We start from the raw sequence: 111,950 nt of genomic DNA on the forward strand, positions 1-111,950 counted from the left end.
AAGTCTGAAATTTCAAACTAAAAACAATTAGACTTTGCTCTTTCATTTGAGACCAAAATCAAAAAAATCGGTCGGGGGGTCCAGAACATTTTTTTTTATTTTGTGTAAAGTATTTATGGATATGTGTTTTTGCACCGACGCACATTACGTTGAACGTATGGAGATACGGGACAAAATGCAAAATTAAACCATTTGCATACCTTGGCATGAAAACTAAAGTTGTTCTTGGTCAAAAGGGCTGTAAAAAAGCATACATGACATATGATATCATGCATAATCGCAAAACTGTCTCAAGCATCATTTGAAATATTTCCTACAAAAGCCCTTGAAAATCGTACTTAAATTGGTCATAATGATGTAAGAAGTTATTAGGAAATATTTCTCGTATAACTTATGATCTCGTCCTAAGGTGAAGATGCATCGAAGTCAAACCTCGAATTTTCAAGAGCACAAATCTAAAGAACCTGACAACCTTATGCGTTGAACATTTTATTAATTGGTCGCTACCAGCTACCAGTGACCAGTGAGCTACCGGTTGTCTGCTTCTCTAGACTTGTGCTTTTGAAAATTCGAGGTTTGGCTTCTATGTATCTTCACTCTAAAAACCATAGGTAACCGAGGGTGTAGCTCGTTGTTATTATGCAGATAAACGGACCAAAATCAAAACTGTCACCGCTGGGAGACAGAGGAGGATCTTTTCTTCATTTTAGCATTGTGAAATAAAGTGTAAATCCATTCGTTTGCTCAGTAATAACAAGTTACACACCTGGTCACCTATTGTTTTTAGGACGAGATTTTAAATTATGCGAGATGGCGATACAAAAGTGAAATACCAGAATCTTTTCAAATGTATTACATTCTTGACCATAAATTACAAATCTTGATAATTTGATTTAATTTAATTTAAATAGTTGCTTTATTTGTTATTATAATAGGTGGATACTAATAGATGGATAACAGTTTTATAAAATTACCGGTCGCATTTGAAAAAAACAAAGCACTGAAATCTCGACTAATATCCATTCTCCAGTATTTCTAGTATACTTAAATATTTACTTATAGATATACATACGTACATTCATTTATATATACATTCAAACATATCTCGCGTTTAGTATCATAAGGGCGTAACTGCAGTGATCGATTTCTCTTCATCGATTTTCTCTTTAGCTAATTACTTGGCCGGGTGACTATTTTGAACTGCTATTTTCGACTCAGTAGAAAGTACTCATCATCCTTCATCGTACTGCACCATAAAATGTTTCGAACCCCGATTGAATTTCGTGTAATAATGCAAAGAGAAAATCGACGAAGAGAAATCGATCACTGCAGATACGCCTGTATGATACTCAACGCAAGATATGTACATTAGGGCGATTCAAACTTTAAAATTGTTAAAAAATCCAATCTCCCCTATGCTCCTTAGCATCCTTACCATAAAAATAGTGTTCTGTGAAATTTTCAGCTTTCTAGGTGGTGATTTGAAGGTGGCCCAAAGACAATGTAGGTTTATATGGAAATTACTATGGAGAAATTTTGAGAAATGTTCCAAATACGCTAGTACTGTAACGTAAGTAGAAACTTATCATCACATATTGAAAAATCATTCTTCAAACCTTAATGAAGATGTTGCTGAAGAAACAAATCCCTTTGAGGTAATTTTGTTTGTGATTTTTGTACATGTTTGCAGGGCTATAATCCCATATAAATCTAAATAATTGCAAACAAACTCATGAATATCTCTTCTGCTATCCGTCGGATTGAATTTCTCTCTTCAGCAAGTTTCTTTATTATAGTTTGAAGAATGAGTTTTTACAATGGGATAATAAGTTTGTACTTACAGTACAAGCGTGTTTGTACATTACAGTACAAGCGTGTTTGGAACATATCTCAAAATTTCTTCATAGTAATTTCCACGTAAACCGTAACATTGTCTTTGGGCCTTTAAATAACCTTTAAATCACCTCGTAGAAAGCTGAAAACTTCACAGAACACTATTGTTATAGTAAGAATGGCAAGGAACAAATGGGAGAATGGATTCTCAAACATTTTTAAATTTTGACCCGAGATATACGCAAATACAAACATATGTGCAAGTCCCTCGAAATCAATAAAAAAAAGTTTACTCCAGACCCCCCGACCGATTTTTTTGGTTTTTGCAGCAAATGAACGCGAGAGACCTAGACTTCATTGTGGCGAAGTTTCAGACTTACCTATTTTTTTGTAATAAATTTGTTCTACGAAACACACCGTGTGCAGATCTTTATTCCCTATTGGAGGAAAGAACAGGTAAGACAGCACAAACAGTAGCTGACTAGAATTGTTGGATTATCCGATCCCTCATCAGAATCGCTAGCCTGTGTCGGTTGCAATCTGGTACCGACACAGGCTGGCGATTCTGATGAAGGATCGGACCGTCCAGCAATTGTAGTCAGCTACTGTTTGTGCTGTCTTACCTGTTCTTTCCTCCAATGGACCTTTGCACGGGTTCACTATTTGTTGACGGCATCTAGCTCTAGCTTTTCGTTAACAACAGGGAACCCCTGTGCCCTGTTGCCCTGTGAGATTATCACAGGGCAATCACTAGGCGAGACCGGTCAACCGCAGTAGGATGTCAAAACAAAGTACATCAAAATAAAAACAAACCGTCAGAGGAAAATGAAGTATTGATGTGGAACTGAACAAATTATAATATCTCGAGAAGTTTATCACTACAGTACCCAGAGAAACAGTTGCATAGCGCAGGAAACAGCATAAGTGAATTCGTGAAAGCTGCATGAGGGAGAGTGAACTATTTCCTGTAAGTTTTTTTTTTTTTTTTTTTTTTTTAAACTTTATTAGAGTGTATTTTAACACACGAGGGCTAGTTCTACACTTATTTCCTGTAAGTTTCATAGCAAAATAAGATAAGCAGTTTAGTAATAAATATATTTTTGCAGTTTGAGCTGAGCATAAAACGACTGCTACGAAAAAGTAGTTTTTCTCTCGAGCGATCCCGAACACTATTTGACGTTTTAGCGGTGCCGTGTTATTTATGTGACCATGGCAACCAGTGAATTCGGCACCGCTCAAATGTCAAATTAGTGAACACGTGCATCGGTCCATAGGGAATACAGATCTGCATGATACCGATGGGAGCGTGACGTCACGGATAGAGTCGAGTGAAGTGACTCGCCGTGTAAACCAATGGAAAGTCACTTCACCCTTTTCGATAATTTTCACCACGCTATACGACACCGACAATTCTCACCTCACGCCAGTCGTAGATAAAAACCTAAGAATCAGATGCAATTGTGCTTATTCTGTGCGGTGAGGTATCGATTCGCTCCCATTTGAATAACACTAGTCGCCTAACGTCACCCGAGGTGAAAACGACTCGTCGACTCACACGCCGGGCAGAGTAAGCACAAATGGCATGAAGAGATTGGGTTATTCGGTTGACGCCTACCAAAACAGTACTGAAAAGTGCTACTTTTCAGCACCGAAAAGAGTGCTGAAAAGTAGTACTTTTCAGCACTGTTTTTTCGGTAGGAAAAGTAGGTCGTTATGTTGATCAACTTCTCAATGAAAAGTTGATTGATTTGCAACGGAATTGCAAAAACATAGTTTATAAATGTAGAATCAACATTTTTTAATCTTCCTTTCAAAGTCGAAACCAACGTGAAAATTTCACGAAATCTATGTTTGTCAGATAGCAAACAACTCAGGAAAATCAATGATTGCTGAGACGAAAATTTCAGTTCATTGTAACTTTTATAGCAACCCACTATAAAAAAAATGTGCCAGTCACTGCGCCGAAATGTACCATAGCTGCGCCAGACACACTGCGTATAGTGACCACCCCCTTGTAGCATTTGAATGGTTTTCGATCTATTTTGGCACAGCATTTATTCTACTAGCGTCGTATTATTGAATGGAGCTCAATGTATTTCGTTGAAATGATCTCATGAAAACTGTTTTTTTTTTTTTCAAATATGGATTTCGTCTGTCCTTCAGTACGCCTAGGTTAGCTAGTTTAAACTGTAGCTTCTTAAGCTTCTCAACCTAAAAGAAAAAAGAAAAACATTAGGTAAATGAAAACGAATTATCCCATCTGGATTTTTTGAATACAAATGTGAAAACTTCTGAAATAAACACATAGTCAGCAAACTAAATCACGAAGCTTGCTTTGCTTGAACTATAAATAAATTACAGTGTTGGCAAGAAACGTCAGAAGGGGGTGATTCAAAATTTATGGCAAGCTAGCGTAAAAAGCTGAATTAACATCCTTGAGTTTCGTTCGAAAACATATTTAAATTAGTGGGATAGTTTTCTTTTCGTTGCAGAGAGCTATTAATGGCGCTTAAGCCAAGGCACTAACACTAGGACATAAGGCCCGAATAACTATGCCCCATCCCAGGGAATGGAAAACGTATAAAAATGAAGTGTGCACTAACGTTCTTAGCAAAGTCACTCCCAACGATCTTACCTATCCTCTAAAATGAAACGGTTGGTACGGTTGTCCCCGTTTCATCATTCATAAAATTTAAAAGTTTTCGTGTACATTCACTCCACATTTAGAGTAAAGTGGGGCAAAAGTTCGAGTGGGGTAAGAGTTTCTTTTTAAGATTTCCAGTTCAATTCAAAACAAATCTTTTAAATGTCATGGTGGGTCGAATGCTATTCAAGTAAGAGACTTTCAATCTAAATATCATAAAAATCGATTGAGATTTGGAAAAATTATGGCTATTTGTTGTTTTTCGACGTGAATATTGTAATTTTTGGTCAAACTTTCGTTGCATGGAACCAATTGATGATAAAATATTTTTCAATATTTTATGTAAGGGAGTTTCTAGGCCTATCATAAGGTTGCTTTGAGGTGTATTAGTTTTTGCATAAATGCTTGAAAACAATTTTTGGCCCATAGTGGGGCCATGTATAAAATCGCGGAAAAATTTACAAATTTCCTAAAATCCACATATTATTTTCAAATTTAGTTAAATTTGTCTGATCGTGTGAAAATTGTCACCAAAATTTTACATTTCCACATAGTTTTGTGAAAAACTGCTATTTTTGAGTATATTACAATATTAACCCGGTTTTGGGCAATTTTTTGATGAAAATAGAGTGTGTATTTTTCGTCAAACTTAAGTTTACGGCTGGTGTAAAGTATGCCTATCATAAAAGGATCGATATTTAATGTTTTAGCCAGCGAACTTTTGCCCCACACTAGATTCGAACTTTTGCCCCACCGGTGGGGCAAAAGTTCGAATAAGATAATTAATTTTGAAACTGTTATAACTAAAAATGGGTAAATATTTTGACACAAGTTTGTTCAGCAAAATTCTAGCCAAAATGTTTAAGGTTCACTGTATGGTATTTGTTTTGTTTTAACTGCTATTGTTTTCCTGGAAACATTGATTATACCACTAAGGTCGAACTTTTGCCCCACCTTACTCTATGGATAACACACAGATATGGATCAGAGTTAGATTAAGGGGTCTATTTTGTAAATCGAGCGGTTTCATGTGACTCATCTGGAGTCATTGTCGATCAAAGTAAGCATGCATATTTCAGATGTCACCCGTCGACTCCCATAGTTATCTAGTCACCCGTCGACTCCCATAGTAGTCTAGTCAGGGGGTCCGCTACATGGAATGACTCGATTGTTTGATGTTCGCTGGTTGGAAAATATTCCAACTAAAATGCACTCAAATGTCACCAGAAAATGTTGTTAAGTTAAGAATAGGAGTATTATTTTGAGTGAAAAGTTCTGGCGGCCATCTTGGATTTTAAGTAGTAGAATGAGTTTTTTACCACTCAAACACACCAAGTGACTCCCGAGTGGCGATGCCTGCTCCCAAAAAGACCATGTATTTGTTGAAGGGCGATATTTCTCAGATGTCATGGATGTCAAGACCTTCCGAGGCCTTAATATCGACTCGGATCATTATCTCGTTGTAGCTAAAAATTGGGCGTGATTATCCAGGGTCACGAGTTCCTGAACTAACAGAACGCTGCGCTATTGAATGCTTGTCGTCTTATGAGGTAGCTCTACAGCTACCTGGGAATAATCAACGTTTCTGGGGAAGTCAACAGCCTGTGGGATCCTATACACGAAGCTGTGGCAACAACGGCGCGGGAAGTAATTGGAAGTGGTCAATGACGAAGGCGGAGCAACTGGCTCGATGAAAAGTGCCAGAGAGTGACAGACAACGAGTGTTTCTGAAGGTATGGAAGGACGAAGAAATGCCCGCCAGCTTGGATTGCCTCATACACCCGATCAACAAGACAGGGCACAGACTAGAGTGTGTCAATTACAAAGGAATTACCCTGCTCAATTCGACGTACAAAATACTGTAGCGCATCCTGTTTAACAGACTGAGGCCTTTGTTGCATCCGGTTTAACAGAGGAGTCCTTTGTCGGCGAAGGTTTCGTAAGTTTTTGTGAGGGCCGCTTGACAACAGACCAGATGTTTACCTTGCAAATGATCCTAGATAAATTCCGGGAGTACAACTTTCAGACTCACCATCTGTTAATTGATTTCAACGTGGCAAACGATTCAGTGAAAAGAAATGAGCTGTGGCAGATAATGTCTGAACATGGTTTTCCAGCGAAACTAATTAGGCTGATACGTTGAAGAGGCCTTCGTGCCTCTGAAGAGGGAGACGGCGAGAACAGGCCTGACCATTTATTCTACCAAAACGAAGTACATGGTTGCAGGTAGAGATTGAGGTAAACTTGGTTATGTAGGTGCTGAGGTGGTGTTTGATGGGGTTATGGTTGCAGTTTTTGAAGAATTATTTTAACCTAAAAATAAACCTAAGAACCAAAAAATAAAAATACCTAAAATTTATTTAAAAAATGTTTTTTTTTACAAAATTTGACTTTAATTACATCAGTTTTTACATGAAATAAAAAACAAACAAAATATTACACGTCGAGACGTAAAAGTCATTATGACTGACTTTTACATCACGACGTGTAATTTTTTTCCTTATCTTGTTGTCATGTTTATTAATGAATGCATTTATAAATTTGCATGCGCGTACTCGAAAATCTTCAATTTGAGAATAAATAATAAACTCTTACCTTGGTACTTTTGACAATAAATCATTAATACACATTCAATTGACAACATGTAAGAAAAACTACACAGTTCGAACGAAATGTGTAAATTTCTGAGACATATGATGCACATAATTGGAGCGTGCCAAATCATGGATATTTACATGGTATGTCATGTAAACTTCAATTATATGTCATGTTATCCAGCAGGATCCTCTGTGATTACATGACATATAACACAAATTTACATGATTTCAGACTTAAATTTACATGACGTAATGTTTACATCGCATACATGAAGTTTACATGACGTGTAATCTTCATTATTTTTAACTGTGTAGTAATCGTTGCGCGCATCACATATGCCGTTTTCGTAGACACCTTCGAATAAACCCGGGATTCCGGTTAGGCGTGATTTTATCATGGATTGCATCACCATTATCGTCACCTTATCCCACTAACCCAATATCCTTTCTGTGGAGATATTTGGTCTCTAGTAACAAAGGTTATTGCTTCCCCGATGACCGCATTGGGCGTATCCGGCGCCGTTATTGATTTTCAAGCTTTTAAGTCTTGATTTGTACATTTTTAGAATGGATAGCTAATCCTAAGCCCCATTCATTAAATCTCTGTGCAACTTCGATTGTTCTAGTCAATCACGGAGCGCAACTACAAAACGGTCATCCATGAGCATGCTAATGCTAGTGTGAGTTTATAAATCCAGATTTTTTAGTGGAAAAGCGCAGTTTTTTTATAAAGTCATGTTTATTATATATCAAGTATCCTTAAATACAAAAACATCCATTGACGGCTCGACGATGAAATACTTATAGTTCTCTTAGAGGAGATTCTTCTTTACAAAATACGTATACCACAATCTTATCGACTAGAAACCTATCTAAAATTCGTTTGTCATCGTGCATCACAGTGTGCAATGTTCCACGTGCAAGACCGGAAGATCCTTCATGATTTCGATCGTTTCGTGAATTACTTCACCTTCGGGAGGTACATAAGCTGGGTTAACGAAACCGGCCAATCCAGGCAGTGAAGACTTCCTAACGGACCCGAATCTACCCCTCAGGACTGGTGATTCAAGTTCTGGCACCCGAGTACTCGCTGGACTAATCACCGTTCCGTTCATGATGCTATCGCCGGTGGGGATAATCTCCGCTCCGTCGGGTGACAGTTGTTTGTACTTTTCTTGCATGCGAGCCTCCTCAGCCAATTCACGTGCTTCCCGTTTGTGAACGCGGTACATCCATCTGAAAAAGAAAGGAAGAGCATATTTTCCACTTGTAAAACATTCTAAGGTAATTTTAAATGAAATCTTGTTTTTAATCAATGATATAAAAGAGCATGTTCATGCAATTACTTTGGCAAATTTTCCCGCCAAAAAAGCTAACTCACAATAAATTTGCAATTTCAAAAATATGAGTCGATATTTAAACCCAGCCACTTTTTACCAACTTTGACATCTAGTTTGGTGACAAAAATGTCACAGTGGTTTACTTTTGACACAGAATGTTTCAATCTAACATTTCGGAAGGAGCCCGGAAACAAAAATTATTCAAAAATTGAGTTCAACAAAATGTGTGGCAAAATAAAAAAATAAATAAATGGAAAATATGGTTTTTGGACTTAAGGTCAAGAATCCACCATTCAATCATCAGTTATCATTAAAAACGAATAACCAGTTTTTTCGTTCAAATTTAAAAAAAATCCTCATAAACATCTATCATCGCTAACAAGACAGCAAGTGTAATGCAATTACAGATTTTCTTGAACATTGTTTAAATTTTAAGCAAAAAAAAACTCTTAAGCCAACATCTAAAATTGTTTCTGGCATAAGTTTTAGCGTTTGGTACAATAATTAGGCATTTCACGGCGAAATTCTCTCTCTTTCGCTCTTTAACGAGACTTGAAAATAATGGTGCCAGTTCCTGTCAAAGTTGACGTTGTTTTCAGATTTCCCTGAGGAGGGAAAGAGAGCGATTTTCTGATGACGTCACCGTGCAATGGGCAATTGGGATAGGGCTTTAGTGTCCAATTCGGTGACGCAAACTTACAGGAAAATAATGACAGCAGGTGACGTCAGGGCACCTCCAAGTAGGAAAAACGCGCCCGGCAGTACATCGATCGTCGCTGCGTACACGGTAGTATACATCGGGGCGTACACCAGTGGCATCAACGCTTCAGCTACACCGAACAGTGAATTCACCTTGCCGAGCTCGTTACTCGCCACCAGTTTGGTGGCAATGGAGCGCATCGATATGAACGACGTTCCGTTGAGCATTTCCACCATGGGACCTGGGAATAAAAGAACAGTAGTATGGATTATTAGCTGATTGTTACAACTACAATTATTACAATTATTATTTGTTTTTCGTAATAAAATTCTAAAATTTCGAAAATACTTGGGCAAAAGTTTAGGAGACAAAATGATTGTTTTATTTAAAAAAAAAGTTGCTCTCAACATGATTTCGAACAGACTTTCAGAGTTCACGCAATGTATATTTTTCTCCTCGAAAGACGCAACGAAGGCGCTCACGAAGTTCGCGGATTTATTTATTAAAATCTATGAGAAACTGTTAGTAAGTATTCTCTGAACTTAGTTTGCCTTCGGAGCATTCAAAGCTGCTTGACTGTTAGAGAAAACACAGATCTTTGCAAACCTATCGTTTACTTTGAGACAAACATTTATACAGTCTATGGCAACTTGTATTCACCCTAGAACTTGTATTCAGCCCAATAGCAATTATCTTGCTGATACCAAGGCCGAAAACTCCAGCTTCGTTTTTTTCACCCATGTTGAACTATTATTATTTCGAAAATTTTTAACTAGTAGGTATCTAACTTTCCAACAGGGGCTCAGAATAATTATGGTTACAAAATTGAACATATTTGTAGTATTGTGGGAAAAATCAGGTCAGCTGCTTGAAAGGGAACAAAACTAGAGCATGCCAAAGTTGAGCATTTTATGATGTACGATTCTGTTTTTGCACGGGGGGTGCGTACCGTGCAAAAAAAGTTTGCGGTTCGAAAATAAAAAATAACGTGCAAAAAAAAAGAAACGCCATTTCTCAAAGTTTCATGCAAAAATAAGGTTTTGGCGAAAAATATGTATGGAAACTTTTTTGGCACGGCCGTGTAAAATAAAATCCGTGCAAAACAGAATCGGGTATATAAGAATCGACATGCGCTGCTATTATTGAGAACAGCACCGTATTATGACACAAAAATCAAACAAATCAAGCTTCTTCCAAAAGTTTCTCAAAAAATCCTTTGGGGATTTCATTAATTTCTTGAACATTCTGTCAGTTTCCTTCTTCGTTTTTGTTTTCCAAGCAATATTGAGAAAATATTCTTAGAAATTCATAAAACTCTTAAAAAGTCAGAAAAGGAAATTTTCTCAAGAGATTCCCCATTAAATTACTTAAGGTTTTATAAGTACATAATTCTAATAGTTGTACCAGAAAATAATCCTGGAAATCGCCCAAAATTTTGATCAGGAATTCTGAGATTTTTTTTTTTTTTGGTTCCACTGGAATAACTTCAGATATTTCTACAATAAATCATCAAACCAATCCATATTTTTTAGTTTTTATTTCCAATTAAGTTTATTTTAATTATAAGGGACCTTGCGTATGACGCTCTAGCTATGTGGTGAACATCTTTTAAGGTGATTATGAAACGAAGCCAAACTATGAATTTTCAAGTGCACAAGACTGGAGAATCTGACAACAATTCGCGTTGAAAATCAATCAAATTACTTGCTTGCTGGTGGTGACCAAGGGGATAAATTTTCAACGCGGAGCACTGTTTGGTTTTCAAGTCTTGTGGTCTTGAAAATTTGAGGTGTGGCTTCGTTCTATAATCACATTAAGATAATTTGATAGATTACTAGCGTAATCTCGAAACGATCACTGAGTAAAGAAATCCTGGAGAAATTTGTGGAGGAAAACTTAAGAAACCTCTGTAAGGATCTGCTGGAGAATTAATAATTAATGATTGTAGGTTTTGCGCGCCACTGGGAGAAGTGGAGATATCAGTGATGGAAACAATTGACGCAATCGAGGGCTGGAAGAGCGGAATCAAGCTGCAGATAGCTCAATTGCAAGGCAGTGCAGCAGATGGAGGTCGATGTCGGAAGGTATGTAATTGCACCGAAGCGGTGAAGTACCTGGGAGAAATGATCGACGATCGGCTGAATTTCAACAGCCACGTTGGTTACGGATGCGAAAAGTCCGAGACGGCAATGAATGCAATAGGGAGAATCATGCCTAACTTAGGCGGTTCAAGCAACAGTACGGGGCGTAACTAAAGTCTCGTCATAGATACTGAGATATGGAGTTCCTGCTTGGGTCAAGGCACTACAAACAAACCGGAATCTATGGTGAGGTAGCAGTACAAATGGGACTGCGCGGAGAAAAGAAGATGGACCCACCGGCTCATTCCTAACCTGTCGATGTGGATACATAGGAAGCATGGAGAGGTGAACTTCTACCTGACGCAGTTCCTATCAGGTCATGGATGTTTCAGAAAGTATCTCCATAGATCCGGGCACACAGAGTCGCCACACTTCCAAACATCGAAGAGACACACGAAATGCTCGGAAGCAGCGACGTAGGTTCAAACCCCGACAACGTCGTGCAGAAAATGTGTCAACACGTAAGTACGTGGCACGCGGTGAACAAATCGAGAACGCATATCATGTCGCCGCTGCAACAGAAATAGCTAGAGACCATAGGGCATCGGGCCGCGATCGAAATAGGCTAGATCCTCCGACGGGGACTAGGCCGAGTAGTTCGAGCGTCAATTAGTATCGGTGATAGATAGTAGGGGCGCCTGTGAACCGGAAGTTTCCCTCCGTCGGAATCGCCGGACCGACCTCGGCACCATACCGACCACCGTCGAGATCAATGCTCATCGGGGTGCCTGTGAACCGGAAGTTTCCCTCCGCCGGAATCGCCGGACCGACCTCAGCATCCGCCCGGCCAGCTTCGAGTAGGTTAAGTCCACCGGATATAGCAGAACCGACCTCGGCATCTTCCCGGCCAGCTCAGAGTCCACTGTCGGGGACTAACTGAGTAGATCGGCAAATGGCCGTCGGAGCACCTGTGAACCTCCACCGAAATCGCAGGACCGCCCTCGGCATCTGCCCGATTAGCATCGGTTCGACAGATCTTCCGCCGCCGGAGAAATCTTTGTTGGAGTAGGATAGATCCACCGTCGGGGACTATTCTGAGTAGTTTGTAGCGAGTCACCGGCTTGAGTCGTCGGAGCGCCAGTGGACCGGAAGCCATCCCCCAACCGGAATCGCTGGGCCGACTTCGGCACTCTACCGGCCAACAACAGAATAAGAACAAAGCGTAACGTTACCGGTTTCGGGAGATATTCCTCCATCGGGGAACTCTCCATCGGAGTAGGGAACTACGCCGAGTAGTGTCGACCACGACGAATCGACGGTTTTGGGTCGTCAGATCGCTTGCGTACCGGAAGTCAGCCCTCAATCGGAATCCCAAGACCGACCTCGGCATCCAACCGCCTGAAGAGCATGACGAGCAGCGCAGTAAACATTTGATTTTTCATATTAAAACATTAAAAATGGATACGATTTTAGCATTTTAGATTAACCAAGCATGGGAAAATTCACTCACTCACCCGAACGCTACCGATAAAAAGAGCAAATTATCTGCGGACACCGAATACTCAGTAACAACTGAACGCTACTAAGGTGAGTGCAATCCCGAAGAATCGCAAAAAATTGAGATAAACCGAAAACTAAAAGACTCACGGTGCGGAGAGAGTATCCGCTCTGGGAAACACAAAAGAACGCGTTCAGCTGAATGTATGGATTTCGCGCTCACTGAATCATTCCGCCGGGTGTCTTTCCAGTGTGCGCTCATCAGCACTCAAACGCGAATGCCACTGTATATAATCATTCGCTACCGCATTCGAATGCCTTCGGCCACTATTTGATGTTACTGAATCGATTCAAATTTAATATGTCGAATCTATTCACCGATTAAATCGAATCGGTTGAATCGATGTGTTTGAATCGATTCAAATGTAAAGCTCATATTAAAATTTAAAAAAAAAGCAAGCTTTCAAAATAAAACCAAATGAAATTGCATATGATTGTTAAATTCCTCTGATTGAATAACGTTTAAAATTAAAAATTGTATATTGAACACTTCAAGGCAGATTCAAAACTTTGTCAATTCATTGAAAAGTTATAATCAATTACATAATTTTGCTCCTAACATCGATTCAAAAAATCGATTAATCGGAACAAAAAAATCGATTTTCGGAACATCGATTCAAAATCGCCCATCGCTATTCGACACACGGAATCAATGGTGAAACATTCTATGTATTGCCGATTTTGTCTAACTTGTCGCTCGGTGAAGAAGTAGAAAGCTCATTGGAAATTTAAACACTGATCTTGGTTGGAGAAACGTAAACCTTGCCCTGCGTGTGGAAATGAGTGAAGCTAACGCAATAATGGAGTGAGTGTTTCCTACGCTTGAGACTGATGAATAGCTTTGCCGAAAACTTAAATATTTCAAATCACCAGAATTTAGAATTATACTAAAATCTAGTTATACAATTAATAGTCGCTTAGGGCAATCAGAAAATCATGTTCGTTAGCTAGCGCCATCATGCGGTAAAATTCCTAATCAATGTGTAATATACTTAGTAGCTTTTGCAAATCTTCACCGAAAAAAGTAAAATGTTATACAGAACTCCTTATTAGATACAGTCGCCTCTTCACATCTCGATATCGAAGGGACCATTGAGATACGGAGAGATCGAGACAAAGAACAAATTTTTGATGAAAACTAGATTGAGAAACACTCCGTTGCCAAGAAAGTAATACACAAACAAACGTCATTTTGCACTCCTTATTTGTTTTGAATCACAAAACATTGGTCTAGTAACCTTCGATATCGGTTATATCGACATACGGAGAGAAAATTGAGAACGAAAAATCATCAGAAACACATCGAGATATGGAGATATCGAGATAAGGAAAATATCGAGATATGGAGAGTGAAAATGTATGCAGACTGTAGGGACTTATGAAATCATCGACATAGGGAGAGATATCGAGATGTAGAACATCGAGATGTGGAGAGTCGACTGTATAAGCGTCTAAAGTTTTAGAAAATCGCTGTTTTAGAAATATTTTCACAATAATCACTCCTCGCGATGAAGCATCCCCCTATCGAATGTTTATATTCTCTCAATAGAGCTCAATTAGATTTGTTCTCCAGAACTGCAGAAAAAAACGGAAATCCGTTCAAATTAGATGAAGTTATAGCGATTTGAATATGGAATCAATTTGACCGCAAAACACATACAACGTAACTTTTTTTCGCACAGACAGAAGGTTGATGAAACGATATAAGTTCTCTGTGATATAAGTGTACGAATGTGTAGGCAATATACATACATTTTACATGCAGCCTAATATAACTCCAAAATTGAACTCTTATACCGTATCGTAAACGATTATGTGTACTAAGTATGTTTTTCATAGCAGCCGTTTTGGTTATTTCTATTATTTATTTATCGTCATACTACACAACCGTCTTACCTAGATACAGCTGCCACGTGGTCGCAGCAAAGGCGTACACGAAGCTGGACAGTATCTTCGACATACAGGACATCACCCCGATGAGAGCATCGTCTATCTTCAGCAGATGTGAAAATACACCCACCGAGAATATGGTCCCAATCAGACCCGTCAGCATTCCGTAGCTGGAGAAGAAGCTGAACTCTACCTCGCTCCAGTTGAACTTGTACCGCGTGAACAGATAAATGACGGACATTTCTCCTGCAAAATAGAACACAAAGCCAAATCAGGTGGGTAGTCGCAACTCGGCGCATCGTGCGCTTCATTAGCCTAGATTGCTTCTAATAACTTGACTCAGTCGCTAGGCTGATAAATTTAGCGCTTCTTTATGCGTTCCCGTTGTTCAGTTCTAATTGAAACGCACCGTGCAGCGGCCCGATGACAACCATGACTACAATCATTAGCATTATCACTCGGAGACGGCGTTGGCGTTCGCCCTTCTTGAAGGCCACCCGGAAGGTCTCCATCACGTGTTCCTTATCGAAGAAGTCGAGCAGCATGTTCTTCTCCTTGGCCTTGAGGCGGTCTTTTTCGCTGACAATGTCCACCTCCGGCAGGAAGAACACCCCGTAGAAGAACGCAATCAGGTAGAGGGTGGCCGAGATGGAGAATATCCCGTAGAAGCCGATTTTCCTGCGATGATTGAAATGTATTTATTAAACGGTGAGTAATATTGAAAGAAGTACGTGCCAATGTCACTAACTGTACGTTTGATGCATAGGCAGTAAATCATTGTTGGAAGACGCTTGAATAAAGCAAGCCGTAGTGTGCATCGCATACTTTCGTACTAAATATGCTGACGATTTTTTTATTAAAATACCTAGAACACTCTTTGGTGTAAGTAGAATTTCGTTTGCGATCCTTCTTGAATTTAAATTTCTAAAATATACCAGGAACTCAAAAGTGTTTATTTGAGGCTGATATTCTGTAAAACTCATATCGCATACGAGGTGAATAGTCAGAAAATAATTCTGATAGAAATTTCATTGCTATTACATCACGAGGCTTATTTATAATCTCAATGTGACTGTTATGCGGTTATAATTACCAATGTGACAAAACAACTTGGTATTTTTTTCGAATTTTCTAGAACAATCTCACAGATTTTAGTAAGTTGATCGAAAGTATTTATCATTTGATGACTCTCCAATGGGTGCGGCTTATTTTTCAAAAGTTCTCAGAACCAAAAATTCGTATGCTCTACTGAATTCAAATCACATTAAAAGAGAAACCTCAAAATATGAGCCAAAAATATTAACATTTGGAGGTGGCGCAAGCGTCTTGAATGTGAATTTTCAAATTATGAAAAATGACCTTCAGTGAAATAAACATAACTTTGTTATTTTTCAACCGATTTTGAAACTTTTAGCACAAATACCTTCAAAATTAAATTTGTAAAACTTTGTAGAACATCGAATTTGTCTATCATCAAAACTAGTCTCAGTTAAAAATACTTTTATCCAAATCTTTCCTCATTTTACTTAAAAAAATCATTTGTGTTTGACCATAACTACATAAGTACACAATCGTTTCCGAATCTTTTTACATGTTTGTAAAGCAAATTTATTTGTTTTTAAACTGTTCATACAACACATTTTTCTAAAAAATGGCTTTGACTTAGTTATTCAACAAAAACTACCCAAAAACATGATTTTTCAATGAAAAAAATCAAATTTCTTTTGATTATTTAAGTTTTTCGCCGGAAATTGCATTTTTTCTATTAAACTTAAATTTATAAAGCATTGCCTTAATTACGAATTGAATAATGCATATATATTTTACATATGCAAACATATTTTTGTTGCAAAATTATTTAAAAATTGGTGCAAACTCATTCACACATTCACACAAACACATTCATTCAAACGGTCCCTTTGGAAGGGAAGTAAATCCGTTGGTCCCGAGATGAACTAGCCCAGGGCTAAAAATCTCGTTAATGAAGATAGAAAAAAAAGAAGAGAGTTGAAATTTATAAAAAATGAGTGAAAATTTGGAATAAATTACTTGTAACTAAAACAATTTTTGATTTAAGACAAATTTGATGTTCTATGGAGTTTTCATAAATTTAATTTTGAAGGTATTGATGCTAAAAGTTTCAAAATCAGTTGAAAAATAACAAAGTTATGTTTACTTCACTGAAGGTCATTTTTCATAACCTGAAAATTTACCCTCAAGACGCTTGCGCCACCTCTAAATTTTAATATTTTTGGCTCAGATTTTGAGGTTTCTCTTTTAATGTGATTAGAATTCAGTAGAGCATACGAATTTTTGGTTTTGAGAACTTTTGAAAAATAAGCCGCACCCTACTCTCCATGGTATTAACTCCAATTTGTCAAAAATGTCGAATGTGACTGTTATGCAGTTATGGGCAGTTTAGGTGTGCTTAGAATAGGGTCCTAAAGGCCTGTCCCAATTTTAGTGCCAAACGCTTAAGTTTAGGTCAAAAACACATGTTTACTAAATTTTTTAATGTTTTTCTTTTGTTTAAGCCCAAAAAATATTTTTTTAGATTTTGTCACACTCCTTGGCTTAAACTCAAATTTTGGGTGTATTTTGCTTTCCGTGTTCCTTCCGAAATGTCAGATAGGAACAACCCCAGTGTTAAAACTAAAAGTCCTGTGGTGTTTTTGTCGATTAAGCGAACGTCAAACATGATCAAAAGTGTCAAGGTTCATTTATGAACCCAATTTTTAAATTAAAATTTAAATATGATATAGCCGTTATTTGAGCTTAATTGCTAAAATAGTTGCAGTAATATGCTCTTTCGTGTCATTAAATAAAAACAAGATTTTATTAAACATTTTAGGACCCAATTAACTTCAACATACCCTCGAGGAAGAATTGTTTATATTTATCTAACTAATCCATTTATTAATCATAAAATCTGCGTCCGCTTTGAAGCATCAAATCAAATCAACTGTTATCCCACTCGGGTCTACTGAGCGGCAAACAATCAATTTCGTGCTACTTTTATCAAATATTTCCCAGCCAGAGCGGTTACAGTAATACGTATTTTGGTAAACCAGTGGCACGCGTCCCAAACACGCCAAGCGCCGGAAACAATAACCATCCCAAAATGCGTATCAAACCGCACCGTCATGTACGAGATCGGCATATTAAGTAGCGAATGCACGCAATGCCCAATGAGGATTCCCAAGGAACACACATATAAAAATTGAGACAAATGAACTGTTTTATTATCAGATTTGGTCATATATCAACTAATATAGGACAAGTGTACAAGTTATGGCCATAGTGGTTCCATATTTCGCGTTATAAATTATTGTTTGCAAATGTTGACTTGATTTCCGTCTTTAAGTAGTAAGATAGCAAATACAGTTTGCTGTCGAAACATGCACAATTTGAAAGCATTCTAAATTTCGTACATGTCAAAATATGACCATAGCAGGTACACTTTCCCTACCTAAATTGTAACATCTGTGTTTTGCCGGGGTTACAGCTTCAATGTAACTGAAATGTTCAAATGAAACAAACTAGTGAAAACCGCAAAATATTCTACCGTGGATTTTTTGAAATATCGTATTTTGAAGGTTATCATAGTATGAATAACGAATATGTAACATATATTTTATTTTGCATTCTCAAACAATAATATAGACGTTGTTACGGTGAATACGGCCGTCGCTCTGAGTACCCCTCGGGAAAGCGATAACGCATCGCTTCAGCATATGTCAGCTGGCATGACATCTCTGGGCGACACTTCGAAGTGTAAGTAAAGATCTAATCGATCGAGTGAGGAGAATACAAAATACTAGCCAGATACAGATTAAGAGTCATTAGAGAAGAATTGAGGATTAAGCCTAAAAGATTATAAATTACCCGAATTAGTGAAATTTTCGCAAAAATCTTTATTGTAAGTAAACGATGAATTACATAAACATAACTCCGAAGATGAACTGAAGAAACGAATTGTTTAAATAGGTCGCATTCTTGCCGGTACTGCCAAGGGCTACATGATTCAGCATATTGGAATTTGAGGATTTGTTTAGAAGTAAGTGATACTTGTATACATAAGGATAAGAGAGGTTAACCTTGGAATTATTCTAGTAAAACGATCTTGAGCTGTAATTTCAAAACTGTTGGTAGATCTAAACAGGAGCGCGGACCTAATTTGTAAGTCTAGCAACTTTCAATGGTTTACATAATTTTCTAATAAATTTTGCATAGCTTTTAGCGCATTGAACCACCCCTATCACCGGTGTTTCAGCTTAGAAGACTCCGAATCCTCCTACGCCAACAAACTAAAAGAAATTAGCCATTATGCCAAGGAGTACTCGCAGTGCGCCCGGAGGCACACCACACTGTATGGCTTGTACCGGGCCAGAAACGATGAGAATGGTTTCATGCTGTCAATGTGGAACATGGTGGCACTTTGAGTGCGTAAACGTGAACGAAAGCATCGCTGCACCAGATCGCCCATTCTTCTGCCCCCATTGCCAGAAGCCTTCACCGACGATTCCACCCCAGCTGAATCCAACATCCGAAGTTAGCGGCAGAAAAACGGTCAGTTTATCCGGAGTTTCATCCACCTCCAGCGTAAGAGCTAAGAGGGCTCGCCTACAACTGGAAAAACTCGAGGCAGAAAAAGCTCTAATGGAGAAACGTTTAGAGCATGCACGTCGAGAGCAGATCATTAGGCATGAGCAGGAGAAACTAATGCAGGAAGCTGAGATCGAGCAAGCCCGCTTAAGGATGGAGCAAACCATCATTGAGGAAACTTTCCGAGTTAGGGAGGAGGAATTGATGGATGAGGAGAGCGACGGGAGGAGTGTTTCATCCGAGCAGACGAGTATCAGCAAAGTGCAGCAGTGGCAGACAAAGCAACCCTACATTGCCCGCACCTCAACGATGACGGAAACTGCACCCAACGCCAACGGGATGGTCCATACACAAGTAGCACTCACAATTGGTGAACAAGGTAACATTGTAGGCGAGGCGATAGAAGGTAGGCTAGGGCCAGTAAATCAACCTAACGTTGAGCCATTGCTAGGAGGCATAATTGATAGGACAGCTAGTATGTTGGGAACCAGTGTACAGAGGGATTCCATTGCTTGCGTTGACATTTCGAGTCCTAATATTGCCATGTCACGTCTGCCTGATAAGCGAAACGCGGAAAATAATGTTCTTCAAATTCCGGTTAGTATGTCGTTTAAACCACAAGGTCGTTCTTCGCTGGCAGAATCAAAGTTACCCGCGAGCTCGTCGGTTCTCGTTCCGCATCCTATCGGTCGAAATGAAGCGAGCAAGTCTAGTGGAAATGTGAATTTCTGTGATCGAGTGAACCATATTCACGGTGGTATTGATGTGCATCAACAGCGTCCGAATTCGCCAAATCTACCGGCACCTGGTTGCAGAGCTCCGTTACCGCGTCCCCGGCGAATAGAGTCATCGTGCCCGCCTCACCAAATGAGTCCCGATGATCCGATGCGCTTTCAGCCACCACCTCCAACACAAGTGGTCCCAGGATGTGCGATTGGAGACGAACAACGAAGGCCGAACCATCCGTTTTTCGTCGATAATCAACAAGTCCAACATTGGGGTCCAACAGCACAGCAACTGGCAGCCAGACATGTGATGTCGAAGGAGTTGCCGTCCTTCTCAGGCAACCCGGAGGATTGGCCGCTTTTTATCAGTTCATTCAACAATACAACTCAAGCTTGTGGATATTCGGAGGCGGAGAATCTTGCCAGATTACAGCGGTGCTTAAAGGGACATGCTTTAGAGTCAGTACGAAGTCGTCTTTTGCTACCACAAGCAGTACCTAAAGTCATCGAAACACTGGAAACGTTGTACGGCAGACCGGAGCTGTTGATCCATTCATTACTACAAAAGGTTCGAGGAGTTCCTGCGCCGAAGCCGGAGAGATTGGATACGCTGATTGGATTCGGAATGGCAGTGCGGAACCTCTGTGACCATTTAGAGGCTGGAGGTCAAGAAGCCCATCTGAATAACCCAATGCTTCTCTTCGAGATGGTAGAGAAGCTTCCAGCAAACATGAAGCTGGATTGGTCGCTATACAAACAGCGATGTGGAGAGGTTAATCTTCGTGAGTTTGCTCAATATATGTCAACCCTGGTACGTGCAGCTACGGACGTGACTTTGCATTACGGTCCACGCCCGACGCCGCAACCACGAGACTCAAGACCAGAGAAAGGTGGCAAGGATAAAAATTTCTGTGGAGCTCATTTGGTGGAAGATTCGAAGACGTCAAAAAAGACGGACGAGAGCGTGAATATATCTACCCCATCGTGCCTCATCTGCAAAGACCCAAAGCATCGTGTAAAAGAGTGTAATGGGTTCACCAGAAAGAGTGTGGATGAACGCTGGAAGATTATCCAAAATTTAGGATTGTGTCGGAACTGTCTAGGCGCGCATGGAAGACGACCTTGCAAGGTCAACAAGCGGTGCGAAGTAGAGGGGTGCCAGTTAAAACATAATCCACTACTGCATTCCAAGCGGGATAAACAAGAAAATACGGAACAGCTACAAGGCTCCAATGCTGTCACCAACCATCATTACGCAGGGAAATCAACGCTTTTCCGCATCATTCCAGTGACGCTGTTTGGGAACAACCGTGCAGTTTCAGTGTATGCGTTTTTAGACGATGGATCTGAGCGAACTCTGATCGAGGAAAAGATTGCCGAAGAGCTGGGAATTGAAGGTGAACATCTTCCTTTGTGTTTGCAATGGACCGCGAACGTGAAGAGGAAGGAAAACAACTCGCAGCGAATCGCTCTGCAAATCTCCGGTGCTAACGGATCGAAGCATACGCTGTCGGATGTCCGGACAGTCAGTAGATTGGACCTACCACGGCAATCTTTGCCCTACTCAAAGCTGGCGAAGCTATTCCCGCATCTGCAGGGACTCCCAGTTCATGATTACGATCAAGCAGTGCCTTGCATCTTGATTGGGAACGATAATGCTCACATTACAGCAACTCTAAAGCTACGGGAAGGACAGCCTGGAGATCCTATAGCAGCGAAGACACGGTTAGGGTGGACCATCTATGGAAAGAATACGGAAAACCTAGGAAATCTAGCGCACACCTTTCACATCTGTGAATGCCGGAACGAAAACTCACTCCATGAGTTGGTAGAACAGTTTTTCAGCATAGAAAGTCTGGGAATATCTACCATGATGGTTCCTGAGCCAGAAGAAGTGCAGCGGGCGAATAGAATCCTTCGGGAGACTACTAAGCGAGTTGGAACGCGATTCGAAACCGGACTTCTTTGGAAATTTGATCATTGGGAATTTCCGGACAGTTACCCGATGGCCGTTAAGCGATTGCAGGGTTTGGAGCGCCGAATCCAGAGTGATCCTGTAATAGGTGAAAGCATCAAAAGGCAGATAGCGGAATACGTAGTGAAGGGATATATCCATAAAGCAACGGAACAGGAGCTCAACGAGGCAGATCCACGGCGCGTTTGGTATTTACCTTTGGGCGTCGCACTGAATCCGAAAAAGCCTTCCAAGGTACGCATATTTTGCGATGCTGCAGCCAAGGTAGATGGGATTTCATTGAACAGTTTGCTTCTGAAAGGGCCGGACCTACTCAACAATCTGTTTGAAGTTCTCTTTGGTTTTCGCGAAAAACGGATTGCAGTTTGCGCTGACCTGAAGGAAATGTTCCATCAGATCCAGATACGAAAGGAGGACCGACATGCTCAACGACTACTCTGGCGCGATGATCCAACGAAAAGCCCGGAAGTCTACCTAATGGACGTTGCTACGTTCGGGGCCACCTGCTCACCGTGCTCAGCGCAATTTGTCAAAAACTTAAACGCCGCCGAGCATGCGAAAGAGTATCCAGCTGCTGCTGTCGCTATTGAACGGAAGCACTATGTGGATGACTATCTGGACAGCGCGGATAGTGTGGAAGAAGCGGTGAAGATTGCAGAGGAAGTGCGGCACGTGCATTCACAAGGTGGTTTTCACTTGCGTAACTGGTTGTCCAACTCCAAAGAAGTTCTCTTACGGGTCGGGGTCGGGGAGAACGATCCAGCCTCTGAGAAAAACATCCAATTGGACAAAGGAAGCTCAACGGAACGCGTTCTTGGACTGTTTTGGAGACCCGATAAAGACGATTTCACTTTCTCCACAAATTCGGCCAGACACGTGGAGAAACCGACCAAGCGCCAAGCCTTGAGCGTGGTGATGAGCACCTTTGACCCATTAGGCTTCCTGGCATTCTTTCTGATCCATGGCAAAATTTTCATTCAAGAGCTCTGGCGGGCAAAAATCCAGTGGGACCAGTTGCTTCCGGAGAAACTGTCAGAGCAATGGACTCGATGGATAGCGTATTTCCAATGCCTGAACCAAATAAGTATTCCGCGCTGTTACTTTCCACGTCATTCGGTCAAGGACATTCTGTCGCTACAGCTGCAAATATTTGTAGATGCAAGCGAAGAGGCGTTTGCGTGCGTAGCATACCTACGGGCCGAATTTTCGGACGGAGTTGAAATAGCACTTGTTGCTGGAAAATCCAAGGTAGCGCCTTTAAAAGCGTTGTCCATACCAAGGCTAGAGTTAATGGCAGCGGTGGTAGGAGCACGTTTGCGACAGACCATCATCGAAGGACACTCGTTACATATTGATCGGACTTGCATGTGGAGTGATTCCAAGACGGTGCTCGCCTGGATCAACTCAGATCATCGTAATTACCGCCAATTCGTTGCTTGTCGTGTAGGAGAGATTCTCTCAAAAACACGAGCTAATCAGTGGCGCTGGATATCATCCAAACAAAATGTGGCAGACGATGCCACAAAATGGGGAAGAGGACTCTCTTTGTCACCGAGTAGCCGATGGTTTAAAGGTCCAGATTTTCTGTACTTACCGGAAGAATATTGGCCCGCAGACATTCCATCTGAATCCTCGTATACGAATGAAGAACTTCGAGCTTGTCTGATACACCGTGAAGCGATAGTTGAGCATCAAGTACAATGGAACCGATTCTCGCAATGGAAGCGTTTGTTGCGAACATTGGCATATGTCCATCGTTATGTACAGAACTTGAAACGGAAGGCGACCAATAACTTAATCCTGCTCGGTCCGTTAACTCAAGCCGAGCTAGCTAAAGCGGAGACAACTATCTGGCACTGGGTACAAGGTGAAGTGTTTCCTGATGAGGTCGCTATACTTGCCGGAGTACGCAGAGACCACTCTGGGAATCCGCGGAAACTGGATCGAACCAGTAGTATCCGTAAGCTGTCGCCGTTCATGGACCAAGAAGGTGTACTGCGCATGGATAGTCGAATAGCTGCGGCTACCTTCGCCTCATATGACACCCGATTCCCCATCATTTTGCCAAAAGATCATGCCGTAACGCAGCTGATTATCGGGTGGTATCACCAAAAGTATCTTCATGGGAACGGAGAGACCGTCGTGAATGAAGTGAGGCAGCGTTTTCACGTGCCTAATCTACGAACGGTAATTCGTAGAGAGAAAAAGAAGTGTAAGTGGTGTAAGTTAAAACTAGCAGTTCCAGCAGTTCCACGGATGGCACCACTCCCTACAGCCAGATTGAAAGCATTCGAGCGACCCTTCTCATATGTCGGAGTGGATTACTTCGGTCCGATAGCCGTTCGTGTGAATCGCAGCTGTGTTAAAAGATGGGTAGCGTTGTTTACGTGTTTAACCGTCCGTGCAGTCCACCTAGAGATCGTACACTCACTTACGACGGAGTCCTGCAAGATGGCCTTCCGGAGATTTATTGCTCGCAGAGGATCTCCGGTGGAAATCTATAGTGATAGGGGAACCAACTTTATCGGATCCAATAACGAATTACAGAGGGAAAAAAGTGCAATGGACCAAGAGCTTGCTGAGACCTTCACCAACGCACACACCAAGTGGATATTTAATCCACCCGCCTCCCCTCACATGGGAGGCGCTTGGGAGCGTTTAGTGAGATCGGTGAAGACCGCTCTAGCTGCGATGTATACTACAAGGTTTCCCAGCGAGGAAACGCTAGCAACACTAATGGTTGAAGCAGAAGGTGTAGTCAACTCTAGGCCCCTTACATTTATTCCGCTAGAAGAAGAACAACAGGAAGCGTTAACACCGAACCACTTCCTCTTGTTAAGTTCCAACGGTGTAGTTCAAACTCCTAGGAAATTGGCAGACTCTTCCGAAGCCTGTAGGAATCAGTGGAACCTGTACCGTGTTATGGTGGACAAATTCTGGCGAAGATGGGTACGAGAATATTTGCCGGACTTAACTCGTCGTACCAAGTGGTTCGAAGAGGTACCACCCATACGAACAGGTGATTTAGTAATCATCGTGGAGGACAACGTGCGCAACGGGTGGATCCGAGGACGGGTGACGGAAGTAGTCCAGGGAGGTGATGGACGTATACGACAAGCTATGGTGCAGACGGCCACTGGGTTGATGCGACGTCCGATTGCAAAGCTGGCTAAGTTGGACGTAAAGGGAAGTAAGGCTGAGCCAGGTGAACTGGATCAGCTTACGGGTCGGGGAGTTGTTACGGTGAATACGGCCGTCGCTCTGAGTACCCCTCGGGAAAGCGATAACGCATCGCTTCAGCATATGTCAGCTGGCATGACATCTCTGGGCGACACTTCGAAGTGTAAGTAAAGATCTAATCGATCGAGTGAGGAGAATACAAAATACTAGCCAGATACAGATTAAGAGTCATTAGAGAAGAATTGAGGATTAAGCCTAAAAGATTATAAATTACCCGAATTAGTGAAATTTTCGCAAAAATCTTTATTGTAAGTAAACGATGAATTACATAAACATAACTCCGAAGATGAACTGAAGAAACGAATTGTTTAAATAGGTCGCATTCTTGCCGGTACTGCCAAGGGCTACATGATTCAGCATATTGGAATTTGAGGATTTGTTTAGAAGTAAGTGATACTTGTATACATAAGGATAAGAGAGGTTAACCTTGGAATTATTCTAGTAAAACGATCTTGAGCTGTAATTTCAAAACTGTTGGTAGATCTAAACAGGAGCGCGGACCTAATTTGTAAGTCTAGCAACTTTCAATGGTTTACATAATTTTCTAATAAATTTTGCATAGCTTTTAGCGCATTGAACCACCCCTATCACCGGTGTTTCAGCTTAGAAGACTCCGAATCCTCCTACGCCAACAGACGTATCAACTATTTACTAAAAACTTCAAAAGACGATTTCCCAAAAAAACAAGGTAGAATATTTAGCGGTTTTTACAAGCTTGGTTTAATCATCCAAAGCAACTTCCTGTTAAAGAAAATCTGAAGTACGTTGAAGTTACCTAATATCCCCCTTTGGACATGGCGTGCGACACGCACGGGAAGTGATACTCACTTGAGCAGAACACCACTAAAAGCCATCCCAATGGGAACACCCAGCGAGAAGCACAGGTTAACGATTCCGATGCGCAATGTCCGCTCCTCAGTAGTGGTCACGTCCGCAATGTAGCTGAAGACTCCCATGAACATCGTAAACCAGCCGCCGGTCAGTGCCGGGAAGAGAGCTTCCGTAACGGCAGCGGCCTCCATCGGTAACCACTCGAAGTAGGTGCACAGAATGAGTCCCACAGCCGTCGTAAACTCGCCAATGATCGGAATCAGAATGCAGGGCTTTCGTCGACCGTGACGATCACTCCAAGCGCCCCAAAACAGGATCAGCAAACACGGGAGAGAGCTTTGCAGAACGGTTTTCCAACCGGCCATCCGGGCTACCATCTGCTGGACCACTGCTTCCTCTCTGTGAACGGATTAAGATTGATATAATTTTTTTATGATCACATTGTATTTTTTTTCCTTATAGTTGTCATCTATAAGGAAAGTTCTCAAAACCAAAAGTTCGTGTGCTCTGCTGAATTCAAATCACATAAATAGATAAATCGCAAAAGTTTACATCTTCTCCTTCTTCTTCGTGGCATTACGTTCCCACTGGGAAAGAGCCTGCTTTTCAGCTTATTGTTAGTGTTCCTATGAGCGCTTCCTCGGTTATTAACTGAGAGCTTTCTTTACCAAAGTTGCCATTTTCGCATTCATATATCGTGTGGCAGATACGATGATACTCTATGCGCAGGGAGATCAAGGATTTTTTTCATTTCGAAAAAAAACCTAGACCCACCGGGAATCGAACCCAGACACCTTCAACATGGCTTTGTTTTGTAGCCGCGGACTCTAATCACTCGGCAAAGGAAGGCCCACAAGGTTTACATAACTTCATTATTTTTCAAACAAATTTTGAATCTTTTAATTTCCTTTCACATTAAATTTTAAATAAAATCGTATAACATCAAATAATCTCCTTCATCAGATAATCTTTTACTCTGCGGTAAAAACCACTTCCCATGGCCCACCACTACTACCAATATTTCAACCAAACAGAATTTCGTGCTTAAAACTTATTAACCACGTGGTCATTTTTTTTTATTTTCAGACCACCCCCCTACCTCCCCCTTGTGGTCATTTGACCAAACAAAAAAAAAATAAAAAATTGTATGGACCATGGTCATTGGCCAGACTCCCCCTCCCCCCATAAATGTCCATGTGGTTCGATTTTTGTAGCCCGTGAATGTTGTGTAACTAACGTTTTACACTTAATAACTAGCCCAACGGTTCATCAACAATCTAGTTCAATCTCGACAATTTTAAGCGAACGGTTTTACACTTAAAGTCGTTTCAAACAGCACGAAAAGGATCATGCACGTAGTCAAGCAAGCGACGACCAAGCCCGACCAAGAGTGGTCAAATCACAACATATCAATGCTATAATAAAACGTTTTACAAGAATATAAATATATACGGGCATCTCCCTCCATTCCTTCAGTATGATGGAATACACTAATGTCCTGAATTTTAACATTGTTCGTCATCAAAATTCGACCCAAGCATATGAACACGATTCCTTTTGACCGTACAATTATGGCATTTACGTCGAGCATCGCGCACACATTGATGCCCACTAGTGATCCTTTATAGAGAGATCCCAAATAACAACTAAAAATCGCATTGACAAAAGTATAAAAAAAGAAAGATATTTAATATTTTTGCTTCATGCAAAATTACTTATACCGAAATAATTTCAAGCGGATTACATTACTCCTTAAGAAAATTCCAAACCAATCATAACGCATGTTCGTTTGGCTCACACTTTGACAGCTCTCGCTGCTCGATTGGCTCACACTTTGACAGAAATGTCAGCTTCCGCGAATCTCTCTTATAAAGGATTACTAATGCCCACTAGTGATCCTTTATAGGTAGATAAGCCGAAGTAAAATGGAATGATTTGACAACAGACCAGCAGTGGTGATTTTGATCGGCGTCGAAAATAATATTGTAACCCGGACATGACATCCCGACCAGATGGAAGAAACAAGATTATAGCAGAATGTGTTCCCCTGATATGATTTTTTTATAACACCAGTTGTTATAAAACATGTACCGTTAGTAGTTAAAATAACAAAAATTCTAACAAAATTTGCACCATACTAAACTAAAATATTACAAACCCTGTTATAATTATAACAACATTATTACATAATATGTTGCAAGTATGTTACAAAATAACAAAATTATTGCTAATTATGTTACTGTTTATGACACCGGATTTTATTTTCAACAAACTTATAAATGCGATGTCAAAAACATAACAAATGTTGTTATAAATGTGTTACTAAAAATATAACAAGTTGAGAACAAAGCCATCTTGATAACAAAATTATACCAACTTCTGTTATTTATAACTGCTGCTGTTAGGAATGTGTTATAACTTTGTTATGTGGTTCTGGTCGGGATCCTCATTGCTAAAGAGTGTATTTTGTTTCGTTATAGATCTTTGAGCTACATATCCAAACTTATAAACAGTCGGAAAAATCAACAACTAAAAATCGCATTGACAAAAATATAAAAAAAGAAAAATATTTAATATTTTTGCTTCATGCAAAATTACTTATACCGAAATAATTTCAAGCGGTTCCCACCTTATTGGACCCCGCACTTCAGAAGTGCGGGCGGGTTCATAAGTGCGGAAACGTCAAACTCTTTGTTTTCGCCGTTGGCGGGCAAGAAAAGGCAGTGAATCGGTTTCGCGCCAACGAAAATTGTTTACGTTTTATCAAAAGCATGTGCTCTCAGCAGGGTTGCTAGTTTGTTTGTTTCATTTGTTTCACGAAAACTTGCTTGTAAAACATTTGTAAAAGTATGTCAGCCATTTGAAATAGGCTTGTTCGATTATAATTAATTGTGACAATGATTCAGTCAAGTGCAAATCTGCATTTGGATAGAAAAACCAGTGTAATTTGTCGCGTAAATGTACATTTGAATAACTTTCCATTTGCTTAGAAACATATTGGAACCACTGCTTGGTGACCTTCGAAGTGCGATACACAACTTTCCCAATAATCCATTTATCAAAGCAAAGCACAATACATTACTCCTTAAGAAAAGTTCAAAACAAACATAATGCATGTTCGTTTGGCTCACACTTTGACAGCTCTCGCTGCTCGATTGGCTCACACTTTGACAGAAATGTCAGCTTCCGCGAATCTCTCTTATAAAGGATTACTAATGCCCACAAGCGTTTTTTTTTTCTCAGTACGACGAATTGAACTTTGTTTAAATTCTCAATTTTACGCGGTCTTTGAGGAAAATTCATAAAATTTCGTGAATTATAGAACTTTTACGGCGTGTGATTGGGATGAAATCCTTCAGTGAAGAAGTACAAAGGTTTTCCATAGGGAAAATAAGTAACTGGCGAAGTAAGACACACAGGGGGCGGGAAGAAACTTGTATCATAAAGTGGTGTGACTGGTGTCGATCGTTAAGAATTTCTCTCAAATCGTGTTCGGCCATGAGATTTCGGTGAAAAAGTGCAAAGTGGATAATTGAACTGAAGTTATTTAACGAAATACAGTAGTTTTATTGCATTTTTGGTGTACAAGTGTACAAACCACGACAGCTTTCTCAAAAATACACTTGGAAAATGAATCTATGTTGCAGGTAACTTGAAATATTCGCCGTAGTGAAACATTTTAAGTTTGATACGACGAATAATGGCGCTTACGACGAAGTAGAACGAAACCCTATACTGGTTAGAAATTTATCAACTTATGTAAACGAAACTTTGATTAATGTTTCAATTCTAACGAAATCAATTTTAGGATATCAAAAAGTGAAGGTTTTGATTCTGGGGTGAAGTTTATCAAATACTACCATAGATCTCCAAAAATAAACAGATATAGGGCACTGAATCTGAATCAAGACTTAAGAATAATACAAACTAATGATAAATTGATCAATTTTACAATTCAATTTTTTTTTAATCACAAAATAAACCACATATAACGCCTAAAGGTACGCAATTTTCTTCGCAACCTGTTCATAAAAAAAAATACATTCTTTTCTCTGATGATGATTTTTAATCTCAATGCAAATTTGCAACTGGGTTCAGAAAACAAATCTGGATTATATAAAACAGTTATTTTAAATGGTGTCTTTCTATGGTCTTGGCAATAATCGATAGTTTAGAGAGGAACCTTTCAACAGTTCATTAAACATTTCATGAAAAGCCTGGTTTTCTTGGTATTATGGTGGTTATAAACAACAAAATTTAGAAAAATGAAGGATAGCTTTCAGACAATGCAACATTACAGAAATTTTGAAGATTGAAATCGAATTATAGCTCTCTTGACAGGCTATACATGTGGACATGGGAATGATCAACTTCTCTCCACTAATCAACTACACCCCGAACCACGGTACGTCTTCGTCCATGTGATGTCGGTAAAAGTGCAAAATTGATCATTGAACTGAAGTTATGTATCGAAATACAGTAGTTTCATTACAAGTGGACGAGCAGTTTTCACAAAAGCAATTGGAAAATGAATCTATGGTGAAGATAAATTCTAATATCCGTTGTAGTGGAACATTTCATGCTTGATACGACGAATGATAGCGCTTGCGACGAAGTAGATCAAAACTCTACCGAAATCTGGTAATCTACTTGAGCTACTATAGTATTTTAAGCATTGGGCGATCATTTTTTGACCGAAAATTGTTCTAAAAGATACGTCTGTTTGTCTATTACATTACTATTGATGTTGTGTTGTCAAACGTACCCAAATCATCTGTAAACTGTAGAAATTTGATAAAACGTACATAAATCTGAGAGTAGAAGTATTAACCACTATGAATGACAACCTACATATTCACTGCTACTACGAATCGGTTAGGCAAAATCAAGCTTTTTTTGTGGTTTAGCTCTTAACAAAATTATGATGGGCAGCTAACCAGTATCACATTATGTACCATAAGAAAGATAGTGTAATTGAGTAAACATTCTGTCAATGTAGAAGTAACACTAAAATGCTCGGCACAAATAAAACTCAGCATATTGAACCAGCTATCGGAAAAGTTTTTGTCAATTTTTTGAAAGTTTTCCTCGCATACACACAATGAGACTTACATTTTCTTGTATGGTTTCAATAAACGTTGGAAATGTTTGTTTTAAGAATTGCTCTGATTGACAAATGAAAGTAAAATAAACAATATCCACATGGAGATTTCATTCATCATCATCCCCCTCTTCGTGGACTAACATGGACTTATAACCCCCTCTAAGCTGTCAACGGCTTCTAATGTATGGTTCTTATTTATAAAATTTTCAAAATGAGAAACGAAAAAGTAGATTGGAGTACCTTATACCTTTCAATTCCGCCCTAATTGCTTATCTTTGACAGATACGCATATTTCGAATACCACTTGCAGGCTTCTGTTGTTGTTGTTGTTTGGGAGGGACTTTAACCCGAAGGTCATTCGTCCCTTAAATTGCAGGCTTCTTCAGTGCCAGTTTCTCTATTGAGATTCTGCTCAGATAAAGTGTCGATCCCCCGGGACAAGAGATCCCGGGATTTGAGTAATTTCGGGATTTTCCATTTCCCGGGATATAAAATAAATCCCGGGACTCCCAATATGGTGGAACAAATTTTTGAATACCACTGAATTTTAATGCAAAACAATTACATTTTTCCTCAATATAAAAGTATTATAAATTAATAGAATAGGTAGTAAGTTATCTTCATAAAAAGTTCAAATGATCAAAAAAGTAAAAAATAATTTGTTCTTTTAGTTACAAAGGATATTTATTGAGATTCTTTTCAATGTTAGCCGTTTTTATAACACTAAACTAGGAAAGCTTATCTGAAAGTAATTACATCAAAATTTTAATCAATATATATTATTAATTACCCTTTAGTATGATCCATTTCAGTACCCTTAATTATTTTGAAACGTTCTTTTGTTCTTAAAAGTTTTGATGACTCTTTATTTTTTTAAATCAAATTGTATTAATATTATAACTACGATTTTGACCATACTTTCATTAAAATTCACAACAATTTGGTAAATTAGTAATAAGCCTTTAGCTTTTGTTCAGTTATTTCATGAGAACACATATAACATATTGTTACAAAATTTGCTAATTTAGCCTCCATGAAACTCTTAGCGCCGGCTAAGTACTGAGCGAAATATAAAAGTAATGAGACTTTCGAATAACTACGAAAAACAGCGATAACATCACATAGGTATTTGTGTAATTCATTGAAATTTTATTTTATTTTATTTATTAAATTCATGTGTTTTATTATTCGCGTTCAACATGCGACTGAATTCTCTTCTCTTGGATTGACGTTTCTATTGTCCTAATCATCTGCGGAAAATGCAAAAGGTGTATCCGTAACAATATAGTATGCCGAAATTAATAATTTTCTATGAAAATTTATGATTTAGAACTCAGTAAATACAAAGTCGTATACGGTAGTGAATAAGAGTACAAACAAAGAGGCGATATACATACATGCGCCATTAAGCTGCATGCAAAATGTACGTACCGTAAAACGGGGTAACTTTGATAATGCGGGTAACTTTGATAGTGCGTAACCCACCACATACTAATCGAAATATCATAGTTTCTGTTAATCAGTTAAGCAAAACGAATGCAAAACTAAAGAATATTAGTATGACACTTCATGTAAGAGATGTTTTCATCTGAATCAAGAACATTTTAGGCTTTTTACATGAATTTAAAAAAAATACACAATTTTAGCATTTTTGAAACGCTAACAAACAATCTGTTCTACGATCACTATTTGATGTAGTTTTGAATAGTTGGCCACTTATCTTTGACAGCCTAGTTATCATAGAACTTGAATACGGTCTCAAATCTCTTAGCGAAAAGCATTTTCACGAACTGGGACCATTTTTGTAATCTAAGTCAGAAATTTCCATATAACGTTAAACGCCTATGCAATGCCCTACAAATGTTCGTAATTCATTCAATTTTGTTCGAATCATACTCCATTATCAAAGTTACCCCAAAACAGAAAACCAACTTTCGATTATATGAAAAATTATATATCCATTCAAAATAAATCTTTTGCCAATGTATCGACTGTAATCGATAGCCAGGATGCCAGTACTTGTTTTAAAAATATAAATTGTAAATCTTTGAAACAGCATGCAAAAATATTCAAATTTTCTTCGAAAAAACTAGCAAAGTTACCCCGTTTTACGGTACCGTAAAACGGGGTGTTGAGGACTCGTGGGGTTTTAAGGGATTCAACTTCTCCATCAAGTTTGACAATTCACAAACACGCCGAAAGCCGATATATCAGTCATCTGAAATGCTTCATTTGTTCGGAGGATTGCGAGCTGCATTATGTGATATGAAATGTATATTAAAATAAAGTATTGTGGAGTCTAGATATTGAAAAAGTTTCAAAACATTTTTGTTAGAATTTTATAGGCTAAATACATTTAATTACAAAACTATGAAACAATATAAACAAAAATATGTGAGTAACTTAGAAGATACGTATATTTAATTAAGATCATAACGCAGACAAAAACTTTTGAAAATTTTATCCAGATTTCGACTGTTAATAACTTTTATGGAAAAAGTCTCGTTATGAAAACAAATGGGGTGTTAAGGGATTATATTTTTAACTTTTCCAGGTTACTAAACTCATTCGATTTATGCCGTAATATATTCCAATATACTTTTGGCTTGTTCCGTGAAGTGAAACTGCATTTTGAAAGTTAAGGAGTGTATTTTGTTTGTTACTGAATATCACCAAAAATGTCTAATCTCGAAAATCGATGAAACTGGTAGGAAAATCTTGATAACAACGTATCGTATTAAGGTAAATATGGATTTTTTTCTTGATTATATTTTCAAAACTTATTCGATCAAACTGGTAAAATTGGAAGGTTGAAATGATTCTTTTAATTGAAAATGGGTTTGAAGCCATTGATCCTTTTAGTGGTAATCCTTTAAAGTGGTAAACAATAATAATATTTTGTTATTTCTTAGCTCTTTTTGAGAAACTTGCCGACCTCGTCGGGCACTAAGTGCATTGTGTTATAGAGTGTGCGTTAGATTTTCGCTCCATACTGAAACACTTTTCTTCAGTATTTTTTTCAACCATGCCATGCAAATACATTGTTTAGTGTAAAAGCTAGTTATGTACGAAGTTGCTCTGCATAGCTTATTGGATTCGTAAACTGCAAATATAAAGATGACAATCCTGTTGCATATAAGTATAGAAATCATTTCAAAAGAATTTTACGATATTGATAGTTCCAAAATAGGATTAATAGCTATGAAAAAATTAGCAGTTTAAATAAGATGGTTTGCGTTTGCAGGAGTTCCAAGTTCAATAATATTGATGTATTATCTGATTAAGGTTTAGCATAACCTATGAAATTGAGTGAAAGCATCAAAGTTATTGACCAAAAAGATTATGTTTTGTTGTTGGCAATATATGGTTTTATTTACGAATCTCAAATTCCTTAACACCCCATTTTACTTTTCCGTCAAAAATCACACCTATTCATGATTATCACAGAAATCTGTCATAGGATCCTCATGATTGTATTTGTTGATATACACGAACAGAGAATGGTAGGGCTGACATTTCTTTAATTATTGACATACTAAAAGTTGCTTGAAATTCGAGTTGAATTTTTTTTCATCCCTTAACACCCCATTTTACTGTATATCGCATCCACCTTTGTACACCTATACACTATCAAATACGATCGTATGTTGACTAGGAAATATGTGTTCTCTCTAAATTTTATTGTAAAAACATTGCACAGTAGAAATTCCATTACCATTTTAAAAGAAATAGTAGTTTTATTGAAAATCTGAAAAGTCCCAGGATTACCCGGGACAAGCTTCATTTTTTTGTCCCTAATCCCGGGAAAATAGCTGGGAAATTGAGGATTCGAATACATTAAGGGAGCAGGATCCGTCATTGATTTCGGAATTTTCAAAAGCAGTTTTTTCGTTCAAAATTTAGAAAATTTACAGGAAAATGTGTTCACTGTATTCTGTTCTACAACAGAAACACAGTGAACACATTTTGTCGAATAATTCTTAGTTGAATAGAAAAACTGCTTTTGAAGTTTCGATGATGATGATGATTACGATGACGGAGCGTTGATCGTTAAAAAGAGTTTCAAAATGATTTCGATCACATTGGTAAACTGTTTGTAAATATTGATGATTCTCTTATCTGGGAATGATTTTGAAAACGTAAATAAATACCGAAATAGGTGCTATATCATTTAACACCACTTGTATCCTTTGACAGGTCCGTGTATTTCGACCTCAACTGTAAGGCCGTCTTCAGTGTCGTGTACAAGAATCGAATTGTCGCTTTCAATACATATTCGAATTTAGATTTGATTTCAGAATAGCACATGAACCTTTGGTTTTGAGAACTGTAGGAAAATAAGCACAATTACGTCGTATAATTGGAAGTCTCTCTTCTGGTCAGCGCGTCACACACCACATCCCCATAGTTGAGATTCACCCGGCAAGCCTTCTCCAGATTGAGATTCTGCGTGGCGAGCCCGGCCAAGACACTGGGCATAATGTAGCACGCCACGATGGGCTCCACAGTGATGTTGTTCTTAAAGTAGCGAAACTTATCCATAATTGTACTTTTCTTCTTTGGTTTGGATTGCGATTCCTGATTTAATGTTTGCTCCAGTTTGTCCAGCTGCTGCTGTGACAGCTGTTTACCCTTCATTGTATCATCATCCATTGTATGGCTGTCCGTGAGAAATGCAATCACAATCACCGTTCCACGCGCATACGAATTGCGACTTCAGTTGATTGAGTTTTTATGGTCATTCGGCTGAAACGAAAAAAACGATTTGTTCTGTAATAGTGCAGTTTTAAGGTTTAAAAAAAATGTTTATTGCTAGTTTCGACAAAAGAAATGCATCGGCCGGGAATCGAACCCGGGCCGCCCGCGTGGCAGGCGAGCATTCTACCACTGAACCACCGATGCTTGTACTGCTTAAATTTCTTGTTCACAACCTGTTTATTAGTCAACGATTTTCGATCATCATAAGGACTGATAACAACTTTTGATTATCGCTTACACAGCTAGTCAGTAGCTCACGCATGCTTGCTGTATTATCATCTATCTACAGCTATATGAGTCATGTGAGAAAAGGAAGCTTTGAACCAACTAACTAACGCTTTAAAGTATTTCCAGCTCAAAACGAAAATCGCGTAAATGTTATCTTTTCTGAACTGAATGATACTTTGCATATGTATTAGTGATTATCCAATATGACAAATGGCATAAAAATGAGCACCACTTGAAAACTGCATAAATTCTTGAAATTTCATCTGAAATAATATGCAACCCTAAAGCTGATGAAGAAATGGAGCAATAGGAATGGTATAAGTTAGTGTTCAAAACTCAAAGAAAAATAATTAAAAGATGTTCGGAAAAACTGACCATATTGCCCCGAAAGGCTCATTTAAATTTCATCATTTCAGAATGATGATGTTTGAATGTTAGAATGTTCGTAAAAAAATATATCTTCTTGCACGAAATGTTTATAAATACTAATAACTTTCAAGTGTAGGAACAACATAATTGAATTTTTCGATTATATGAGATTATTTTGCAATCAAAAATGGGGTGCTCATATCACCTCATCAGTAAAATATCGACTCGAAAAATGACAAATTTTGAAAAATCAATCATTCATCCGTGAACTTTATAAGCCAAAGTAAATCATGCGAATCTAGTGAATTCATCTAAAAATTGTTGGAAATCATGCAAACATTCGAAAAATTCATAATATTTTCAACAATTTTATCGACTTTACCTTAAGGTGGCCAAACTGCCCCACTTTCCCCTACATGGCTAAACTGAGGGCTAGACTTTAATTTTCAGCACAAATTTTCAAATTAAATCAATCTAGAAGGTGATGAAATAGGTCCTTTTCAGAACATAGTCTAAGGAGATTATTCAAATTTTTAAAAGTGATCTCATATCATAAAATAGTAAGTCTGAAAATGCAATTTTTATTTGCGTTCTATGCTGGAAATGCTCTATGGCATCCGAATATTCGAGCCCCGCTAAGCATCAAAATTTAATCATAGCGAAGAAGAGCCACGAGTGAAAGGATGCTATTTATAAAACCGGTACCTAAGACCCGCGTGCAGATACAAAACAAGACGCTGGATCACGGTGATCACGATAATGATGATGCTGTTGGTGGACCGGCGCAAAATTTGAAAGGTTGCATTGAAACCCGAACAGCAGCCGGCCGTTTGTCCTAGGTGACCGCCAATCCATGCAAAATCAATTTGCACTTTTCCGCTCAAATCTAATGTTATGAGATCATTTCGATTTTGCAAGTCACACACGATCTTTTTGTTTGCAAACCATGTCAATTGGTTTGGTAGCTATTCCAGTGCTATTATTCACCTTGTTTGTTTCATTCTGCCGCTATGTAATCATATCAAAGCAGTGGAACCGAATTTTTCCAGCCTTTAGTTCTGCTAACTTTTATCAATTTGTGTCTTATCGTTTTGTTTATTCTGTAAATCAACATTTCTAGAAAGATTCGCGAATCAGGCGAAACTGACAAAATGTACACAATTTAGGAAACTATAGCGGTGAAATTGTAGCTTTATTGTCTATTCACTGCACTTGAACTTTTCCCCTTTCGATAATTTAACTATTCAAAAAATGCCAAATTTGTAGAAGACGAAACTTCACCTCATGCAAAACCACACACTGTATTGATTACGCCTGTGTTTTTGCTTATCAAAGTGATCGGCGCATCTGAAATTTTGAATACACATCTATAGCATAGGCCTTTTCATGTGACAGGTCCGTCTATGCAATTGTTTACATCGGTGGAAGACCGGTGCATACACAAGGCTGTCATTTTTATAGAAAAACTGTCAAAGAGCTTCCCGATCAGCTGTTTTGGAACGTCATGTGAATAGGCCTATTAAGGGGTAGTCTATATTACATGTCATTTTTATTTTTGGAATTCTTAACATTATATACATTATCCTGATTGACAGGAAAACCGCATCTCTGGCGTTTAGTTTCTAATGTTTTTGATAGATTTATGGCCATAGCCAAACATCACTTTATAGGTGAATGTTTTTGTTTTGCATTTAGAAAATCGGGTTTTTATGTTTTCACTGTCATTTTGTTAAAAAAAAAAAATAACCCGTAGGCTACGTGGCTGACATACAAAATTCAATGCTCGTGTTTGAGCAAAACTCAATACCGTTTTGATTCATAATACGGACACTTAAGGCCTCAGTTAAGTATAACCCAACATAGAGCATACAAAATAAATCAATCTGTATGATTCCTTAGCGTTATCGAGCGACGGAAGCCCTTAACTTTCGAATAATGGGTAACGAATACGCTTCCGCAACTTTAATAATTTTAAATAAATCAAAATGTGTGGCCTTTTCATGATTTTTATTCCGGACGCTTCCTCACTTTTGCCTCATTTTCCGGACACTCTGATTCGAACTCCGGTCAGCTCATGGTAATCATAAATGGAACAGTCAAATCTTCTATTGAAATCGTCAAACCACTAAAGAGACATCTAAGGTAGTTGGGCATTATAAATTTTCAAAGATATTTATGGAAAAAGCTTACTAAAACAAGCCTCGAAATTGAGTACTTTTGAACGGCAAAAATTGAAACATTTCGTTTGAAATGTTTCCCATACAAAGTAGGGTGTCCGGAATTTGAAGCTGTCCGTAATATGAATCAAAACGGTATGTTTAGTTGTAGTTCCATAAGTAATGAAAACGTATACAATCAGAGTATTGTTGACAAAGTTATTCCAAAACATTTCTGGGTCAGGTAGGGTATAAATCACATGAATTTCCATTTAGAATTCATTTATTATTTGGAAACAAAATGTTTTCATACAAAAAGTGTACAGATCTGTTATTCGTAATAAGTTACGTTGCACTAGGGGATTTATAAATGTATAATTAACCTTGAACAATGCTAAGCCTTCCAGAACATTCTGAAATCTGGCCATTATCTACACAGGTTTACAAAGTATTTTAAGCGAGTGATATAGTGGTTTACAGCTGAGACGAGACTCGCGAAGACGGTCTTCTTTTTCTGTGATTGCTGAGTTTTTTTCTTATTCCACTTTGTGTTTATACCAATTATGCGTATGCTGTTCAAATCCTCACATGAACCTCTCAGCAAAAAAATATTGAGTTTGCATCACATCGAATCACAAATAGCCGTTTGAGTGAAATTTCATGCCAGCAAACGTAGCAGACATTAGAAACGCGCATCTTCTACTTAGATTTATCAGCAACTTTGGAAAAAACTGCTCCACCGACTGAGGTTTTTAATAACAGTTTACTTTGAAAACAATACTTTTCACTTTTTCAGCCATAAAAACGGTGGGCTGTACTTGACGTTTCGTGAGAGGGGAATCTGGACTGCATATGACATTGATATTTTTCCTCTTCGCGAGTCTCTCTCAGGTTTACAGCACTCATTAAGCCTACAGATCAAGCGTAATCGGGATAAGTTAAACAGCACGTTCACTCGCATGGTGATGAGTCGACCATGCGAGTGGTGAGCGCGTACAGAACTATATCGTTGGAGGTGGCATGCGTAATCGCTGGGATGATCCCGATCTGCATCATCCTGTCCGTAGACATATGTCTAACTGAGTTAGGAAAGGCAAAAGCAACTGTGCGCCGGCGATTATCGCGTAGAGCTTTTATCGAAAACCGTAGGTGCAGGCGAAAGCTAGTTTAAAAAGCCCAGTGAAACATTTCGCAATACAGTGAGAGCCACGAAGAATGATACGCACAGATCATAGTGAGACGCCATTAGAAATTATAGACGGTCACAAGTCGGACAAGACACCAATACACACAACAAAACGCAGCCTCTAAACCCTTGAAGAAGGCGAAATATACGCCGAAACGTCGGAGAAGTAGAAGCAAAAGTCGTTTTAGCTGCCTTAAGACTGATAGAGCCGATAAAACTTTAGAAAGAAATATATCCCTATTTGCTAAATTTGGGTCTCATGATCCTGAATATTATGTCAAAATTCTTGCAACTCGAGTATTTGCTAGTAAATATTGCAAAAATAAAATTATAAATTCTGCCCGATACGCTTAAATATAGGCAATTTACCACAAAAAAAGCACATTATTCCAGAATAAACGGTTCTATGAGTGAAAAACTATATTTGCTATGCTGCGTGATATCAAATATGAGTACAGTAGTTCATACTTAAGCTTACACAACATTTTAAACACTTATAGTTAACATGTATAGGCATAGCATCAGTGGATTGTTTAGCACCGACCTTTCCAACTATATTGCTTACCCTTTCAAGAACTGTAAATATTTCTATGCAAAATTAACCTTGATAAAAATGAAATAGTTCAAAATCATCATTAGACATCTATTAACTAGAAAACATGAAGTGTCTACGGTGACAACGAAACCTTCAGCAAGAAAATGTTTATTTATGCCGCCCTAGTGATCAATTAGCTCCCGGCTTGCGGTAATCGGTAATGGTCAATCAAAGTGCTATTTTTAGTAAAATGTAAACAGCGTCCTAAAACTAGGACAAAAACCCTGAACGCCCGGCGTCCTATGAATAAGACAGTACTTGTAGTGCAAATATCTTGAAAATAAAGTGGTTTAGCAGAAAACTGTCTTCTGCAAAGTTGATCACTGCTGACTGCTGACTTACACTTGGTATATGTTTTTATTCAGAATTAACTCACCAGGTGCGCACAGACTCCAACAAATGCCGCATGTAGAAGCAACTTATAAATCTACTTTTCGGTGTACAAATATTTGCTTCGTTTATATCTCAGTCTAACGATGAAATATAAAATTGGTGTATTTCACAAAGTTGATCAACTAAATGAGATCTATCCACCTAAAACCACATTAGTTTGGAAAACCCGCACAAGTGGTGATAGTGGTCGAACATTTCAAATGTTAATATCTCAGTTCAGTGATAAGATACAAAGTTGGTGTCTTCGACAAAAGTGTTCAACTAAATGAGATCTATTCGCCCAAATACTTATTAGTACGAATAACATTCACAATATGGCGCTAGTGGGCATGTATCTCAGTACAGTTATGAGATACAAATTTGGTGTCTTCGACAAAGCTGAACAACTAAATGAGAACTATCCGCCTAATTAGTTAGGAAAACACTCACAAGATGGCGCTAGTGGTCAAACATTTTATTTTTTATATCTTAGTCCAGTGTTAAGATACAAAATTGGTGTCTTTCACAAAGTTGATCAACTAATTAAGATCTATCCGCCTTAAGCCATATCAGTTCGGGAAACACTCACAAGATAGCGGTCGAACATTTTAATTGTTTATATCTCAGTTCAGTGATGAGACACAATGTGTTCAACTAAATGAGATCTATTCGCCCACAAACGTATTAGTTCGGAAAACATTCACAAGATGGTGCCAATGGGCAAAAATTTTATTTGCTTATATCTCAGTACAGTTATGAGATACCGTAAAACGGGGTAACTTTGGTAGTTTTTTTCTAAGAAAACTTGAATCTTTATGCTTGCTGTTTCAAAGAATTGTAGTCTATATTTTTAAAACAAGTACTGGCACCCTAGCTATCGATTACAGTTGGTAGATTGCCAAAAGATTTATTTTGAATGGATATATAATTTTTCATATAATCTAAAGTCGGCATTCCGTTTTGAGGTAACTTTGATCATGGAGTATAAATCAAACAAAATTGAATGAATTATGTAACATTTATAGGGCATTACATACCTCTAAGCGTTTAACGTTATATAGAAATTTCTGACTTAGATTACAAAAATGGTCCCAGTTTGTGAAAATGCTTTTCGCTAAGAGATTTGAGACCATATTCAAGTTCTATGATAATTAGGCTGTCAAACACTTATCTTATCTACACCAACTATTCAAAACTTTATCAAATAGTGCTCGTAGAATACATTATTGTAAACGTTTCAAAAATGCTAAAATCGTTTCAATTTTTAAAATTCGTATATAAAGCCTTTAATAATCTCAATTCAAATGAAAACAGCTCTTACATGACTTTTTTTTTATTATAGACATTTTACACCTAATGGTGCATTCGTGTCTTTGAATAAAAAAAAAACATTAATAATTCAAAACAATTTTAATTCACTTCACTAGCATTCTTCTTTCTTGATCGCGTTTGGTAAACTTTCCAATCCGAATCAACTTTCTGGCTACCCTGGTTGCAAGATCGCTTCGGTTCGTTTTCTTTCTTTGTACCATTTGGAGCCTCAGTTGACAACCGTCTCTTCCCGGTGGGCTCTGTCTGAGAGAGACTCGCGAAGAGGAAAAATATCAACGTCATATGCAGCCCACATTTCCCTCTCACGAAACGTCAAATGCAGCCCACCATTTTTATGGCTGAAAAAGCGAAAAGTATTGTGTTCAAAGTAAATTGTTATTAAAAACTTCAGTCAGCGGAGCAGTTTTTTCCAAAATTGCTGATAAATCTAAGCAGAAGATTATTTATTTCTAATGTCTGCTACGTTTGTTGGCATGAAATTTCACTCAAACGGCTATTTATGATTCGATGTGATGCAAAGTCAATCATTTTTTGCTGAGAGGTTCATGTGAGGATTTGAACGGCTTGCGCATGATTGGTATAAACACAAAGTGAAATAAGAAAAAAACTCAGCAATCACAGAAAAAGAAGACCGTCTTCGCGAGTCTCGTCTCAGGGCTCTGTTACCGTTGTAGTATCGATACCGCTATTGTGTCCGTTGTTGTTATCATCGTCGCTGTCGTTGTCGAAGTCGTCGTCGTCACCACTTGAATCCGTATGGGCCGACGGTAGTTCGCACTCATTGTCATCGTTTGTGTTTTGCTCTTTACCAGAGCTGCGTGGTGCTTGGGATTGGGTCGATTTTTCGGCAACGCTCCATGATGTTCGTTGTTGATTCGCATCCTTCGGGTAACTTACGTAGCTACGCAAATTTTCTACGACAATGTATGACGGTAACGGCTTCTCTATCTTCATACGAACAACTCTAACACCATTAGGTACGCCCGAAAAATAATTCTTCCAAACGTCGTTTTGCACAGAAAATACCTTGCCGTACTGTTGTAGATGATTGACGATAAGGGTGTTGGACATCTGTGGTGGCAGATCGTGGACCTTTACCGTAGTGGTAGGGCCATCCACATATACCGGGACGTAATAATCGACTCCTTGATAAATGAACGAATGTTGCAGATGGTGTAGCTTGTGCAGCCGTGGAGCTACGCTTGCGTTGTTCATCTCTATGAACACGCAGTTCTCAAGATGATGCAACTGGATGCTATTTACGTCGGCCATGTCAAATTTTAGTTTCTTTTTTAGGAATTCCTCGACCTGACCAAAACTGGTCGCTTTGGCAGGACGCTGAAATCCACAACAAGTGTGTTTCTTCTGTGTGCAGACATTTTGCATAAAATGCAAAATTCTACAGTACAAGATACGCGAAGTAACGTGAAAAACGGTAGCTACAGAAAAAAAACGTTTATCGCGTGTGAAGAACGGTTGTCAACAGCTCTTACATGATGTGCCATACTAATACTCTTTAGTTTTGCATTTGTTTTACTTAACCGATTCACCGAAAATATGATATTTGGTTTAGTATGTAATGGGTAACGCACTATCAAAGTTACCCGCATTATCAAAGATACCCCGTTTTACGGTACCAATTTGGTATCTTCGACAAAGTTGAACAACTAAATGATCCCTATTTGCATAAAACCTTATCTTTTCGGAAAACACTTCCAAGATAGCGCTAGTGGACAAACAGTTTTTGCTTATATCTTAGTCCAGTTATGTGACACAAAAATGATGTCTTTGACAAAGTTAAACAATTAAATGAGACCTGTTTGCATAGAACTTTTTTAGTTCGTAAAACACTCACAAAATGGCGCTAATGGGTAACCATTTTAATTGCTTATCAGTCAAGTGATTAGATACAAAGTTGGTGTTTTTGACAAAGTTGAACAACTAAATGAGACTTATTCGTCTGAAAATGTATTAGTTCGGAAATCATCAAAATGGCACAAGTGGGCAAACATTTTATTCACTTGGTCGGTGTTCAGAATAACTGAACTGTTTTTAATAATTTCAGGAAAACGTACCTCAAGCAGTCGAAATATCATAATATATACATTATTTTGTAATGCTGGAACTTATATATTTCATGCCATCGCAGTATATAAATGTAATATAATCTTATTAGCTGGGAATTGAGTTTACGTTCGAAGCATAAAAAAAACAAACAATCAGAAATTGGTCTGCATAGACCAAAAAATTGATACGTACTATGGAGACGAACCAAGAATTGTGCCACTTGAGCGAGGCACGCTTCCGTATGCTCCCCAGGTGTTCCAGTCCCGCGAAAAATCTTGGACCGAATGAATTCGATTCATCGGTGGATAAGACCATATGCATCAGCAATACAGTAACTTAAACGTAATAGATGAAAGATTTTGACTTCAATATCCACGTAAGTAATGCATGTAACAGTTGGAGCCCAATTGGGCTGAAGGACAAACTTTTGTTCAACACTAACTAAATTCTGATATTGTCAAATATATGTATATTTGGGTCGCTGTCAGCTCTCAGCTACACCGTGTACTAATAACTTGAAATATGATAGCAATGTTTTCTTTATCAGCAGGCAAGTTCCATAACATTTATTTGAAGAATTTTCTGAAACATCTGAAGGTTTTTTATGATCAAATTTTCAACGTAAGATTTTTTTTTTTTTTTGTATCAAGTGTATATTGGATAAATCTCGGAAATAATCTCATATAACAACTAGATATGTACAACACACCTTCAAGATTTTTTGGGTCCCCACCATGGACATGATTTTTTTTTTTTTGTGAAATAAGGTTTAATTTATGGGAATACAACTATGAATAACAAATACAGAGCCTAATTCCAATTGTGAAATACCTTGGGCGTTAACGGGTTAAATCACTTTAAGACATTAAAACTGATTTGCAATTAACTAGCATTCCTGAGGTGTTTCATAGACATTTTAAGACATATTTCAGTGAAATATTTTGATTAAATCTCCATACTAAATCATGTTTTCAGAATATGAAGTCAGTTCAGAATTTTCGTCTACATTTCTCCATATCAAATGAGTTACATCGACGCATTATGGAAGGTTTATTTCAGTCTAGAACGTTACCACTCCATTTACCCTCCTACCATCTCTCACCCTTTGGTAAGACATAACTATACAGGAATATTCACTTTTTGTTTCAAACTGAATTCAATTAAATTTGATCAACCAGTTTTAAAAAAAATGCATTGAAAACAAATGTTTTTTTTATATAAAAAAGGTGTTGTTTGAACTTTGAACTCAGTCGTAGTTTTCTGCAACAAAATAGTTTCATAGTATGTATGTCAACAACTTCGAAAAAATCCAAAAATCAATACAATCATTTTGTATCTACAGTGACTCAATTTCATTTTCGTACGGGACACTGTTTCCATATCAAGTTGCTATAAAATATTAAATAATTCATGGACTTCGATATACTTTATCAATAACGTAGGTCATAGGTGTCATCTATTGTTCGGCAATCATAAACTGAATGTCTAAAATTGACCCAATTCCATATTCGTACACCTAACAAAATTAAACTTCCAACATTCAAAACTAATTTTTAATAGACTAGATGGTTGCTTAAGTTCTCCATTGTATTGTAGTAGAGTACATTTGGACAATTTATAAGCAGACATATTTTGAACTTAAATAAATTTAAGAAAAAAAAAAACCTTTTTCAATGTTTTTTGCAAAAATCCGGTAAGTCCAACAATAACGTACATTTTTTCAATATCACTTCTTAAAGAATGATTACTGCGAATACTGCACATGTTTCAGAAACTAAGAATCAGTTTAAGAGTAGCTACGAGTGGATATCGACAACTTAAATTTCAGGGTCTTAGATAACACAGCATAACAAAAATGACATGTTTGCGTGTCTCAAGGATCAAATTATGTGTCTCGAGTAGATTTGGGGTTGCTGAATCTGATGCCATTTTCAGAAATGTTCCAGCACGTCACAATTTTTAGCTACAGGTCGCCAAAGTTGTATAAAACACTGGTTTTATTGATGTTTATCAAACTTTTTTGTGATCTAATCCACTAAGCATGCTATTTTGCGCTTAAACTTTTATTTTAGATTAAATTTGATTGAAATTGCGCGATTAAATTTGGATTAAACCGATTTTTTTGACATGCTAGCTTTCTCCATACCTAATTCGTCGTTTCTCTTATATGGGAAAATACAATACTTTTTTAAACCATCAAAAAATAACTTTTCCGCATCGAAAGTATTATAAACTTTGCCGATAAGTATTGCTATACACATAAAGTTTGAATTATGTGTCAAACTAAGCTAATAAATTGCCCTACAAGCTGGGAAACTTGCATGCAAGTTGGCCAAAATAGTCAATTTTTGCATTTTAAACAGCTAATATAAACTAGACGTGCTATGATAATTTTAAAAACGGCAATGGATTCAGCAATCCTTAATTGAGTGAATATCGGTATTTTGGTGCTTGAGACAAAAACGTGTTCCGCAGTGTAACATAACATTTATAACAAATCCAAAACCAAAAAAAAAATAGTCAATTTCTCTCAATTTGGGTCCTGAATCAATATACATTATCCATAGTTAATGTTCCTATCAAAACATTGCGTAATAATTATTATTATTTTACTTTTTGCTTGGAAAACTGTAGTTTCTCATAATTTTACCTAAGTCTCATATATGTCCGCTAATAAATTGTCCAAATGTACTTTACTACATCTGAACATCATACTAAAGCACTTCAGCAATAAAATAGAGCATTAAAATTTAGTTTTGAATGTTGTATGGACAATTTTTGATAGGTGTACGAATATGGAATTTGATGAATTTTAGACATATATTTAATAGTTTTCCATTAATCCACAGATGAATGTTGTCTCAGTTCTCCGTTTCTCGATATCAAATTAGTGAAGCATAGTAAAAGTTCGTTTTCATGGCTACCTTGATGGTCCTTGGATCGCATTTGAGAGTTGACTGTAATAAACAATTTTCATCCAGTGCGAGTAGCAAAAAATACGATAACACCCATCCACAAATTTACATAAATATGAAACTAAGCGGTCCAACTTACAGTGCCAGGCCAACTCAGGACACAAGATCTCTCCGGCAATCCCAGGGTCGGCTAGCTACCGGGTAATCAAGGGCTTTCTCGCGAATACAAAAACTAACTCAAGAACTTTCACTTTACTTATGCATTTTTATTAAAATTCCTATTTGTGTCGTGTGCGTGTTGTTCTGTATTATCAAGTTTAGTGTTAATTTGTTAAATGTAGCCTAATTATAATACTTGTACCGGTACATACCGCTGCCTTCTGATGTTGATGACGAATGGCCGACACAGCGACTCAATCCTGCTGTGTGGCCGGAACTCTCGCCGGAATGGCGAAGCGGGCGGATGTACGGGCGGGTTCTCCGACGGGCCAGCGGGCGTTGCTGGACGATGGGATGCAGGCGTCTTCCCTCTTAGACGCAATCGGTCGGCCGTGGCATGGCCACCTTGGACGACCGAGAGGGGGATCTCCTTGACTATTAGGGCCAAGGGCCCGATATATTGTCCCTTGTAGAGGAAGGGGTCCTTAACTTTTAGGCCCGGAAGCCTAATGGCTTCACGAACCGAACCGTGTGCTGGACGGCGGATCCAAAGATCCGAAAACGGAAACAAGAACAAGAGGTCCTATTGGACAGGAACAATTACAATCTGTTTGCTCGTAATAGTGCAGGGTATTTTGTTACCTGAGCTCGGTTTGTTCCCTTACGCCCACTTAGCTCCTGCTAAGGGCTGGGGGGGGATTATCGGTATTGAACCACTGCACTTTTTAACTATATAAAACACATCTACAGCACACGGACGCCTGATAGTAAAAGAGGCCAATTCTTGGCAATGGCCGTTCTCTTCAAGAATTCCCATATTCCGTCATTCTACATAGTTTCTACCTTTAGCCATTTCTTCTGCCATTCTGCAGCATTGGTAGCAACGAAAAACATTCACAGCGGTACAGGACCCTTTCACTACTGTGGTATTTCTGCTGTATTTGCACAAGAAACGTGAAGGGTCCGATATTCAACATATATAACAAAAACAAAAATCAACAATTTGTAACCAAACGGTTACAAATATTTCATAAAGTTACCAAATCGCAAAGTCATGTCAACTACAAATATTTCGTATAGTGTATGAAATTGGTGTTATATGTACGAAATCTTGTGTTACGAAGTAAATTATAGAATATGTGTGGATTTGTGCTATATCTTAATCGTCGGGAATCTACATCAGAAGCGTTGTGTTTCTGTCGGCAACGACGACAAAAGTTGTGTTCTATGGAGGCCACTTTTATAACAATGGACTAAAAACGATGCATCCTCTAGAATCCTCTTGAAAAACCTAAAATTATTTAAAAGAAATTGTGAAAAATTTTGACATTTCAATGAACAAACTAGAATTACTACCTACTTAGATTTAACTATAAAATCTGTAGGCAAGAATCATCCCTAGTTGTTTTATGGCTAGCGTAAAAACCTGGATAACAAAATCTTGAAAATGTGGGAACGTTACACACTAAGCTCTTACGGTGAATTTCACCGTAATCTCAACAGCTGAACAGTTCGGTGAAATAAAACACCGTAATTCCGTCGAAATTTTACGGATTCCGGTGATTTTTCACCGAATACTGTAAAAATTTACCGTACTCCGTTAATTTATTTCACCGAACTGTTCAGCTGTTGAGATTTTTACAGGAATCCGTAAAATAATTTAAGTGTGTAGAAACTGTTTAAATGTATAGTTTACTCGGTCTTATGTCTAAGACTTGTGTTGCAAACCTAGCTTCACCCTTGTTGTTTCATCGCAGTGTCATCATCATTGATGGTTCAGAACTCTCCTCCAATTTGAAAGGCAATCAAAACTCTATCGGGCCCCCTTTACGTCTTACCAAGTAAAATGTAAACGAACAAGTTGTCCTAAACTGTATTCATAAAGGCAATTGGCATATACCTATTATTTCCAATTTGAAGGAAGTGGTGTGGTAAACGTTCCCAATGAGACGTGCCTTCCCAATTTGAGTTTGTATTCAAGTACAGCTTTTGCTAAGAAGAATGACAATGAACCCTTTATCAATATTTCAAATCATAAAACCTGTCATTTGTCTTCGTCAGCCGTACCGGAATTTCGAAATGATATTCTAATCCAAAACTAATAATACTACCAATCAGCTACCATGTCACGTTCATTTCTTCCAAACAGGCTATCTTGGGCAAACCCGGATCCCACTTCCGTAAACAGCCGGAACTGGATAAACCCTACAGGACAACAAACTCGATCAAGTGGCTCGGTGACAGTCTTGTAAACATAACATACTCGTTTCAAGGCCGAGCAACTAGAAGTTTTTTTTTTGTTCGCTCAATCCAGGCCTTCTCATGGCGCGATTGTTTGTGTCTATTTTTTACGCAACCCACATTTTATTGAATTATCGTACATCGTTCCCGTAATGCGGAGCAATTTCATTCAATTAATCTTAATCCATCTACCGTGTGGCTGGATTTGCCCATTGAGAAGTTTGTCGCTGATGATTTGGTTAGCCGTGGAAAAAAAAGCATGCATTGTGCCCAGTCTGGAATTTACAGTATTCTGTGGATGTACGTTCAAAGTCACAAAAATGTATTAGTCGCACTACATGGTTAGTGCATGGTGTGGTATCACTGCTGACAATAATGGTAACGACTGTTTAGCCACGGTAGCCAGTTGGAAAATCGTTCACTCGCACAGTGTTTTAAATGATCGATTTCACCACCAAAATAGAACAATTTCAGAATCATTTGTTTCAGAGTCCTCAACTATTTAGAAACTACTTTCTTGATATTAAAAAGAGTTTGTTTTGGTATTCTGAATTTGATTATTATTTAAACAGAAAATGTATAAAAGACTTGTTTTCAGTAAAGGTGTAGAGTATGTAACTACAATCAACTTTGTAGAAGACACGATTTTTTTTTATATATTCGTGGTACCGAGATATGAAGCGTTTTGTCTTCACGCCCAAACTCGATATTTAACATAACTTTCGAATAAATTTTTCCATTTTTTTCGCACCTTGTTTGAAATAGTAAAATAACGTTTTTGTTAAACACAAGTAGTCAAAGATGGAAATCTAGGTTCGCGGTTGTTCTTTATCATGGAAGCATAGCAACAACGATAAACCTTTGGCCGTCAAATTGTTTCAACAAACTCAGCTCCGCGAATAATGGATCGCTAGGAATGTGCGCTAACGATAAATAGTTCAAAGTTATAATCTTTGAATGATTTTTGTTGTTTTAATTCCTTAATTTACCTCCTGGTATGCCGTTTTCGATCTGAAAGTCAGTCGGGCATGGTTCTGGTGGAAAATATTATTGTGAACGCGTTCCGATTCAAGTTGATCGGAACATGTTACAACATCCGACAAACTGTTTGTCCTGTCCCACGACAAACAGTACATACATCGGATGCTCCATGTATCTCAACAACGGGCGCAAAGTGAGGTGTTGAAGTCATGCTGCTTCAAGAACGACGGCCCTCTTAGATCGTTTAAATAGGGAGCCGGATTCTATTCTTGACATTTTTGATTCACTTCGGGCCTTTTTGGAAGCTACAGAGCTTATATTTGGCCACAATATGCGTCGTACTGAAGCGTTTCTTATTGCAAAATTGCAGGCAATTCAGTCGAGAAAACCCCCCATGCCAAAGTTAATCATGGAAGTACCCAAGTGGTACTGCACCCTACTGTGTCGTTTATCGTTAGAGACGATTTTTTCCATCCTTGCGAGTAGTCTATTTATTATCGTTTAAAAGTGATTATTGTTGACCATCTTCATAACATGCAAAAAGACGCAGCTAGCGGACTAAAGTTTTTACATGCAACTATTGCGTACAAATAAAAAAAACTTTTGGCATTATTTTTCAGAAAATGTAGAATGTTGACTAGCTTATATGGGGTAATATGCACTGCCGGGGCGAAACGCACCATGTCAATTTCTTTGAATTAAACGAGTTTTGAGAGAAAAATACTATGAGGATTGAAGAAACGTTGCAAATTATTGACACCCAGAGAATTTGATACATTTTGAAAACATATTATTCGTCATATTCCAAGATCTTAGGTGAGAAAACGATTTACACAATAGTTTTCCCACAGTCCTAGTGTCTAACAATAGATCTTTGTTCATCCACCATACGAGCTTCTGCAGGAGCTCTTTGTCTTTTGTAGAAATAGGACGCTCGGTTTGCTCCTCAATCAACCAAATCATTCATCACGTATTCTCGTAACTTCCACCAAACTCGATATTTTTCTAAACTCAATGACAATGGCCATTCCAGAATATATCAATATTGGTTCCGATAGGGCGTGGTGTAGACATTTTCTACAATTATTCGACAGCTCATAATGTTTTATGGTTTATATGGTTTTTATTCACATTCGAAAAGACGTTATGCCATAAAGCAAACATTTAATAGTTTATAGCTAGACTTATAGCCACAACCGGTTTCGGCCCTGCCAAATCAGGACAGCTTGAAAATAAAACACCATGAATTTTGTTATCCAAAAATGTACGGACGCAAAATTTTCCCCCAATAAGAGCTGGATCCTTAGAATCGGCTCGGAAATTTCTCCAGATTTGTTTCCATGAGTGATTTTTTGTTTTTCGAATATTTTCCATTGTTCTCTCTCCAGATTAATCGAAAATGATCCAGAAATGGCACCGCGAAGATTTTTCCAAGAATATCTATAGCTGAATAATTTCTAGTCTCTAGAAATTTTAAAAGAATCCTCAAAGTGAGATTCCTTTATGTTGTTTTATTTGTACATATTGTTTAAAGATTTCCGTCATGGATTCCTCTTTGAATTCCTGCGTGATTCTTTCAATAATTTCTTCATCCAAGAAGCCTCCAGAAAGCTACCCGAAAATTCATTTCAAGCAATCTATTAGGAATTTCACAAGGGATTCCTCCTGGAGATCCTACAGGAAAACCACTACCACAAGATCCTCCAAAAATATCTGCATGAATTCTTCTAAGACTACTAAGACTCTGTCAAGAGTAATTTCTTTTTTTATTACTAGAGAAACCCTTGAAGGGATTTCAAGATGAATCCTTGAGGGAATTATCGGAAGAGTTCATGTAAATCCTGTAAACATAAAAGGAGGAAATTTTGAACGTGATCGGCTGTTTGTTAGACGTCATAAGACTTTCTACGGATATAATAATCCGTTGGATAAATGTTTTCGTTCGTTTAATAATGTGAGTGCTGTTTTTCATTTCAATATTTCAAAGTATGTGTTTAAGAATAGGATAAGGAACTTAAAATAAGCTACAGTCTGGGGAATTGTTTTTATGATTCATGACGATGACAAATAAATAAATAAATAAATAAATAAATAAAAGGAGGAAATTTTGAAAACAATCGTGAGGCGATTCTTTACGATTCTAGGAAAAAATTCTGGTACAATCTCTTGAAAAAATTCTGGATCAATTCCTAGAGTAAGGCCTGGAGAAATTCCTGGAGAAATTCTTAGATGAGTCTTATAAAAAAATATTTCTTTGGAGATTCCTGAAGAAATCCCTGAAGCAGCTCTTGAAAAAATTTCAGGAATGATTTTTGGATCAATTACTTTCAAAATCTCTTGTGTATTTGTGTAGGAATAATTGGACAAATCCCTGGAAGAATTTTGGGCAGAATACCTACACTGTTCTAAAGCCTTCTCTGAAGAAATTTTCAAAGCAGGTCAATAAGTATTGCCCAGAATTATTGTTGAAGGAATTTATTGAGGAAACCGTGTAAATTCTGGTATCCCTCCGAAAATTGCTGTAGCAATTCCAAGAAGTCGGAATTCCTACAGGAATTTTTGGAGGAATCTCAGAATGAATTCATGGGAAAATTGTAGAAGGAAATTGTGTGGAATGAAAGGAGAAACAACTTGAATAATTCCTAGCAGAATTTCTTAAAACTTCTGACAGAAGGAATGCCTGGGGGAATCTTTACAAGACTGCCTTGGCAAAATTTGTGAAATAGTCCCTTGTAGAATATTTTTGTAGAATTCCTGCAGGAATTCCTTCCCGAATTTACACTGGTAGAATTTTCGTAAGGATCGCTCTTGGAATCTCAGGAGGAATTCCTGAAGGAACTCATTTAACTAAATCTGATTCGATTCCATGAATAACAACGAGCGTATGAAATCCTCTCTTAGGATTCAGGTTTCCTCGCGTTAATAATGGCCAAACGTACAAAAACTGTTCAGGGTTCCATTTAAGGGCCACATATATTTTCATTAAAGCGAAAAGAATGGAAATTGATTCAAAATTAATTGTTGGACCACATCAAAGACAATTTTTTGCCATGAATGCATAAGATGAAACATTACTTTCCCGAAGCATCACTAAACAATATTTTCTCCAGGTTTCCTTAAAAAAGGGAAAATACAGGTATACCTCCAAGAATTCTTTGATAGATTCTACTACAAATTTCCCTAAATATTCCTGCTAATATTTCTTTGAACACTTAAAAAAATCTTTTAGGGTTTAATTCAAGAAATCTGTAAGGATACTTTCTGAGGGAATTTGCCTACAAATTTATCCTAAGGATTTCTGGAATTGAGCTTGAGCTTAGACACCCTCAGTGTATAAGTGCTGGTGATCTTCTACTTTTAGGCAACAATGGTGCCTGCCACGTCAGAATGCAGACCAATGAGGGGAAGGGGAGGGAGTTGATGATGCATTCAACTGGCTCCCATGGTAGACCGTATATACCACTGCATTTACGCCAGTTTAAGCGGGAAGGGAGAAGGGGTGGTAATTTTTATGGCAGAGAGGCTTGCTAGTATGGTTAGCAGACTGCCTATGTGTCAGGCATAAGGAAAGGCGTGCTATAATGATGAAAGAATGGAAGCGTAGGGAAACGGTTTATTTCTGTCGGTCTCGGGTTCTAGGAAATGCTATGAACTGTGATAGATTGACTTTGATATATTAAGAGTGGTAGATAGAAGCAAGTGAAAGATACAACTACAAAGTACGAGGAAAAAGGGACGGGCCTGGGATTGAACCCATGACTTTCTGCTTATGAAGCAGAAGTGGTAGCCATTAGACCACCAACCCCGTTATGTTAAGTCTTTCTGGAATTCGTATCAAAAATCTTCATTGACTCAAATTCTTTTCAAATTATCAACAAATTCATCTATAAACTTATTAAGATAGTCGTTGCTTTCACCAAAACTTCCAGGAAAAAATATATCATGAGGAATATTTTCAGCTGTTACTTCAAATATCTAACGAACTTATTGGCCAACTTAAGCTACCTTAGTTCAATCTGAATAGACTTCTACAGAAATTTTAAGTGGAAATAAATGGTGATTTTTTTTTTGCAAAACTTCATGAGAACTATAAAGAATACAAAATAATGAGATGTAATGTAGTTGGATTTTCCGGCGAAGTTAGTTTTCTTTGTCTATTGAAGTTAGTCTATTAAGTTAATAAATTCATTTGAGAATTCTTGCAATAATTATACTTTTTCTGCTATTTGGTAAACATTCCGTTACATTTTTTCTATTCTTAATCTTCACTTCATTGTCTCACCTATCTATATCTATATCTGAACAAAAAAGGAGTGGTGTTTGTATGTCACACAAAACAAATAGCAAACCTCATCAATTTAATGCAAATCTATTTTAATGGAAGATTTCAATAATCTTTTTCAGTTGTTATTCTAGTAGATCTCTCGAAGATCCTTACATCTTCTATGAAAATCCAAAAAGGTTTATTCCTGAGTTTTAAAAGATATTTTTAGTCGATTAGTCGTTTAGACGTATTGTGAATGCGTGGGTTCGATTCTCGCTCCAGTCGCTGGATGTCTAAAAACCCATTGTGAGTTTCGTGTTGTCCGTTGCCTAATATTAGTGATAATTAATTGTGTGTAGCCTTTGGCTTAAAACGGTATACGAGAATTATTGGGTCTTGCACGAGTGTTTAGATTTCTGTGATAATTTTGACATCCTTCAAAGAATGATTTCACTGCGACATTTTCACCCGATTAGACTCAACGATTATCACAGTACGATTTATTGCGCACAAATCACACAATCGCGCTCAGCAAGATCTGTTTAACTAGGTAGGCCAACTGGCCAACTTTCGAAAAGCTGAAACTACCTATCTTATGACAGAACTTGCTTGTATACATTTGCACTGCGAAATTGTATGCGAGGTTCGACTGTGATAATAAGAAATTTGAGGTGAGTCTAAATGGGTGCAAAAGTCGCAATACTACGACAATTTTTTTATGGCACTCTGTGCTCGTGGCCACTACTGTGCCGGAATCAGTTGATCTGTAGCTACTTTACCGATACAGATCTATTTTTAACTTATCTATATTTACATCTTCTTTCACTCTCTCCTACTCTTTTACTCTCACACCGAGCAGGTAGGAGAGAGCTCTGCTGTTAGTGAGGCCAGCTGCCTGCGAAGAAGGTTCAGTTTGTCTCAGCCACCATCTGATACTGACGGAGGATGTATGTGCTTCCCAAAGCACAGTCCTCCGTGAGGCATCTTCTGGTGGCTGGACGGGTTTTTTTTGTGGAGGGGCTGGGAATCGAATCCATGACCTTCCGCTTATGAAGCGAAAGCGTAACCTCAAGGCTACAGATCCCCCTACGACAAAAATTTACTAAAAATTTCTCCATCATGAAACTTTGTCCCAAACATCTATTTACTAGATTCTGTGGTGAAAATTTAAAAAATATTAAAAATGTGTAATTTAAAATTTAAGTTTTGTTTTTGAATTTTTTATGAAAATAAATAAAATATTTTTTCTGTGTATATTTTTTTCTTATAGTCCAAACGGTTCACTACAACTTCTTCATAGAACATTTTTCTCTAAAGTCAACAGTTTCGGAGTTAGAATTTTCAAATAAGTTGAATGAAAACAATTATAGGCCATTTTCAAAAGTTATGCTTGAGCCAAAATGATCAATTTTTCTATGGAAAACTCTTATTCTACCATACCAAAAACATGTGCAAAATTTAATCCAAATCGAAGATGGTCGAGTTCTGTGACTGACCGATTTGACATGGAATCCGTCTATAGAAATCAATGTCGATTAATTCGATTAATCGATAAATACTGGTCTATTAATCATTATCGATTATCGGCATTCTAGGACTGTAATCGATTACGAACTAATCGATTAATTGAGATTTTCCGACAGCCCAAGATAAACATCCCAAAATTATACATGAGTGTGTGCAATTCGTTACTCGAGTACGAGTTTATGCTCCCGATAAGAAGGCACAGCTTAGTCTGTCAAATCTGATAGTGAAAAAATAGGATGCCACTTCACTGTGGTTTACGGCTGATTATCAGAGTGGAAGTTTTAACATCTACCGAAAAACTAGTCATTACATATACTTTATTAATAAATAAAATGTAATAAATTACACTTACCATGGTCAATGCGGAACCGAATCCTGGGGTTCCATCCAAAAGAATCAAAGATCCAAAGATTGAACAATTCGTTGAAATTCCTCGGATTTATGGCCCAAATCAAAATGAATCTTGAGGACTTGCATGTCCTTTGCCAAAAGGATGATTAAATAGTCCTTTCTTGGTACCGTAAAACGGGGTAACTTTGATAGTTTTTTCGAAGAAAACTTGAATATTTCTACATGCTGTTTCAAAGAATTACAATTTATATTTTTAAAACAAGTACTGACATTCTAGCTAACGATTGCACTTGATAGATTGCCAAAAGATTTATTCTGAATGGATATATAATTTTTCATATAATCGAAAGTCGGTTTTCGGTTTTGGGGTAACTTTGATCATGGGGTATAAATCGAACAAGATTGAATGAATTACGGAACATTTATAGGGCGTTGCATACCTCTAGGCGTTTGACGCTATATGGAAATTTCTGACTTAGATAACAAAAATGGTCTCAGTTTGTAAAAATGGTTTTCGCTAAGAGATTTGAGACCGAATTCATGTTCTATTATAACTAGGCTGTCATGGGTAAGTGACGAACTCATTATGACCTTATCAAATAGTGGTCGTAGAACAGATTGTTTGTAAGCGTTGCAAAGATGCTAAAATCTTGTAAATTTTTAATATTTGCATAAAAATTGTCAAATGCACTTGATTCCAATGAAAATAGCTTTGACATGAAGTGTCATACTAATATTCTTTAGTTTTGCATTCGTTTTTCTTAACTGATTGACAGAAACTTCGTTATTTCGTTTAATATGTTGGGGGTCCCGCACTATCAAAGTTACCCGCATTATCAAAGTTACCCCGTTTTACGGTATCATATTATGTAGTAGGTAATTAAAACCATGAGGCAATGCTGGGTCCAGTTTATAGGCAATTTGATAATTCTAAGCGCTATGCATACTGTGTTAAATTATTACCAAAAACTGTCGTAATAACGTAATCCGGAGGCAAATAGATCACTATTTCACAACGTTTTGTTATGTTATCCTTAGGAATCAAATATAGTTAAATGAATTTCGACAAGATCAGTACTTCAGTGAACTCTAATAGTAAACGCAATCTATTCTTTAATGAAGTAATATTCAATATTTCATATAATCACATTAAATGTTAATTTTTTTTTATGTACTAGATATGATGATGCCCAGGAAGGACCACTTAATCATCCTTTTGGCAAAAGACATGCAAATCCTCAAGAAACGTTCATCATTAATTTTGATTTGGGCTATAAATCCGAGGAATTTCAACGAATTGTTTAGATTGGTCATCTTTTGGATGGAATGCTGGGGTTTAATTTTTAACATTTAATCATGAGAAGGGAGTGAAATATGAAACTGGTTTTAGAATCAAAAAAACACATATCCCCTTAATTTGGTGTACAAAATCTGAAAGTAATTCTTACAACTCATATAAGGAAAGACGAATTAATATGCGGCCTCAATTATCTTGATAAAACCTCGCCAACAATATTTCGCCAATTCACTCGGTTCATGGCCACTTCTCTCCATCCTCGACTGTAACTCACGCTCTCCAGGTCCTGGTGCACCTGGTCAATCGACCTAGCTCGCTGCGCCTCACGCCTTCTTGTTCCGACCGGACTCGTAGCGAACACCATCATTACAGGGTTGTTGCCCGACATTCTTGCAACATGCCCTGCCCAGCGTATCCTTCCAGCTTTAGCTACCTTCACGATACTGGGTTCGCCGTAGAGTTGAGCAAGCTCGTGGTTCATCCTTCGCCGTTCTCCTGCACGCCGCCAAAGAGCACTCGGCGTTCGAAAACCCCAAGAACTTGCAAGTCCTCCTCGAGCATAGTACACGTCTCATGCTCGTAGAGGACTAGCGGTCTTATGAGCGTTTTGTACATGGTACATTTGGTACGGGGGTGAATCTTTCTTGACCACAGTTTCTTCTGGAGCCCATAATAGGCACGACTTCCGCTGATGATGCGCCTTCGTATTTCCCGACTAACATTGTTGTCAGCCGTCAACAAGGATCCGAGGTAGACGAGCCAACACCTCGAAGGTATCCCTGTCTATCGTGACACTGCTTTTTAGGCGGGCCCTGTAGCGCTAAGTTCCGCCCACCAGCATGTACTTTGTTTTCGACTTATTCATCATTAGCCCGACTCTTGTTGCTTCGCGTTTTAGGCGGGTGAACAAATCTGCCACCGTTTCAAATTTTCTCCCAATAATATCCATATCCTCCGCGAAGCAAACAAATTGTCCGGATCTCGTGAAAATCGTGCCTCGACTGTTAAGTCCGGCTCTCCGCATGACACTTTCAATCGCAATATTGAACAACAGGCACGAAAGTCCATCGGCCTGTCGTAGTGCCCGCCGAGACTCGAACGAACTGGAGTGTTCGCCAGAGATCTTCACGCAGTTTTGCACACCGTCCATCGTTGCTCTAATCAATCTTGTGAGCTTCTCGGGAAAGCTGTTCTCGTCCATGATCTTCCATAGCTCTACACCAGTGATGCTCAGGCTCATTTAACAATCGCCTGTATTTCTGATTGAAAATAGTTATTCGAATAGATCAAGTTGCTATGCACACGGTGTGTTTCGTAGAACAAATTTATTACAAAAAAATAGGTAAGTCTGAAACTTCGCCACAATGAAGTCTAGGTCTCTCGCGTTCATTTGCTGCAAAAACCAAAAAAATCGGTCGGGGGGTCTGGAGTAAACTTTTTTTTATTGATTTCGAGGGACTTGCACATATGTTTGTATTTGCGTATATCTCGGGTCAAAATTTAAAAATGTTTGAGAATCCATTCTCCCATTTGTTCCTTGCCATTCTTACTATAACAATAGTGTTCTGTGAAGTTTTCAGCTTTCTACGAGGTGATTTAAAGGTTATTTAAAGGCCCAAAGACAATGTTACGGTTTACGTGGAAATTACTATGAAGAAATTTTGAGATATGTTCCAAACACGCTTGTACTGTAATGTACAAACACGCTTGTACTGTAAGTACAAACTTATTATCCCATTGTAAAAACTCATTCTTCAAACTATAATAAAGAAACTTGCTGAAGAGAGAAATTCAATCCGACGGATAGCAGAAGAGATATTCATGAGTTTGTTTGCAATTATTTAGATTTATATGGGATTATAGCCCTGCAAACATGTACAAAAATCACAAACAAAATTACCTCAAAGGGATTTGTTTCTTCAGCAACATCTTCATTAAGGTTTGAAGAATGATTTTTCAATATGTGATGATAAGTTTCTACTTACGTTACAGTACTAGCGTATTTGGAACATTTCTCAAAATTTCTCCATAGTAATTTCCATATAAACCTACATTGTCTTTGGGCCACCTTCAAATCACCACCTAGAAAGCTGAAAATTTCACAGAACACTATTTTTATGGTAAGGATGCTAAGGAGCATAGGGGAGATTGGATTTTTTAACAATTTTAAAGTTTGAATCGCCCTAATGTACATATCTTGCGTTGAGTATCATACAGGCGTATCTGCAGTGATCGATTTCTCTTCGTCGATTTTCTCTTTGCATTATTACACGAAATTCAATCGGGGTTCGAAACATTTTATGGTGCAGTACGATGAAGGATGATGAGTACTTTCTACTGAGTCGAAAATAGCAGTTCAAAATAGTCACCCGGCCAAGTAATTAGCTAAAGAGAAAATCGATGAAGAGAAATCGATCACTGCAGTTACGCCCTTATGATACTAAACGCGAGATATGTTTGAATGTATATATAAATGAATGTACGTATGTATATCTATAAGTAAATATTTAAGTATACTAGAAATACTGGAGAATGGATATTAGTCGAGATTTCAGTGCTTTGTTTTTTTCAAATGCGACCGGTAATTTTATAAAACTGTTATCCATCTATTAGTATCCACCTATTATAATAACAAATAAAGCAACTATTTAAATTAAATTAAATCAAATTATCAAGATTTGTAATTTATGGTCAAGAATGTAATACATTTGAAAAGATTCTGGTATTTCACTTTTGTATCGCCATCTCGCATAATTTAAAATCTCGTCCTAAAAACATTAGGTGACCAGGTGTGTAACTTGTTATTACTGAGCAAACGAATGGATTTACACTTTATTTCACAATGCTAAAATGAAGAAAAGATCCTCCTCTGTCTCCCAGCGGTGACAGTTTTGATTTTGGTCCGTTTATCTGCATAATAACAACGAGCTACACCCTCGGTTACCTATGGTTTTTAGAGTGAAGATACATAGAAGCCAAACCTCGAATTTTCAAAAGCACAAGTCTAGAGAAGCAGACAACCGGTAGCTCACTGGTCACTGGTAGCTGGTAGCGACCAATTAATAAAATGTTCAACGCATAAGGTTGTCAGGTTCTTTAGATTTGTGCTCTTGAAAATTCGAGGTTTGACTTCGATGCATCTTCACCTTAGGACGAGATCATAAGTTATACGAGAAATATTTCCTAATAACTTCTTACATCATTATGACCAATTTAAGTACGATTTTCAAGGGCTTTTGTAGGAAATATTTCAAATGATGCTTGAGACAGTTTTGCGATTATGCATGATATCATATGTCATGTATGCTTTTTTACAGCCCTTTTGACCAAGAACAACTTTAGTTTTCATGCCAAGGTATGCAAATGGTTTAATTTTGCATTTTGTCCCGTATCTCCATACGTTCAACGTAATGTGCGTCGGTGCAAAAACACATATCCATAAATACTTTACACAAAATAAAAAAAAATGTTCTGGACCCCCCGACCGATTTTTTTGATTTTGGTCTCAAATGAAAGAGCAAAGTCTAATTGTTTTTAGTTTGAAATTTCAGACTTACCTATTTTTTTGTAATAAAGTTGCTCTACAAAGACACCGTGATGCATGATAACTTTAGGGGTAGTAAAGCCTTCTGACGAAAAATTGTACGAAGTTTGCCACATTAAGTAGATCCAAACGACACATGTGGCCCGCGGGCCGCACTTTGGCCACCACGGCTCTACACGGTCAATACTGTCGTATGCCGCCTTGAAATCGATGAACAAATGGTGCGTAGGGACCTGGTACTCATGGCATTTCTGGAGAATTTGCCGCACGGAAAAAATCTGGTCCGCTGTCGAGCGGCCGTCGATGAAACCTGCTTGATAACTTCCCACGAACTCGTTTGCTATAGGTGATAGACGACTGAAGAGAATCTGGGATAGCACTTTGTAGGCGGCGTTCAGGATTCCACGTTTTGTCGTGTACCATGCTGCAGCATTGCAGCCCGCGCTGCATTTTTCTTCTCCAAAACTTCCTGGCATTCTTCGTCGAACCAATCGTTTCTTGAGCTCCGTTCCACATATCCGACAATGCTTTCGGCAGCGTCGTTAATGGCTGCCTTGACTGTCCTCCAGCAGTCCTCAAGAGGAGCCCTATCGAGCACGCCCTCATCCGGCAACAATGCCTCAAGATGCTAAGCGTACGCATTGGCAACATCCGGTTGTGTCAGTCGCGCTAGATTGTACCGAGGCGGGCATCGGTACCGTACATCGTTGATGACGGATAGTTTTGGGCGCAGTTTGACCATCACCAGGTAAAGGTCGGAGTCAATGTTAGCACCACGAAAGGTTCTGACGTCGGTTATGTCGAAGAAGTGCCGTCCATCGATCAAAACGTTGTCGATTTGCGATTCTGTCTGTTGTGGTGATCTCCAGGTGTATCGATATGGAAGGCTGTGCTGGAAGTAGGTGCTACGAATACGTTTAGATCTCCTATGATGATTTTGGCGTCGTGGCTTGGGCAGCTGTCGTATTAGCACGTGGTATATCTGTCAAAATACTGGAGGACACTTAAACATGCCCTATATGCGAATATAGAACCAATATAGTGCTTATTTAATGCCTGTATGCATCATTCTTAGAAGCATTAATGATGTAGTAATAGGGTTTCTATGCAGTAGAAGTGCTGTTATTAGGCGTGTAAGCATTTGTAGTGCTATTATAATGCATATATGCATCTTTGATGCTGATTAAGGGCTTATTATTAGTACTTATGGTTACTTGGGTATACTGAATTTAAAGAACCGGCCTCTGAGCCTCAACTTGCACATTCTCTCATTGATCGGCCACCACCCGATCACGCGCCTGTCACTATAAAAGCTGTTCCCAGCTGTTCGTAGCTCTGATAGATGGTATGATTACCTCTAAACGTTCACACCATTGATCCCTTCCAACACACTTCCTGCAACGCAAGTATGCGTGTGCTCCAAATGAAGTTGAGAGATTTACAGTTCCACGTACCGAGCTTCCAATCGCTAGTCCCTTTCCGTCGCTGTGGTCTTCGCCGATTGTCCCGGTTCGTATTGTCCTATTGATTATTCGTTGCTCGATGTTTTACGGCTGGCTTGCAGGGCCTGACACTAACCGCGTAGATTTCCAGTGGACCATTCCCCCTAAATGTTCGGTGGACCATAGTGCACAGTTTAGCTTAGAGTCCTTCTCTGGCACTCGGACGATGATCAGCGGTCCCTGACATGGGGAACAGACGCTGTTGTGAGCCGCTCCTAACATGGAGTACAGACGCTTCAGGTTTGCTGAAGCAAAAGCTAAAGCAAACCCCCTCCCCGCCTTCCCTGTCAGCATACGACCAAAGTTCCCACTGGGGTTGGTTACTACGAGGAGGTAGGGATACGAGTTGCTGGGCAAGAAGCTAAGGACCACACAAAGGGGTCTATTTAATTTCTTCAGGTAAGCGAGGTACCAATGGTACGCCATGCCCAGCCATTTACCGTGCCAATTTTTCATATAATTAACTTCATTTCTCGATTTTTGGATAACTTTCATTATGGGTATAATCATATAGAAATTTACTAAACTAATAAACTACTGTTTGACATCATCGTGACTCGATTGGAGAATATTAATAGAAAATGTGAACACCAAACATACAATTAAATAAGTTTTTCTATTTTGATCGTAAATCCGAAGATTTAAAACATTGTGGCATTTGCAGAGTATCGTGTATAAAATGCACAATCCAACAGCGGAAACGATCGACTCTATTGTTGGGTGACATGTTTGAATGCCAACCGGCGACCGACCGGCCGGTCGCGACTCTGTTCGGTGTTCACATTAATGTGCATCCAGCCCAATTTTTCCAGGTAGAACGGCAATAATGCACGGTTGATTTCGAGCGCCTCCGATGCAGCAAGCAGTCAACCACGAGAGACCGAGATCCAATCGCGTAACGGTCAGGGTTTAGCTTAGAGCTGACAATGGCAATGGATTCTGCCACGAGCTTTTTGTCACACGTTGGTACAAGGGAGATACAGCAGGTGTCTAAATGCTTATTAGAGTAAAGTGAGGCAAAACATTCTTGTTAATATTTCTAGCTCTATCCATAAATAACTTGGTGGTATGAACGCTATTCAAGTAAGAGACTTTCACTCCAAATATGATAGAAATCGATTGCGATTTAGAAAAGTTAAGACTTGTTGTTGTTTTTAGACATTAAAATTGTAATTTTCGGTCTCTCTTTCATTGCATGAAAAACTAAACTCTTATTCAAAGTTTTATGTAAGGGCGTTCCTAAGCCTACCATGGGAAAGCTTTGAGGTGCATAAGAGTTTGTGTAAATGCTTGGAAATTACTTGGCATATCCATCGAAATCTATTGCACAGCTTCAAACTAATAGAAGCTTAATATCAGGATTACATAAAACGCACCATTTTTTCATCCAACAACAATTGATAATTCAGGTTATTTGGAAGAATACGTTATCCCACCAACGCCGCAAAACATAGAAAACAATAATCAATGCATAGGTATTAGAAGACCGGCTCCAGAGGCACGTTCTCCGCCAATTAGGAAATTAGTGCCAATTTACTTTAAATAAACTTTTGATCAAATGTTACAAACTTCCAACCATGCATTGTTGTGCAAAAGTTGCATTTTGGCCATATGTATATTTTATCAAATGATCTATCAATAAACTATTTTAAAATAAGCTTTAGGCAGAATTTTCGTTTGACCAAACTACGTTTGACCAAATTACGACAAAATGTTCTAAATGTTTTCGACCAAATGTCCATTCGAACAAATTTCATTCTACCAAGTGTCCTAAAATTGGATCACAATAGGAAAAAGTTCGAATCATAGCGCCAAAAATTCGAGCCATACATTATCTCGCGGAAAAAACCTGCAGATTGCCTGAAATCTACATATTATTTTTGAATTCAGCGAAATATGTCTAATCGTGCAATAAAAAAAATACCACCAAAACTTCACGTTTTACCTTTATACGAAAAAAGTATTTTTTGGGTATATTATAATTAAACATCTTTTAAGCAATTTTTTGATAAACATTTAGTGTTTATTTTTCTACATGGCTGTTATAAAATCGTGTAGTTAAAGTATTTAGTAAAAGGGTCCAGTCAGCGAACTTTTGCCTCACTCTAGTTTCAAAGACAATTTTTAATATGTTATAACTGAAAATGGGTAAATGTTTTGACACTAACAAAATCAAACAATGTTGAAGGATCACTGTGTGATAATTATATCTTTTCAACTATTTATTATAGTATTTCTGGAAATATTGATTATTCTACTAAGGTCGAACTTCTGCCCCACCTTACTCTAAGGCCGAAAGCGTGAGTGCTGAAAAGCACTAGCGTTTGAAGAGACATAAATCTTGTCACTGCGAAATTGTACAAAACAAGATGCCCAAGTATTGCTTTCTCCATTTAATCAAAAGTGGAACCAGTTTTTGCCTAGGCAAAGCTGTATGCATCATTAGATTGGATTTCCTATACCCACTCAATCATCGTGACTCGGAACGGTGTGCACCGCACATGATGATCATTGCGAACGCGAAACTATAATTGCACATCATTTGGGTCCCACAAAAAGTTTGTTTGTAGATATTTTGCAGGTGGCTAAGGAACGATGCAATCACATATGATCTATTCAAAATACTGACATGCAAAAAGTGAGGCCATGAGTCTTCAATGAGCTTCAAGAAGGCAAATTAATGTTTCATTCATACATATATTGCATTTTGCAACCCAGAACTCAATTTACATTGCAAACTTAGACAGGGATAGCAAGCGATATGTGAAATATTGACTAACCAAAAACTACTTAACTTTTGAGGTTGGTTTGAACCTAAACAAGGGTGGTAATATAACCCAAGGGCCTATAAAAAATATATTACCCTCAGAAATAAATATATTATCAACCTAATTTTGGAAAAACCAGAACTTCCTTGATCTCTATTAGTGTACGTGATTGTTAAAACATTTGGTATATTATTATAATTAAGGGCCCGTAGCGGTAAACACGCAGCTAATCAGACCAAACTGAAGGTCGTGGGTTCGAATACCGCCGGTCGAGGATTTTTTCATAAAGAAAATTATCTCGACATTCCAGGGCATACAGTGTCTTCGGGCTTGCCACACGATATAATTTAATGAAAATTTGGGTGGATTTAGTTCATAGTGCATTATTTACATCCTGCAAGTTTTAAAGTCCTGTGATCAAAACTCAAAGCGGAAATGGAGTCGAAAGAACAGCTCGTGCGTGATAAAATCTTGCACATTCATCACGAGAACAAGGATCTCTCGCATCGTTCCATCGCTAAAACGTTGGAAATCGCGAATTTCACGGTGTCGCGAGTGATTAAGCGGTTCGAGGAACGATTGACCACCGATCGGAAGCCCAGAAGTGATGGAAAAAGTGATCCGTACAACACCAAAAATCACAACCGCGTAGTTGGGGCCTTCAACCGAAACCCGAACGCCTCCGTTCGGGATGTGGCTAACAACCTGCACATAAGCCGAAGTTTTGTCCAGAAGGCCAAAACTAAGGCTGGGCTTCGAACGTTCAAGGTACAAAAGCCCCTAATCGCGACGAGAAGCAGAACAAGTCCGCCAAAACCCGTGCCAGGAAGTTGTACCTCAACATGCTGACGAAAGTTGAATGCTGCATCATGGACGACGAAACATATGTGAAGGCCGACTTCAAACAGATCCCCGGCAACCTGTTTTTCACGGATTTCCTGAATTCCTGGTTTGGCAAGCCATCTGCACGTGCGGGAAGCGGAGTGCACCTTTCGTGACCCAGGACACGATGAACAGACAGATGTACATGAAAGAGTGCCTCCAGAAGCGGCTGCTTCCTCTCCTGAAGGCCCACAACATCCCAACAATCTTCTGGCCGGATTTAGCCTCATGCCACTACTCCAAGGACGTGCTGAAGTGGTATGCGGACAATAAGGTCAATTTCGTGCCGTTCAACCCTCCCAACACTCCGGAGCTCCGCCCCATCGAGAAGTACTGGGCGATTATGAAGCAGCACCTTCTTAAACGACCTAAGGTAGTGAAGACAGTCGAGTAACTGAAGTAAGTATGGGTTTACATGCAAAAAACGGTTGATTCACAGGTTGTGCAGAATCTTATGGCCGGGGTTAAGGCCAAGGTGCGGGCATTTGCGTATGGACTGTTAATAAAATACGAGTAAAATGGTAAAATGAAGTTTAATAGTTATTTTTCAATCCCTGAAAATTTTATGGCAATCGGATGAAAACTCGAATTTTGCGAATCAATTTTGTTTGTGGCAATTTCATCGTGGACACCCTTTACGAATGCAAAAATTAGCTATTGGCAAAGAAAGCTCTCAGTTAATAACTGTGGAAATGCTCATAATAAGACAAAGATGAGAAGAAGGCTCTGTCCCAGGAGGGGCGTAATGGCAAGAATAAAAAGAAGATATAACAAGGGAATATTAAAAAATAACTTTAATTATAATAGCACGCAAAACCAGGCATTGCAGAATTCGTTCTAATTGGATTTTGAAGCTCGATCAAATAAAGCGAAGAAAAACGTCACATTTGAATCGGTCCATGATCGGCAATGTTCGGAAAGTTGTAACAAGCTTCATAAATAACGGTTGCGACCGAGAGCCCCAAAGAGAGAGCAATGATAAAACCCGTTTACCTCGCTCAATTTACCATTGGGGGTTAGCGTTTTATTTTTCTGACATGAAAAACAATGCTCGAACATACGATAGCTATACTGTCACACAGGTTTGGAGCTTGTTTAGATTGATTTAATCTCGCACTGTGAAGATGACAAACATACTCTCATGACGTGCTGAGGATTATGATTGTTACGGAGAGCGAGCTTGAGCTTAAGCTGGATTGGCCGCCCGTGGTTGCTACTCCAGTATCGCCAGATCAGCTGCACTTACACAAGGAATCAACCAGATGACTGCCAAGCCCTCGTAGGTGGAAGACATCGTACTTCAATGATGAAGTACTCAGGGAGGCGCTCCGCCGTGAGCGTAACCTACTCGGCCTAAGCGGGGACGAACTAGTAGCGGTGCTTACGCGTGCATGCGATGCGACCATGCCTAGAAAAGTCCACCCTAGGAATGGGAGACCACCGACGTACTGGTGGACTCAAGCTATTGCGAACCTGCGCCGTGCCTGCCTACGGGCCAGGAGACGGATGCAGCGAGCACGTACCGAGCAGGAGCGTGAAGAACGACGGGCGGTGTTCACCGCTGCCAAAGTCGCGCTGATGTCCGAGATAAGAGCAAGCAAAAAGGCCTGCTTTGAGGGACTCTGTCAGAGTGCCAACGCGAACCCGTGGGGTGATGCCTACAGGATCGTTATGGCGAAGACAAGAGGTGCAATTGCTCCTACGGAGCAATCTCCACAGATGCTGGAGGGTATCATCGAGGGGCTCTTTCCGCGCCACAACCCTAGCCTATGGCCTCCTTTTGTAGGACAGCCGGGGATTGGGGCTGGCGATGAGGATAGAGTAACCGATGAGGAACTTATAGGGATTGCAAAATCCCTAAGCATGGGGAAGGCATCAGGTCCGGACGGAGTTTCAAACCTGGCCCTCAAAGTTGCAATCTTGGAGGCTCCCGGTATGTTCAGATCTGCTATGCAGATATGCCTGGACGAGAGAGTATTTCCAACTGTGTGGAAGCGGCAGAGCCTGGTACTATTGACAAAGGCGGAAAAACCACCCGGTGACCCGTCGGCGTATAGACCAATATGCTTGATCGACACGGCGGGGAAGGTGCTCGAGAAGATCATCCTCAACAAACTGTTGAGGTACACCGAGGGTGTAAATGGTCTCTCAAGCAACCAGTTCGGCTTCCGGAAAGGGAGGTCCACTGTAGACGCTATTCTGACGGTTAAGAAAACCGCTGAGATAGCACTCCAGCGTAAGAGGAGGGGTATTCGCTACTGCGCAGTAGTGACTCTGGATGTAAGGAACGCATTTAATAGTGCCAGTTGGGCGGCTATTGCTGATGCGCTCCTGCGTCTGGGGATACCCGAGTACCTGTACAAGATTCTCGGAAGTTACTTCCAGAATCGGGTATTAGTCTATGACACAGAGGTGGGTCGGAAGTGCTTTCACATAACCTCAGGAGTCCCGCAAGGTTCCATCCTGGGTCCGGTGTTATGGAATGTCATGTACGACGAGGTGTTGAGATTAAAATTCCCGGCGGATGTGGTCATCGTTGGCTTTGCCGACGATATTACGCTGGAGGTCTACGGTGAATCGATCGAAGAAGTGGAATTGACTGCAGCCCACTCGATCGCAATTGTGGAGGAGTGGATGAGCTCCAGGAAATTGGAATTGGCTCACCACAAAACTGAGGCTGTTGTTGTCAACAACCGAAAGTCGGTGCAGCAGGCGGTGATCAGTGTAGGCGACTGCACAATCACTTCGAAGCGATCCGTCAAACACTTGGGGGTGATGATCGACGACAAGCTTACCTTCGGTAGCCATGTCGATTATGCCTGCAACAGAGCCTCCACAGCTATTGTGGCACTGTCCCGGATGATGTCCAATAGCTCTGCGGTGTACGCCAGTAAGCGTAAGCTTCTGGTCAGTGTCGCCTCGTCCATACTGAGGTATGGTGGCCCGGCTTGGGGCACGGCTTTGAGTACCGATAGCTACCGTAGCAAGCTAGAGAGTACTTATAGGCTAATGTGCCTGAGGGTTGCGAGCGCGTACCGTACCGTGTCACACGATGCACTCTGTATCATCACCGGTATGATGCCTATTGGTATCCTTATCATGGAAGACATAGAGTGCTTCGAAAGGCGCGGCACAAGAGGCATACGCAGGACTGTCAGACTGGCCAGAGGATGTGTGAAGACGAGTTTGGCTGGAATGCCGTTTCATCGGCTATCACCCACATCGTCTCGGAACTCCAAAGGAGGTGGCGTGTGGACTCGAGGAGTGACTAGTGCAGACGCTAAACAACAGGTGGTCCAAGGGTTCGCAGTCGGCTACGTAGGTCATACCGGTGCCCTACGGTCGAAATCGACCCTTACAGCGATTAAGTGGCCGCGGGGAGAACATCCTGGTAGCGCTGCTGTCGTGGCGCCGGCCTACTGGGTGGATACGAGCCTCTGGTTGTTCGGGGCAGGTGGAGGCCCCTTCGTCAGCAATCCCAGCTGGTGCTAGCTGATAGGGCCTGAGCCTTCAGTAGGTCAAATTGCGAAGCCCGCAGTATCAGTTCTTGATACCTGCGGTGCAGCTGGGCGCGGGCTTAGTGGTCGACCCTGCCCGCTTTCAGCGGACAACGGGAGGTGAGGACCACCCGGGAAGCTGGCAATGCGCCAGCATGCTACCTTGGTGGACCCCCCTAAGCGTGTCATCGATGTTCGTTGCTGCATGGCTACGCAGCTAACCTGGAGGATGCGATGTGCAATAGCCCCTCTCCGAAGCAATGCCTTCTTGGTGGTCCCGGAGAGACGAAGGGTTTGGCGGCAATAGAAATGGTTTAGTGGGTCGGGGGTGTAGTCCTGTTTACTGCTTGCATGTAGTAAGTGGTCCCCAACCCCACACTCCCGGACCTCGGTCCGGAGTCTGTTGAGTAGATTATCCCCCCAATTGCTTAGAAGGAAAAAAAAAAAAGATGACTGCTTGTGACTAACAGACACCCTCAGTGTATAAGTGCTGGTGATCTTCTACTCTAGGCAACAATGGCACCGGCCACGTCAGAATGCATACCAATGAGGGGAAGGGGGATGAATCAATCTTCTATTGCCACGATTATTGGTTATGTTTAATGAGAAACGCTTTTTTTTGCGTCTCCCAGTAGCAAGTTTCTATTCAACTGTGAAAAATCTTTTAACTAGTGAAAGTTAGTTTTTTTAAAATTGAGAGTGTTGTCTACTAAGGAGCACCTAGATATAAGAAATGAATTTAAAATAATTTATAATAATACTAACAAAAAAAAGCCAAACGCCTGCAAATGATCTGGCGAGAAATCCACCACAAAGCCTTGCACCAATATCTACAGTGGGGGACCGAAATCCGTATGCTTCATACAAATAGTAAGCGTTTTGTATGAAGTGGACGGATTTAGAATTATTTCTTAGGTGTACGGATTTCGATCCCACTCGGTGCCATGCTTGTTACACGCTTAAATGAAGGTACACAACGTTTAGTACGATTCGCACAAATTTGAGCTCTGCTGGTCCAACACATCGGGTGGTATGAATAAAAAGCGTTGAACTTTACTACATGTAGCATCTACTCAAAAACAAAATCCACAAAGTTTACTACACTTATAGTATGAATAAAAAACCTTTCGAACATGTAGTACGTATTATACATCCGGTAGAAATCAAGACCAACACTCAATTAAAATTGTTATTTTCTCGGGTCCCGAGCATCGCAGCTAATATAGTGAATAGTGCGCTGTATTCATAAAAATCGTAAGATTGCAGCGCCACACTAAAAAACTGATTTCAATATGTAGCGAGTTGAAGCGCGTCACGAGTCTCACTAGCGCGATCCGGTTCGGTGGCGGTGCGACAATACTATTTTCGAACGTGAGCGGTGACTGATGCTGCACGTTAAGAAACATCCATTCAGAGTGCAGCGTAAAAACAATACAGTTAACTCTCCCTTCCTCGATATTCTGTATATCGATATCGAGTTAGAGAACCATAGTAAAAGTTGGTTTTCATGGCTAACTCGATGGTCCCTTGGATCGCAGTTGCTCTGGTTTTGTGTTCTGTAACTCGATACCTCCCTAACTCGATGGTCGCTTCAATATCGAGTTAGGGAGAGATGACTGTATAATCATGCATATAAAGGGGATGCCAAATTTGTCACTTTTTCACACGACAAATCATGTGAAAAGATTCTACATTCCCGCTATACATCGCGTAATCGATCATAAACACAAATTCATGTAGGTTATGTCATTTTACACGATTTGAAGTGTAAATTTACGATAACCATTCCCTTAATGTGCATGTAAATTTTATAATGATTTGACAACAAAGATTTTTCTGAGAATTTTAGAATTTTAACTAGAAATATGTATCATATGAAGGAATCTTGAGATTACAGCAATAATGAAAGTAAAAATTCCAAGCATTTCAAAAATTCCAGTGCTGATAATTTAATGAAATAGCTGTAGAGTTTTAGTATTTCTGTGGTATTCTTGTTATTTTGGTAGGTTTCCTGGTAGTATCCCTGGAATTCCTAGAAATAAAAATAAATTCTCACAATAGTGGTTGAATTAAGGATTTTTTTTACGTTTTCACTTTCAGACATTCAAAAGTTTATACTATAATTGAAGATTTCCTCTGAAATCCCAACGGAACTGTGAATCAAACGGATTCAAAGTTTAAAAGAATTCCAAAGATTTGGACCAGAATTTGCAGGAATCTTACTGAATTCTCAGAGATTCTTACAGAAATGCCGTCTAAAAGATACCCGAATAATTACAAAAGATCAATAACCAGATCAAAAACCGGATTTACAATATTCTCAAAAGAATGCCAGAATGGCTTCCAGAATCCCAGAATTAATAAATCTAGAATGCCTATCGGAAACCCATAATTACTATTGGGATTCCAGAATTCGAAAGGAAATCAGATAATCTGGGATGTCAGAATTCTCAAGTAAAATTAAGAATTACTTTATAAATAGCTGAAATCCATCCGCGAATTCCTAAAAAACAACGTAACTATCGTAATGTCAGATTGAACATAATTATCGAAACGAGTATCTTCGTACCTGCCACACGATATTCACATACAAAATGGTCAATTGACATTTAAAGCTCTCAGTTAATAACTGTGTAAGTACTGATAAGAACACTAAGCTGAGAATTAGGCTCTGTCCCAGTTGGGACGTAACGCCAGAAAGAATATCAGATCTCTCAAACAAATACAAAATTCCTTATCGTAATCTCAAAATTGTTTTCGAAATATCGAAATTTCTACGGAAATCTCAAAATACCTTTCGTTTTCACAAATTTTAATTATTCCATTCATTTCAACAATCTCAAAGCATGAGTAGCAACCTCTGAAGCTAACTACCAGTAGCTTTGTAGTAAATGCTAACTTTATTCATATCAACGTGTTGTTTGTAGTATGTTCGAAAGGTGTAGAAAAAGAAATGACACAAACATGTTCCACTCGTGTTCCACATATAGCGTTTACTACCGACAATGTAGTAAACTCAACTTTACTACATTTTATTCATAACGCCCATCATGTGTATAAATTCAACACATTCCGAAAAACTGAACCTATGTTGATTTCTCTTGCTTTTTGCAAGGGATGGTACACAAATTATGTCACGCTAAATTTCAGCTTTTTTGACCCCCTCCCTCCCCTTTGTCACACTTTTTGTATGAGTCCTCTGAAAATTTTGTAAGGCTTGTCACGCTTGGCTTGACCCCCTCGCCCCCCCCCCCCTTAGAGCGTGACATAATTTGTGCATGACCCCTAATTGACACATAAAGATGCTAGTAATTGCAACACACAAATTACGTAACGCTGAATATCAAGATTTTTGGCCTCAACGCATCCTGTAGGGCAAAAGATAGTTGAGGTAGGTTTTCAAATTATTTTACCTAACTGGAAAATGTTCGTCCAGCAAAATTGTAACCTATATGATGAAAGATCACTGACTATGTGGCATTTATTTCTTTGAAATAATTATAGTTGTTCTAGAAATATTCAATAATTCACTAAGGTCGAGCCTTTGCCCACCTTACTCAATACAACGTAACTAGCGGGAGCCTCATACTCTCTCCACGCTCCATGCGTTACATGATTTATGTACGATTCCTATTCAAGTAATAACTATGCACAAAAAATATAGTTTCTATGAGATCTCAAGCTTAACAAACTGACCGAAATAACCTCTATTTTAACATTCCGATATTTTAAATTGTGTTTCCTATCATCTGTTCTAGCTCAAAGCAAGTATAAGCGTAACCCACAAACTGCCACGTCACGCTATCGTCACACAAAGATTTGCATGCCATAAAATTGTGTTTTCTCAAATTATCGGATATGCGGTACACTGAACCAGCATGTCACTCTCGAGTCTAGCTAATCATCACAGCACAGAGTTAGTGCTTTGGGTACCGGCGGATAAGTAATGTGATGTCACCTAGCCCCGCGCTCCCACGACCAGTAACGATGCTATTAGGCACCTAAATATTTCGATAAGTATCACGTTAGAACGTTGCGCCATCCGTCCGTTCGCCCGTGCATGTCACCGTGCAATACATACCTACATAGATGATGCACATTCAACTCGGTAGCTTCACCTATAATGCAATTGTCTTCTATGTCTGAAAACGAAACAATCACAGAACCTCACGAGCCAAAGAACACTGTAGGATGCAGTAAAATTGAACTTGTTTTAAGAATTGACGAAAATTAACACGGATGCGGTGTACTGACTATAAAAGCATGATTGTCCCAATTGGAAAATCAGAAAATATCTCTCGACTGTGTCTCGACGTGGTGGTTCTCTTCCCCAGCGTTCCAGAAAAAGCTTAGAATTACCTAAGATCATAGGTTCCTGTGGTATTAATTTAAAAAAAAAAAACTTTCGGGGGTGTTAAAATATTTCCGGTGATGCAATTCCATACTTTAGTTGAGAAGTGTATATAAAAAAGGCAAAACTTGATCAAAACAAAAATTGATCCTAGTAATAATTGATTACGTAGAATATATTTGGGGGTTTGACAAAGCTGTGTGAAATGGCTGGTTTTATAGAATATGATGTTAGAAACTTCAACAACAGAACAAGAAGAGCATATAAAATCATTGTTATCTCTTTAGGCCTGTATCATCTGAAACTAGTCTTCCTTTGCTACGGTAGCTGAAAAATGACAATATTCTATTTATCAAATGACACTGTGAAACGTGCTCGACGTGCGATCATATCTTCACGACAGGGACGAACACATGCGATATCATGCTTGCATTTGCACACGTTCGATTCCGGCCCTATCGGTTCGTCGAAACGCGTCCGTATGGGCAGAAATTACCGGTCAGTTCACACCGAAATCTCGATGCAAATTGTTTGGTTGACGCTGAGAACTTTTCTTTTCTTTAGATTCATTGCCCGTTCTCGCAGAAGTCACGAAGTGGATGAAAAATAGTGTCTTTTCTCAGGTGGTTTTTCAGAGCGTGGAAAAAGCTTTTGCATCGATCAAATCGGATGCTGTTGACATACTTGTTCTCCTGGGAGGCTGTCCTCCCTTCTAACTGAGGTAGCAAAACGTGACAAAACGCTGGCAACACCTGTGCGCTGTGCCAATCGTGAACACCGTTTGCAATATGCAAACTGTTTTTTTATTGAACAGCTGGGAAAACCTTCGATTTCTCAGTACATTGTGTCTAGATGGCTAGATACGAATGCAGATGTATCATCTTCTTCTTCTTGGCATTAACGTCCCCACTGGGACAGAGCCTGCTTCTCAGCTTAGTGTTCTTATGAGCACTTCCACAATTATTAACTGAGAGCATTCTTTGCCAAAGTTGCCATTTTCGCATTTGTATATCGTGTGGCAGGTACGATGATACTTTAAGCCTAGGGAAGTCAAGGTAATTTACATTAGGAAAAAAACTTGGACCGACCGGGCTCAATGAAATTTTACAGAATGGTATCATTCATGACCGGTCATAAAACTATCACAAATCTAACCAGCTCTGAAAATGTTAGATGGGTAAGCAGCAGTGAAATCATATTTACCTAGCTATGTTTGAACAGAAAAAACACAATTTTTCCTACCAATAACCTGTTCAGTGATGTTAAAGCAGCATATGACAGTTTCGATCGCTTTTCCGGGAAGCTCACAAAACTGATTGGAGTGACGATGGACAGTGTGCAGAATCAAGTGAAAATATCGGGCGGTGACTCTAGTTTGTTCGAAGCCCGCCGGAGTCTAAGACAAGTTGACCAAATTACATGACTGTTGAGCAGCATTGTGCTAAGGTGTTATGAGAGAACCAAGTTCAATAGCCAAAACATGATTTTCACAAGGTCCAGTCAATTTGTTTGCGGATATAATCGGAAGTATAACAACAAAAAAGAACTGATGGTGAACGCATCGAAAACAAAGAACAACTTCCACTCGAAAACTGCGCCATATCTCTTCTAAACATAACTGATTCATATCGAGTGCACACTTAAGGTGAAACATCTCGGAATGCAAAGATGGCCGGCACAATGGCCGACTTCTCCATCTACTAACGTTTTCAAAGGCACAAAACTGGAGGAATAGTTGGCGAATGTTCCTGATTTTCTTATTTTAAGCTTTCTGCTAGTGCACAAAGCCAAAATAAAAAGTGCACTGTTGTGGGATGCTTTCTTCGCGAGATTTGTGCCTTCGAAGTTTTAGTGCAATCTTAGAAGTTGATTCTAAACTGTTTCACCTTAAAGAACAGTCCTGGTAAAAAAGTGCCCAATTATCCAGCGGAAGCTGTACATGCTAGTAGGCGGAAAATGATGCGACAGGACTCACCAGCGTTACAGTGGATGGGGATACCTTCCATGTGGGGAACGAGGCTCCAGAAGAATCAGCGGTCAAAATATTCGTATCCGCATCAAATGAGACCGGTAGTTCTCTACGGCCATGAAACGTGGACGATGCTCAAGCCTCGAAAAGGACCTGCGTCACATGGAGCTTTCTGATGGCTGGTGCTTAGGACGTACTTTGGTGATGTGTGACGGTGGAAAATTAAGCATCATCTCTCTGAACACTACACACAACCTCAATTTACGAACTAGAACGGGTGTTCGTAAATTAAATTGAATAAAGGCCTAAGGGTCTACAAGCATAGGCAGTTGTATATTTATGGTTTTTAATAATGTCATAGACTCTTAACTATGACGGGGTTGGTGGTCTGATGGCTACCGCTTCTGCTTCACAGCAGAAGGTCATGGGTTCAATCCCAGGCCCGTCCGTTTCCTCGTACTTTGTAGTTGTATATCTCTCACTTGCTTCTATCTTCCATTCTAAATATATCACACTCAAACTATTCGTTCATAGCAAACGCTAGAACCAGAGACGGACAAGAAACCGTTTCCCTAACGCTTCCTACTTCCTACGCGCACGCCTTTCTTACGCCTGATACATAGGCAGTCTGCTATAACCACAAAAGCAAACCTCTCTGCCATGCCTTTCCCCCCAATCCATACACTCCCGCATGAACTGACGTGGATGCAGTGGAATATACGGTCTACGTGGGAGTCAGTTCAATGCATCATCAATTCCTCCCCCTTCCCCTCATTGGTCTGCATTCTGACGTGGCAGGTGCCATTGTTGCCTAAAAATAGAAGATCACCAGCACTTATACATTGAGGATGCCTGTTAGTCCCAAGCAGTCATTCGGTTGGTTCCTTGTGTAAGTGCAGCTGATCTGGCGATACTGGAGTGCATCCACGGGCGGCCAATCAAGCTCAAACTCAAGCTCAAGCTCAAGTTTAATAATGTCATAGACTCTTAACCCTTCATATAACTACGCAGTGTATTGAGGTGGGAGCTAGGGACTAGTTCCCTAGCGCCAATGAAAAATCACCAGTTGGCTTGACCGGGTCCTGGATCCGGTTTACCGGTTTCCAGCCAGCTCAAGGAGGACGTGGCGGGGGTTCAATGCAAGGCTCTGTTGAACTCCTACAAAATCCCACAGCTCCACAAGCACGTCTCCGTACAAGCGACCCGTACCGCTTTCAAAGTACTTTAGCCCATCACCAGGAATGCCACCCGACGCATTAGGATCCAGACCATAGAGAACCTGATTATGTAAAACTGGCAGCATGGACACGACTACGGACCACGCATAGGAATCACACTACAAAGCTGACAGCCGTGCTATTCTACACCCTTAGTAAGGATGGATGACACCTCCCTGAAATGGTGCGTGGGTTAATGGTAGCCGCCACCTTAGCTGTTGGAAGTAGGCTCAGTTCCTTTCCTGACTTACGCCGATCTGGCTCTGAACTTGACACTCCATAAGGGACCGGATCCACCCTAGCTTGGCGTCACTGCTTGCAAACATCACCATAAGATCACGAAGGCGACTACTTACAAGGGGCAGGTTACCCGAGCAAAGTTGAATAGCAAAATGATAACAAATTTTATAACCTGGTTATCATCATTTGATAACTGACTTTGTTATCACCTTGGCTGAATTAACAGCCAACATAACAAAAATGAGATCTCAAAATAATTTGTCGAATAACAAAGTAATAGTTGATTATGTTATCAGTGAGATCAAGTTGATAGCTAAATTTGCATCATCATATATTTTTTAATTTTATGGACACAAATCAAAGAAAAATTTTGAGAAATGAGTGTTTTGAATTGAACTTACGCTCCAAATAATTTTACAAAATTTTGTATGACGCAAAGTCAACTTTGTTCAGTAACAAACGCTTTATAAAAATGTTATAGGAAAGATGTGTGATAACATATTTTGTTATCAACCTGTTATCAAAAATGTCTGTCACGGATACAATGATAACATATGTTGTTATTATTCGGTCATCATTAATAACATAATATCAAATTGATAACAGCGATAATAAAAGTTGTTATCTTTTTGATACCATCCAATTATCCGCGTTTGCTCGGGTTATTGTATAATACTCTTTTATGATGAATAAACTGTTGATTAATTGATATTGATTGCTCGGGTAGCGACTTAGAGGGAGGACCCGCTAAACTGAAGAATGAACTACAATACAGCAGGAGTCGGGAACGCGAGCGCGTTCCAGAAAATCGGAAAGGTGCCACGATCGCCGGTGTATAAAACGGAGAATCTACCGACTTAGGGTAACTCGGAGTAATACGCCCCAACGGGGCAATACGACCCTCTTCATTTCACGAGATTGAAGCTTCTGTTACACGTAAATATGATCACATATCCTAAATATTCGCGAAAAATATATCTTGCGCATATATGTTCTTTAAGAGGTATAAACAATTGATAGAAATTCTAAAAATATCGAAAATCAGGTTTTTGGTTTAAAATTTTGCTTTTGATAAGCAAGCCTCAGGGGGGCAGATAGCCGAAGCGGTAAACGCGCAGCTATTCAGCAAGACCAAGCTGAGGGTCGTGGGTTCGAATCCCACCGGTCGAGGATCTTTTCGGATTGGAAATTTTCTCGACTTCCCAGGGCATAAAGTATCATCGTACCTGCCACACGATATATACGCATGCAAAAATGGTCATTGGAATAGTAAGCTCTCAGTTAATAACTGTGGAAGTGCTCATAAGCTGAGAAGCAGGCTCTGTCCCAGTGGTGACGTAACGCCAGAAAAAAGAAGAAGAAGCAAGCCTCAGGGTGAATGGAACCCATTCTTAACTACTGTACTTATTACAAAAACTTTTACCGGGAGACGAATGCTAGTGGACCTTTTTAAGCTTAACAGGTGGTGGCATTCTCTTTGGAAAGATTTCTACAACGCTGTGGACCTTTTTTCTATGGGAGGGACATATTGCCCGGGTTGTGTTGAAACGTAAACATTGGGACCGTTTAAAAAAAAAAACATCTTGTACACTTTTTTGAAGCAACCTGGAAAGAGAAAGTTGCGTGCAGAGCATGACCAACTAAATAAGGAACATCTTGACATAAAAAACTTTAGAAGAGATGCATTTGCTACTGCGATAGAGCAGTATTTCCTTAAGGGGGGCGTATTACACCTTTTTACCTTATAGCAGTAGCTCAAAGAAATGTGAGTTTCAAGGACTACAAGGAGGATTAGGAATTCAGAGTCCAGTATACACACCTAAATCGAGCAACAACGATTCTCATGGAGGGCAACAACCTGAAAACTCGAGGTTGAAGAGGTGAAGAATAAGGTCGTTGAACTCATTCAGTTCGACAAGGACCGGCACAATGTGCGATCAAGAGCAAGCTGACGAGCATCAAATCCTCTGTCAACGCTGTCATGAACGGTAGATAGCGCTGAGGATGAGAGCAGAGCTTGCCGAAAAGGCACTGAATAAAGTTATTAAGCAAGCAGCGGCTTACAAGCTTAGGACCCTGAAGGAACGAGGTGACAAACCTACGAAGAAGTGAGACAGAGAGTCACCAGGAGAAGAGGAAAACCCAAAATTAGCAGCGCAACGAGCGAGGAAAAGGTGTACCGGAAAAGGAAAGGAACAATGACGGATGGCAAACCGTCATCTACGTCAAAGATAAAACAGAAAACAGAAAGAGAAGGTAGAGAATAAAAAGGACGTGAATAAGAATGCAAAGAGACGCCCACAGCGTGAGTGGTCAAAAGGGAATGCCATATTTGGCAAGGCAAACGACCAAACAACGTACGCAGATATCCTTAGAAAAGTTAAGGACGATCCGAACCTGAAGGACCTCGGATAAAACGTGGTTAGATCGCGGCACACCCAGAAAGGGGAAATGCTGTTTGAGCTGAAGCGTGACCCAGCGTTCAAGAGCTCGGGCTGTCAGGAGCTAATCGCGGAATCTTTGGCAAACGAGGTAGACGTGAGAGCACTTTCTCAGGAAGCAGTTGGTAAGTGCAGATATCTGGATGAGATAACAACCGTGGACGAGGTGAATGAGGGGCTGTGTATGCAATGCAGCCTTGGAGAGGAGGCCATGGCAATCCGTCTGAGGCACACTGTCAGCGAAGATTCGGCTATCATTTGACACGGCGAACAAACTGGTGGGGAAAGGCAAGATGAGAATTGGCGGTCGATATGCTCACTGAGACTCGTCACACGATCAGATAAGCCACCGATACGATGGGGGCTGTCCATTTATTACGTAAGACATTTTTCGGGGTTTTTCAACCCCCCCTCCCCCCATAGTAAGATTTTTTGTATGAAAATTAAAAATAAATTGTATGGCGCGTAAGAAATCTCAGACCCCCTCTCCCCCCATAAACCCTTACGTTATTAATGGACCGCCCCATGCTTCAAGTACGTGGACTTCGGACACCCGATGACGAGCTATAAATGTCCGGACAGAATCTAATTGTGCAAGAAATGTTGAGAAAGAGGTCACTTTGGGAAAGACTGCAAGAATCAACCAAGGTGCTTGCTCTGTTCACCGGTGGAAGAATACCCACCCATTCGATGGGCAGCTGCTATTGCCGTCCGTACCAAAAGACGATCGCAGCCCAACAGTAATGGAGGTAACGCAGATCAACCTGAATCAATGCGACACCGCACAGCAACTGTTGTGGCAATCGACAACAAAAACTAAGGGCGACGTTTCGATAATAGCTGAACCGTATCAAGTACCACTCAATAACGCCAATTGGGTGGCGAATAGCACAGGCGCAGCGGCCAGGAAGTGATTGCCAGCTCAAACGCGGAGTTCATGATCGCCAAAATCAACGGAATCCACTTTTGCAGCTGCTACGCGCCTACAAGATTAACGCTCGAAGAATTTGCCTTAAAGCCAGGAGGCGTTACCAAAGAGCAAGAAGTCAAAATGGAGCGAAAGGTCACTGTGGCACTTAAAGTGGCGATCCTAGCGTACCCGAATATGTTCCAGAAGGCGATGAAGAAATGCCTGAACGAAGGTCACTTCCCAGATATATGGCAAATCCGTAAGCAGGTGCTGCTACCAAAGCCAGGAAAACCATCCGGTGATCCGTTATCAAACAGGCCAATATGCTTGCTGAATACACTGGGCAAACTCTTGGAACGGGTCATTCTAAACAGGGTGGCTAAATGTACGGAGAGCGAGAACGGACTATCAGAAAGGCAGTTCGGACTCCGGAAGGGAAAGTCGACGGTAGACGCTTGCGAGTTGCGGGTTCCTGACTATCTGTGCCGGATTCAGCAGAGCTACTTTAGAGTAACGGCGAGTGTTCCGCCAAACGGGGTCCTGTCACTGGAGTTACCGATGAGCGTCGAGATTGCTTTGCCGATGACGTCGTCCTAACAGTAATACACGGGTAGAAATCAGAATCCAAAAACAAGATTATGACTCATGATATCATGATTCTAGTGTGTTTTCATCTTATGAAAATACACCATGATTTGGACTCATGATGTCATGAGTCAGATTGCCGTAACGCAACACACGCGTTAGGTTTTTGTTGCTGATTGCTCGGAATCATGATTCAAATGCCAAAAATGCTGAGTCCGTTTATGGTCCGTTTATGATCGACAAAATAAAAAAAAAGTTAAAAATAGCATAGATTCGAGCTAAGAACCTTCCGATTGTAAGCCACGTACTCTACCACACAACCGCTTCGTCATCTTGAATTGAGAGTGATCAATACGAATGAGATGAAGCAAAGTGCGCCGCTTAGTGTTTTCACTCTGGATGTTACGCTAATGAGGAATCATGATTATGACTCCAGGAACCATGATTTGTGATCCTGATATTATGACCTAACCAATTTATGAATTTCATGATTTGTAAATCATGCTGTGGGGATCAGATTTTTACCCGTGTAGGCAAAATTAGTGCGCATCGTACCTACGTATTGTGCGTACACGAATTCTCTTTGCTCTTGGAAGTTTTTTAAATACTACCTACTTAAAGCAACAGTACTTTTCAGTGCTATAAAAACGGTACTTTTAAGTGCTACTAAAACAGTACTTTTCAGTGCTACTAAAACAGTACATTTCAGTACTATGTTTCTACTATTGATCCTTTTACGATCCTTGTTTGGACCCGTGCCTTCGATTTTTCGCTTGGACGCTTCTTGGACACCGTCTTGGGAAAAAAAAACCTCTCGAAGGTCACGTCTTCTTTCATTAAACATGGTTGCAACAACAAGCAAAAGGAAGGGTGAATCTCTGAATTCACAACTTCTTTCCAAAAAAGTGGGATTTAAAACTGTCATTAAACGTGGCAAGAATGGAAGAAATGACGTTTCTCCGGAATGCGAACTTTCTTCCAAGGGTGAAATGAATGCTCTAGACAAAGTTTCCGAACACCAAATCGAAGCAGCCTCTAGCCCAGCCTCTTTGATTCAAGTGAGGAAGCAAAGAGTGCCGCCTATCGTGGTCAGTTGTTCCGAATTTGGGGGATTTAGGCAGGAGATTTTGAACTCCATCAGGGGAATCAAGGTTTCCTTCCAAATCGCAAAGAAAGGAGACTGTCGCGTTTTTCCGTAAACTTTTAAAGATCGCGAACTTCGTCTCAAACATCTTGAAGAGAAGAAGCACATTTTTTTATTTATGACGACAAAACTGAACGTTTGTTCAAAGCCGTCTTGAAAGGTCTCTAAAGTGACTATAAATCACCTGAAGAGATCAAAAATGGAATTAATGATTTACTTGGATTTTCCCCAGTCCAAGTAATCATTATGAAAAAGAGAACTCAATCTGGCATTGTTCGGAAAGGGCTTTCCCAAGAATTTTATTTAGTTCACTTTAACAAAAAAAATCTAAATAATATTAAAGCTTTAGAAAAAGCAAAACTTATGTTCGATGTCCGTGTGACGTGGGAACATTTCCAGAAACCTGGAGGAAATTAAAGCAGTGCCGTCGGTGTCAAAAGTGGGGTCATGGTACAAAAAATTGTCGCATGGATGCTAAATGCATGATTTGCGGAGGTTCTTCTCACGCCAAGGACGTCTGTCCAGTGAAGGAAGATATCTATAAGTTCTTATGCGCCAATTGCAAGGGCAATCATAAGTCAAATTTTTGGTCTTGTCCTTCGCGCAAGAAAGTCGTTGAGGCTCGTGCCAGGCAGATGAAAGATATTATCCGTTACGATAACGGTCGTTTCCGGAATTTGCCTGGTAAAGGATCGAACAATGCTCATTTTTCAGTTAACGATCGCTTGATCATGAATCATACCCATCAGGAAGATCATAATCATGCTCATTCACAAACTAATTTTAATCCGTTAGGTAGCCGTTCGAATCTTTCAATTTCGAATGTATCTACCCACGGAAAATCCTTTGCCGATATCGTAGCAGGTAATTTGAATTCCTCCCCTATTCGTACTATGAGTACCCATTCTACTTGTTTCAAATCAAATGGAAAAAACCCTACCGCCACAGGTAACTCCTACTCAGCTTCTTCGTCTACCGAAAATTCTAATGGGAAACCATCAAATATACTCACTTCAAGTGATATGTCTGCCTCGGATTTTAATTTTCTAACTGAACAAATGAATCTAATGATTGATGCAATGTTCAAAGCCACCACTATGACTGAAGCAGTCCAAGTAGGTGTAAAAATTACACAAACCAAATTGTTATTGGATTACGTTTTTCTAATGGATCCAAATAATAATTTAAATATATTAAATCGGAATGCTCGTTCTTTGAATAGTAAAGAGGACGAGCTGTTAAATTTTCTGTGCATATAGCAGTTATTACCGAAACGTATTTAAAACCTGGATCTAAACTCAAAAGAGATCCTAACTTTTTTGTTTATCGTAATGATCGACTTGATGGGGCATGTGGGGGAGATGCAATCATCATTCATAGGCGTATAAAACATCAACTGTTCTCGTCATTTGAAACTAAAGTTTTTGAAACTTTAGATGTTTCTGTTAAAACACATCTTGGTAAATATACTTTCATAGCTGCCTATTTGTCTTTTCAATGCTCTGGACAGCAAGTTGATTTGCTCCAAACTGTCTTGCGAAAATTGACTCGCAATAAGTCAATTTTTTTGTCATTGGTGACTTTAATGCCAAACATCGGTCAGGGAATAATTCTCAAAGTAATTCCAACGGCAGAATCTTAATTGATGAGTGCTCTTCAGGATATTTCTCAATTCAATACCCTGATAGCCCTACATGTTTTTCCTCTTCTAGAAATCCATCTACGATTGACTTGGTCTTAACCGACTCTAGTGATCTTTGAGCCAATTAATTACTCATGCTGATTTTGATTCTGATCATGTCCCTGTTACATTTCAAATATCCCATGAAGCGATTCTCAATCCTATCAGCTCCACTTTCAATTATTTTCGAGCCGACTGGAAGACATATGAAACGTATATTGACTCTAATCTTGATGTTAACATTTCATTACAAACTATACTTGATATTGACAATGCTCTTGAAGCTTTAACATATTCCATTGTTGAAGCCAGGAGCATTGCAATCTAAAAATGTTAAGTAAAATTTGAATCCGTGATTATAGACGATGATCTTAAACTCTTGATCCGCCTTACAAACGTGAGGAGAAAGCAATTTCAACGCATTCGCGATCCTGCTATGAAAATTATATGGCAGGATTTGCAGAAAGATATCAAGAAACGTTTTGCACAATTAAGAAACAAAAATTTTGAAAATAAGATTTCTCGAATGGACCCTTGCTTCAAACCCTTTTGGAAATTATCTAAAATTTTGAAAAAAAAAACTCAGAAGCCAATACCGGCATTGAAAGAGGAAAACAAATTATTACTAACTAATTGCGAAAAAGCCCAAAACCTTGCTATGCAGTTTGAAAGCGCGCACAATTTTAATTTAGGACTTACTAGTCCAATTGAAAATGAAGTTACTCAGGACTTCGAAAATATTCTCAATCAAGAGAACGTTTTTGAAAATGCCTGAGAGACTGATTTGGAAGAAGTGAGAACTATTATTAAAAAATTCAAAAATATGAAAGCTCCTGGCGATGATGGAATTTTCTACATCCTCATCAAGAAACTTCCAGAAAGTAGCTTATCATTTTTAGTTGATATATTTAACAAATGTTTTCAATTAGCATATTTTCCTGACAAATGGAAAAATGCTAAGGTTGTTCCAATTTTAAAACCAGTCAAAAATCCTGCAGAAGCTTCTAGCTATCGTCCAATCAGTTTGCTTTCCTCCATTAGTAAACTTTTTGAAAAGGTCATTTTGAACAGAATGATGGCCCACATCAACGAAAATTTTTAATTTTTGCCAATGAACAGTTCGGATTCCGCCATGGACATTCGACCACTCATCAACTTTTACGTGTAACAAATTTGATCCGTTCCAACAAATCTGAACGTTATTCTACTGGTCTTGCTCTTCTAGACATATGAAAAGCATTCGACAGTGTTTGGTATGAAGGTTTGATCGTTAAATTAAAAAACTTCAATTTTCCATCATACATTGTTAGAATAATTCAAAGTTATCTGTCAAATCGTACACTTCAGGTCAATTATCAGAACTCCAAATCTGAAAGCCTTCCTGTAAGAGCTGGTGTTCCTCAAGGCAGCATTTTGGGACCAATATTATACAATATTTTCACATCTGACTTACCTGAGTTACCTCAGGGATGTCAAAAATCTTTGTTTGCGGATGACACAGGCCTCTCCGCCAAAGGACAAAGCTTGCGTGTCATCTGTAGTCGATTGCAAAAAAGTTGAGATATTTTTTCTTCATACTTGCAAAAATGGAAGGTTTCTCCTAATGCTTCCAAAACTCAACTAATAATATTCCCATACAAACCAAAAGCTCTTTATTTGAAACCTTAAAGTAGACAAGTTGTCACAATGAGAGTTGGAACCCAGTTGGTCAGATGAAGTTAAGTATCTAGGGCTCATGCTAGATAAGAATTTAACTTTCAAAAATCAGATTGAGGGCATTCAAGCCAAATGTAATAAATATGTAAAATGCCTCTATCCCCTTATTAACAGAAAAACAAAACTTTGTCTTGAGAACAAGCTTTTGATATTCAAACAAATTTTCAGGCCAGCCATGTTGTATGTTGTACCAATATGGACTAGCTGTTGTAATACCAGGAAGAAAGCTTTGCAGAGAATACAAAATCAAATTTTGAAAATGATTCTAAAGCTTCCTCCCTGGTATAGTACCAAGAGTTACATAGAAAATCCAATGTTGAAATTGAGTCCCTGAGGAAGGTCCCAAACGGACCGAAACGTTGGACAAAATAAAATAACAGTTTTTAATTTTTGTCAAGACTGAAAAGCCAATATCATCAACAAGGAACTACAGTCGAACTACCAACGATAAGCGATCAAAAGAATGATGTATTTAGTCATTCTCGGCTATACACATGTTGCCAAAAAAGCTGAGGTCGGAAAAACTCGTAATAACCGCCAATCAAATCAAGAAGGATGTAAATCAGATGATCAGTACGTTCACCACCCTGAAATGTATAAAGCTATGACAATTATGACTTCCAAAAACATTTCGGGGAAGAGGGTTACTCAGGGAAACGGGATATTCGGGGAACTGGTGTTCGGAGAAACGGCATTCGGGGAACCGACATTCGAGGAAAAGTAGCACAACCAACATTAATAATAGTAAATTCATTTTGTAGTATAACTGATTCTGATCTTGCCTTGAACTTTGTCAACAATTTTAAAACTGAACTTTCCGTTAAGAACTGCAAAAACCCAAGAAAAATCCATGGTTTAATGAAGAAATGTGTAGTGCAATGATAGACAGAGATGTTTGTTATGCTCATTGGAAACGTACGAAGAATATCAATGACTTCAATAATTGTAAGCGATTGCGTAACGGAGTGACTCATTTGATTAATACCGCTAAATCAAATTATGTATCAAATCACCTAGCAACTTCTAACTCGAATAAAGTCTTGTGGCATAAACTAAAGCAGATCAGTGTAAGAAGTGGTTCTGACCATTTGGTGGAATTGACGAATAGCACTAATGAAATAAATGAGCATTTTGGTTAGAATTTCACAGCTTGTGACCAGAATCTGTCTATAATTCCATCTCCCAGTGTTGTATTTGAACGCGTTCAGTTTGCGTTCCAGTTCAAATTTTTGAACGTGGCTTGAACATTGGGCAGTTCAAAAAGTTGAACCCATGGGAGCTGAAAAGTGAACGCGGATTAAAAATTGTTTCTAAAGCACATGCACAACACATTTCTAGGCGAAAGCCGTACAAAGTATGCTTAGAAACATTGATGGTCTCATCAATTTGGAATGATATGAATTCAACATAGTTTGATGTAATTATTTCGTATTTGTAGCTGCAGTGAGCATTTTGAAGTGAATGCGTTCATGAGCATGGACCGATGCATGAGTTCACTATTTGACGTTAGAGCGGTGCCATGTTATTTATGTGGCCATGGCATCGAGTGAATTTGACGTTTGAGCGGTGCCAAGTTCACTCGTTACCATGGCTACATAAACAATACGGCACCGCTCAAACGTCAAAAAGTGAACTCGTGCATTGGTCCATTGTCAGAACTTTGTACGAAAGTTCAAAGTCTGCTGCTTTCTCGTTCAAAAATGGAACGCGTTCAGTTCAAAATGCATCACTGCATCTCACTATAACAATTTAAGTTTTTCCTGATTGCAAATACAATATCACCCTGCACAACAGTAGAGTTATATTGTATTTGCAATCAGATCCATTAAATCGAATGCTGTTGGGATGGATCTGATTCCAGTATGTTTTGTAAAACTGTTGCTGCTCTTCATAGTTTCTGAGATTCATTATATTTTCAACTTAATTTTAACATCTTCAAAGTACCACAAGCCTGTAAAGTTGCAAAATTAATTCTTATTTAAAAAAGCCTAGAATAAATTGTTTGGAAAATGTAAAACCAATAAGTAATCTCTGCGGATTATCGAAACTGTTTGAAAAAATTATAAAAATAAAATTTACCATGATGATAATAAATTTTCGAGCTGTTTAGAAGAATACCTATAAGTAGATGAAAAAACCGAATTGAGTACTATACCATTTAATTCCGCTAGAGTTTGTATCCTTTGACAGATACGCGTATTTCGACCTCAACTGTAAGGCCGTCTCCAGTGTCGTGTACTAGACTCGACGGCCTTACAGTTGAGGTCGAAATACGCGTATCTGTCAAAGGATACAAACTCTAGTGGAATTAAATGGTATAGGACTAAATTCGGTTTTTTTATCTACTAAAAATTTACCAATTTGTTGAATCATTTAATTTGTTCAGTGAATGTCAATCTGGTTTTAGCCCAGCGCACAGCACTACATCAGCGATTATAAAATTTAATGATGATATTCTTAAAACAATTGATAGGAGAGGTGTAGCGTGTTTTTACTTGGTTTAGTACTGTAATAATTCGAGAAGGTACGTCTGGAAAATTCCATAAGATATTCATAAAGATTAATTAAAGAATTATTAATTAATTAGATTAATTAATTAATAGATTAATTAATTAATTAATTAAGATTAAAGATTAATTTAGAAAACTAGAAAAAAAAACACAAGGAAAACTCCCGACAGAGTCCTTGAAGTAATTGGCGATGTTATAATTGAGGTGATCTAAATCTATTTCTCGATGGACCATGCCCACACAACTACGGATCACACTCAGTTATGGGTCACTTTGCGCTTCAACACCAAATAACTCGTTCAAAACATATTGAGTTGGTATTACAAAGCTATCCAAATATAGTCGTTTGCTGTATGAAATGTCATCAGCATTCATAAGCTCCAACAGATGCAAAAATTTCAATATTATGATACAAAAAGTGCACGTTCGCTTAGATTCAGTATGAATTAGTTTTTTAACAACATTTTACTTGATTCTAAATACTGATACTGAATATTAGCAATTCCAAGTAGTGATGGATATGGGCCAGGATAAATGAAGTGAATTTCCGTCAATTTCAGAATTATAGTGATCATTTTTAGACAATAACACTAAGGGTGCTATAAGATGTAATGCATAGTTAACTTAATCACTGCAATAGAACTGCATAGAGTTGAAATTTCTTGAATTTGGAAACTGAAAATAATATGACAGTATTTTCAGCAACTGATAGAATTTTCAATGTTTATCCTGAGTAAATATTATACACAAAATAATTCCGAAATTCCTATTTGAAACGGTACGGTTCGTGTTTTCATATTAAAATTTTATGCTTCCAGGAATTCCAGGAAGGAGTCCTGGAAAAATCCTTGTTAGTTTTGTTACAGTATCGGTGTACCAATAGCCGCACAGGTAAGAACAAACATTCGTATAAAATCGAAAAATAAAGCCAGCGAAAAAACATGAAAACTACGAAAAATCATATTTTTGTATGGGATGGTACACAAATTATGTCACGCTAAATTTCAACTTTTTCGACCCCCTCCCCCCCTTGGAATCCTTGGAAAGGATAATGATCATTTGTCTAAAACAAACTTTAGAAAAAATCTTCTAAGAATCTCTACACAAAAAATCAAAAGTAGTTGCTAGTACACAGTATATTGATAGTTTATCATCAGTATGTCATTTGTAAGTATGGAAGAAAAAGGTACTTGCCAATCACTCAGATTAAAATTGGCACATCATGCCATTTTCTTCATTATCATTATGAACTTGCTATCTTCCATATCTTCAAAAGTACTGTGAATTCATTCATGAAACTATAATCACCATGCTTGATCTATTTGTATTTTGCAGCTTTGGTGGAGATAACTTCATGTTCAGGATTAGATCTATGTTCCCCAAAACTTGTATTTACTATGAAATCATTTAGCAACGCTTTAGCCATTTGTTAGCCGATTTATGTACAGGTTCTTGGAATAGCAATACGTTTTCAAAAGGTTTAAACTTAATTCATCGATGGAACAAAAACTGCTATCATAAAAAATGGTATCACGAAACATCTAATATTCCAAGTATACTTGTAGATGAAAAACAGTAACCAAGTACAGCTCTTACAATGTATCTCTGTTGTCATTCGCAATAAACTCATGTAACAATTGACTACAATACAAATTCATACCGTCAAAAACTCACTTTATCATTCACTTCACTGAATGTCTTCGCATATCCTCGCAATTTACAAGCTGACCTTCAGCTCGTGCCCGAGATCGTCAAAACGCAGAACCTTTCCCTTGGATATCACAAAACACAATTGAACTATGAATCCGTTTTATAGAGTAAAATTGTACTTTCGCTTCGTTTAGAAATGGTACACTTATCGTACAATATCAACCGCCAACGATCACGACGTAATGGAAGAAGCGCTGATGTTCCATGAACTTGTCTAACTAACGCCAGCCGAGAACGCTAATCCCACGTAAATCCAATTTAAACTCGTAAATTCAAATTTGTCAACCGGCGGCCTGTCAACTGGCCACGCAGCTTCTCACTGTCTTGCTTCTTGGGTACTTCTGCCCCGGTTCGTTCCGATCATCACATTTCTGAACACGACCAGTTTGCTTCTTCCAACACCAAATGGGTAATCATCATTTTTAGTTCGCACAAGTAAACCGCCCTTTTGAAAAACACAGAGAAATGCAAGGGAACACTATGTCCACGTATCGCCCGCTTTACATATCAGTGTCCTGGAAGATTGTTCCGGAAACTCGACTGCTCACCGTTGAGGTTGTCGCGAAACTGAACGTCCAGCCGACCGAACAGCTGGGCTTAAAGTTTGAAAACCCTCCTAGCTGTTTGTTCCTCCTCGCACAGTACACCACATGCGCGCGCCATTGGATGAGCGCTTCCAGTTAACCGGTAAAGCTATGCCTGTAAGCTACTTGTACATCTACAGTTACGCACGAAACAATAAGACCACTTAGGCAAAACAAGTTTAACTCTAAGAACTTTTTGGTTGTCTGTTTGGGTTATAGCTAAACATTCTTAAATCTTTCAGAAAACAAAATTCAGTATATAATAACGAGCGAGTGCCAATACTTGTTTCAAAAATATAAAACTTGTAATAGAGTAGGTGCACTAATTATCGATGCAATATATTAACAGTTTGGATAAAAATCAGATGTTGGCCGGATTTCTAAAACGCAAGCCTGACTTGTTGATATTAATTACTAGTTTAAAGCCTTGCAAAACAGAAATTTAATTGGTTTTCAGAATCTTTGCGTTTATACCAATTATGGCAATAGTGTTCCTGACATTCGCCATAAAAGTGTACCAATTATGGACTATCGATTGCACGAATTAAACTCAAAGTCCATCCGCGCTAATAAATAATGAAGTGATGTTGAAATGTTAAATTGAAATTATGGTGAAGATGAATCGAAGCCAAAACTCAAATTTTCAAGAGCACACATTGAGAGAGCTAGATAGCAATTCAAGCTGAAAACTTTATCTATTGTGTGATTCTCTTGAATTTCCACCTATTTGAATGAATTTGTTTGCCTTTGAAAAGTGTTTTCGTGGTAAGTTTTCTTTTGGAACTACCTTAATTGCTTCAGGGGAAGTTGCATAGCTTGTTTTAACTGTCCTTCGAACTTTTCCATGTGAGATTGTGTTGTTAGTCGATTCATCACACAGCTGAGCGATTCACAACCCACCTAAAATTGTCATTTGACTTTCGAGGTCCATCATGGGCTCCTTCCTATAGGCCTATAGCCTTGGTAAGAATCGGAAATTATCACTGGGCTCACTATAGACTTCATGGTGCCACTACTCTTAGTCAGATTATCACCCAGCTCTTTCAATGCTTCATGGTTCTTGTTACTTCAACGAGAATTCATCGCCCAGGCGACACTCTGCAATTAACTGTTTTAGGTGATTGTCAATTATGTCCAAGCTGTGAGGTCGACGTACTATACATAGCTGCAAAACGTTGTAAGTCACCTTAGTGACAGGAGTTTTAATGAACCCGTAGGTGTTTTGGCTAACTGAAGTGGTCACTCCGAAGAGGTTCATAGCTGAATAAAAAATACGTCTAGGCCGACGGGTGCATCTTTTTGATGTGACTTCCGTAAAAGACACCCAGTCGTTTCCCTTGTAGATTCTCAAGCTCGTAGCAGTGTTTTCCGAGTATCTTCCTGACTAGGGCAAGTTCATACTTCGGGGCTAACTTGGCACAGAAGTTTTTGGATTTGCTAGACATCAATCGTGTTACATTCACTCTGAGTGAGTTGAAGTGGTATGCTAATTTTGTCCGCAACTGTATGATTCTCAAGCGCAAAGGCCGACGACGACGCAGGCCAGATGCACGCGGTAGAGAGCGAATGACAACGATCATTCTTCAAACCACCGTCGTTTAGTTCTGTTTGATAAAGCTTCTGTGCTGTGGCAGTTGCTCATTGGAAAAGCTTTTAGCCGCAGCTCTCTGAGTAGTTATAATGCAAGTGGGTGGTGGGTGGATTCAAAATGTTGCTTCGAAGCGAATGCGAATGAGCGCGTGCTACTAGGTCGTTGCTGGAGGCGCCCGGTTGTTCGACTTTTATGCTTGCATGGACGTAGGTAGCTGGGGAATTAGTTTTAGCTTTGATTGAAATGGAAATCTGAAAATGTTTAGAATACATATAACTAATCACTTTGCAATTCTGTTCATTGAGTTTTCGATTGCATTTTTGCATTTTTAGGATAAGGACTAGGTTCGGCACCTCCACGATTCACTTTGGCACCGGGGGTTTTTTGACCGAATTGTCTGGACCTTACCGCTATTATCAGCAAAATAATCCATTAAAACTTAAAACGCCAAATTCTTCATATATTCTACATTTGTAGACCAATTTAAAATAGTTATTTTGGCAACAAGTTGCAAAATGATGATTTTTTCAGCACGAGTTGTACATTTATCCAACGAGACTCGCCGAGTGCTGCAACGAGATCCAACGAGTGCTGCAAAAATCGAGTTTTGCAATGAGTTGCCTACAACATTTTTTGCTATCTCGGAAAATGCTATTTCAGCTGGATGAACTCTAAAAGCACAAACAAACATTTGAGGAGAATCCATGCGTAGTAAAATGCGTGCAAAAAGCGAACGGATGCAACGCCGAAGAAGCAAAATGAACACACCGATAAGTGGATCGCGGAGCCTTTCCACTCGTAGGATTAATTTATCCACGCGCTGTTCATTCTCGTGATTCATTGCAAGGTTGCTTCTTCTCGTTAAGTCAAGCAAACACTCCACGCTAAGCCAGCTCCACGCAGCGCATGTGTTAAAACTACATTCATTTTTGAGCTAAGCAAGTTTAGCGTGATTGTTGCGAGTCCGCAGGCAGCGTGGATCGTACCGTTCACATTACCGAGCGATAGGCCAGGGGAAGTGGTTCACCTAGAGTGAATTTCTGTCAGAGAAAAAGTAGATTTAGTATGAGATTTGACAGAAAAATGAATGACAAGTTCCTGGCCTATGGAAAATCACCCGACTCAATCTGACTGTATAACGATAAACTTGCAACGATCGACGCGCCACCATATTTCATGTAACGGAGGTTATTAGAACTAACTTGGAGGTGATCATTTGGAGGTTATTTGGCAATTTGGAGGTTAAAATCACCTCCAAACACTAGCGATTTTGCGGTGGGATGTTGACGTTTGATCACGAGTTGGCAGAAACAGCGATCCGAAAATGAAACACGAACGAATGAAGCGCCCGAACGGTTGTTTGTATTTATTCGCAGATTCTGTTTTGATGCCTACGAAAATTCGTCGTGCCTCGCGTTTCCGATCGTTGTTCAGCAACATTGGTTCCAGATATGCTCCAAATTGACCACTTCCCCCAGGGCATCCGGAACCTTATATAGAGTGGTCTATGCATCTAAAGCCCCAAGCACAATGTGAGCGGCAGCGCGGTACAACGGCAAAACGGCAAGCCCATCTTGAGCTACACTTTACTTATCAATGCAGTGTTGACTAAATCCTTTTCAACATTGACTTGACAAGTAGAGAATAGCTCAAGATGGGCTTGTCGTGTTGCCGCTGTACCGCGTTGCCGCTCACATTGTGCTTGGGGCTTAATGGTTCTGAATATGCTGTTGGAAACATAATGTTTAAGGCTAATGCCCACTTGGATATAGCTCCGGATAATATTTACATGATTAGAAATACAAACAGGACTAACCATGTTTTCCGGAACCAGTTTTACGGAAATGGTCATATTTCTGAGGATTGAATGACTATTTTAATGATTTAATACTTTTCTGATTTTCTCGCCAAAATTTCGCATGTGCTTTTCAAAGAATACAAGATGATGGTTCTAATGCCGCATTTATTTAAAATTTTGGTCAATCCAATGGTTAGACAATCATCCATGTGTTTTCAGTGCTTTTTTTTAAATGTCACAATTTCAAGTATAAATTTAGTAAACAAAAATCAAAAAATGTTTTTGTCGAGATAACTACAAAGTAAGTCTAACTCATTGTTTTTCAAATACGCCATAGAGAGTTTCAATTGGAAGTGTAATTACTGAGATATGGGTAAAACACTTTTGTATGTTTTGAGTGGGTGAACCCAAACTTTTGCACGGATGTGCAGCTATTCAATCGAGATGATGCGGGGTTCGAATTCTACCGATTGGAGTTTACTTCGGTCAAGAAACTGTTTTTTTTTTTCAAATTCTTTTATTAGTATCATTTAAAAATATACACTTTTTTATATCAAAGAGTTCTCGTGTTAGGCAACACTATCATTTTTATTTGGCAAAACAAATTTAAGCTTTTAATAACATTGTTTCTGTCTTTATTAACTAGATTTTTAGCCCTGGGCTAGTTCATCTCGGGACCAACGGCTTTACTTCCCTTTCGAAGGAAGTCGTCATTACGACCTTATGCGACATAAGTGATTATCTCTGGGATGGGGTTTGATCCCAGGTTCTCGGCGTGAGAGGCGTGTGTTTCAACCTGGGAGGGAGAAACCAATACAAAATTTCTTTACGTCATAGTGAGCCGAGATTCCGCTGTCACGAACTGTCACTGTGAGCCCAGATCTCAAACATTGGACTAACATGAAAAAAGCGCGTAACTGATTAAAACACATTTTCGTATTTCTTCAAAAGTGATAAAAATCGAATAAAAATCAATTCATGCACATAACGCAAGTAATGTCACGTGAACACTATTTAATCTGATTGAACATAAAGCATTGAAAAACGCATCGTTCTACTTTTTCCAATGAAAATTCATATTTAGTGCATAGAAAACTGTGGCCCTTTTTTCATGTTTGTCAGGAAAGATCGAAGGTGCACAACAAAAGGAAACTACCGATTTTCTCGAAGCCTGCCTTGATTGTTGTTGGCAAGCTGGAGTTATCTTGCAGTTCAAAATAACGTTGTCTTATATTTCGTGTGTAGTATCGGTGCCTCCCTCCCAGGTTTCAACCACTACATTAGGTCCGTCCCCACATTTTGTTTACAGCATTTAATTTTCCGTAGCAGTTCAGTATGTTTAGAGTTTAGTTGAATTCACCTAATTGTAAAAAGAAAAAAACCTAACTTAATAATTTATTGTACTAATTGAAGATTGCAACAATTTCTGTCTAAAATTATTAATAATTTTGACAATTGTTCCAATGTTTCAAGTTTAAATTTTCAACATAAGACATACTATGTAACTCATTAGTACTATACCAGGGTTATTTTATATATTGGTTACATTTGGCTTGAATACCCTCAATGTGATATTTGAAAACTATTTTTTATCTAGCCTCCCTCTCTTCGTAACAACATACAGGGGATAGGCAAACTTTTGCCTAAATTCAAATGCTTATAACTTCATGAAAAATTGATGAAATTGGATGCATCTGGAACAAGGGGTGGATCACTTCTGATGCATCTGTTAAATCGAAATGCATTTAAATGCACACTCGATTGATTTGAAATTCATGGCTTGCTCAAACGTTTCATTGTTGTACTTGTTGAAGTGTCAGTCACATTTTTCTACAAACTTCAGAAGAGCTACTTTACCTCACCCAAAAAATGGTCGATCGAGTTCTGGATTGCCTGGAGGAACTGAAAACATTTTTCATTAGAGTATCGGATATCGACATTTGAGTAACAACTTCATCAAAAAGCGTTATTTTTTTGCGGAAATTAAACTGAATACAAGGTGGACTCCAGCTTCGGGGAAGCTTGAAATCGTCATATTGTGAAAATGGACCATTGGCGTGCTCAAATAAAAAGAAAACTCATCCGAAATGATTAGTGGTTGTTTTATTCGTCAAAGCTGCTAATCCGTAGATATCAAATCAAAAGCGTAGCTCTATTGCTCTCTGTTATAGAAGGAGCTCATCCAGAAGTAGCTTTTCACACGCTGTGGTACATGATTTATGACCTAAAGATCTGTTCATTTGCTGTCATTCATGGCCAATATTATGAAATTATTTCAGCAAATATATGTTCCGTATATACGTTCAATAGTAATCTGAACATTTTTGTATAAGATAAGGAAAGATTTCTGGAAGCAATGTAAAAATAAGATGGATAAGGCTTTAACACATCTAGTCTAGAGTTTATTGTTGAAAGTAATAAAACAATCTATTTAGACAAATAATTTTCAAGGCTTTTCTTGGTCGTTCCAGCAGTTAAGGCACAGTATGTGGGTTTCTCAGGAAGGTGGTTCCGATGATTTGTTTTCAAGCTAACATCCTCTAACTCATGAAGTGCACTGTGTACTAACAAAAATTGTTAATGATCGAACGCTATTCGCTCCAATGATCCATAACCGGATTGCCGTGGGCTCGAGAAAGCTTTGTATAACATATTCGTTCAGTTTGAGTATCTGAAATAAAATATTAGTAAATAGTTTATTTTATTAGGAAGAATAGAACCTGACACAGTAAAACTATGTTACAGTCTCAGAGTAAAACTATGTTGATCCTTTCACAACAAACAACAACGCGTTGCTATAGCACGGCATGATAAAAAGGACCAGTGCTAAGCTGATCTGTATATCGAAAAAATGCATTTAATGCAATTTGATGTACAGTGACCCCACGCAGTTGAATCACCCACAATTTATGAATCAGCAGACTCCAAAAGACAAACTTAGGGGTCTATTTTATAAGTCGAGTCGATCAAAATGACTCGACTAGAGTCACTGTCGACCGAAAAAATCACTCGACTCAGCTCTGTCACTCGAGATTTTCGACAGTTGTCACTCTATGTGACTGGATTACTATGGGAGTCGACGGGTGACATCTGAAATATGCATGCTTGCTTTGATCGACAATGAATACAGACGAGTCACATGAATCTGCTCGATTTACAAAATAGGCCCCTTATTATCAAACTTGTCACAAAACATCACAGAATTATTTTTACTGATAAGAAACTAAGTGTAAAAGTAATTCTGTGATGTTTTGTGACAAGTTTGACAATCATTTTGTCTTTTGAAATTAGCTGATTCATAAATTGTGGGTGATTCAACTGCGTGGGGTCACTGTACATTTGATGTGCATTGAAGAAGTGATCCACCCCTTGATCTGGAAGCAGTCGACGGAAAATTTAGTCTAGTTTCAGGCTTGGCCATACACCAACCTTTATCCGGAAACATTTGATGATGGTGGATGGGTTGCTAGAACGCAGCAACAACAGTCGGAACGGCCTTCTCGTTTTTCCATCGTTCATGGCGGATGGCAGGAACGGCAAACAATAATTGGAACATGTGGCAGCTATCGAGAACAGCGCAGTAGTTTTTTAGTCGGGAACTGGCACTTCTTATAAATTTCAGCTATCTTGCGCAAAGATCGTGGACCCAGGAAAATTGAACTCCTGAAAGAGAAAGGAATAATTTAATTGTTTTTTCATCACACCGAACTCTGGTGGACTTTACCTTCAATTAATTCGTTACATTTTCTGGCCAGCTTCCGGAATTCAGTATAAAACGACATCAGAAACAATTATTTCACCATCCTTGGGATTTTTTTTTTTAAAGAAACTCACTATTTTTCTACTGTTAAGTGTTATGCCGTATGCAGACGATGACGGTTTCAGAATGATCACAGCGTTGACATTTCAAAATGGCTGGCTCATTTTTTCAACCAAATTTGAGTTTAAACTACTCAACGGCTAGAACGCAGTCTAAATGCCACGAGTTGAGCTATTTTTACGCAACTTACTGTTTTTAAAGTGTTTGAAAATAAATGATCAATTTAAATACACTTGTGTGATTCATCGGTTAGAATGAAATGTTGGGACAGTTTTAAATACGTTAAATACCTGCAGTAATATGTATAAACAAAATGATCTAAGTTTTTGATTATTTTTATCAACTCAAACTTTTATAATTAAATTTTATGATTAGGAAACTCAATAAATTGCTTAATTTTTTTTTTACTCAAATTTGGGTTCTCATTAAACAACTTAAAGGTTGAGTTTAATGTACGTGTTTGGCAGAATTAAAATCACTCAATTATCCAGTTCGACTGTCTTTACTCAATTTTGAGTATAAAAAAACTTATTTTTGAGTACTTCGTTTTCTCCGTGTAGAGACGCTCCGTCGAAGATTTTCATTGTTTTTCGCTGAACGAGATAATTAGTCTAAGTGGTTAGTTTAAGTTTGATTGCCTGACTATTTAATATTTGCTTTTAAATTCATTCTGTATTTGACGTCACTGTCTTTGTTGTTAATGTTTGCATATATGTACATACATTTTAAGCATTTTAAGGCATCATTGGGGCTACTACTTGCCTGTTGATGTAGTATAAACAAATAAACAAGTCATCGTGTAAAAGTTTGGGTTCACCCCTTAGTATGATGTATCGTGCCAAAGTTTGAGTTCAACAGAAGTTATTGAAACACGAAAATTCTATGAAATCTTATACCAAATATGGTCACCCCATTACTTATCCATCACGCTAAATTTGGCCACTAGGACTCTGTTAGAAATACTTTGCATTCCAATGGTTTCTATCAAGCAATTGAATTGAATTGCATTTTCAGTTTCATTGTAAGGGTGCACTTAAGAACACCACAGAACTATTCAGGACCGTCAAAGCTCAAGGCTGTAGTTCAATTTCGCCAACAGCAACGACCGGGCAGCCATTATAATAGTAATTAATATATTTTATTTTTTGTTCAGATAGCCTTTACCCAGAATGGGCATTCTTCTCTATATGTAACTCTACTGGCCAATGACTGCAGAGAAAGCATGCATTCCCACGCTAGATTTGAATGGCATGGAAATGCTTTTAGTGCATTCACAGCTGCTTGACTAGCCGAGAAAATCTTTACGATGAACGCCATGAAGATACTTCCAATGGTGATGGTAGTGAGTTTTGACATGTTTGGCATCAAAACTGAGGGATTTCTGAGACAAAAAAAAACATTATTCGAAATGTCATGGTGCTGAACCTAAGAATGAGAAATACCGTAAGACGGGGTTACATTGATCAGACAGGTAGCATTGGTCAGAATATCCCTCTTAGTGAGAAACTCGAGTCAACAATTTATCATCGATGGAATATTTTCGATGTTTGAATGATTTTTTACCACGCAACTAAAAGTTCGGATAAAATGGCATGTTTGGACATAATCAGCCCTCTTTTGAAATAGTTCAGTTTACATAAAGTTCGTTTAAGTTGCAATATTTACCTTCAATAAAGGGAAAAGTTTATTTCGAGCTTGTTCTGAACTTTTTACTTGATGATAAGTTCATGATTTACTTTTTTTTTGAAAAACAAGTTATGTTAATTTCACTTGAGTATTAATCAGCAAAAAAAGTTTAATTGAAACTAAGTTACTAAGTTATTCACGTTCAAACAATTTTCGCATTTTTTTATTGGCCATACTGTACTGTGGTCACGAGGGTGCCAAATTCGGGAAATGTGTTTATTTTTTAATTTATTTCAGCTACAACACTAAAGTTTTTATGTTAAACGTGAGATAATGGTCGATTGTCATCATTTCAACATAATTTGAATAAGTGGATCGTTCCGGAACATCGTAGCGGGTTCCGCTAGGGCCAGTTTGGGGACATTTCTGTTTCATGTCCAAAACATACCGTGCGACGTCTCAATCTTCATGAATTCGGGAGAACATGTCAATTAAGGAAGAATACACTAAATTTCAATAGATTTGGCCACTCCAAAGCACCTGACACAGGTTCCGCCAGGGTCTCTTTGATGACATTTCCGTTTTTTGTCAGAAACATACCGTGCGATGTATCGATCTTCGTGAATTCGAGAGAACATGTCAATAAAAGAAGAAAAACTCCGGTACAAACAGATGTGGCCACTCCTGATCCTGGCACAGGTTCAACGAGGGCCTATTTGGGGACATTTCCGTTTTATGTCCAAAACATTTTTCTTCTTTTATTGACATGCTCTCTCGAATTCACGAAGATTGAGACGTCGCACGGTATGTTTCAGACAAAAAACGGAAATGTCCTCAAAGAGACCCTGACGGAACCTGTGTCAGGTGCTCTGGAGTGGCCAAATCTATTGAAATTTAGTTTATTGACATGTTCTCCCGAATTCATGAAGATTGAGACGTCGCACGGTATGTTTTGGACAAACTGGCCCTGGCGGAACCGGCTACGATGTTCCGGAACGATCCACTTATTCAAATTACGTTGAAATGATGATAATCGACCATTATCTCACGTTTTACATAAAAACTTTAGTGTTGTAGCTGAAAAAAATAATAAAATAATCACATTTCCCGAATTTGGCATCCTCGTGACCCCAGTACAACCCGGATAATCTCCGGCATGGTTCCGAATACAGAATTGTCCATTCATGACAAATAACTGAAACCTTTTTAAAGTAAACTGAGGATAGTTTCAAAAAAATCGAATGGAAATTGGCGAAATGGCAGCTGTTTAAAAATGGCTTGTCGGAGGTCGGTAACGTAAAGGTTAATGTGTAAATACTTGTTTTTAATTATGAATCGTGGTTTACGGCTGCAAGAGGAGTGCAAGTTCAACAACTACCGAAAAGCTAAACATTACATATACTTTGCAATTGAATTAAATGGACAAATTAATGTGAAGTTTTGCGAAAAATTTACACGTCTTCTCGGTGAGAATCGAACTCACGACTCCCTGATCTCTAGTTAGGGTGCGTTACCCCTACCCCACGAGAGGACTCATGGACGAAGAAGTTAACCTGAATTCGATTTCAGCTCAATAATCACGTTGTGCTCTTTCGCAAAGTGCTCCTCTTTCGGAAGAATTAGATGCCCATCCAAACACAACGCTTTCTATTTGTATCCAATGCCTAGCCCGAGAACACATTATTTTTTGTGTAAATATTATTTGTCCAAGATACTTATTGGCAATATCATCATAAACATTTTCGTTCAAAATTATTTTCCCAGTGACCATCTCAAATTCCCGGTTTTTCCCGATGGATCTGATGGATTAAAATTCCCTTCTTTTCCAGCTTTTCTCGTTTTTCCCGGTTCGGTGGCGACCCTACAGTAAAGACTGGTACGCGAAAAAATTGATCGACAAAAAAATCGTATGTTTTAGTCAAAAATACAAAAACCATACTTTTTCTTTCGGTTTTCAAATTCATATATTTAAAGGAAAAGAGTTCGATTAATTATTTTGGTTTGCCAAATCCGAACTGTCGTGCCTTCAGGTTAACCTCTTCCATAAAATTTTACACAATGCACTGTGTTTTAATTCCTCGTTTTCATGCGCTTTTTGAATAGCGCCCTAACCGTTGATTTTAGCGATATAGTTTGTTCGGAGAAGTTTCTTGGTATATTAAGGCGCAACTTTTGACGAAAAAAATTTTGTGAACAATCCACCTAGCAGTGAGATAGAAAAACTATTTTTTCAAAACATTTAGATAGACATATGGTGTCTTCGGCAAAGTTATAGAATTGGCAATTTGAAACAACTTTGTTGAAGACACAATTTTTCTATCTCTTATACTTTTTGAGATATATGCCGTTGTATGTGAATGACCCCTAAAAATCATATTTTTTATCATAACTTTTTTCCAAGATTTTTAACATTTTTTGTGTTTTCTACAAAGTTGTTTGTCATAGAAAAACCCGTGTTTTTGCTGAACATATCATCACCCTATCTTTTGAAGTAACAAAGTTATTCATGAATTACTCTTTTTTCAAGGGGTAGTTTAGGCCTCTATAACTGGCTTCGGCGCAAAATGGCGCAGACAACTCTTACAAATCATGAAACCCAACTAACATTCACTCATTTAACAAACACCATTATGGCAGTTTTATCCAGCATCATGTTTTATAACATTTTAATAATTTCCATGGACAACCTTTGTTAAAGCATTGTTCACACAAATTTGGAGAAACTTTAAAGCATGTCGTTGAATACCAACTTTATTTTTAAGCTTTAAAAACGTTTTACAAGCATTTAGTTCAGCTTTTATACGGCTGGTCTAAAAATAATTAAAGACTAATAAAAACAGAAAAATATTTTTCTAGGCACTTTATAAATGTAGTGTGCACTATTATTATGATAGTATAACAATCTTATTTAAAAATCGCCCGTATACTGGATTCGAACTCGAGACCTTCCAATCGTCAGCGGTATGCTTTGCCATCTGCGCCATCCTAGAATTGATGATTATACCGTCCAGTGCAAAATATAAACTTCTCATAGCTGAATATTGACCATGTTCGAGCTTCTATTCGACAACGTCTAATCAACACATGGTACGCTAATCTACAACTGAACAAGCATATTATTCAGCAGCTGTTTAGTGCTGATCCAAGCTGAGTTCAGTCGGCTATTTTTAGCGAACAGTGAGAAAATTTATGTCGATGTTGGTCAAAATAATATTTATTTACACAAAGTAAAAACAGTCTGAAATGATTAATCTAATTTCATAATAAGTTTTAGTTTGTTCAAAACTGATTAATTAACTTAAATAATTTTATAAATTATAGTATGATATTTGTTTTATTTGTATTTTTCATTTGTATTTTCCATTACATATGCATTGAAGTAAAAGTTATCTGTATGAATATATTTGAATCATTTGAAGGGTTAGTCCTCACCTGAATAGAAAAATATTTGAATATCTTTATGCGATTTTTATTTTCAGAAATGGCTAAGTAAATCATTTTTCTTAGAGCGCAGTATTTATTCAGTTGTGAAGAAATGTCATTTCAAATGTAGCTGGCTATATAAATTTATTTAATCAATTCTGTCGAAGAAATTTCCATTTTTCTTGTACGGAAAAACATCTCGCGCAGACGAAAAAAGCTTAGCAATAGAAAATATAATATGGATAGCTAAAAGTGATATTAACTTGAAAGATATATGATATAAAATATCTGGAAATGATATCTAAAATAAACTACTAGAACAAAATTGGCATGTCATATTTAGATTCTGCAAGATTTTACCAATAGCTGCGAGCTATTCATTAGATCTGCGTACATCAAATTTTTCATAGGTTTAGAAGTTCCAGGAACAAAATTTTGATACTGTCTTCAGATATTTTATCTCTTATGTCAATCAAGTCAATATCACGCTTTGTTTGTCAGTACTTTGCTCCTACTCGGAATACTTAGCTTAAATGTTTATTTTTGTTTTTCATAATAATTCTGCATTTCTGGAGACTGACCATGTTTATTTTCTGACCAGCTATTTCAAAAGTTTTAAGAAAGCATAATTTATGAGCTTTGAAATGCATTCGGAACTCAACACGAATTTCGGATATTTTGTCCATTTTATGAAATTTAGCTATAGTGTGATCGCTTTTACAAGGCTTATTTATTGCTGAACAATGTGTTTGTTAAACGTCATTTTGGCCTCTATTGGATAAACTGTTCTTATAATATTCTGAAGCTGAATTAGGATTTTATAAGATACTTATTCAGCTCTTATTCATGCTTATGATAAACATGTGGGAATAGCTGAAGTGCGACGCAAGTAAAACGTTAGTTCGTCTTCTGAATATCCTTTTATACATATACATTTGTTAAGTGGAATATTGGCTTTTTAATTGGGGGAAACATGTCTTGTTCAGCTCATTTGTAGAACAATCTTGACTAGTCGAATGAGAATCGTTGGAAACGTTTAATAAGTGGCGATTCAACTTTTGTTCATTCTAATGCATAACGTTGAACATTGATCTAAGTTTGTGTTAAAAAAGCACCTTCTCAGCTCTTTATAGAGCAAACTTTTTATTCAGCTGCCATTACCATTATTGAACAATAATTAAACATGCATGCTTGTTTGTGGCTCTGAATTGTTAGTTGGGAAGTACCTTATCTCCCCTTTTGGCAGTTGATAAAAACTTTTGTCTATAAGCGTCTTTGCATGGGTTTTTACTATCAAACAAATAAGCCTTAATAAAACGAATTCGACTGATAATTCTTTTACTTTAAGAGATCTCTATCTCTCTCTAGGTGCAATGTTCAGCAAAAACACGCGTTTTATGATGTTTAACAACTTTGTAGAAGACATGAAAAATGTTAAAAATCTTGTAAAAGAGTTACGAATTTTTTAACTTAAAGTACACAAATTTGTATGAAAAAAATAATTTAAAATCATTTTCGATTATAACTTTTTACTTAAATTTTTAACATTTTTCATGTCTTCTACAAAGTTGTTAAACATCTTGAAACGCGTGTTTTTGCTGAACATTGCACCTAGAGAGAGATAGAGATCTCTTAAAGTAAAAGAATTATCAGTCGAATTCGTTTTAATAAGGCTTATTTGTTTGATAGTAAAAACCCATGCAAAGACGCTTATAGACAAAAGTTTTTATCAACTGCCAAAAGGGGAGATAAGGTACTTTCATGATTTGTAAGAGTTGTCTGCGCCATTTTGCGCCGAAGCCAGTTATAGAGGCCTAAACTTCCCCTTGAAAAAAGAGTAATTCATGAATAACTTTGTTACTTCAAAAGATAGGGTGATGATATGTTCAGCAAAAACACGGGTTTTTCTATGACAAACAACTTTGTAGAAAACACAAAAAATGTTAAAAATCTTGGAAAAAAGTTATGATAAAAAATATGATTTTTAGGGGTCATTCACATACAACGGCATATATCTCAAAAAGTATAAGAGATAGAAAAATTGTGTCTTCGACAAAGTTGTTTCAAATTGCCAATTCTACAACTTTGCCGAAGACACCGTATGTCTATCTAAATGTTTTGAAAAAATAGTTTTTCTATCTCACTGCTAGGTGGATTGATCACAAAAATTTTTTCGTCAAAAGTTGCGCCTTAATATACCAAGAAACTTCTCCGAACAAACTATATCGCTAAAATCAACGGTTAGGACGCTATTCAAAAAGCGCATGAAAACGAGGAATTAAAACACAGTGCAATGGTCTCATTGACCTTATTCGCCACTCAACGCCAGTTTGATTTGAACTGTTGCACGTTTCCATGGATTTATCAGTTATTTTTAAATTTCATCTGACCAAGGCCCAATACCGCTCGATAACTCGGAGTTCTGGGCTGTCGGGAGGGTTGTGGTCTTTGGGTACCAAAACCACGTTGTTCGCTTCGTACTACGCGATTGCCTTTTTCCCATAGTGGCAGCTCGTCAAGTCTGGCCAGAACAGCACAGATCTATTATGTTGCTTCAGGATTGATACAAGTCGCTTTTCGAGGCACTTCTAGACGTAGATTTCTTGATTGACGTAGTGATGAAAATGTCACTTTTTAGACCACACGACATATGGCATGCAGGACGAGGTATTTTTTCGGAAATAGGGTAACGACTGTTTATTTCGTTCATAACCACTAACAGTTGGCGCCAGCGGCAAAAAGTACAGGCAACAACCTTTCGAACATTCAGTTACTTTCACTGGCCGTCGAGAGACGACACTGTTGTTTGTATGCCACCCACTGATCGCGCTACGCTGGATTCTCAAATTTCTCAAACTTTAAACACAAGCGCATGGAAGAATGGTAGTCGGAGAACTGTCAAAACGTATGGAAAATAATGAAAAACGTAAATTACTTTCAATTAGGGACCTGGATCAAAAAAGTAGTGATAAGAAATCAAGTGTAAAGTGAATACATAACTTTTTGTGTTTAGTTCATCTTCCGTGGTGCTTTCTTTGCTTCAGGATTTCGTGTTTACTACCACTGAAAAAGAGCCATCTATTGACTGTTTAACGATAAACTTGCGACGATCGACGCGCCATCACATTTCGTATAACGGAGGGCATTAGAACTAACTTGGAGGTGATGATTTGAAGGTTATTTGGCAATTTGGAGGTTAAAATCCCCTCCAAACACTAGCGATTTTGCGGTGGGATGTTGACGTTTGATGACGAATTGCCTTTTCAGTTTTGAATATCGCCCTATGGGGCTCTGCACTGTTTTGAATTTGCATGAGATTTTGACGTTTACTGGCCTTGTTGTTTACTAATTTCATAAAGGAGGGAAAGAGAGAGGCAGATTTTTGTGCAGAGCCCCATTGTGTCCGGAAGTGGAAACATCCAAATCACTAAGATTTCCAATGGACGGAGAGAATCCATAGAATTTGGTCACAATTAATTCCTAGTTTGCGGAGTATAACAGATGCAAAATCTGCGAATTTACATTCATATGTTCATATAGAGATTTAGCGATGATCAGATAATGATTCATCATCTGATACAGTCATCCCACAGTTATGGATAGCACACAGATATGGATCAGAGTTGGATTAAAATGGGAATATCAAATCAAATAGAGTTGCAATTACGCAGAACACATTTTCTATATGTGAACCATAAATCTGTACAGCATCGCAATCAATTATAATATGCTTCAGCTTATTTTTGCCGTTCGTAGGAAATAAAATGTCAACAGTATTCCCAAAAGCGTTGATTCATAACTGTGGGGCATTGAAAACCATACCACAGTTATGAATCAAATATAAGACGATTCCGAAATAAACGCCAAAACTTATGCTTTCACTAGCACACCATTCGTTTACCTCGCAGATAAATTGCTGTTATAGTGTTTTGATCCATAATATGAGTCGAATCCTCCTCTCCCACTGATCCACATCTGTGGAGTGGACATCGTTTGAAATTCCTATCGGAATCGACACTTTTTCGTAAATAATCGGGTGTTTTGAGGTGTATTCTAAAAAACAACTATATTCTTCAGTGCCAGGGAGGTAATTTTGTTTTGTACAGCGTCACCATGTTTTTAATCATATTTTGTTCTGAAAAATGACCCTTAGTTGATCCATAACGGTGGGGTGACTGTACATGCCAATTCGTCAACTCGTGACTGATTCTGTTCGAGCAGAGCATTATGTCTAACACTTCTTCTCTAGCAGATACCATTAAAGTTGGACGATTCCCTAAAATAAGTAATTCGAGATTTGAACTACTTAAGCATTCCATCAGACTGGAGTTTCTCAAATTGATATCTGAGCTGCTCCAGATGATGTGATGAGTATCAGCATCACTACGCACAATCAGCAGAAGGCCTTTTCAACTCGTTTGAAATCATCCATGGACCTATGCACGGGTTCACTATATAACGTTGCCGTGTTATTTATGGGACCATGGCAACCAGTGAATTCGGCACCGCTCAAACGTCAAATTAGTGAATTCGTGCATTGATCCATGGACCAATGCACGAGTTCACTAATTTGACGTTTGAGCGGTGCCGAATTCACTGGTTTCCATGGCCACATAAATAACACGACACCGCTAAAACGTCAAATAATGAACTCGTGCATTGGTCCATTGGGGATGGTTCATCATGTGGTAAATACACCACAAAACGAAAGACGTATTTCCTATTGGGCATTGCACTGTTTTGATTTTGCATTGGATTTTGACGTTTACTGGCCTTGTTGTTTACTAATGTCATGGAAGAGTGAAAGAGAGGGACTTACTTTTGTGCAGAACCCCATTGAGGTCACCAACAGAAATATCAATAGGGCGATATTCAAAACTGAAAAGGCAATAGATGGCTCTTTTTCAGTGGTAGTAAAAACGAAATCCTGAAGCAAAGAAAGCACCACGGAAGATGCACTAAACACAAAAAGTTATGTAAGTTATTAAACTTGAATTCTAATCACTACTTTTTTATCCAGTTTCCTGATTGCAAGTAATTTACGTTTTTCATTATTTTCCATATGTTTTGACAGTTTTCCGACTACCATTCTTCCATGCGCTTGTGTTGAAAGTTTGAGATATTTGAGAATCCAGCGTAGCGCGATCAGTGGGAGGAATACAAACAACAGTGTCGTCGCTCGGCGGCCAGTGAAAGAAACTGAATGTTCGAAAGGTTGTTGCCTGTACTTTTTGCCACTGGCGTCAACTGTTAGCGTTTCAGAACTAAATAAACAGTCGTTACCCTATTGTGACAGCACATACATCTCTACTTGTTAACTAAGAAATGAGTGTAGCAACGTCAGCGCTATTTACGAGTTTTCCATTTCATGTTTCTGAAAATAGCAAAAACTGGGTTCACAGGGTTACCTAGATAAAAGTTCACAAAAGTAGGGTTTTTAACTAGCATCATTTGAGCTGTACGATTTGCATGAGTCTACAAAGATTGATCGTTGCTGATATTTTATGCTGAAGATTGGTCTAACTAATTGGCGCAGTAAATGGCTGGGCATGGCGTACCATTGGTACCTCGCGTACCTGCAGGAATAAAATAGACCCCTTTGTGCGGTCCTTAGCCTCTTGCCCAGCAACTCCTATCCCTACCTCCTCGTGGTACTGGCCGGGGTACGAGTAACCTTGGGGAAGATCGGGTAACCAACCCCCGGTGGGAACTTTGGTCGTATGCTGACAGGGAAGGGGGGGTTTGCTTTTGCAAATCTGGAGCGTCTGTACTCCACGTTAGGAGCGGCTCACAACAGCGTCTGTTCCCCATGTCAGGGGCGGCTGATCATCGTCCGAGTGCCAGAGAAGGACTCTAAGCTAAACTGCGCACTATGGCCCTCCGAACATTTAGGGGGAATGGTCCTCCGGAAATCTAGGGGGTTGGTGTCAGACCCTGCAAGCCAACCGTAAAAACACATCAGCACAGGAACGTCAACGAGAGAATACGGACCGGAACAATCGGCAAAGACCACAGCGACGAAAATGGACTAGCGATTGGAAACTCGGTACGTGGAACTGCAAATCTCTCAACTTCATTGGAAGTACTCGCATACTCTCCGATGTACTGAAGAACCGCGGTTTCGACATCGTAGCGCTGCAGGAGGTGTGCTGGACAGGAGCATTGGTGCGAACGTTTAGAGGTAATCATACCATCTACCAGAGCTGCGGCAACACACGCGAGCTGGGAACAGCTTTCATAGTGATGGGTGATATGCAAAGGCGCGTGATCGGGTGGTGGCCGATCAATGAACGAATGTGCAAGTTAAGAATCAAAGGCCGATTCTTTAACTTCAGCATAATCAACGTGCATAGCCCACACTCCGGAAGCACTGATGATGACAAGGACGCATTTTACGCGCAGCTCGAACGCGAGTACGACCGCTGCCCAAGCCACGACGTCAAGATCATCATAGGAGATTTGAACGCTCAGGTTGGCCAGGAGGAGGAGTTCAGACCGACGATTGGAAAGTTCAGCGCCCACCGGCTGACGAACGAGAACGGCCTACGACTGATAGATTTTGCCGCCTCCAAGAATATGGCCATTCGTAGCACCTATTTCCAGCACAGCCTCCCGTATCGGTACACCTGGAGATCACCTCAGCAGACAGAATCGCAAATCGACCACGTTTTGATCGATGGACGGCACTTCTCCGACATAACCGACGTCAGAACCTATCGTGGCGCCAACATTGACTCCGACCACTACCTGGTGATGGTGAAACTGCGCCCAAAACTATCCGTCATCAACAATGTACGGTACCGACGCCCGCCCCGGTACAATCTCGAGCGGCTGAAACAACCGGATGTCGCCAATGCGTACGCGCAGCATCTTGAGGCAGCGTTGCCGGATGAGGGCGAGCTCGATAGGGCCCCTCTTGAGGACTGCTGGAGGACAGTCAAAGCAGCCATTAACGACGCTGCCGAAAGCATTGTCGGATATGTGGAACGGAGCTCAAGAAACGATTGGTTCGACGAGGAGTGCCAGGAGGTTTTAGAGGAGAAGAATGCAGCGCGGGCTGCAATGCTGCAGCATGGTACGCGGCAAAACGTGGAACGATACAGACTGAAGCGGAAACAGCAAACCCGCCTATTCCGGGACAAAAAGCGCCGCCTGGAAGAGGTGGAATGCCAAGAGATGGAGTTGCTGTACCGTTCTCAAGAAACGCGGAAGTTCTATCAGAAGCTCAACACATCCCGCAAAGGCTTCGTGCCGCGAGCTGAGATGTGCCGGGATAAGGATGGGAGCATCTTGACGGACGGACGCGAGGTGATCGAAAGGTGGAAGCAGCACTACGATGAACACCTGAATGGCGCAGAGAACACAGGCACAGAAGGTCAGGACAGCGAAGGCGATGGCTACGTCAGCACAGCGGACAGCGGAAATCAACCAGCTCCCACGATGGGGGAAGTTAAGGATGCCATTCAACAGCTCAAGAACAACAAAGCCGCTGGCAAGGATGGTATCGGAACCGAACTCATCAAGATGGGCCCGGACAGGTTGGCCGCTTGTCTGCATCGGCTGATAGTCAGAATCTGGGAAACGGAACAGCTACCGGAGGAGTGGAAGCAAGGCGTTATATGCCCTATCTACAAAAAGGGCGACAAACTGGAGTGTGAAAATTATCGTGCAATCACCATCCTAAACGCCGCCTATAAAGTGCTATCCCAGATTCTCTTCCGTCGTCTATCACCTATAGCAAACGAGTTCGTGGGAAGTTATCAAGCAGGTTTCATCGACGGCCGCTCGACAACGGACCAGATCTTTTCCGTGCGGCAAATCCTCCAGAAATGCCGTGAGTACCAGGTCCCTACGCACCATTTGTTCATCGATTTCAAGGCGGCATACGATAGTATCGACCGCATAGAGCTATGGAAAATCATGGACGAGAACAGCTTTCCCGGGAAGCTCACAAGATTGATCAGAGCAACGATGGACGGTGTGCAAAACTGCGTGAAGATCTCGGGCGAACACTCCAGTTCGTTCGAGTCTCGGCGGGGACTACGACAGGGCGACGGACTTTCGTGCCTGTTGTTCAATATTGCGCTTGAAGGTGTCATGCGGAGAGCCGGACTTAACAGTCGAGGCACGATTTTCACGAGATCCGGACAATTTGTTTGCTTCGCGGACGACATGGATATTATTGGGAGAAAATTTGAAACGGTGGCAGATTTGTTCACCCGCCTGAAACGCGAAGCAACAAGAGTCGGGCTAATGGTGAATGCGTCGAAAACAAAGTACATGCTGGTTGGCGGAACTGAGCGCGACAGGGCCCGCCTAGGAAGCAGTGTTACGATAGACGGGGATACCTTCGAGGTGGTGGACGAGTTCGTCTACCTCGGATCCTTGTTGACGGCTGACAACAATGTTAGTCGGGAAATACGAAGGCGCATCATCAGTGGAAGTCGTGCCTACTATGGGCTCCAGAAGAAACTGCGGTCAAGAAAGATTCACCCCCGCACCAAATGCACGATGTACAAAA

The 111,950-nt window shown here is 39.1% G+C and overlaps 1 protein-coding gene, 1 long non-coding RNA gene and 1 other non-coding gene across 4 annotated transcripts; all 3 read right to left on the reverse strand.

The window, feature by feature from the left end:
• Positions 1–7,794: 7,794 nt before the first annotated feature.
• On the reverse strand, positions 7,795–91,171 carry LOC110681191 (solute carrier family 46 member 3-like). The gene is made up of 7 exons (XM_021856971.1): positions 90,552–91,171; positions 35,474–35,868; positions 26,016–26,417; positions 15,052–15,320; positions 14,649–14,888; positions 9,115–9,355; positions 7,795–8,310 (listed from the first exon to the last, which is right to left on the reverse strand). The coding sequence occupies exons 2-7, from the start codon at positions 35,773–35,775 to the stop codon at positions 7,971–7,973; spliced, it is 1,794 nt and encodes a 597-aa protein (XP_021712663.1). The 5' UTR covers positions 35,776–35,868; positions 90,552–91,171; the 3' UTR covers positions 7,795–7,970.
• Positions 35,954–36,024, reverse strand: Trnag-gcc. Its single transcript has one exon. It is a non-coding gene; the product is annotated as a tRNA-Gly (tRNA).
• Positions 91,172–96,934: 5,763 nt separating the features above from the next.
• Positions 96,935–98,532, reverse strand: LOC110674588. 2 transcript variants are annotated; one of them, XR_002499015.1, is made up of 3 exons: positions 98,285–98,532; positions 97,990–98,223; positions 96,935–97,231 (listed from the first exon to the last, which is right to left on the reverse strand). It is a non-coding gene; the product is annotated as an uncharacterized LOC110674588 (long non-coding RNA). The 2 variants fall into 2 exon arrangements; XR_002499016.1 differs by lacking the exons at positions 97,990–98,223; positions 98,285–98,532 and adding an exon at positions 97,288–97,412.
• Between the last annotated feature and the right edge of the window lie 13,418 nt (positions 98,533–111,950).

Source organism: Aedes aegypti, chromosome 1, assembly GCF_002204515.2.
Source record: "Aedes aegypti strain LVP_AGWG chromosome 1, AaegL5.0 Primary Assembly, whole genome shotgun sequence".
Classification (NCBI taxonomy): Eukaryota; Metazoa; Arthropoda; class Insecta; order Diptera; family Culicidae; genus Aedes; species Aedes aegypti.

Bases quoted from the DNA above. Each gene is read 5' to 3' on its own strand.
- LOC110681191 (XM_021856971.1), bottom strand. From the start codon at position 35,775: ATGGATGATGATACAATGAAGGGTAAACAGCTGTCACAGCAGCAGCTG. The intron at 26,418-35,473 runs GTAATTGTGCTT...ATCCGTTCACAG, and splicing joins GAGACTTCCAATTATACGAC to AGAGGAAGCAGTGGTCCAGC. The intron at 8,311-9,114 runs GTAAGTTTGCGT...TTTCTTTTTCAG, and splicing joins CCTGCTGTCATTATTTTCCT to ATGGATGTACCGCGTTCACA.